General features: G+C 42.4%; 7 protein-coding genes and 1 long non-coding RNA gene across 14 annotated transcripts; 4 read left to right on the forward strand and 4 right to left on the reverse strand.

The window, feature by feature from the left end:
* The first annotated feature begins 16,903 nt into the window (after positions 1 to 16,903).
* nedd9 (neural precursor cell expressed, developmentally down-regulated 9) lies at positions 16,904 to 74,426 on the forward strand. Of its 2 annotated transcripts, XM_069691631.1 has the most exons (8): positions 16,904 to 16,907; positions 42,030 to 42,060; positions 56,261 to 56,686; positions 68,363 to 68,461; positions 69,756 to 69,872; positions 70,864 to 72,039; positions 72,243 to 72,332; positions 73,428 to 74,426. In XM_069691631.1, the coding sequence occupies exons 2-8, from the start codon at positions 42,049 to 42,051 to the stop codon at positions 73,965 to 73,967; spliced, it is 2,460 nt and encodes an 819-aa protein (XP_069547732.1). In that variant the 5' UTR covers positions 16,904 to 16,907; positions 42,030 to 42,048; the 3' UTR covers positions 73,968 to 74,426. The 2 variants fall into 2 exon arrangements, with proteins under 2 accessions (XP_069547732.1, XP_069547724.1); XM_069691623.1 differs by lacking the exon at positions 16,904 to 16,907 and having other exon boundaries at positions 41,805 to 42,060.
* Positions 74,427 to 81,103: 6,677 nt separating this feature from the next.
* smim13 (small integral membrane protein 13) lies at positions 81,104 to 83,657 on the reverse strand. The gene is made up of 2 exons (XM_069691643.1): positions 83,398 to 83,657; positions 81,104 to 82,441 (listed from the first exon to the last, which is right to left on the reverse strand). Exons 1-2 carry the CDS (start codon positions 83,471 to 83,473, stop codon positions 82,251 to 82,253), a joined length of 267 nt encoding a protein of 88 aa, XP_069547744.1. The 5' UTR covers positions 83,474 to 83,657; the 3' UTR covers positions 81,104 to 82,250.
* On the reverse strand, positions 81,104 to 83,925 carry LOC138617011 (uncharacterized). The gene is made up of 2 exons (XR_011310635.1): positions 83,677 to 83,925; positions 81,104 to 81,453 (listed from the first exon to the last, which is right to left on the reverse strand). It is a non-coding gene; the product is annotated as an uncharacterized lncRNA (long non-coding RNA).
* Positions 83,926 to 86,732: 2,807 nt separating this feature from the next.
* Positions 86,733 to 97,546, reverse strand: zc3h12ab (zinc finger CCCH-type containing 12Ab). Its single transcript, XM_069699822.1, has 6 exons — positions 97,505 to 97,546; positions 95,777 to 96,337; positions 91,124 to 91,263; positions 89,885 to 90,119; positions 89,648 to 89,748; positions 86,733 to 88,556 (listed from the first exon to the last, which is right to left on the reverse strand). Exons 2-6 carry the CDS (start codon positions 96,133 to 96,135, stop codon positions 87,610 to 87,612), a joined length of 1,782 nt encoding a protein of 593 aa, XP_069555923.1. The 5' UTR covers positions 96,136 to 96,337; positions 97,505 to 97,546; the 3' UTR covers positions 86,733 to 87,609.
* A 2,216-nt stretch (positions 97,547 to 99,762) lies between these two features.
* oscp1a (organic solute carrier partner 1a) lies at positions 99,763 to 105,419 on the forward strand. Of its 2 annotated transcripts, XM_069691671.1 has the most exons (10): positions 99,763 to 100,008; positions 100,585 to 100,739; positions 101,805 to 101,972; positions 102,146 to 102,226; positions 102,351 to 102,454; positions 103,278 to 103,406; positions 103,506 to 103,560; positions 104,475 to 104,620; positions 104,708 to 104,768; positions 104,938 to 105,419. In XM_069691671.1, the coding sequence occupies exons 2-10, from the start codon at positions 100,587 to 100,589 to the stop codon at positions 105,058 to 105,060; spliced, it is 1,020 nt and encodes a 339-aa protein (XP_069547772.1). In that variant the 5' UTR covers positions 99,763 to 100,008; positions 100,585 to 100,586; the 3' UTR covers positions 105,061 to 105,419. The 2 variants fall into 2 exon arrangements, with proteins under 2 accessions (XP_069547772.1, XP_069547764.1); XM_069691663.1 differs by lacking the exon at positions 99,763 to 100,008 and having other exon boundaries at positions 100,381 to 100,739.
* A 1,072-nt stretch (positions 105,420 to 106,491) lies between these two features.
* lsm10 (LSM10, U7 small nuclear RNA associated) lies at positions 106,492 to 107,881 on the forward strand. 2 transcript variants are annotated; one of them, XM_069691682.1, is made up of 2 exons: positions 106,492 to 106,555; positions 107,382 to 107,881. In XM_069691682.1, exons 1-2 carry the CDS (start codon positions 106,501 to 106,503, stop codon positions 107,822 to 107,824), a joined length of 498 nt encoding a protein of 165 aa, XP_069547783.1. In that variant the 5' UTR covers positions 106,492 to 106,500; the 3' UTR covers positions 107,825 to 107,881. The 2 variants fall into 2 exon arrangements, with proteins under 2 accessions (XP_069547783.1, XP_069547792.1); XM_069691691.1 differs by having other exon boundaries at positions 106,509 to 106,628.
* A 2,476-nt stretch (positions 107,882 to 110,357) lies between these two features.
* On the forward strand, positions 110,358 to 118,145 carry eva1bb (eva-1 homolog Bb (C. elegans)). Its single transcript, XM_069691736.1, has 3 exons — positions 110,358 to 110,803; positions 114,102 to 114,228; positions 115,356 to 118,145. Exons 2-3 carry the CDS (start codon positions 114,162 to 114,164, stop codon positions 115,784 to 115,786), a joined length of 498 nt encoding a protein of 165 aa, XP_069547837.1. The 5' UTR covers positions 110,358 to 110,803; positions 114,102 to 114,161; the 3' UTR covers positions 115,787 to 118,145.
* Positions 118,146 to 119,491: 1,346 nt separating this feature from the next.
* Positions 119,492 to 135,465, reverse strand: thrap3b (thyroid hormone receptor associated protein 3b). 4 transcript variants are annotated; one of them, XM_069691712.1, is made up of 12 exons: positions 135,416 to 135,465; positions 129,263 to 129,423; positions 125,761 to 126,618; positions 124,304 to 124,909; positions 123,460 to 123,626; positions 123,178 to 123,289; positions 122,982 to 123,057; positions 122,152 to 122,333; positions 121,774 to 122,005; positions 121,043 to 121,192; positions 120,500 to 120,529; positions 119,492 to 119,795 (listed from the first exon to the last, which is right to left on the reverse strand). In XM_069691712.1, exons 2-12 carry the CDS (start codon positions 129,388 to 129,390, stop codon positions 119,574 to 119,576), a joined length of 2,763 nt encoding a protein of 920 aa, XP_069547813.1. In that variant the 5' UTR covers positions 129,391 to 129,423; positions 135,416 to 135,465; the 3' UTR covers positions 119,492 to 119,573. The 4 variants fall into 4 exon arrangements, 3 of the variants coding, with proteins under 3 accessions (XP_069547813.1, XP_069547804.1, XP_069547822.1); XM_069691703.1 differs by lacking the exon at positions 135,416 to 135,465 and adding an exon at positions 132,971 to 133,349; XM_069691721.1 differs by lacking the exons at positions 120,500 to 120,529; positions 135,416 to 135,465 and adding an exon at positions 132,971 to 133,349.
* Positions 135,466 to 140,538: the final 5,073 nt, after the last annotated feature.

The raw sequence follows: 140,538 nt of genomic DNA on the forward strand, positions 1-140,538 counted from the left end.
TTCATTTAACCGGGGGGGGGGGGGGGGGGGGGGGGGGGGGGGGGGGGGGGGGGGGGGGGGGGGGGGGGGGGGGGGGGGGGGGGGGGGGGGGGTGAGAAGTCTTGGTCATGATAGTGTCCACATGTTGTGATGGATCATTTTAAAGTTTCCACGAATGGAAAGATACAAAATATAATTCTCTGAATGACCTCAAAGCCAAAACATTTCCCTGCAGGCATTAAAGTATTCAAATTAAAGTGCTGGTGCTCTTTGGGATTGTATAGTGAAATATCCGATGAATCATATCCACAGAATAAATTAACACTGAAGGTCTGATGGCCACTGGGGATGACTAATTAAACAGAAAATAATACACAGTCAAAGCTTTTTCTTCAATTTAGAAACAGCAACTGACTCAACTCTCACCTCAACGTCCATTAAATACCTGCTTTCAATCACATCACACGGTCTTCATCAGCAGATGGAGTTTTCCACCTGTTTTTTGTTTTGTTTTGTTTTTCAGAAAAAAGAAGTACAAAATTTGAACTGTGGAGGAGTATAAACATGAAGTGGCATGAAAAGAAAATAATTCCAGTAAAAGTACCTCAGATTTACACTTAACCCTTTAAGCTCTTTCAATTGAAAACGTCAAGAAATACATAGAGATAGAAGCATGCACATGCTGTTGAATTTAAGCTTTTGAGATACAAAATGCGTGTGAAGAGTATCAGTTTGTTATTAATCACATAAAGGAAGCTTATTCGGCTGGTTTGGGTGGAGCTCAGCTATGTGAATAAATTGAACCTCAATGGACAATGGACAACTTTGTAAAATTAAAATAAATATCCTCATCTTTATCTCCAGACCAGAGGGAGATTTGACAAACCAAAATGGGCAACTCATTATCTGCCTTATCAAAATTGTAAATTGGAAAGTAAATAACAGCCTTAATAACAATGAGTCAGTGACACGAACGTCATTGAACCTGTTCCAAAAATTATCGACTGCAGCTCGACTAAATTTGATGCAACAGAAACGAAGGAGAACAAACGCAGCATCCATTTTAATCACAGTAATGTTAGGAGGCTTTTTCATTAAATATGTCACGCTTTGAAAACTGGCGTCAGATTTTAATTACAGACGCAGCTTCATCCAAAAACACGGACCTCCGGGGTGGAAAATGAGTAAATGTACTAATGTATGTGCAGGTTTGTGGGCACAGTGCAAAGTTCACTCAAGAAAAACCACCATATTCACTCAGTAGCAGAAGATTGTCCTTGTTTGTCTCTTTTTCATCTCGCGTCTTGTCTTTATATAAAATACAGCTTCTTTGTTTAATTGATATCATATTCATAACACAGGGAGGAAAATGAGATCTGGATTTGTCTTATTGTTGGAAGCTGCTCTTCTGTTGGTCCCATCGACCGCCGTGGAGGGTCAGCCTGTAAAGTGAACCGTGCTGAGAGAGGCGGAGCTACACGTGGGAGGGGGATATGACGGAGCGGACGCATCGGTGGTCATGGCAGTGGGATGAAAGAGTCCTTTGACTCCCCCACAGCTTGCTGCATCTTTGAATTGATGTGATCTGTCTCCGTGCACGGATCTGAGAACAAAAGACTCTGCGGCTTTCGCCTTTTAGTTTCCCGTCAGCTAATAACCACAAACACCAGCTGTGAAAAATAAAAATAATTTTAATTTTATCCCCAGGAGAACCCGCTGGAGGAGCACGTGGGAAACAAACAAGCTATTAACACATCAAATGCAGTCGAGTAGATTTTAATGAACTGTGGCTGGATGCTGAAATAAAGGTCAAACCAGAATCAGGTCAGAAACATGATGAATGATCCTCAGAGAATAAGGCAGCAGACAGATTCAAATGTCATGTTTAACATCTCCCTCCTTTGAAATATTATTTCAATTAGAAATCTGCTTGCTTTGATCAGTGTGACGATTCCCCCGTTTGGCCACTAGGGGGGTTCCTTCCCCCATTTTTTTTTTTTTTTTTATAACACCGAGTAGTTTTCCATAACAGAGCTGGGTTTTCTTTTCCAGCAGTCATATCCATATTTAGATATGTACTAAACAAACTCACAAAAGGTCAGTGGGTTAGAAGGACATTAAGTCACAGTGTTGGACTTCTCTCTTCTTGGCTTTATGAGAGGAGTTTCGTAAAAGACTGTTTGACGAGCTGTCATTCTCTCACACATCTGTCACTGCGTACGTTTGAACTGGAAGTCTCTGCTTTTTGAAAAGTGAGGAGAGGCCACATGAATCCCCTTCTCACACGAGAGGCTTTGACGAATGTTTTTGTCTCAGGTGGGGATTTTTCGTTGTGGGGGGGGGGGGGGGCAACATGAGACGTTACCGTATCCCGGGTCAGATTCATTCAGTCAGCCCGAGGTTCTGTTGAGGACCTGCAGCATTTTGGACCCAAGATCCAAAGGTTGCTTTTCTTTTTGACCTCAGGTATATAGAGTCCATTGTGCTGATTTTTGCTGTCGTGTAACTGAATCTGCGAGATGAGACATCCCCCCCCCCCCCCCATCCTCTCTTTGCTCCTCAGCCTCCCTCGGGCTGACGGCCTTGACTCAGGTGAGTCATCGGTAAAAGTCCCCTCATTTGGCTGACACCCCTGTCACCAACCGGCTGCGTGATGACTCAAAGTGCTGCTGCTTTACTATTAGACGTGCAATCGTCTTCCAGTTGTTTCTGTCTTCATCTTTAAGTGAACATCGTTTTGCTTTTCTTTTTTTTTTTTTTTAAATAAATGACAATCAAAATTAAGTGGATATATATTCTGCTTACCGAGATCCTCAGGGGGGTAATTTGAAGCAAGTCCATCCAGGCATAAAAACAAACCCAAAGGAAAGAACGTGGTACATATTACAGATAAAGGCCGTCTCTGTAGTTGGAGCCAGCAGCTGGTTAGCTTAGCTTAGCATAAAGACTGAAAACAAATGGAAACAACTAGCTTGGCTCTTTTTGAAGGCAAGAAATCTTTCTATCGGCATTTAGAGCTCACAAATGAACTGATTATGATGTGGTTCGTTTAATACGTACAAACAAACAAAAATAAACACACAAATAACAAGTGGCGAAGACTACTGGAAGCTAAAACACCTGCCTGAGGAATTGTCTGACATCAACCACTGGAAAATGTTGAATCGGCATTTTTACACAGGGTTTTTGTACAGACGAGATATAAGGTGTGAAGGAGCGAGCTTTACGGGTGCTTGAAGGCAGGCTAGCTGTTTGAAGCCCTGTTTCTGGACATCACGTTAGGCTAAGCTGACTATCGCCTGTACACGTATGAAGGTGGTATCGATCTTCATTTCTAATTCACTGAAAGTAAGCAAATAAGTACTCAAAATGTCAAACTATTCCTTTAAAATAATAATAAATAAAAGGTCCCGACGTCGGTTGACTGATTCATTTCAGGCCGTTTTGGTGACAAATTACCCCCCCCAAAAAAATCCTTGCAGACCTGAAGTTAAGGACAAATGTGATGTTTTCTTTGTCCGTTTGTTTGTGATGTAAACTTCTCAGGTCAGAGAGGGTTCACAAGCAGTTTGAAATTTAAGACCGTGAAGGATGTCTGCACAGAAAATGTGCCAGAAAAAAACCCATCTGTATGTCATGATGTTTTTCTTCCAGTCCCTCTGTCCTGTTCTTGTTAAGCAGTTGCACACAGTTTTCTCTTTTTGACATTTTTCCTGTTGTCAAACCAAACACAACAAACAAAGCGGCTCTTCTTCTCCCGCCAGCGAGTCGCCATCATGTTTATGGCGAGCACCTGACGAGCGTGTGCGAGTACGACGTTGTAAAATGTACAGAAGCACGCGGCAAGTCCGTATTTTTTGTAAAACTGAATCTTCGGAAACCGTAAATTAGCCTTTAACAGAGGTTGGATTCTTGTCCTTTTAAGGAAATAACTAAACAAGTTCAAATACTTTCAATAAAAGAGGCATTCAATATTCAATACTCTCTGATCCGAAGTTCCATTTTAGGTTGAGAAGACTGTTGAATCTTTCATCTCAGTATTTAATGTAGGCGTGGGTGATTTCAACACGTCCACGGTGAACATCTGTTATGTGCTTTGGTGAGATGGATCTTATTTTCGGTTTCGGATCTATCATCTATCTTATAAAGTCCGTGTGAACCCGATCCCCAGCAGTACCAACTCCACACCAAACAAGAGTAAGGAAAGCACACTGAGCCTCTATTGTTGGGTGCAGCTCTTGGTACACAAACGTGAAGTCAAGCAGAGTTCACTGGGGCAGACACTCCGATTCCCCTTTGTAGCGCGAACAAGGAGTTCCCAGAGGATCACAAGCGCAGTTATTGTATCTCACCTTTTGATGGCTCTCTAAAAGCAGGTGTTCACAATCGCAGTTTAAACAAGGACTGCGTTTGAAGTTGGCACGGGTTATATCGGGGGAACGAACGAGGGGGTTTTGATCTCTCTTTGGCTCTACATGAAAATAGCTGCACCTGAGAAAGCCGGCGCTTGACCGCAACCAGCAGGCTACACCTGCATCTGACAAAATGTGCCCCGAGGACGCAGCTGACTTCATCCCGATTTATTTCCCCCGTGAAAACTCAAGTCTTATGAAGACGTGATGCCGCTACTGGAGCTCTTATCCTTTAAAATAACCTTTTTTTTTCTCTTTAAGATGTTGTTTTCAGTTTCTTTTGTATCCTGGAGAACAAACAACAACAACAAAATGACGACAATATATTAGCAGCTATGTATTAGAAGGGTTTATTTATTATGGCGAGTGGTTGGACGGGATGAGAGGGATTTCATCTCTTTGAAGGGTCACATAAAAAAAAAGAAAAAAGCCCGGACTGACTTCCACATAGCTACAGGCGCTGTAGTTCTGATGAAAGACGACCAAACATTCACTACTGACTTGAAATGTTGAGCTAACAGGGTGAGTCATGAGAGGTGACGAGCCGCTTCATGTTCAGCACATGGGCGGATCTGGTCTCTCATTGAAGAAACCCTCCCTCGGGCCACAGACTTTCTGTTTTGGTCAATGTCAAAACGGTGTGGGAGGGGGACGGGGAGGGGGACGGGGGGTAAATCACTACTAGAGACGTTTAATTTACTTGTCCTCATTAATAACTTTTTCCTTTAATGGTTTTTTTTTATTGCCAAAAGAACAACACGTTGTTGTGGTGGCAAACGGAGGAGTTGCAACTTAAAAACTGCTTAAATCATTTTAACGGGAGGCAAGAAGCTGAACAATTAATAGAAGATAATTGGTAGGAAAGTGTATTTATTTAACCTTCCCCACCCTGGAGGTCTCTGTATGTGGTTCAGGCTGCATCTGCTGCCATTTTTTTTTTTAAGGTATGCCAAGTGTGGCACATTCAATAAAGTGGCTGCTTATACTGATGTGTTTAAAATAGATTACATTTTTGTTGCATTCAATTTGGTAGACTAGCAGCTAAGAATTTTTCAAACAGGTTCAGTGACATCATTCCTTACTGACTCGTTGTTATAAGGCTTTTATTTACTCTCTTATTTGCAGATTTGATTAGGCGGAAGTAAAAAAAAAACATCAGCTGTTGCTGGAACTCAATGCTGACACGCTCATAATGACTGATAATAAGCAGATGTTTAGCCTTAAAATATTTGCTGTCGCTATTGCAACAGCTCTTGATGCGTATTATTAAACACAAAATAATGAAACCATCACGGTGGCAACAGAAAAGCCAGGAGGGTTTAACTTCTGGGGACCATGAATCTGTAGAAAAAGCCGTCTCGACCAAAATGCCGGATCAACCGACAAACCAAAATAAATTTAAAAAAAATATGAACTGAAAACAGAAAACAAAAAAAAAAAGCAGCATGTTGTATCAAATGCAGCATGTTTGATTTCCAGGCCGTAAACTGCAGTGCAGCCAGCGTTCATACAACGGAGCAGCCAGAATCTGAAACTTCACTTATTTGAACTTAACTCCCCCCGTGAGGCCTGTATCCATCCCAGGGCCACTATAACTCGTCTGGAGAGAGGGGGAAAGAGCAGAGGGAGGGATGCCAGCGGTATGTGGGTGATGCAGACAAGCTTAACACCATACTTTCCAGAAGCATAAATGTTCCCGGCACGTTTTGAGTCAGCCGAGCAGCCAAAAACCCTCCAGTCCCAGTAGCCCTATCAGCGTCTGGGATCTGGCTTTACAGATCCTGCCGTAGAACCGGAGACACAATGACCCATATAAACCCGCTGTGAAGATTACGCTGCGGCAATCTAGCCTGTTTCCATCACAGCTCTTTTCAAAGTCCAGGTAAGCTATGAAGAGCAGCGGCCTGTGTCGGTTTAACGGCAGCAGCCTCAACAAATGACTAAAGCGTTTACAATTTCCGCTGATTAGACATCTACAGTTTCTGACAAAAAAAAAACCAACCTCTTGAATTATCAACAAAGACGCCGAGATAAAAGGCCACATGTTTTTTGTTATGGAGGCCTCAGACAGGAGATGAGCGTGATTTAGACGACAAATACCTCAGCTCAGCGGCACCCGTATCACCGGCGAAGAATGTGTCACTCTTATCAACTGGATGGACTCAATGCACACTAGACAAACACAGGTACTTAGGTGGCTTTGTGAGTAGCCTGATATTGTGCTCTCTATTTGTACCTCTAAAAGACTTCAATTTCTCCATCACAAAGACAAGCTCCGGTCAACACCGGTTCACGTGGTTCCAGATTTTCAATTACGGCTCCAGAGGCACATTATAGTTTTGCGATACACATAACCATTTTTTTTTTTTTTTTTAAAGTCCAGAAGCAAAAGTACTGACCAAGTGAAATTTTGATCCAATGCTAGTGCGATATAAAGAGTTGGACATCAACTGATTGCAGTTCATCCTTTGGAGAACATGAATGTCCTGACAAAAAATTTTTTTTACAGCAAATTGTTTCTATATTTCATTCTGGACCAAACGAACAACACAACTATCTCTAGAGATACACATTTTTCATGTCCAACAAATTAATCCAATTATGTAAATTTGACATAATTAGAGATCAAACTGGAATTTAAACATTTAAAAAAAATACCACAATTTGATTAATGTTGAATTTTTTTAAAGAAAGGTTGGTTCAGGGCCTTAAAATGAAAGTAAATGGCACAAAAAGAGGAGAGAAATATAGTCTACAATATCCCAAAAAGAAAACAAAAGCAGAAAGAAAAATATAGCCGAAGCCGAATAGTTGTTCTACATGAAAAAAATAAAATACACGTGTGCAGTAATATACTGTGGAGATGAAACTTAAATAGTTTTCTTCATACGGTGACTGTATTTGCTTATATTTTAGGTATAATGATAAATACACGGTCTTTTTCCTGAACTGAGGTCACCGAAAGGTGTTTTTTAAAAAAAATTTTTTTTATTCAATGTCAACTCTTGATAAAAGCCTCAGCTGTCTCGCTGTCTCAGAGATGTCATCTTCACAGATAAGCCTGAAGAGAGTCTCCGTCAGACAACGTCCGGTCTGCCTTTTCTATTAAGAGGAGGAGTTGTCATTCATGTTGTGGGTGTGCAGCTTCTCTAATCAGAGTACAACTTACCACTTCCATGGAAGTATTTATACTCAGCTGTACTGCAAGTATCCCTCCGAATTCATTAAGTCAAAAAACAAAAAAAACAACCCGTGATGAATCATCCTTAAGATTCAGCAGACAAAATAAAACTTGTTCCCCTCAGAGAGCTGATGTCATTTTGGTGTTTCCCATAATGTGCTCTGCTCATTCCCAAATCACACATGGATGCAATCAGCCAGTTTACCTAAATGTTTCTTATAAAATTCAGCTGAAACGCAGTTAAAAAACACGCCCAGTCACATATAGTGGTGTGTTTGCTGACCCCAGCCCTCAGACAGCAATTATCCAGTCAAAACCTCGCAAACGTAACCAACTTATCCAGCAACAAAATGCCTAATAGCGCCAATACTCGGTATGTGAAGACTTTCCGGGGAGGTGTCGTTTTTCACGACCTTCATAGACCAAAAAAAACACAACAAATGTCTAAAAATAATGGATTTAGCTGAGTGCTATCTGGCTCTAATGTTAGCTTAAAAAAAAAAAAAAAAAAAAGTTGGCATGCCAGAATAAACAAATGTCCCTCCTACAGAAATAACTTTATGTCCAAATGTCATAGCAACCCATTTCTGCACGCCGTTATAGGTCATGTAAAAACGAGCTATTCACAATTCTAGCGTGAAAATTCTCATGTCTCAGAGTTATTAACTATTATTAACGTTACTTTGGTTTGTGCAACACTCGAGAAAGTCCAGCAGAACAATGAATAAGCTTTTAAATATTTTAACAATCAAATCATATATACATACATTACATACTCCTATTATTTAACTCTCTCCTGCATTACACAAACAATACGGCACTTTTTTTTTTTAATTTTATATATATATATATATATAACTTCTAAATAGATCAAATAAGTAAAGAAAAAATAAGTCCTGTCAAAATTGTTGGCTTTTTTTTATATATATATGTGGAAAAGCAAACATTTGATCCTCTTTTAAACGGTGACATACTTGAGCACAACCACCATACAAATTAACATGTACAAGTATTTAATTATAACAAAAACACCAATAGATGTGGTATTTTTTGAGTACATCCTTGGCTTCAGTATTGGCCCCCTTTAGCAGAAATCATTTCTTGTTGTTCAAATCTGAAGCTTTGACTAGACCACTCTGTAAATCTCCATTTCTTCTGCCTGAGGAATTTCTAGTGTGTAGAGTGGATTTGTTCGTGTACTTAAAATCGTCCTCCAGTTCCTCAGAAACGGACAACTATTTGCTTTTACAGAAACAGATGTGCTGGAAGTTAAATATTCTTCCGAATGATTTAATTTCCCATTAAAACCTCTGATCATATTTTGTTTCATGCCTGGACAGTTTGATCCAAAGAGTCAGTCCCGGGGCAGGTGCAGGCAGAGACTCATTCCAGGTGAGACAGGATTTGCTCAAGCAGGAACAAAGAAAACAGTCCTGTTAATTATTAAAGACAAGTCAAGAGAGCAGAGGGGAGCAGCGAGGTGTGGATGTGAGTAATGATCTAGTGCAGATCTAGTTACTAAATGTACAAATGTGTAGAAAAATCTGATTCGAGAATAAAGACTAAATCATGCTGCCTTTGATCTGAAAGTCACAATGAAGGGTTTTTATTTCAGCCTTCATTTGAGGTGACGCCATTAATCTGGAGAAACAGAAACCTAAATGTATGAAGCACGGAGAGTCACGTTTTTTTTCTGCCGTGCAGTAAACGGATGCTTTTGAGGATATTTTGTTTGTTGTCTCGGAGGAAGGTATCTACTTCTGAGGTCAAATTACACTGTCATGTCTGTATTTTATGAGACCCCAGTGCACATTTAGGCATAATAAAAACTCACAACAGTAGACTCTTTTGTTACCTGGATCTCAATTCAGCACTGTTTTAGGCGTCCTAGAGGCATGTACGAACTAGACAAACACCCCCACCAAGTTACCTCCATATAAGGCTGCTATACAAGCCTCGTTGCGTAACTCAACTATCCCTAGAATTACCCAATACCTGCACAAACAGTCAGAGGGGAGAAGTAAAGAGCACATCTCGTCTTTGTGGTGCTGAATGAGCGAGCGCTGCCGGGTAAACATCTTCGGGTTTCGTGGCCAGAGAGTTGATGTCATTGGGTGCCGAGCGGTGCCAGTCTGCAGCTGCAAATTACAGGGCACGGCCAACAACATGGATACACAAGCGAGGACAAACAACAAAACATCGCTCGGTTTGGATCTGTTGACACCGAAATATTTCCTGCTTCTTTTCTCCAAACAGATCAAATTAAGAGAACCTTTATTGTACGATGAGTTAAAATAATACATTTTTTTCAATGTCCTCAGGTTATGAAAAAAGTTATACAAATGCTGGGAACTATTATTAGTTGCAATGAGCCCCGTACTATAAATAGTAGTCCCAGTGTTTCATAACAGATGGAGAGTAGCAGTAACACATGCGTCAGGGTCCTTTTGTGTGGGAGCATCTGAGCTCAACATGTGATTTGGGTCATTTGTGATTAAGCAAATTCTGCCTTTTAAATTCAATTGTTTAAGTCACAAATCCAAAACACTGCTGAGAAATAATCTGTTCAAAGTTCTATTTAATGAGGACAAATCCCCTGATGTTCAACAGACGTTAGACCTTGTACTAAGTATTCTTTGCATGAGTGTGCTTCTTTAAAGACGCCTCCAATGAAAATGAGGTTTTTCACAGAGTTAACATGTGGTGTCCATGTGGTGGTTGTTTTTTATATATGCTAGAAGACATATGAGCAGAACAAGTAGTCAACAACATGACTCAGTATTTCTACTACCGGGTTTCATTTGTCACAACCTAAGGAACCAATCTTCGCACCTGGCGAGGTTGATGTTTTCCATATCATCAGGGTTTTAAATGAAGCGCTACATTTATGAACTGGAGTTGGCAGGGGGAGGTCGGGGTGGATGGAGGGCATCGAAAACAAATGACTGTCATTTTCAGAGTCCTGTTTGTTATTAGATTTAGGCAACAAAATCTGGTTACGGTTAGAGAAAGATTGTGGTTTAAATTAGGATCAACTGTGAATTGATTTAAATAAACGTCTGTGAAGTCACTTTATATCGCTGGATGAGGTAAACAACAGTAGTTCTGGCACACTGGTGAAAGTTGGATTTACAGTATTACAAACGTTTCCATCAACCAGAAGTTGGTTGCTCTGTCAGAAAAGGTGGGCGGAGCTAACGCAACAGGCTCGTTCCTCAACTGCCAACTGACTTGTTTGGATATCTGGGGATACCTGCAGTTACCGCTTGTCACCACAGGGGGCGCCAAAGAGAAACGAAACAAAAATGTTCGAGATTGTGACTTTAAAACAGACCGTGATCTTTACCGTAAAAATAAAAAGGTTGACTAATAACGTAGTCATGACATGTGGATACTCTGGTGCAAGTCTGAACAATCTGGCGACCTTGCCTGTAAACACACTATTGTTAAGTTTAGTATCAAATATGTTTCCTCATCCTGCTGATAGAAAATATAGGTCAGTCGCTGTCATATTACCGTCAAAGAGTATTTGCTGCAGCCATTCAGCTCTAAAGAAACATAATATCTGAAAGACAGGGATGGATAAATCTGTGACAGAATAACCCTCAAATCATTAAGGTTTTATGGTTTGAGAAGCTCTGTGTTCTTTTCTCTTGACATATTGTCTTTATTACTGTTTCAGAGAATAAGAAGATTAACTTCTTTTTTTGATCCAAGGCAGACGATTCATTTTAATCCTGTGTTTACCAAACATTTCCTATCTGCTCTCCTGAGCTCCACATGTTTATAGTACCTAAACAGCACAAGCACACATTTTGCTGTCAGTCAAAATAACTTCCTCCAGAGGAAAATGGATCTTTGTGAATTCATGTCTTTAGCTCCTTTTTTTTTTTTTTTCCCCGTCACTTTTCTTTTAAACATTTCATGAGGGTTCAGATGTACAACAGATGCTCCCTTCTCAGTTTGCACTTTATCTGTATGCATGCGGTCGTAGCCCAGGTGGGCGCCACCGTGCATCTCGGCTGAGCGACTTGATGGGTCACAGTTCGGCGGTGGAGCTTCAAATGAGGAGGAAGGGAGACCTGGAAAGGGTGGCTGCTTCTTCCATCTGCGTTACCTGTGTCTCTGGTGGCTGCTCGCTCGCTTACAGACCCTCTGTGTCTTTCATCAGCAAAGAGCACAAAGCACCTATGGATACCTCAGCCAGAACTTGAAGGCATAATGGGATCACACACAAAGGACAAGGCATACCAGGCTTTTACAGTCTCCCTCTGAGAGTATTAGAAACACTCATTGGGCACAGTGGGCCAGTTTGGCCAGGAAGGTAGAATACCAGGGGCTGAAACGGGGTTGGAAAATAGTTGTTTTTTTTTGTTTGAGAAAGAGAAAGTCTTCTGCATTTAAAAAAAAAAAAAACGCCTGCTTCAACATCTGATATGTTTAGCAGAGTTGCCCCATTTCAAAGCCCCCAGAATGCAGATATTTTCTTGATCTGGGCTGAGCTAAAGGGGAAGGCATGCAGGCCTGATCCCAGGGTCACCACGCTTAAAAGCTGATGTGGACGGCAGCCGGTCGGGTGAAGACGCTGCCACAGAGAGAGAGAGAGAGAGAGAAAAAGACTGACTCACTGTGAGTTTGTCTTCATATATGTTTGTGTTTGTCCTCATCTGAGTCAGGCCGACCAGAGCGGGACATCAGGGAGTGACTCGGGTTCTGAGGAATGAAGTATTTGGGTCTCTGAACCTCGTCACAGGGCGAGACCTCAGCTGGTGGGACGTGGGCCAGGAGCCTCCCTGGAAGCCGGCCAAGCTCTCATCTCTTCCTGCACAGTTACTCAGAAGGAGCTGCCAGCAGAAAGCAGGGAGTGTGTTTGGAGAGTTTGTACATTATCGCTGCTGCTGAAACCCTTTTTTCACTTACACAGGTCAACTTTTCAAGCACTAAGAAAAGGCGCGTGACTATAGACCAAAGAAGAAGAAGCATACGCACTTGTTACACCATTTATAGGTTCCTGGTGGTACTTTTTAAAGCCTGAGTTGAAGGAGAGGTCTAACTACCGTACAGTCACGCATCAAAAACACTCCAGACCTGCCTGCACCACAGGCCCGTCAAACAAAGAGACACGCCCCCAAACACACCGCTTTTTGAGGTCTAATATCTAATTAATGATGGGATTATTTTCAGATGGACTTCACTGAATTTATCAAATGAAGCCATAATAACTTGTGAAACAAATTTCTTGACTTTGTATTTCATGAGAGAAGTTGAACGGGTGTCTATAGAGCCGGATCCTCTTTAGAACCGACCCCTAGTGGCTCTCGGTGGTATTGCAGTTTAAATCAAGTCCGCACTGGCTTCACTTTCCAGCTACGTTCACTTGTATATGCATACTATGGTGTTTTAAAGGCGTTACGCTTTCTCAGCCACCGCACATTAACGACCGAAGCCATCAAAAAAAAACACAACAATAAATTAAAAACAACCTCCAACCTTCGGCCCATCTATTAAAAGAAGAGAAATGCCCACAAAAAAGTTTAAATTTGGAGTTACCAGGTTTAACACGGTAGCAGCGTCATGTTTAATACAGCACCAGAGCAATAACTATCTACCCAGATGCCCGTAATGACAGGTTTGCCATTGAAAATCGCCCCCCCTCCCTCACATTCAGAGATGGATCCACCCTCCTGGTGCCCCAGCCAGGCAGCACATCTTAACTCCATGACACTCCTGGACCCCAAGCCACAGAGCTTTCACCAGCATGGCCCCATGGAAAATTAAACTGGACACTGCGAGGGAGCCCGGCTTTGTGGTCGTGGCAGGGAAATATGATTGGATAAACATACGGCAAAGCCTTAAAACCGGTTCACTAAGTGCCCGGCGCTGATGTGATGAGAGGCAGGCAGTGAAGTAAAGAGGAGAGGGGGGGGGAGGTGTTATTGGGGTGGATGTGAAGGGCATATACTGTTCCTTGTAAGTCTTGGTGGGCCCGAGCTTTACAGAAGATGGAAAAAGGACATTCATCCATGTAGAGCAGGCTTGGCAGCAGAGACATCTTCAGTCACTGTTTATTAAAAACAGGCCTAATTATCCAGCCCAGTCTGCCTGCCCGAGCTATTTCAGTCCGCGATGAGCAGGTGACTTGTGTTAGAAAAAACTGGGTCGTGTGCTCGTACGTCATTCACCCTCTAACCTGAGTGTGCCCCTGCTAGAAATGGTCTAATTTTTCAATTACGGCCAATCATTAACGCGTTATTTCCTGTCTGAACCTGAAACCAGCTGCGTTCCTGATGTCATCAGCGCGCTGCCCAGCAGTGTGTGCGGGTTTCTCTGCTCGGTGCATCGAAGACTAAAGCCACCAGAAGTCTTGAAGCACACATGCAACACATCATGTCCATCATAGCTGGATCTGGATGATGTCAAGAGGATTATGGTCAGTTCAACAGGGACACACAAAGGACATTCAGATGTACTCTATTTTTTTTTAAAATTTGGATGTAAAATATAATAAAAGCCATTGATCAAATATAAAATCCTTGACTTTTTTTTACTTTTAAAATTGATATGCGAGTACATAAGAAGTAATACATAATACATGTATTTATAATATATATAAAATTACGTAGGAGAAAATCTCAAATGAATTTTTAAATGTGCAAATATAAGCAATAAAAACTTGATGAGAAAGATTATCTGAAGAAAAATTCAGTGTACTTCATGCTGAAAATCGCAGCTACAAACTCAACTTTCAGGTTAATTCCAATTTATTTCCAATATGCATATTTCCTAAAAAAAAAAAAAAATATGTCCGCAATTAGGAAGCACAGCAGTTAGTTTGGTTGATGACAGGACAGAAAATTCTAAACATTTATTGATCCATAAACTCCTGTCTAACTGTAAAAAACATGTATTTTTAAAGTTTGTACTGTGACAGTTAGAGGAAGGTTGGAGCTACATGTGAAATATATCATATATAACAATTCACAGCAAATTCACGCATTAGGCGAGCAAATTCATGAATAGCCATGATTTCATTGTAATCTATTAACAATTATTTCTAATATTTATTCATACGTTCGTTTATGTATCCTTTTCTGCATCTGTTGAATGACAGTATGTAAACACCGAAAAACAGTCAGTACGTGAGAGCAGACAGTTGACGTCGGCGTAAAAAGCTCAAATGAGAGAAAGCCTGTACAATAAATGTGATTACAATCTATTTGACAAACTTTTTCCGTTGCTGAAGCAGAATAAACATTATCATTTGGTTTTGAAGTTAAAATTAAACATGAAACCTTATCTAAAAAAAGCAGACATATCTTTCTAAATGCAATTTTGACCAATTCACTGGAGAATACTGACATGCAGCTATTTCATTATTTACTTAATGATTCCCGAACTGTGTATTAAAACAATTTGGATGAGAATAATTCTTCTGTCTCCATCTGCCACAGAAAAATAAACTCATCAGTCTCCTGAATTATCGGGAGAGTTAATAAGAAGAAATTCCTGCTATCTGTTCCTCATCATGTTTTTTGTTTTTTTTTCTTCTCCCGCTCTGAGGAACTAATTTGCATGTTATTATCTCTCCGTCTGTGAAACGAAACGTGGAATTACTTCCACTGTGACAGGGAAAAGGAAAAGGGAGGTGAAAGTAATCTGTCTTCCGTGAGAGGGAATTGAATTTGAAATGCAAATGGTAGAAATAATTATAACTTTGCACTGCTAATAGCATCATCTGGAATAAATACTTTGGGACATTATTTTCTATTCATCTAAAAAAAAAAATAAAAAAAAAAATTTTAAAAAAAATCATAATTTTGGTTTTATTTTTTTTATTCCATTTTCTTTTAGAAATTAATTGTTTTCCCAAAGAGCAAAGTTCATTAACTAGTCATTAGGCTGTCTTTGTCAAAGTAAACCTTCGGTAATTGAGAGTTACATCATTGTTTTTTAACAGACGGGTGTGATAATGATTTCAAATTCCACACAGACGTTTCCCTCCAAAACAGATGCCGGCACTGCAATCACGCATAAATCACAGCGCCATACGGGGGGGGGACTTTACCTGATGTCATTTTAGAGATTTAAAGTTGGACAACAAGACATGAGGAAAGTTATAAGTGATTTCCAAAAGGATGTTACTGCGGCGAAAGTAAAGCTGATGTTGACTAAATTAAGATCAACAAAAATGAGCTGCTCGTAACGACAACAACTGATCGATTCGAGATTATTTTCTGACAAGTTGGTTTCACCGGGTTTTTAGGAGAAACACGTGTTGTTGACTCGAGGCGTGTTCATCATACTTCCTGTTGTTTATCATTGAGGTCACTTACGTCTCGACTTTTACTAATACAGCCAACATATGTGTGTGTCCGTGTTTAGACAGGCCTGTCTGGGAGTCCGGCTGTAAGGCCTAACGGCTGCTTTTGTGCTTTTTCAGGTGGAACCACAGACAGTCCTTGAGGTCAGACGGAGACGGCGGCTCCTGGAACCAACGTCGCTTCCTCTGCTGCTTCTTCTGTCCCACCGAGGCTCAGCATCGCAGACGCTACAGCTATTCAGACCCAATTTCTTCTTATTACGTCGTATTCGTGTTATTTGTTCGCCATGTCACCATTATCATCATCAAACGGTGTTTGGTAAATTAAACCAGTAAGGATTTTGAGTGTAACAGCTCGTCATCTACATTTTGGTTTTGGTTTTACACCCTTACCGAAATCTCCCTCTCCACCTTTTCTTTTTCTGTCTGTGTCCCTCGCCCACACACGCAAACACAACAGAGCGCTGGGATAATCCCCCGAGGCGCTGTGATGACACGAGCCCGTGGGTGGTCTCAATGGTCAACAAGTTCTCCGTCTCTCCACCCGAAGAGACCGAAGGTGACGGGAATCGACAGGGAGTGATTCTCTTTGTCTGCGTCTCCCACTTTTGCTGCTCCATTCGGAGAGCGATTTATAAAGACATAAAAAAACACACAAAAAAAACAATGGCAATGCGTCAAAATCAGGCTGATTAAAGAATTCCACATCGCTAAATCAAAATGAGTATAATAACAATTAGCATTCTCGGACACTTTATTCTTATTATTTATTCATGTTGGCTGTAATGCTTCAGTGAATTCTGTTTATAAATCCAAAATCACAAGAAGAATTTGAAACACACTTACTTCACCATGTATGCATGTATAATTACTATAATGACATCATCTAAAAAGGATCAGCATCATTTTCAACAATCATTTTTGGACATGTTGTCAAAGCTTATTGATTATAGAGCTGAAACAGTTTGTTTATTAATAGTTGTTCAACAGAAAATGAAAATGCTAAAAAAAAAATAAAAAAAAATAACTAGTTACAGCTTCAATTTGGTTCAAATGGTGAATATTAGCTAATATTATCTTATAATTATCTTCCACAATAACAACTCTGAGAATCATTGTTTGTTTTTTTTCTCCTTTGCTGCCTCCTTTTGTGTTGGATTGTGTCGGTGTTTGGACTCATCTTAGTTGGATGAACCAACAGGAAAGATGGAAAAGAAAAGACATGAGTCTCTCAATAACCATTTCTCTTCTTCTGACATCTCCTGATCCTCCTCCATCACTGAATATTTCCAACAGTTACCCCACTGAGATCGCTGCTCTTTCTCAGGCCGTTTCCATGCACATGCCGCTCCACATCAAATCCCCGAAGACTACAAGCTAGACCCAGTAAATCTCCGACTGAAGCCCTGGCTCGCCTCCTGTCAAATGATGAACTGCACATGTGTAACGTCTGCTGGAGTAAGTGGCAGTCTTCGAGCAGTGAACCGAACGCTGGAGGTTGAGGTAACGCACGTCTGCAAAGTTAATGTAGGAAAAGGAGCGACGGCCAAAGCATCACATCAGAGAGAAGAGACCGAAACGACGTGATGGGTAAAAAAATTAGCGCTGCATTTATTCATCTCCCTGATGACACTGTCGTTTCATTTTACTGCCTGCATGTGAGCAAATAAACAGCATGCAAGGCCATAAAAGATTCGTCAAAATCCTGCCTGAATGGAGAGTGCGCACGTTTGAGTTGAAGCTGCGTGGAACCGGTTAACATCATTGTTAAAAGGTCAACTCTTCATTGCGGTAGCAACGGCAGCTGCGACGCTCAGATTGCACTTACGATTGACCGGGCGACGCACAACATAACACAACAAATTGTGAAATCCCTCTTGGGCAGTTTGAAGGGCGTGTAGATTGGCGTACTCGCGAGGAGCAGGTTCGGGCCTTTACATTTGCAGGTGAGTGGATTTATAACTTCAGACGTGATCATGGTTAGACAGACATATTCCCCTATTTTCAGTCTTTATGCTAAGCTAAGCCTCCTGGTTCAAGTTCCCTTTCTTAGACATCAAAGTAGCTCATCTAAGTCCCATCATATTTCACCACGAGTCCTTTAGAAACAACTATATCCCCGGCTCAAAGCATTGCAACGTGGCTGATTTGGTGATTGTGGGTAAAAGCAATCATCGCTTGTCGCTGAGGCCGACGCTATGCGAAGCGCAGCTTTAAAGCAAACACAAATGTTTGTTCAATGAGCCCGTTAACATGCTGACCTTTAATTAGAAGAACTGATCAAACAAAAGGGCAGCGAGCGCGTTACTGAACACCATCTATCAGTCTCTTCCTCCGACTTGTTGTGGCGTGAACTTCTCAGCGGGACACATTAAAAAAAACAAAAAAAACAAAAGATTTAAACCTCATCCGAGTGCAAATCTCAAGAGTAAACAAAGTGCATTCACCGTCCGCAGAGCTGTGCCAGATTTACCGTGTGAGTGACGTCGGAGCCGGAGTTGCTCGTCTGAAGCATCGACCGAACTCCCCCGAGGCACAGAAAGAACAAATGTGGTGTTTTTTTTGTAACGGGAGACGTGGCCTTGAGAAAACACGCTCTCCTGTCGGCTCGCGGTCCCTCGGCAGCTCTGAGAACACACGTCGCGCTGTCAGACCGTCTGAGGCCCGAATCCTCCGGGAGCGTCCCGGAGACCGAGCGAGAGTGAGATACGAGTTGAGAGTAAAGGTCGCGTGGGGGTCGTGGTGGTGGGAGGAGGTCGGGGGGGTCGGGGTCGGCGGGGCCCGCCGGGGGGGATTTTCTGTGATTTTCACAGCGCGGTTTGCTGCGTGTTCAAACCGTTCCGTCCGAAGTCTTCGCACGACGCCACCGATTCAATCGGAGAGCGGCGCGTCAACGTGTTTTACTTTTTTTTAACTTTTTTTTTTTTATTTATATTTTTACTTTTTTTGTTGTTGTTGGTTCGCGGATGATTTCAGTGTTCTCGTGGTTCTGTTTTCTGTTTGTGCCGAAGCATATTGAAGAATATCTTTCCCGTGGTCAGGAAGTGTTGAGAAAGAATTAGATTTTTTTTTTTTTTGTGTGTGTTTTTATGATCGTAACTGGATTATAAACCAACGGCCGAGGACAAAACACGTAAAGGACCCACTTCCCTCTACAACTCGACAAGAACGCAAACTGAAAGAGACACAAAACGACTGCAAGCAGACTCATTTTGCAACTTGTTTGGTATCTCTTGCTCGTCATTTTGCATTAAATCGCTGTTGCGGTTGTTTTCTGTCTCTTTGAAGTCGCTTTCGGTGTCTTTGTGGTTGTTTGTGCATCTCTTTGCAGTCGTTCTACGTCATTTTGTATAGTTTTTGTGTCTCTTCGTGGTGGTTTAAGGTATCTTTGTGCACTTTTTGTACCGTTTCGTATTCATATTTTCATTTTGCATTTATCTCAGTGCCTTTTTGTAGGTGAAGCCCAGGGGCCTCCCTGATCATTTACGCCCCGGGGACTCGCTCAGTAATCCATCTATGATCACAATGCCCCATAGTTTTGATGCATCTGTGTATAGCAGTCATAAAAGGACGCGGCCATGTTGCTCACCACCTGATCAACCTTCTTTTCTCTCCTTTGGCTACATGAGTCAACATCTCATTGAGGCGCACAGTGGCATATGTCATGCTCACTCATTGTGTTCCCACTACTGTCCCCGAGGACTTCTTTTAACAAGGTGGCGGACACCCGATCTCTCTTGTGCTTTAAGTGGTTAAATCTCGGGTTGCGCTCTCCGCTGGGGGTGAGGCCGTTGCATTTTGTTCCCGTTTTCCCACAGAACCTCGGAGCGGAGAGGCCTCGGTACGTTCTGTCCTGCATGAAACACTGGAAACCGGACACTCCCGTGTCCTCAATCCCGGCTGACGGGATCAGAGCACGCAGGGAGATCACCTTTCAGCTCCCACGTCTGACACCGGGTTTACCGCAAAGGGCCACACCAGGTTCAGGCTTGTCAGCTTCCTGCTGCACATGCTGGACGAGTAGCTGCAGCTTTAGCAGCCCGGGTCGTTTAATCCGTGACCTTTACCGGCCGGTCTTCATCTAATTCACCTCACTTTTAGATAGTGAGAGAAGTAATCCCGCCAATGAAACAGAAACGCGCAGTTACGTTTTTATCACCAATATTCAACCCTCGTTCGTCCTCACTACTCATCAATACGGTGCAGATATCAGACTGCTTATCGTGCAAATATACAATATGTATGATTTATGCAGACAATAAAAGAAATCACATGTAACAAAAATGATTAAAACCACAAATAAAACCAGATACATTTCGAAAAATAAGCTTATTCTCACAGCTGTGTTCGGTGGACAAATTCCTCATGCTTCAGTTGTCAAGGTGATAGGTTAGGACAACTGTATTACACTCTATGGACATTTGAAATATCTCCAACAAATTATCAAAGTTTATCTGCTGAAGAAGAAAGTGAAATACAGTCAAAAGCTCCGGAAAACCTTCTTAACAGCTTGTAAGTTCAAATTTCTATGTCAAACCACCATTATAAAAGTAGATTGAACTTTAATGCTCAAAATTATATGTATTAATAATAAGTAGAGCGAAATAATAAATGTCATATATAAAACTTTGACTGTGGCAAAGATGCTGGTCACTGGAATACTCAACTTTTAAGGGTCAGAGTCTTGTTAGGCCAATGTGAGGGCAGTCACATTTATGTTCATTAATTAATAATTTATCTTCATCTTGGATGCTATTCACAAGCTCCTACTATTATTTGATAACTTAAATGTTTTTCCCTGTTACTATAGTAATATATTCATCATTTTTGGGTCACTGAGTGAGCGCAGATGTGTATCACGTTCAAAGATGTCAAAAATATGTCAAATTCCTGTCCTTGTCAAAATGTAGTGAAACGGATGGATTACTGTTTGACACACAGCTGGTCTTCAGCTCAGTTCAGATGAGTTCAACAGGTGTTTTTACCATCAGACATTTCGGTCTCAATGCCAACACTACTACTGCTGCTGCTGCTGCTGCTGCTGCTGCTGCTGCTGCTTCTCAGTATTTCACCCACTCAGCTTCATCATCCATCTGCTGCGAAACGCACTGTCAACTTCGGCGGAGTTGGACAGGACTGCGCTCCAACGACTGACGGACATATTTTTCCACCTAAGAGATGCTCCTTTCTCCTAGAAGACAGTGATTTAGAGCCACGCATAAACCTACATCCAGAAACATAGCGCCACATAACCCAAACCCCTTTTAGTTTAACTGCGATTTTAGACTGATAAGAAAAACGAGATATTGAGCAATTTTTGTTTTGGTTTACATTTGGATAGTTGGCTTATGATGATCAGAAGTCTGAGTCATAATTTAACCACCTCTGTATTTCCCCCTATATCATTGCTGACAATGCATGTAGTGGATTTACAACCTTTGAGGGACTTAATGAGCTCCTCTGGCACCGCACCAAAAGTCTGGTTCTGGATATAAAGGAGGAATCCTACAGTTCAGCACAATGGGGATGTTTTATTTTCCGGTGGAGATGCAGACATGCAGGGTCTTGGTTTGTGGGTTTTGTGTGTTTTGTGTGTGTGTGTGTGTGTGTGTGTGTGTGCGTGTGCGTGTGTGTGTACTTATACATACACAAACAGGTGTTAGCTATTGTAACACCAGAGACCAGATCCGAAACAAGGCAGTGTTAAGAAAGTGGATTTCTGGAAGTGAAGCTTTAACACCTCCATGTAAGACTCGTCCTGACTGTGACTGGCCGAGAGTGAGTTGCCGTCGTAGATCAGAGCGGGTTTCCACAGAAAGGTTGAACAGACACTGACCTTCTTGTGGAGTCAGTCTGTTGGTAACACCCACCAGCTGTGAGACACCAGATGTTTAGCCTCGCTATCAGCATGGCTCTGGGGATGGCGGGGTTCGTCTGTCGGTTGGCCCACCGCTTCAGTCCAGGCTGAAATATCTCAACATCTATTGGTTTTAATTGCCATGAAATTTGGTACAGAGATTCAGTGTACCCAAACCAAAGGATGAGTCCCAATGACTTCGTCCTCTACCTTCTCCTCTAGCATCCTCTATCTTGTGCTATCGAGAAAAACACTGGATGGAATTGGCATGAAATTTGGAACAGATAATCCTTTCCTCTTGAGGATCAATCAGATAAACCTTGGCAATCCCCTGACTTTTCGATCAGCATTTTCAACAGGTCAAAATTGTAATTCTAATCAAATTCTATCAAAAAAAAAAATATGAGAAAACGGCCAAATTTCCATGACCGATTATCGGTTAGGAAAATCGTTTGAAATTTCCATCCCTAATGTGTACCTAATCTACAATTTTGCTATTATATCATCCAAAGTTTCCACTGCTGTGGTGCTCAACCTAACTGTATTCCTTTGTAACCTCTGATCGACTAAAACCAGACCGAAACGTAACTTTTACAATCAGTTCATCTTGAGAATAAAACTGAAAATAAGCATTAGCGCAGTAAGTATACCTCGAAATCTTTTGCACATCATACCTACGAATCAAAAATTCAAAGGCTTCAATTAACCGGCGGAGCCTCCGCAGCATAATTTCTTCCTCCTACAAAAACACCGATACCACACACCCCCACCACCAGGCACAAAGCCACGCCGTGGATTACTACGCTACCTCCGAAGCGGCACACTGGTTTCCAGCATGAACTCGTTCTGGATGAACATCGAGATTCTTGGTTTCCCTCTGTAAGTGCTGCTTGTGCTTGCTTACCGGGCTGCAGGGAGGGAGGGCAGAGGAGAACATGGGAAACGAGCTTGTTAATTCATCTTACAGCAGGATTTCTATAGGCTCCTCGTACGTGACAAAAGAGGGCGAAAAACAAAACCAGCTGGCTTTTTCTTAGGTTTTGTTCTGCAGTAAAAAAAAAACGACCCGTCAATGAAACACATTCCTCACAGTGGGAACGGGAGTACAGACATGTATGAGTTTTCTAAGGCTAATACTCTCACCACCGTACAGAGCGAGAACAACGGGAAAACATTTGGTCAAAACTGTCAGCCTGTGTGAGCGATTCAGATCAAATCAATTCACCTCTCATTTTCTCATTTCGTAGACTTTTTAAATAATAATAATCGATACTTTGATTTCTGGGTAATTCACGTTACACCACGTAAAAAAGACAAAAGCTCCTGTAAATCTCAAATCATGCAGTAGAAAGAAAAGTCCTTTGAAAATCTGACGAGCTAAAAGCTGACTATCCTAGCCTAGCAGAGTCGCCCCCTGACTAGTGAATTTCATGTGATTTTATGACGTGAAACTACCTTAAAATCACATTTCAATATGTTATCAAAATGTATAAATAAATAAAAAATATCAATTCATTGTCATCTGAACATCTTATTTACAGAGTAAAGAGTATTTATACTTTCAAAAGCTAAAAAAACTAAAGAGCAAAAGTGCACAGAAAGAATCAAACTGTTCGCACGCTGATACAAGCTGCAAAATACTGTTTTCCTTTTTGTACTTTGAATACGAATTCAAATTCTCCGTTCATGAGAAGATTCGAGGAACGCAGCTTCATGTCACTCCGTCGAACCTCCAAACTTTCAGAAAGCTCAGAGTTTACAAGTTGTGACGCATTTGCTGCCGTTAACAGAAATCGGGGCTGAAGGAAGCTCAAGTTCGATTGGATTATTTATATTGTAATTTCACTCGTATAAAGTGTTTTTTGGTGGTTTAATAATGTCTTCAAGGAAAAAGCTTGGTGTTACTAGAATATTACACTGACACAATAACGAGGAACATTTTTATGTCAAGAAGTTTAAATTTGTAATAAAAACACAAGTTTATTTTGCTCATTTCCAACTCTAATCGAATCTATTTCTGACATCTGATGCTCACTGACATGACCTGTTAAGATTTTATTTTGAATTTTTGGACTTTTAAAGATCGGGTCTGAATCAGTGAACTGCAGCAAGACATAAACTGTCCTGCTGTCGTTTACACTGAAACAAGCTTTGGATGTTTCCTAAATAAGACACGCAGGTTGGAGAGGCGCCTTAGTTCAGATGTAAACAGACAGCTGCTCCTGTGTACACATTGAACCTTGAATTAACTGGACCAAGGATTTATCTTTATGATCCAGAAGGAGGGCACTGATGTAACACTATGTTGCATCATCAAACACAAAGTTCACATCACCTGTACGTTGACAGACTGAAAGTAAAAATGTGTTTATTGACCTACGTTGTCTGAATAAAGACTAAGCACCTGAATAGCCAAGCCTTCGCCCGAGGCTCAAGGGATTTCCCAGTGAAAAAACAATAGTGGACTACGTTGACTACACGTATTTTGTCTACAGGCCAGACAGCATGAGCAAGAATGAATCCGAAACCAACCCAATGACATCACTCCAACAAGTTGAAGCAAAACTGCAGTTGTTTCCCAATAATTTGAAACAAAAGGCTGATCTTTACTTTGTAGCAGTGATGAAATTAACCAAGAGCAATTACCTATTTGTTTCACTTTTATATGATTGTAAATTTGATATTGTACAAATAAGAGGTCTTTTTTATCATTTTAGTTTTACATTTCACTTATTTTTCAAACAAAAAAGCAAAACAATTCCTGATTCTAGTTTCAAAATTTGGTAGTTTCCTGTTTTTCTTTGTCTTATATGATAACAAAATGATCCTCTTTGGGTTTTAGGCAGTTTTCAGACTAAACAAGACATTTAATGAGTTAATTTGGGCTGCATGAGCTCGTATTATCCACTATTTTCGGACATTTTACAGACCAGACTATCAGCAGATCAACTGATATTGAAAATAATAGTTGCAGCCAACCATTTACTCCCGCACAGTAGGACTCATCAATTCCCTCCCTTCCATTCATCACAATAAGGAACGAAGCCTCCATTTGGTTTCTCTTTTAAGTCCGTGCACTTCATTATGTTTCACTGTGTTTGCTGTCAATCAGCTGCTGCCCACACAAAGAAACCACAGTCTCTGCCAGAATACAGGACGGGGTGAAAATTTGAGCGTCTTTGTTTGCTGGGACGCGAGTTAATTTCAAGCTTGGTTTGACATGGTAAAATGTGCACTTTTAAAATGATAAGAAACATAAAGAATTGTGAGGTGTGGCATGCCCTGCTGGCAAAAAAAAAAAAATAGCAGGAATAAATAGTCAATAAGTGAAGAACAAACCTTGACATTTTGTGTCTCATGTGGAGACATCCTGACAGCTCAATATAACAAAGCTGCATCTGTTCTACAGAGACGGATGTGTGAACAGCAGGGCAGCAGGTACGAATCCCAACAGACCTCCTGTTAAAGCTCTGGCCAATATTTCATTGATTTTCTGTGACAAAGCAGAGGATATAGGTTTCAAAGGCATCACATCGTCAGAGCTCTAAATGTAGCAGCAGTGGAAAAGGCTTGAGGTAGTCGTGCCGGTGGGAATGCAGTCTGGCTGGGCTTCGCCGAGATGCGCTCGCCTGGTTAGGAAGCAGCTGCCATGACCCATTTCTCTGCTCCTTGAACAGCTCGTATCTGGGTTTGACGTGGTGAGATGGGCCGAGCAGACGTGGAACAAAGGTGCTTTCATCTTTATGATGTCTGATGTCTAGTCTATCTGAAGTTAAACTGGCTGTATACTATAGGCAACATAAGCAAATACAGCTCAGTGTATTAGATTGTTTTCCAATTTATTCCAAATCCATCAACATGGTTGAAGTTAGAAACCTGAACATGAGGCCACGGAGTGAATAAGAAAACAACGAGAATGGCTGCAGTGAAAGAGATATAATTAAGCTCCTGTCGTACCCATAGGCTGTGTATAAAAGTGGATGTAGCTTCCAGGTCTGAGAAGTGAAGCCAAAGCGGAAGTGCTTTAAACTTCAATACCACCAATGGCCACTAGGGGTCGGCTCCAAAAAGGCTCTGGCTCCATAGACTCCCATTCACCTTGCCTTGTGAAATACAAAGTCAATAAAAAAATTCTACAAGTCATTTTGGTGTCAAACCAAAAGATGACGTCACTGTTGGTTGCCTCTTGGTCGTACCCTTAATTATATAAAACGTCTCTCCTCGTAATCACAGTTAACTTCACCAACAGCTTTATGAGTAACAAATATTATAGCAGACGGTTCGAAGTAGAAACACAACCACTCGTGATATTTTGGACCAGTCACAGTACATTTTCATCTAAAGACCATTCAAACAGAGACAGAAAGCTTTCCCATGTATTTCAATGAGTAGCATCAGTTGGAGGGCCTTGTTAGACGGCAGAGCAACAGACAACTCAAGCTGTGTGTCAGTCATCAGCCTGAACTTCAGCCAGATTTCTCTGCAGCACATTCATTCTTCAACGGACACCAAAAAAAACAACAACAATCAAACTTTTTATATATAGATATATATATATATCTATATATATAAAGAAGCTGCTGACTGATTTCTCCGTTTTAAAAAAATCTCATTTCTACACGCAGCATCCAAACATACATTTCCCTCAGAATTACTTTGAGATGCACTTAAACATTCATCCACTGACATTTATCAGGGCATTAAAAGGAATCAGGTTGCCCCTGTGTCCATTCACTGGAGACTTACAAAGGCAAACAAACACGGAGAGTGAAAGACTAACCCTGTTGTTTGGAGTCAACTACATCCTGTTCAGTATAATCCCCAAATGGAGGTTTTTTTGTTGTGTTGGCCTGAGCTAACTGCAGGGTGTGGTGGTATTACTGTACCATACCTCCACAGAGCTGTCAGGATGAAATGCAGCTGCCATCAACTCGCACAAAAAAAAAACAAGAGTAAGAAGAGAGGGGAGCTCCAGTCTGAGGTGAGACGGGGGGGGGGGACATTTTAAAAAGTGAAATAAAGGCTTCAGTATTGTTGTCTTGCCCTAAAAAAACACCACGAAGACAAAAAAAAGAAAAAAAAAGGCCTGCGGTCGACAAGCTTAAATCGTATTCATAGCTCTGAACAAAATCAGGTCATTTCATAATGGGAATGATGCATCCCAAATGACAGACGAATCCAGCCTCAGCGTGACAGTGATGTACAGTAAACGCCTCAGCAGGCTGAAAACAGGCGAGGGGAGGATGGCAGTGACATGTGAGAGAACGGCTCAGCAGACTTGTTATTATAACAGGACGTGGCCATTTGTGGCTACAGCTGCAGAACTGCATCATACGAGAGAAGGAAATTCTGCCGATAAACCTGCTATTGTTCCAGCGTGCCAAGCAGACCAACAAAATAAACACGGCATGGGCTTGTCCGCAGGCGAGTCCCAAACAACAACACTGAATTTAGGGGAGGAATGGAGCAAGGTGCCGGGGAATGGCAGTAAATTGTTTGCGCGTGTAAAACATCACAGTTAAAAAAAAACACAATACATTTTCGTTTTTATATTAAAGGCTGTCAGAATCTGCTCTGCATGAATATTATTGAAAGATACCAGAAGCCAAGCAGCTAAAACCGAGTCAGTGAAGGGGAGTAAGTATTGTTTTTGTTGGGGACTACTTTCAGCTGCGGATAAATACATGTATGGGGCTCTAGCTAGTGTTTACAGTAGTAGGACCAAGCAACGTCCAACAGTGACGTCACCCATTGGTTTGTGAACTGCTGTATTGAAGCCTCGGCCGTCGCCACCTTGCTATTTTGGAGCCAGAAAGTGACCATATTTGGGCGAGCTGGGGAGGAGCGAACGATGGATCAGACTCCATCTGATTTGGAAAACTACGTTCGCCCACCTAAAGCGGAAACATGATTGCACCACCGGCTTGTCAATCAAAGAGACACGCCCCCAAAAACACTTCTATTTGAGGCCTAATATCTAGTTAATGATGGGCTTAATTTTATATGGACAGCCTGAATACTAATAAGAAGGAGTGACTTTAGGGAACGACACCAAAAGGATTTGTGGGAAAAAAATGTATTGACTTTGTATTTCACGAGTGAAGTTGAATGGCAGTCTATGAAGCCGTAGACTTTTTAAAGCCCGCACCTAGTGGTCTTCGGGGGTATTGCAGTTTATGGCACTTCCGCATCGGCTCTTATTTTTCAGACCTCGATGCTGCGTCCACTTTTATATACAGTCTATGAGCAGGATGGAGCTGCTAGCTTACTTTTTAAGCGGCAACGGACTCGATGTTGGGCTTTGGATGCATTCATCGTTTTTGATTTTTGTTGACGAAAAGAACAAAAAAATATCATTAGATCCATTTCTTAAGTCTACAAATCGAAATATTGATTAAAAAAAAAAAATGTGTCGTGTATACAATAGTATTTGCAGCTTGTTGTTCTGGCCTGAGAAGAGTTTCCTTTGGCTTCATGGAAAAATAAAAACAATTTCTAGGTTCTTTACAGAAGTGATCCTGTAATAAAACAAAGCCCACATAGAGTAAATATAGATTTAAGTCTTTTAAAATCAGTCCTCCGGAGGTTTCGTTAGCATGCCCCGAAGACGCTTCCTGGCTCACAAACAAACCTCTTTCACCTCCCTTAAAGCGTAGCGTGGCCTCCTCACCGTGTGTGTGTGTATAACGGAATGAAATTAGGTCTTGATAAAGTGGGTGAAGCAGGATGCAGCAAAGCCTCGGGGGAGCTCCATGCAGGCAGGTTATATCAGGTCAGGATCGGAGCTGGATGCCCCTGCAGCGGGCATAGGAGTTGGTCTCCTGCCCTGTTTTCATTCCAGCCGTCGGCTCGGGGACCGGCTCTGGTGGAATTGGTTTAGCCCCAGGTGGTGGTGGATGAGGAATCCATATTTTCAGCTAAATAGGGAAATCTGCTCGGCTGTTCAGAGCAATAGCCTCACCGTCAGTGGTGAAAACCAGACCTGTGCGACTGAGAGACAAAAGGTTAGCCGTTTGCATTGTTCCTTTTGTGTCTTTTTATGGTTTTCAACACAGAAGAACCGTGATTGCGGGAGCTGTGGAACAAATGGCTCCCGGTAGAAGTTTCCAAACACTGGATTTCATGTGAGAATAACACAACAAAACACAATTTTCCAGAATGACGACGCATCAAGCTCCAGTTGTTTCGTCCATGACTTGGAATACTAAATGATTTACAGTGAGGTGAATTTTGCACCCACATTAAAACCCTCAGCAGCTCCTTCCGAGCCAGAGGAACACAAATATAAACATCACTTAAAGTTCCTGCGCCCAGATGAACTGAATAGCAAAAACAAATGGCTGGTTGAGTCAGGCAGCGAGCCTTGTGCACATTCTTTCACCAATGGATTCTTCATGTGCTGGGAAGGTTTTTTTTGTTTTGTTTGTACTTCGGCATCTGTCACTTGGCAATTTGAATACAGCATCAATCTGAGGTGGTAAAAGTTTATGGAAATGTTCCCTGACACGCTGATGGGCATTCGTTCATGTAAATGGAGGTTTTGGAATATCGGAAGGAAAAATGTGGTTGTGGGGACTCTGTGAAAGACATTTTTATTTTGGTAATGATTAAAAAAAAAAAAAGGGAGGATATGAAAGCACGCTACTGTTGAATGATTTTGGAAACTTCCTGGGAAATTTATTTTGAAAATCCTTTCTGTCGCAGACCTTCATCAGGCATTAAACTCAAAGTTTAATGTTTATACTCACGGCACAAGCCGCAACGACCAGTTAAAACAAAGTCACATCATACTGTAACAAGAAATGTATCTCCATTGGAAATAGGCAACAGGCAATACAAACTATGAAATGTGAATCTAAAGAAGTTCAGATAAAAAGAAGAGGGACAAATGCACAAATGTCTAAAAGTTCATCTGTGAGTAAAATACAGACAATTGTTGTTTGAGTCACGATAATGCATTTTCAATTTCTATTACTTTTTTGTGGCCCTCAGCTCAATTATGCACACATTCATACGCAAATTGTTTGAATAAATTTTCAGACACCTGCAAAGGTCTTTGAACACCCCTGAAGACAAGAAGACATTTTTACAGCTCAAAATGCCCTTTTTGTTAACCAAACACTAAAAGTTTGGAGGCATTTTGTTCGTTGGGTTATATCAAAGTGAGCCTTTGCCCCTAGAAATGACAAAAGAAGTAAGAAACTACTGTTTTGCTGTGTACACGCTGTTATTGTAAAGCATGAACTTAGGATAGATATTTCAAGCAAAACTACTATTTGAACTTCGCTGTGAACTATTACACACACACACACATGAATATAAAGAGATAAGCCGTTTGCTCAGTGTTCAGTGGGCTTAACGGTGGAAGGCTTGTGTGCTAGCTTTACCTGCATGGTTTGGACTCCACCTCATCATTATTTACGTTTTGAAGGTGCTCCACACAGACGGGTGTAGTTGTGTTTGCATGTTTCCACATGTTCGCACTGGGAAATCTAATACCGGGGCAGCTTTACCTACAAAGCTGCGGACCCCTGAAAGCAGCGTGTTATTCTTCTCCCTGTGTTATTTATAGGCAGCGGTTAGGCGCATTATCGCCACCTTCTGACGGGAGTAACCATTACAGCAGTCACAGGTAAAAACAGGAAATAAGGAAGAACAAAAATCACATGTACTAATCGATTTTGGAGATTAAAACGATTATTTGAATATTCGAAATTTGTTACCCATCCCTAGTATGAACCCTGAGTCAACAATTTGCGTGTGAAAAGGGACAAAGAAAATGCAGTGTGCAAATCCTACTTGAGTTTTTCAGGATTAGATGTTTATCTAAGTCCAGTTCAGACCAATCATTTGCAACAAGATGATTTTAAATTTATAACTACTCACAGTTCGGCAGTCGGAAACTTTTGGAAACCTGCAAGTTCACACCAAAGCAACACAATGTAAGAGCTCTCTGAACTTCTGTTATAAGTGCCGGATTTTCAGGCTTTTTCAAAGCTGGATATAATATATAACATCTTGAGGATATTGATCGTGAGTTATGCACAACAGTTGCATGAAAAAAATAAATAAATGGGGGTTGAGATTTTGTTGGTTGCAATTGGTGTTTCAACAGAATACAAACCTGACCAGCTGACTTTGCTACGAGCCGATTGGCTGTTGAAAGCGGCGACGTGCCTTAATGTAAAGTCGACACAATCAGCTGACTGAAGTGGAGCCGAGGCAGGACAGTTCACGAATCTTTGGTCTGAAGCGGGCTTCATGTGCCGAGAAGACGTCTTATCTTACGTTAAAGAAGAAAACAGAAAACTGTTTTCACAGGACAGTAACCACAAAAAAACCCCTCAAGAACTAAAGAGGTTTGTTTTCCCCAAGTCTCAACTTGCTCAACACACCTGATGTTTTTGGTTAACCTGGAGCCGAAAAGCACAAATCTATCCAGTCTGTTGATTTCGCAGCAGAATTCAGTACTTTAAAAAAGTAGTTTGTGAAGCAGCATCGACTTTTGCTCAATCTATACATATTTAATGTGAAAGCTGCATGTGCGGCGGCCTCACTCAGATTGACTCTGACTGCACGGGGGACATGGCATCGACACGAAACCACTCCGGATGGCCGAGAGCAGAAACTGGATCAAACTTCTGACCACAAGTCTGGCTGCGCTTGTGCATGAGTGTGTTTGAAGAAGGGAGAGACAGAAGCTATTTGAGTGGAGGCCTTTCAGGCGATGTAAACGCGCTGGAGGTCCTCAGCTCGAGCAAAGTAGACTGAGGCAAGCCGACTGACTTTCTAAATATAAACCTCGACTGTTTTGAAGACGTGTTTTGTATCCGAGCTGCTGTTGACACCAAGTTTTCCTGAGTGGAACGTCACATTGGTCACTGTGTGCTTACGATCTCGGGCTTGTTGTTAACATCTGTTTTGTATGCTAGTTAATGTGCTTGTGGCTTGTAGATGAAAATGTTCGTGGTCGTCATTTACGTAGAAAAGTTTAAATTAAAAACAAGGGTCTGAAAGGATTCGTTAATGAAATATCTAACTTCAGTGAATCTCAGATGAAGGATAGCCATTCGCCAAATAGTCCGGAAACAACATGTATACACTGAAAGAAACGATTCATTCGGGGGGTTTGGGGGGGGGGGTTTGGTTTGATTGACAGGCCTGGGATGATGCAGTCAGGTTTTTGCTATAGGTTGGTTAGCGTAGTCTTCAGGTTCTTCGTCAGACAGAGTCAAATTCATCGCTCGCTCATCTCGAGCTTATCCAAATATGGTCATTTCAAAAAATAAGAAGGCAACTTCAGAAATGCCGAACTGGAGGCCGCTCGCAACCCAATGACACCACGGTGAGTTTGACGCTTCGCCAAGACTGGCATTTTTAGGCTCGTGACTCGCATCCGTAGACTAGCGAAGACCATGCCGAGGCTAGCAACTTGCATTGTGTCATGTTTTTCCTCATCTATTTAATGGTGTTCATTAATTTTTTTTTGATGTCTCTTCATAAGAGCAAATGCATCACACCAAATAAAGACGGTGAACATTGCGAACATATCTCTTGATAAATGACTCCTCTTGTTGGTATGTTAGCATGCTGGCATTTAGCCCAAAGCACCCCCCACTGCGCCCGGCGTTGCTTTCAGGTGACTTTTCTGTTTGCAGTGTTGTTGTTCCAGGGTGGTGCCTTCACAATCCTGGACTCCTGCAGCACGTTGACGTAATCTGTTGGGTTTCTATTTCGCACTGAAGAAGCACGGCGCGCTTCTACCGGCGATGTCCCTCACTTCACCGTGCCTCGTCGTGTCTCATCCGGCCGACGGCCGACATCGAACCCAGATGCGAGCCAAACGCTCGGCTTTACTTTTCAGCCGCAGATCCTGGGCAGAGCTCCGCGTCCTGACAACGGCAACCAGAAAGCAATCAGAGCAGTCAGACCCTGTTCTCCGCAGCCACAATTAGATTTGTAGCATTTGCGATCCAGACTTGATGTTGAGCAATCCGCCAGCCCAGACTACACCCTGCTATGAGTTCATTAAGAAACTACCCACACTACACCCATTCATCTCAGTCAGCAGAGTATGCAGGAAACCAGAACCCCATTTTCAAGCCATACCAGAGGCGCACAAAGACCCGAGCACGGATGGCTTACATTGTATCGCTGACTTTCCTTCCTGCGCACTCACATATTTGCTCAAGCCCTTCGGTGTGATTGTGCTTTGTCTCGGTTGTGTTTTGGTAGGATTAAGTTAAGAAAATATTTACATGCAGGTACGACCGCAGGGCAGCAAAGCCGTAGTGAACATGAGACGTGTCGGCTGAATGAAAGCAGGAAGGAGAAAAGGTTAACGTATCGGGAGGAGCCGAAAGTAGGGCACTTGGCAGAAAGATGTTTGTCTCGCAAAGAAAATGGTGAGTGAGAGGGCAGGGAGGTGGAGGCAAAGGTCAGGAATCCCTTTTAAAATCGTGCTCGTCCTCTCAGTGTGTCCTTCTGCATATTTGTGTGTACTCGGCTGCACACTGGAGCAACGTAAAGCCAGAGGCACCGACGGTCCTCGCCGTCCACCAACATGTTGGCGGGAGGGGGGGGTGGGGGTTGTTGCCTCGTTTAGATCCTTCACTTCCCAGAATTCCCACCCGCATCGCCCCTGCCCGCAGAGCACAAAAGGATGGATGGATCCTCTCCATAAATAACCAGCAGAGCAAAGCCAAAACCACAATGTTTTTCTCTCCATGCTTTGTTTCAAAGCCCCGGGCAGAAAGTAGCCCCGGTCCAAATGTGCTGGATCCATCACATGGCCAGATAAATCTTTGGCATATAAAGGAAAAATATAAGCATGGAATTTGAAAAGTAGAGGAGAATAAAACCGTGAGATTAGACCCGACTTGCCACATGAGATAAACATCATATAATGTCAGAATTAATTGACATAATGTGCCAAAAACTGTGAATAAAAATAGACGAGGTTGGCCATTTCAACTGTAATGATTATCCGACTAGTCAATCAACAGAAATTTAATTCAACATTTTGACAATGGATCAACTGTATTAGGTCATTTATCAAGGAAATGTGTCAAACATTTGTATGGTCCAACTGCTAAAATATGCAGATTTCCAGCATGTGTCTGTTTTTATGTTATTTGAATTGCATATTTGGAGGTTTCACTGTGTTGGATAGACAAAACAAGAAATTATATATGTCAGTTTTGGAACAGAAATATGATGAAATCAGCATTCGATGAATAAATACAGACAAAATAAACGATAGATTTACTGAAATGTGACATTATGACAACATAAAAGTAATTGGGAACAAAATGACATTGAAAAATAAAATGCTTTGGATAAAGGACACTTTGGAAAAACAAACAGCTGAAATGATATTACATATTTTGTCCATATTTGTTACTATTATCAACTCAGAGATCTGTCTTTATTTTTAGATTTTTTTTTTTATTTTTTTTTTAGGGTGAGTATGTTGCTTCCGGTACATTTCATTTTTTCATAATTTAAGGAAGCTCCAAAAGGGAGAATTGACATTTTGTTTTCTTGTTCTTATGTTGTGTAGCTCTTTTAAAAACTGTAACTCTGAATTTCGGGGTAGTTTAGGTAGTTTTTGGTAGTTTGGTAGTTTAGTTTATTTACTTCACTCATATTGACAAACCCAGTGTCTCTTTGGAATAATTCAGTGTCTTTCAGCAATATTGTTTTGGTTTTACAGCGATCTGATTTTCTGTCACCGCTCAGTGACGTTCCCACCAGTTTTCCATCAGCAAAAAAAAAGCTCTAAAATCTGATGTAATTTAGCTGAAATACACCAAACAGCAGATGAACTAAATGAGCTACAAGCCAATGAACATATAGGGAAGCATTTGGCCACATATTAATGACCAAAAGACAACTAAAAAGAAAGTAAATATTAGAGAAACATGACTCCAGTTTCCTGCTAATCTAGATAAGGTAACAGTTGGTTTGCCGTGTCAACCTTAAAAGGCATATTGGTGTTATGTTCACAGCTTGTTCTGCTGCCCCCAGGAGATTTAAAATTACATAAAATAATCAAATAAGCTCTTCATATTGGTTTTATGTTTCTGTTTTTTCCAGAATTAAGCCTGGCATGAGTAGATTGTATTGATTAATATGAAGTGTAAAGGATATTTATAGTGCCCCTTTAAATAACACACAAAGACTGACACTGAAACACACACACACACACACACACACACACACACACACACACACACACACACACACACACACACACACACACACACACACACACACACACAAAACACCCTCATCGTCTCAATCTTGGCTGAGAGTGTCTCGTTTCACCCCCTCAATGCTGCTGCCTTGAAGCAGCCTGGGATTAGAGGCTTGATTAAAGCTGCGTGTGCTCACACATCCCCATAACACACACCACATACAGTAAACGCACATGCTCACAGGGCCACACACGCATGCACACACACACACACACACACACACACACACACACAGCTGCACACCTACACAACTCTCCAATCAGATGGAGCAGAGGGGGTCAATACGCTGAGTCTGTCACCTTGCCAACTGGAGGCCTTATCGAGCCTCCAACCAGGCGGAGAAGCATCTTGCAGCACAAATGTGAGTCGACGCATTATCAGGCATCATCGCCTTCCAATCACAGCCCAGACTGTAAATCCAACAGCAGCACGCTCCCAGCGTTTGACAAATCCCCAGAGACCCAAACAGATCAGCCCGAGCACCTCTAAACCAAAACATTTGATCATTTAAATGGATTTAAACTGGATGTAATATTCGGTTAAGTTTGCATTCAAATCATCTCGCAGAGAGGCAGATGGACATGTCATCTTTTATCAATTACCGAGAGACGGATCATTGGGGCATCAGCGGTATAGCTGGCATTGTACTGGACCATTTTGGTGGAGGGGGAGTTAAGCTGGAAGGCGACGCTTTCGATTCACCAACCAGTCAACGTACATTCCAACCGTCACCCACATTCACGAGCTTTGGGTAGTGAGCGAAAGAGGGAAATTGCGGACACAAGCGGATGAAATGAGTTTCCTCGGCAGAGAGGCCGGCCTCGTCCTCATGCCGATGATCAGACTACACGATATGTTTGTCTTTCACGATGCAGATTAGGCAATCAAAGTGCCATGAATTCTTGCTGCGTCTTCGTCGGGAGACTGGAGACGCATTATCGTCCACGATCTCGTGTGAGTTCCTTTGTCATTGGAGACGAGGATCAGGAAGTTGCCAATCATGGCTACACAGGAAATGCATCCTCATTTACAAATGCACCGGCAGACGGCATTCCACCTTCCTATTGGTCGACGTCGAGGAACGCGTCATAGGATATGGAAAACTGGGCAGGTAGAAAAAACATGCAAGACTTCTCTTGTTGGCAATCAATAAATCGGGTCAAAACGGGGCTGAATTCATGGCATTAGAGATAGCGGTTATTTTAACTCAACCTTTTCAACCTGAAATCTTTTAGTATGTACTTTATGAGAAATTCATGACTTTAGCTGTCAGTTTAAACTGCCTATTCATGTATTTTGGTTCACTGCCTTAACCACTTATCATTTTTAGCGAACCAATTGAACCTTTCCTTCTTACTTTTAGCTACCAACATCACAGCTTATCTACTAGTTTTTGCTGATAACGTCGACCTTAATACTTATAACTAACAATATTCCAACAGTATATTCATATTCATCAATTTATAGCATATACAGTATAGCACATACAGTTTCAGCAATACTCTGCTGGCTTGCTTTGTAACAACATTTTCATCTCTATTTGATCAAATTGCTTACAACACAATCTTTTCACGTTCCTCCTGGCAACTGCAGATGATGCCCTGTAGTACAATCACCCCTAGCTGGTGTTTGTGGGTCCTAAGCGTCCTGATGTCAGAGGGATTACACTCTCGTAAGGATAAGAAATGGTTCACATGAGCTGAAGGATCAGTCTGAGAGTTGCTGATAAACGACACCATACAGGGCTTATTGCTTACTGGAGTGGATAATTGAAAGCAAGACCTGAGCCTAAACCGAGTCAATATTGTATGTCTGACCTCAGTGTCCTCACATTTAATGTGCAAAAGAGGGATTTTTCACCGCTCTCGTTTTCATGCATAAAGCGCTGCTGTATGCAGGGATCCGTATGTCGTCTGAATTTTAAAAACTGCTCTTGACACTGAAGCATTATCCTGCAGTGGCTGGTGACAGAATGATGAACAGTTGGCTCTGCAGCAAAATACAAGACCAATCCAGAGGTAAATTACTCACTGGGGAAGGTGTGCCCAGGCAACGTACAATGAATGAACAAGTGAGAGGGCTAAAAAAGAAGAAAACAAAACAAAACGGAGTGAACGGTGAACTCTGGATTTTGCTTAAAAGATAGTCTTGGCATCCACTTAAGAGTAATTCATGTTCACAGTGAGCTTTTACGTGTGCGGCACAATCCAAGTCTAATGCGGACTTTTTATGGACTTGTTTTTCACCCACTGTGGATCACTTATATCACTGCCAAGTTGAAGGCAAAATAAAGCAAAGCCTTAAAGCGGCGGACAAGGAGCTATTCAGGTCATTGAAATACAACTGTGACAATCAGACATAAATGAGACTCTTCATGTTAGTGAGGTTGGTCAAGCTGGAGCCTCGGAGGCTGCAGAGCTTTAGCGCTGTGACTGTTTCCTCTGATCTGTGTTTGATTCAGCTAATGATGCAGAAGGGAATCAATCGACTGTAGTGCTTGAGCTGTGAGACTGAGAGCATTATGCACAGCACGCAGTGTTTGTGAGGGCAGTTCACAAACTTGGCTTATTCACTTTCTTCGCCCGAGTCAGATTAGACGATTAATGTGGATCTTCATGCATTGAGTAGAGAGCTAGAGCCAATAAATGGTGAGCTTAGCATAAAGACCGGAGGCAGGGTTTGTTTATGGATCAGGTTTATATGACACCTTATGTAATTAATTCCTTATTTCAATCAAGTACGCAACCTCCTAGCGCTCGTTATACTACGTTTCTTTAACAATGCATTGGAGTCAAAACTAATAAAAGAATTGTTTTTATCAATGTTTTTATTTAGAAAAGTTATACGGTCGTTTACAACCTGAGGTAGGTAATAACGTAAATTTGCTGGATGAGTATTATGGCTTGGCCTAACGGTGGTAGTGTCGTGTCGTCTTACTGTTTTAATGCCTAAACTCAAACACAGTGACGTAGAAATGTGTCTGTTTGGCTTGTTGTTGTAGTAACATGACGGTGCAGCACCTGGGTTACAGGTTTGGTGCAGAACAGCAATCTATTTGATATTGGAGGGTTTTGATGACGATAGAGGTTTGAAGCTGCTGCTGATGAGGAATTATTCTTGAGGACAAGGAATTATTCTTGTGCTGTTTGTGAGTAATATCATTTGAAAGCACAACCAGAGCATGAAAATGACAAACACAATATGAGCTCAAAAGGTCCCATCATGAGAAGTTAGGGTGAATGAGGGAATCTCATGCAGCTCGATCATGCTGCTGTGGGTTCACAAATAGTTTTCGAGGCCAAGTTTCTGACTTGTGAAGTCATAAGGTCTCATAGGTTCACACTCTCCTGGAAAACACTGGCCTTCACCTGCTTCCCTGATGCAATAGAAAGACTTTGTTTAGACAGTGTGCTGTTTTGATGTATTTTTGCTATATTACTTATTTTCCATTGGGCAACTTCATACGTTTATCCAGTTTTATTGGGAAACATTGGACATTTTATCTGACTTTACTCAAAGGGTTTATCTATCAAATATGCGAGTTTATAATGTGTGTTTCATTGCTGTAGATTAAAGAGATCAGAATGTATTAGCATAATATAAATAAAGGCTGCTGTGTGGAGGGTTTGGAGTGGAAATGTTTTTTTCTAGTTGTGTGCGAGTAACTTTTTTCATCCTGCTCTGTATTTGTGTTTCATTTTTAAATACCATGAACACCACAAACAAATTTCACTCGCAACAGTTTTTGTAGTGTTGCTTGAAGAACCTTTTCAGGCGTATCTATTCAAAGTTTAGTGGACAAATGGCAGAAAAACATCCACTGAGAGTCAAACAAATATTTTCGCGCTGGTCTTCTTGCCTTGTGTATTTTGTGAATTCCTCTGTGCCGCTGCTCGGCCACAAGGCTCCACGAGGTCACAGGGATACACTGAGGACGGGGGGGGGGGGGAGGCCTCGCCTGCCAGAGCAACAAGAGTGGCGGTGGGCCCATAAATCTGCCTGAGCTGCTTTGCGAGAGTTTGAGGGACAGTGTTTCACAGGGAGCGGTGAGGGGCTCCCTCCGCCCGGCCTGCACAGAGGAGCTGTTGTCAGGCACCGCCAGCACCTTCACCTCCTGCTTCTGTCCATCCACCCAAAACAGCAGCGAGCACAGTCCTGTGATCTCCACTTATAGAAGACGTATGGCTTCTCCGCCCTCTGTTAAACCTCGGGGTCAAATCTGCAGGGGCGCTTATGCAACCCAAACATCACAGACACCTGGCGGAGATGAAAGGCGGGCGGCTCATTTTTCACTCGTACCATTACCGGATATTTCCGTGCTGAAATGTGCCGTAATGCCAGCGAGAGACCTCTGCACCGACAAAAACCTGGGGCCCTTTCTGCTCCTGTAATACACTAGGTGTGAGGCCACTAATACTGCTGCTGTGGTGGCGGTTGTCATGGCGACTCGAGCCCAGATGCCAGCGCAAATCTTCCCCTGGCCGCCGACTGTTTGACTTCTCCGCTGAGATTCAAAAGCCGGATTTTGGGCTATAATTCAAGCTGGCAAGGACGGTTTCGCGAGGGGCTCCCTAATTCTCTCATTTCTCCCAACGAGCTGCTTCAGGCTGGAGCAGAAAGCAGCTGAAGTGACATGCCACTGGAGATTGAAGACTAATGGGCTCGTTCAGTGCAGCCAAATGTTGTGCAAAGAGGTAAACAACCTTTTTGGCTTATTTCGGGCTGCTTTCTTCCAGCCGCTGATATAAACAGATGGGAAAAATGAGTTTTGTTTGTCGTAGGAAACAGGTGCTTGCGTGCACATAATCACATGGCATACACAGAAAAGAATAGCCCCCCCCCCACTGCCCACTCGTGGTTCAGAGAATGGGCTCCAGCTGGGAAGGGTGTATATTACACAAATGAGTGTTTTGAGCACCCTTTTACAGGAGGCATTCATCTGAGGATATGACTGTTCACAGGGGACAATGAGAGCCGATGGGATCCCTGTGATTGTGATAAATGAGCTGACACAAATTAGAGCATTCTGACGCGAGAGTCGACTAATTACAGGAGATTTCAGACCCTTTGCAGAGGTCGTGACGGCAGGCAGGCCCGCCGAAACCAGCCTCGGCACCCAGCAGACAGACGTGCGATGACAGTTTTGAGCACAGTAAGCGTGCACAGACGAGCCGTGAGCTCATAGAGGTGTGAGCTAGTGTGTTGGCTCGTCGCATCCGACTGGGTGTTTCTTCTCACCTCCATTAGATGCAGAGCTGAATGCACAGAGGAGATGTGTCAGCTGTCATTTGCACTGTCTTCGCTGAACTCAAGGTGAGCACTAAAACTAATCTGTAAAATAATGTCAATTAATATGTTTTATGTTCTGTCAGGACAGATAAATTGCATGTCAGCAAGTTGCGAAGCAGTAAGTTTTCATGTTGATAACAAGTATGCAGTTAAGTAAAACGTAAAGGGTCGGTACAGTAAAGAGTGTTCTGAGCCTCTAGTATATTAATTATTTTCCTTTATGGCAACTTTGCAATCCAGTTTTATTGGGAGATATTGTACATTTTATCAGACTTCACACAAAAAAAAGAAATCTATTATATCTAGACATTATCTATCAAATGTGTGATCAGCTAATGAGATGTGATTGACAGCTGCACATAAAACAGATCAGGATATGAAGTAATTCAACGTGTAGAATTAGTCTGAGAACTTTCCAGTTAATACTTTGTGTTTACAGTCAAACCAGGAAGTTGTAAGCAGAAGTTGTCATTTTGAAACTCTAAAACTCTAAAATCTCAATGTCTATCAATATTTTCTGATTCTGAAAAGCATATCTTGTGTGTTGCTGTGTGTCAGCCAAGTGTGCCATTGATGGTGCCCTTCACGCTTAAATCTAATTTCACTAGAGTGCCATCACGGCTGAATAAATGCATGTGCAGTAAACACTATCAATGGAGGACGACAAGTGCAAGGTACAAGCTATTTCTTGAAGAGGGTAGGTAGGTAGGTAGGTATTTACTTTATTCATCCCCGAGGGGAATTTTTTTAATTAATGAGGAGGATGAAGATGTAAGGAGGAAGGTAAAATGTTGTGTTCTTGAGTGTTGCCATTTTCTTCTGAGTAGACAGAATCATTTCCGTGCAGAACAAAATACTGCACAATCACACTTCCTTTGCACTCAGGGTTTCACTATTTCTAAGAAATACATCCAGTACATTTTTTTTCCCTCCTGAACTTCCTGATATGTAATCAGAGATATCATGTCAAAACAACAAGTAACTAACAGTACAACTTGTATGTAAGCGGACCAGTATGATAAAAGAAAAATAATGCAGCTACTGTACAGATGAAAATGTTGGACAAAGATAATCCTGGCAGAAAATGTTGGTCTCTTGATTAAAAATATTGTTCAATTTATTTTTATTTATTTTAGCTTTTGCATGAACTTTTTTTTTTCCAAAACGACTTCTTTGTTAATAAGAAATGTTATTGTATCCAAGTTCATTTTATGGGGCTTAATTTTTTTTTAAATTTAAAGAATACTTCATTTGTTTCTATAATTCTTTTACAAACGCAGGTCTTTATCTTTTCTTTTTTTTTTTAAATTGTACATATATTTGTTCTCATAACAAATTAAATGATGAATTACTATACGATTATATTCTATTTTCGGAGGGAGCTTCAGTGATCTACGTATATATAGCTGATAGTGACGTCAGTTTTATAACGGAGCGGGCTGAGGGGGGCGGACCCACAACCTTCCTTTTGGCCAATCAGCGCGCTGCATGTAAATGAGGCGCCGACCGTCGGTGTGGTGTGCAGCAGTCCGGTGCAGCGGAGTAGAAAGCGGCGGTCCGGCCTCAGACAGATTTCCCTACGTGTTTCTCCGTGTACGAAGCTCCGGATGGCTGGTTAACCCCGCTGAAAACAACCCTCCAGTCCCGGCAACGTATTCAGATGTGTCGCTCTTTGTCGCGATAAAGCGGATATTTCTCACTTTTACTGGAGTCACAGAAAGAAGAAAAAAAAAAAAAAAAAAAGCTGCAAGATGAAATACAAAGTAAGTGAAAACGACGCAGGTTGGATCGGTACACTTTGTGTTGCTTGTGTTTTTAAACCGGAAAGTTACAACAGACAGGTTTCTGTCGAGAGGAGTCAACGTGGCTGCTTTGAGTATTCAAACGGCGGTAAATATAACTTCTTTAAATGAATGCATCCGGTTTTTATAATTTAATGAACTGGTTTAAAAAAAAAAAAAAAAGGGGGAAACTGCCCTTTGGAGATGCTGTCAGGTTTTCTTGTCGGATCTTTCTGTCTGAAATGTGTGTAAACGTGCTACAGACTGGAAGACTCTGTTTGTATGCATCATCTCATGTCTGTAGGCTACGTTTCCCATCGCAGGGGCGTAAAGAGAGTGAATATGCAACCAACTTTGTGCCCTCGTGCAGCCTCCTCCCCCCCCTTTTTAAAAAGCAGAAATGGATTCAGGGCCCCAACTAACACTTATTTTCGTTATCAATTAATCTGCAGATTATTTTCCTCAAAACGTCTAGTAATTATTTTGTCTGTTTATGACAAAGAAAAGCTATACATCTCCACATAGCTGCAACTAGCAGATATTTGGCATTATTTCATTTGAAAATCAGTTGCTGATTAATTTTCTGCCCATTGAGTGTAGTTAATTGGATAATTGTTGCAACTGCTTCTTCCATTGTTGTTCCTGCTGCTGACAAAGACTGTTAAGATCTCGTTAAAGCATTTCACTTGAGAGTCAAATTACCACGTAGCAAGCATGAATAACACATTTATTATTGCTTTGCTCTGTCGTCATTCTTGCTGCTCAGTCTGAGGCCTTCGCTTTGTTTGGATGGCGTTTGATTTAGCAGGGATTCAGGACAGGAGGTGGGGATGAAGTCACATTTCTAAAGATGTAAACACCTTGAAGATGAACATGCTGCACTAACACTTTAAGTGACTTCTGAATTTTTCCGTAGTAAATCTGCGTTTCATCCAGGGTCATATCTCCATTTAATCTGTGATGTTTTTAGCTTGTTTAGTTTTTTGTATATTTTGTGCCGCTGCGTCATGTTTTTTTTTTTGGGGGGGGGGGAGGGGGTCATGTTACGAGTAATTAATGGATTAACTTCACTAATTATTTAGAAACTAGTCCTGTTATTACAACGTAACGCAGCTACAGGTCTTAAAGGGAAAGCCACCTCAGCGTTACCTCACTAAACATCAGTCACGCCTGGAGTTCTCCGATTGCTCTAAACTCAGCACGTAGCCAATCAGAGGCTCTGTTTTTATCAGTCCCTGCTAATCGCTGGCCTTTATTTGGTGATGGACGTTGCAGCTTGGCGTCGGCTTCATCAGGTACACCGGAAGCTTTCTTATTCACTTTGGATGCGAATGAACTTGAGCACTGTCACGTCCCTGCCTCATTTTTTTTTTTTTTCCTTCGCCGTTTGCCCGGTCTGAAGTCTTCCTCACGGCAGGGTTTGGTTGTGGCTGGAGGGCGTGCGCGATGCATGTCTGCGTCATGCTCACTGACTCATTGTCCAGCGAAGTACACAGTTCACCGAGAGGAGGGAGACGGGGATGGTTCGGGCGTGAGGCCAGTGAGCGTAGCAGGGATTTTTCAGAAGGAAACAACTTTGAGGAGATCTCCATGGTTACTGTACTCACCCTAAACAATGAGATTGACGGGCGGATGCTGCTAAATGCGATCAACAGCAGCGTCTTCGGGCCGTTATCTGCCCTGCAGGGAGGAGATCTACGCGGTATGAACTCTCTGACATCTACCCTCCTTTGTTCAGATAAAGCCAGTGCTCTTTGCTTCTAATAAACATATCTACATTATGCAACACTGCCAGACGAAAGGAGGGAGGCGGGGAGGCAGGAGGGAAGGCGGGAAGCCGTTGGACGTCGCGCATTTCACGTCACCGCCGTGGTTATCGAGTTTCAGCCGCCTGAGATCCTGTTAAATAGTGCCAAAGTTTTACTGCGTCCCCCGTCACATCTCGATCAGCTATTTACAGCTATTCTTAACACTCCTCTCCTCGCAGAGAGGTAATGTTTCAACAGAAGCTTAACGAGGTCGCCCTGAAGCGGGCGGCCCCGGTCACATGACCCGAGCTGGGGGGAGAGGGAGGGGGGGGCGCTGAACTCGCGTCCGCCGCTGCGAGAGAGAAGGTTTCCGGCAGGTGTTCAGGTGTGAAGGGAAGGCTTGTCTTCCATAGGTCACCTAATGCGTTTAATCCCCTCTGATGGGGCCGCACACAGGCGCATCTCTTCCAGGAGAGACGGGGACAAAGACAGAAAGACGAGAGACTTGAGGTAGTGTCGCGGAATAGTTTGGGGGGGGGGGAGGATTTGCTTATTTGCTACCTGGCTTGGAGTTGGGTGAGAAAATTGACACCGCCGTCATATTTACTCGATAAAGTTAGCTTAGCTTAGCATTAAGGGTGGGAACTTGGGGATACAGCAAGCCTGGCCTTGTGATAAGATGACAAAAATATACCTCTCGGCGCCTCTGACGTGCATTGATCGTGGGCTCTGTTTTTGTACACATTAAACAAATGTGTTCAATATTGAACCTCGGAAAGGCTACCGAGTGGATTTTGTTAAGTCTAAGCCTTGTTGTTTCCCTGTTTAAAGCGTTTATGCGAAGCTAAGTGGTTGTAGCTTCGTATTTAACACATATGGTTGTGGTACTAAATCTTCTCATCTAACTCTTCACCAGAAAGCTATTACGTGTATTTCTCAAACTGTTTCTTTAAAGTTTTGCGACACAACTTTTCAATAATAAAAAAAAAAAACCTAAAAAAAAACCACACAACCTTTTAACTCATTCCTTTGTGTCTGATGTAACTGTTGCAGAAATAGCTTCGCAGCCCCAGTGAAGAGCGATTAGGTGAACCCAAACTCCAGCCAAAATGTGCGTGTTTTCCTCAGTGTTTCTGTTTTATGGGTTCAGGTTCCAGGCACTGGGCCAAACAGCGAAGGGAGCTGGAGGAGAGCGCCGCAGACATTGTTCTGGGGAGTGGGGAGGAGGAGGAGGATCCGTGATGCTGAAAGGGCCTTGCAGAAAATGAAAGAGAGAGGAAGTTGCGGGGGGAACCAGAGGGCAAACAGAGTTGGATGTATTGTAGGGGGGGAGGTGGTGTGGGGGGGGGTAGGTTGGGAGGTCGAGGAGCGCCCCCGTGAGAATGAGAGCATTCCAGGCGTTGTCGTGCATGGGAAGGTTGTTCAAAGGATGCACATGATTGTTTCAAGGTGCCCTTTTCATTTTTAACGAGTCTTGCAAAAACGAAGTCCTTTCTTCCAGGCTTGTTTGGTTGTTGCATTGTGTAGAAGGAGCACTTCCAGAAAGAGCCAGGCGTTCTCCTGAAAGACGTTTGTTCAGAGGAAACCGGTGCCCTTTTCAAGCAAAGCCTGCAACATTTCAGCGGAGGAACGGCCTTTTTTTCCCCCCTGTTGATTTTTTTCCAAACCAGACTTTCTAAACTCAACACAGACTGTTTATTATTCTTCTGCCTGCTAAAAAAAATAATAATAAAAAAAACTCATGGCATTATCCCGCTGTGACAGCGTGCTGTTTTCAGTACCTTTATGTGCAGAGTTTCCTGTCCCTTTGCCCCGACTTTGCTTCTGTGCAAGACTGTCAGAGAGCGTGAAGAGATTCTCCCCCCCCCCATGCGACAATGAATAGCGCTCCCTCCGCCCCCCACCCGCTGCGCCCTCGCACCGTGAGCCAGACATTAACATTTGAAAACGGTCAGCGGGGAGACGCGCCACAGTTCATTTCAATCGGAGAGAGAGAGACAGAGAGAGTCCAACGTCAGCAGCAATGCACATAATCATTTCCATGTCCGACGTTTAGCGGAAATAATCCCCCCCGCCCCACCTTTCTTCCTTCCTCTGAGGAATGCCAACTATTCTGCAGGGTCATCTCTCAGGACGCAGTTCGGTTCGACCCTCGTGGCAGATAAGAGGAACTCTGACAGCCAAGAAGTAAAGTGTTTAACACCCGTGCGCTGACCTGTTTGTGTTCGGAGGACTGTCAGTTGGGCACACAGCAAACTAAGAGTGACACGAAGTGACGCTGCCGTGTAGTCTCCGCCTCTCAAACTGGAGATTTTGTCACTTTTCTTTGTCATATGTGAGACTACACTGACTAGACTCAGGTTTTGGACAGTTGTTCGGGCAAAACATGGAGTTTGAAGACGCAACCTTCATCATTTTTGTGTTATTTTCTGTTAAACGGGAAAAAGATTGGATTTAGTTGAGTTGTTAATGATTTCTAAGCTACCTCACATGTTCTTACACTGTTACTTTTCTATTTCCATGCAACGGTTGAACGTAAGCCTTTATTCTCTTGTTTTCTGCTATAGTTTGTTATTTTGGAGCAGCTCTCAAGAGAGCAGGTGCATTCGCCTGTACGTCATTTGTAGAGATGCAGAGGCTTCTGTTGGTGGAGAAATTGGCATCTGGTCCCTTTTTTTTCCAATGCGGGATCGTTGCATGTTGATCTAAAGTTACCAAAAAATAAAAAGACAGAGGTCTTAACAGTCTGAAGTTTACAGTTAATATTTTAGACTTTCGCCATTTAACTCTTTTGTTGACAAATCAATTCATAAAAAAGCTATTGGACTTTTTTGTTTCAATTCTTCAAGTGGCTAAATTTACAGCTTTCTCCACTTTATATTAATATATAAAGTAGAAGATCTTTAAGTTTTGGACGAGACTTTTGCATGCATCATTGCAGGTCCTGGGGGGGGTTTTCATGGGGTTTTAACACCAAATGATCGATCAGCTAATCAAAAGCCATCACCAAAGCATCAGTTATTTCCAAATTAAAAGCACTAAAGTGTTGAAAACAGTGATTCTTTCCTCCATCGACCCTCATGTTTCAAAAGGGGGAAGATGGCGGCCTCGGTTCTTCGGCTTTGTGCGCCTGTGGGATCTTTGCGCGGCGTGAAATCGGTGGGACACGGCGCTGAATCTCCATCTCATTGGTTATTCCTATATGTAAAACCATTCAATGTGCCCCTGCAGAGATACCACGAAACTTATTTTGCATCTCGGCTATTGCCCCCTGGAGGGATTATCGCCCGTCTCCGGGGGTAACCGCGATGCACTCACGTACCCTCGTTTGGCATCGACACCGGGCTTGGAAATAATCCACGTCTCTCTTTTGGCAAATGTGAGCGCTCGTTGGCCGGATGCGCCGTGAATACCATCCATATGGGTGTTTATTTGCATCGCTGGTACTTTTTGGACCCCGGTAGGTGCAGTAAATTCAGGTCAGCGTCAAGTCTGACAGACGTTCAGCAGTGTTGACGCCTCAAAAATTAAGGACAGCGTTACTTCCTTCCGTCTCGCACCATTCACGCAGTCCTGGAATGACTTGGCAGAATATGAGAGGCAAAGTTGCACAATGTGTTTCCCCAGCAGCTCGTCTAGTTCACAGAATTCAATACACTTTTGAGAGAATATCTCCAGTGTGGCTTTCAGGTCTAATTATAGGTTCGACTTGGGGACCGCAGTGAAGCAGTCCAAGATGTGAACTGATAAGACGCGGCTGGTTGTAGCCAGGATCTCTCCGGGTGCTGCGGCAGGCAGGAAGTGCTGCAGGCTAAGGAGTGGGACGGAAACAGGAGGGCGTCATGTCAGGTCGCCTTGTAGTTTATGTGACAGTAGAAAAACACAAAACGGCTGTGATGAATGGGCAGAGAGGGGAGGAGCGGCGGGAGGACAGTCATTTTCACCACGAAGTTACCCAAATCACATCACTTCCTGGGACTTAATCAAAAGGCTGACGGTGTTGCAGTCGTGTCCTGCCCAATGCCGTATTTCATCATGATTTTTTTTTTTTTTTTTTTACTTCTGCAATTTTCCTAATCAAAGTCCACGGAAACACTGCCTTTTGTCTATAACTTAAGTTTCAACAATACTTGTTTTAAAGCCATACTTACGGGAATATAAACAGAACGATGTTAAACTTGCATTGGGTGATATTTTCTTATTTTTGCCTGAAACAGTTTGTGGTAGAAACCGTTCCGCCAATGAGGGTAAACCAAAACAGTATTTAGCTTTACAACTAAAGCAGCGACCTAAACAACGCCAACCGCGCCACGGAGTTGGGTTTATTCTCTGTGGGATGAGCATTACTTTATAAGTACACTTCCTGTAGTTAAGGCCCGATTGTATACCAGTAATAAAAACGTGAGGTGAGCGAGCCAGAATACCCAAAATGGAGGAAGCTATTTTAGCATATTAGCTATGTTGCAATCATACAGAAAATCCCACAGAAATAGCTCGGCACAGAGAAAGTAGAAAGATATTCGGAGCTATTTTCACCGACGAGCGGTGCCAGCATGTTATCATTTAGTTCTGTAGTGGCAGCAACGAGCGCTGCAAGCTTCTGAAACTTCCTGAGTGACATATTTCATGTTCCCCTTTTGTACTTTCGGTATAATCCCGGCTTTTATATGAAAATACTGATTATTGCTCTTAAAATTTACTATTATTGATCTTAAAATTGATATCCACCCACGGCAGAGGAGTACAATTTGGGAAACTCCACGATTGTGACATATTTCTCTGACTAAACAATTATCTCACCTCTCAGACTGAGGTATCTCGAGCATCTGTGGTTTGTTGGAGCGTGCAGGGTGGTGAGACCCAACATGGTACATCGTTTCCTGTTGAAGAGGCAGTTGCCATGCCGTTGCTGTTTAGGTGTTTGAGGATGTGGAAATTTCCTCGCAGCTCCTGTCTCACAAATAAGAAAAGGGAAAAGGCGTGGTGGGGCGTGGGGCGGGTGTCATATTTAGACCAGGGATATATTAGTATTTTTGTTACATAGAGCTTTTACTATGTGCAGAAATATTGACGATTAAAAAAACAAAAAAACAATTAGTCATTAAGCAACACAGACACAATCAAACAAACAAATTGATTTCTGTTCTGACTTTGATCGGTCAAAACTCTCTCCGTGCCACCGTAACTGTGTCGTAACCAAGCGTTGATTTACGTCTGCTTGCGTAAGATATCAATCAATCACCGTGTGGTCGCCGGGCACGTGTTGGGTCACATTTCCCCGGTGTGCTGGATCTTTTTCCACACAAAGTTTTCACCGAGGCTGCTGTGTAATTATGTTAATACACGGCCACTGGCACGGCTTATGGAGAGGCTGTAATCAGAGGGTCAACCTTCCTGAAAACTGTCCAAATGAAGAAATTACCATGTACTGTGAGCTCTGAACCGCTTCCCATGAGCCCTTCCTACCCAGAACCCTTCACACGGCCCATTTATTTGAACTGGCTCTCACCCGCAGCAGGCCGCACTCGGAGGAACGGCTCGTAAAAGTCATCAGGTCCTCATTACCGTCATTACTATAATTATTTTCTATATTTAACCATGTGAAACGAGGCCAAATGAGTGTGTATGAGCCTCCCCAGGACACGTGTTGCAGTGGTACGGCCCAAATTGTCACACCGATGTTCTCACAGTCGGCGCGTACCACTTTCTTTTTGGGAGCAGGTTGTGTTTGTTTGGGCTGAAAACATCCCATCTCTTTGAAAGCGGCTGCGCTGCCGTTGCCGTGGGGATGCGGGTTTCGTCGATGTGGTGCGGTTGTGTTTTTGGCCGTGGCAAGCAGGGCAATTTGAGTATTTTTGAGCTTGTTTAGCCAAAAGCCACCTTCATTATTATCAGATTGATGTGCACCCGAGAGAGGCAGAGCCAAAACCACCCACAGAGCTCTTACCGAAAGCAAAGGTGGGGCCCTTTTCAGCAAGTGGTGGAGTTACGTAAGGGCGTCTTTTATTTCTGGAAAAGGTCAGCGCAGGCTCGCCACGCAAATGAGACGACGCTTATACTGTTTGTGTTCTGGCGAGACGGTTGGTGGAAAAAAGAGAAGAAAAAAAAAGGGGGCCTTGTTGATGTCGAGGTGTGCGAGTCGGACAGAAATCGAGCTGTCCAGATTTGCACATGGAGCTCCATCCAGTCTTACTTTCCAATGATAAAAACATTCAAGGCCGTGAGAGCTTTTCTGAAGCCAGATGTTACAGAGGGCAGTCTGGGACCTGGGAGTCCCCCCCCAGCCAAAAACAAAACAAAACCGTGTGGGAGTTTCCTATCTCCTGTATGCAGTGTGAATTTGGCATTTTGACTTAGTTTTAGTCACTAGAGGAACATTTCTGATAGATTTAGTGAAGCTTGTGTCATGTCTGGTTGTAATTGATGACATTTTTGGCTCATTTTTAGCCTTGTAAATATTTATATTGTGCAGTTGTCGTGCATGAGCAGCCACCTGTTCTCTCTCACTTATTCGGAGGATGAGTCACTCACTACTTCACTCAAATGCTGTTTACAGCCTGTGTTTAGGTTGAGAAGAGACGCTACATCATTGGATAACATTAATACAATGATATTAATTTAGCTCACAACTGGGGGAGGATTTAGATCACGACATCATGACTCATTCCTTCTGGCAACAACACAAAGATATCGGGCTGAAAGTAGCGTTAACGTCACCTGGTAATGTTCTGTTACGCTTACCGTCAGATGTCCAGCTGCAGCTTCTTCTTTTTGTAATTTGCAGATGAATCGTATTATTAAATCCCCTGAGCATGAGATAACATCACAAACAGACTCATAATGTTACTGAAAGCAGGTGCTTTTTATTAACGGGTGCTTCTGATTAAGGGTTATTTGAAGCGGTGGGGGAACTTTCAACAATAAGCAGCTGCAGTTTGACGCCACAGATGCTGAATAAGACTTTGCATTAAAACATTAGTTAATTTGTCCATTTATCCTTTGAATACTTTCTTGGATAAAGGAACAAAACTTCTATACTTTAAGTGCCTGGGACTACGAGGTTACCCCATCCGTTGTAGACTGTAAAATCAAATTTGCAACAGAGGTTTTCTGTTTTCTAAACAAGCTGTGGAATTTCTTTTAATAGATTAGATTGGACGCCTTGAGATACTGCTGATATAGTTTATAGTTTTTATTTGTTGAGAAGAGTGGAAAACATTTCAGCATCGTTGTCATCTTGAAATATGACTTTTTATTTCGTTTTATTCATGAAAAATAGGTCATCCAGGAATATTTATCGTCACAGTTTTTGTTGCCAAAGTTAACACTGCTTTTATGTCAAAAACATAATTAAAGCTCTTCCCAACCAGTTTTTTTTATTATTTTTTTATTAAATCATAATATTTTTCTCAGCTCCTTGAAAGAGCAGGTAAAATAATTTTATTTCAATATTTTCATATCAATTCCAAAATGCCAAAACCAGATTTTTGTGACATCATCCCGAAAGAAAAAGTGGAAGTAACTGCAAGTTCAAACTGCAGCAGCCGGACGAATGTAAGAAATAAAGAGAGAATACAAATCTGAACCTGAGACAGAATACTCTCACCGAGGAAGAGATTCAAAATCTCCACCTGAAACATCGCACCAGTTAAAAGATCTGGCAAATATAGCAATACAGTGAACCCTCGTTTATCGCGGGGGTTACGTTCCAAATAGAGACTGTGATAGGTGAAATCCGTGAAGTAGTAACCTTTTTTTTTTTTTACAATTATTATACAATGAAATACTCCATAATACATTGAAACCAAAGAACAAAACCTTTTTACAGGCCCAAGCATTTGTTTAACAAATAAAAGTACTGTATAAATGTTTTTTTTTACAAATAACTACTGTACTGTAAAATAATAATTTTAATCATCAATACGAACTGAAGGCTTCAAATTGCTGAGATCGGCACCGCCCCACTGCGACCCGAGTCATTGGATTACAACGGGAGGAAATGAAAAATGATTATGAAAACAAATACAAAGTACAGTCGGACAAATAGTGACTCGTGTATTTCACTGCTCTTCTGACTGAGCCGCTGCATCCTGACTCCGCTCTGCAGCGGTTCTTTCTTCTAAAGCCGGCGGTGCAGGTGTGGTTTTTCGAGAGAAGAACATAGTTATCGGTAGTTGTTGTCGCTCTTTTTTCTTCTGGGCAAAAAGATTCTTATAAACCGACATGCCACCATCGATTATTTTTAATTTGGCAAGCTGTTTTACGTACGTGTACATATTAAACCGCAACGTTATTGACAAACAGGTAGAGAAGAAGCGGAGAGACTGTTTAGCCAATCAGAATGCAGAACACAATGCACGATGCAAATCCGTGAAGCAGCGAGACCGTGAAAGGTGAACCGCGTTATAGCGAGGGTTCACTGTACAATGAAACCCAGCATGTACGCCTCTGACAGCACGTCGTTTCATTAAGGTCTGTGGTCAGAACCGGAAACAGCTCGTATTTACATCTGCGAGCAGCAGAGTGCCTCTCGTCTCGCTCGCTCTGAATAAATCACTTCCTGGAAGCTCGTGCTCAACTGAGAACGAAGCGCTGGGGGGGGGAGGGGGGCGCCCCCGGCCGACACGCGCCTGTTTACAGGAGGATCGATGGCAAAGTGATGTGACCGACCGGTGTTCACGCCGAAGGTCTGACGCCCGGTCGAATGCTCAGTTTCACCTGAAGCAAAGTCTTCTCCCACTGCGTCGCCTCAGAACGATCTGTGGCGCAAACAAGCTGTTTGCTCAGCGTGATTGAAGGCCATTTTCAGTGTTTCACATGAACCCTTCAGATTTAAATCTGCTCGCGCTGCATTAAACGCGGCGCTATAAAAGCAATCGCTATTTATCCATTTATATCGTCTGCATGTTTGCGTACCCGCAAGGTCATCAAATGAAAGCTGAACCGCTGTGAGAAATGACTGTTAAGTGTGTGAAAATGTTTCCTTTTGCGATCGTTGCGGTCCTCAGACTCACCACAACAAAGATATTATGCGTGTTTTTTGGGGGGGTTTTTTTTGTGTGTGCAAACTCCAGCTGATATCAGACTTCTGCAGAAGTCCAGTCTCAGCGGATCAATTTGTTCACTGGCTGCAGATGATGAATACAGCAGTGCAAAATGCAAATAGTCTTATCGAGGTAATGCTAATTAGCCTCCTTGATTTATTGTATTGTTATTGCTTCTGTAATTAGCACTTAATAATAACTCTTGTGTTTTGTTCACGTTGCCTTCACTTCCTCATCAGCTGCTACATGAGTAAGAATTATAGTAATGATTGTCAAATCTATATTTTTTCTGATTTTTAGACCCTATTAAAGTAATAAAAAAAAAATACTGAGGTGATAAATTCTAGCATTTCCACAAAGCGGACAAAAAAATAAATCACCAAAAAACACTGAAATAATGACATATTTTAGGTGTAACACTGACATTATTTCAGACTGCAAAAAAAAAAATCCATCTATTTACTTTAAAATGTTCTTCTCAAACTAAATTCAGATGTTTTCACAGGAAAAAGACGCTTGATTTACATATAAACCAGTTATTGTATCTGAAGCTCTGCATTATAAAACTGATCATTAACTTTGAAGCGTAAATCATCACATTGATGAAATCTCACAACTGCTCATCCTAAAATGTGCAAGGTGGAACTGGGAGCATTTATGAGGCGGGAAATTTTAAAATTTGCACAGTTCAGAGTTTGAATCCAACTTCAAATAATTAAACTGGATCAGTTCAAAAAGAATTGACGTGAAATTAAAGACAAAAACACGTATTAAAGTCAGATAATACATTTTCAGAGTATTTTAAAAAGAAGCACAACTAACTAATTATTGTTTAATGTTGGATTAAGACAATTATTTATTTAATTATGGTCTGTAAAATGTTAAAAAAAAAATACCCATCAGCCTTCCAGCTTTCCACATGGCGTCTTCAAATTCCTCCACGAATTTAACTTTAATTTTCACTTTAATATCATAAAAAAAACTACTAAAATCAGTAAATAAAACAATTTATGTTTTATAAAAATATCTGCAACTCTGATACAAATAAAACGTGGACCTATTCCAACTGTAATCGGAGCGGCAGCTGTAATCACAGTAATCAGCATTTAGTTTCCTCACGGATGACTCTGCCAGCCCTGATCAAATTATTGGAGTGAGCAAACATCCAGATCCGCTCCCATCGGGCAGCGTTGACCTCCGGGGGTCACGATCGAACTCGCTGCAGCTCGTTGTTGGTGGCGGTGGGCGATTGGGAGGGTGTAATTGTGCGATGGGTGTTGCTGGGTAATGGCCCCGACAGTGTACTCAGACAATAGCCAGGGAGGCCCGGCCCGCAGAGACAGATAACGATGTTACCGGTGGAGGGTTTCACATGGGAACTGCATGAATCAGGCCGGTAGGAAAGAGAAAGGCCACGGCAGGATCAAGAACGCCTCAAAGCAGCAGCAGCAAAGTGGGCTTCCTGATTCCCACACTGAGCTGCTGACAGCCCCGACCAAAAACAAAAAAAAAAGAAGTAAGGGAGAGATAAGTCAAACTGACGGACTTTCCTGCGAGCAGCTGCTCTCGGATGCTCGCTCACAGTTTCTTGTCTCTGTTGAATATTTGTTTCGTCCACATGTGCATGCCGTGTGTAGTCCGATTCGAAATCCAATTTTATTCTCTGCTCAGCTCATTTCATCTGATGCGATGATACGGATTTAATCGAGCTCACTACGCAGAAAGATTAGAGACGATGAAGATTTAAAGGCAGCAGCGTGGCTTCAACCCCGCTGCCCCTAAGTTCCTCCTCATCCTCATAACATATTTCTATGTTATTGCTTAAGAAGAGGAAATAACTGTGAACAAAGAAGAGGTGTCTGACTCTCTTTACAACGCCTGTCTGACTCACAGAGGGTGTTTAAATCCTTTACTGCGTCAGCAATTTTTTTAAATGAAGTGTATTTTTTTTATTCTTTTGACTCATGACCTTATGTCTGCTTAATATTTTGAGCATTTATTTTATGGATGATCAACTATGACAAAAGTTCCTTACAGGGCATCGGCACAGTCTCTGACCTCATGTTAAATTGTTTTTGTTTTGTTTGTGAGGTAAATCGAGGATTCGGACTGTTTCACGTTCGAGTCAGGAAGCACAACCTCTTTAAGGTAGCGCAGTTTAAAAGAAGTTTAAAAGTACAAACATCAGAGGGTGCAGCAGGATTTTGTGCTGGGATATATCTAACGTTAAGGTGCCCTTGAGCAAGGCGCTTAATCCCTAATTGTGTTTATGGAGCTTGTATGGCTGAAAGTACAGGGCTGTTGTGGAGTCGGGCAGCTCCCGGGAGTTAAAGTTGCGAGCATCCCGCAGTTGAAAAGGAGTATTCATGCTCAGTTAACTCCTTCCCTGGTTGAATAAAGGCTAAAGGAAAGAGACTGATGTATTTACTGAGGCAATTAGTCTTAAATGCCTCTCTCAGACACAGAAGCGGCACGCTCCGGGGCTTTTCCTATCTCCAAAATCTGTGGTTTTGAGTCATTATCCCTCAGCCCTCACTGGACCTTTTAGATAAACGTGCCCTGAAGCAGGCGGCAAGCTGAGAAAATCCCATCAAGTTCAGATTTGGTTTGAAAGACATCTGGTGCGGAGCTGCAGGCTAATGGCAACCCTGCACGAAGTTCAGCAGCGTGTCATTCAGCAGGGCATTTAAAACCTGGCATCACAAATGGTGGTAAACTGAAGTGTTATAAAAAAAATTTAAAAAATGGAGTAGTTGGACCTTTTGGCAAATAATCTTATTCAGAAAACACACGCCTACTTTCATGTCTACGCTGTGCTGTAAATACGATGCTGGCAGCCAGTTAGCTTAGCTTAGCTTAGCACAAAGACTGGAAACAGGGGGACACATTTAGCCTCATTCTGTACAAAGGTAGTAAAATCTGCCTCTGAAGCTCGTGGCATATTTGTCTGATATATAAAAATAATAAGTAATATAAAAATTACAAAGTGTGGTTTTACTGACAGTTAATGTGGCGGATGATTTTTGGCCAGGCGCAGTGATCTGCAAATATCCCCCCCTAAAAACACGACGTCTAGTTTTATATACGGATTAAACGAGCACGATATGAACTGTTCACTGGGGAAGATAAATCGTGTTGCGTTGTTTCCAGTCATTATGCCAAGCAAAGCTAACCTGCTGTATTTACCAGAGAGATGTGACAGCGCTATCAATCCTCTCATCTACAAGCCACAAGCCATTTTCCAAAATATAAAATATCCCCCTTTTTTTTTTTTTTTTTTTTTGGCACTTTCTCAAACCTGACGAACAGCACGTGGCAGAACCCGCTTGTTGTGTTATAATGAACCATAAAGAAGTGCATTTAAAGACAGACTGACCTTCCTCTCCGCAGAACCTGATGGCCAAAGCGTTGTACGACAATGTGCCGGAGTCCCCCGAGGAGCTGGCTTTCCGGAAAGGTGACATCCTCACCGTCATCGAGCAGAACACGGGCGGCCTGGAGGGCTGGTGGCTCTGCTCCCTGCACGGGCGCCAAGGCATCGCCCCCGGCAACCGCCTCAAGCTGCTGATCGGACCCATGTTCGAGGCTCAGTCGTCGCCCGCCGCCGGCGCCCAGTCTCCTCCTCAGAGCTATCAGCAGAAGGCCGGCTCCGGGGCTCAGGGCATCTACCAGGTGCCGCCGTCCCTGCAGAGTCCGCAGCAGCAGAGCATCTACCAGGTTCCTCCGGCGCAGGACATCTACCAGGTTCCTCCGGCGCAGGACATCTACCAGGTCCCGCCGAGGAGTACCCTCGCTGTGGAAAACACACCAACCAAGGTGAGACTCTTCATCCGAAGCTAAAACTAATGACTATTTTCATTATCAGTTACTCTGCCGGTTCATTTCTTGATTAATTCAGTCCAGGGCTGAGAAACCATTCACCACAGAGAGCCAACAATTTGCAGGTTTTCATTTCAACCACAGGCTGGATCAGCTGATCCATGATTTCACGGATCAGCGCTCTTTAAAGTAGAGGGGAGGAACTCATCATTAAATCCACCTGCTGAGGTGACTGGTGGGAAGGAGCACCTGTGGACTGTTGGCTCTCTGTGGGAGAGAAGACACCCTATTCTTAGTTAAGTCAATAAAATGTAAAAAAAAAAAAAAAAAAAAAAAAGAACTGCTGATGTATGACATTTTAAAATTGCTGGTTTTGTTTGAAACCTAAAATTATTCAGTTTACAATGACATAAAAACAGAAAAAAATAAGTACAACCTCACATTTAAAGAGGCAGGAAGAAGCAACTGTTTTCTATTTGATAAATAACATTACATTTTCTCAAATTGTTTTGTCTTTCATCCCGATTCGATTTTGAGACATTCGCTTTCGTTGTAAAGTAAAGGGGCAGCCAAAGGTCTGAGTAGGCATGATTTCTGCAGAAATATTTATCAGTAGCGGTAGAGAGGGCGGTGGAGGCACAGATAAATATAAAAATAAAGAAATCGAGTGGGTTTAGAGAAAGAAAATGGAGACTGCTCTGTTCCCTGACCTTGGGAGATGGATCTTTTGGGATCACAAGCGGATTTAAAACCTAACATCAGCCCTGGTGGGTGTGGCCTCGAGCTGGCCTCGAGTGCGGGTATTAGATGCGATAGGACGCGGCGTTTACGCGGTGACCTGTTATCCCCCGCCAGCCCGACACGGCTCTCATCGGCCTTGATTGCGCAAACACACAGAGGGCAGAAAAGGTCTGAGGGATTGCACGTCTGCCATGTGAACTGTGGACAGGGTGTGCCGGGCCCGGCGCTCGCCACAGAGCAGGGTAGTGTTTTTAATGCTGGGCTCCCATTTGGCTTTTTCTCGTGTACTGGCACACTGTGCGAAGCGGAGCCGGTCGAAGCCGGTCGAAGCCACAGAGAGGCGGCGAATATGGGGAAAAACTTATGGAAAAGCAAACAGCACAGAGATGGGGTTTTTTTTTTTCAGATTTTGGTGGAGTCCTGCTGCCTCAAAAGTTTTTATTTTTTTATTTTCTGCATTTAAATACCGTACATACGGTCACTGGAAAAACCCACTGCACTTGGCTTGGTCATTTACAGTATAGCTATATATACAATCCTCCAACCAGCATGTCCATCATGTGTATTTGTTGTTTTATTGACTGGATGGTATATCATTTAAATCATAAATCTTGAGACTGCGCTAGAAAATAAACATCATACCACATGGATCAGTTTCCTCATGAGTCTCACATTTGTTAATGCACATGCAGAGGAGTTATCTGGTCATATCTGTCCTCAGTGTGCAGTCACAATGACATACGCAAAGACTCAGATTTATAGAAAGTCAGCGTCATGTAAACAGATTAAAAAAAAATAATAATAATTGCCTCGACCAAAATTTAACCACTTGTATGCGCATTAGTGCGGATTTTGCTTGTTTAAAAAAAAATACTTTCCAGCCCTAAAAAGACAAATAACTAAACATCCTCCTTACAAGCTAAAAGTTGAATTCATCATCATTGAAAACACATATTTACTCAATTTAATACACTGCGGGTTTTTTTTTTGTAATAATAGCTTTCCATGTGTCTCTTATGGAAGTTAATGTTACCTGGCGACAGCAAACATCAGCTGACATTAACGACCACGACTTCCATAAAGTCGTTTAGTTGCTCACGGCAGCTGCTAGTAAACTTAGGCTAGTTATCTAGTTAAAACTGACGTTACTAGTTGGCAGGCGAGTGCTGAGACACGACGGGGAAAATGTTCCTACGTATTCAACCGTTTAACTAGTTCTAGCACTTCGGACCATCCCTTCAGGAGACGCAGAGTAATGATGTGCTGAACGAGCTTTTCATATCCTCAGGTTTGTGTTGTTGTTTTTTTAACAAATCAGCTCCAGCCATCATAGAAATAAGCTAAGGTGTGCATTTTAAAAGGTAAACAGGCAGCAGGCGCCAGGAGCTTAGAGGACTTTTGTGTGATTCACTGCACAGGAGCCGCTGTGATAAAGTCAGTCAGAGCCGGGGGCCTGAGAGGAGAGGACTGTCAATCATCCTGCACACTCTTATATCTACGCACACACATGCACACTCCAGCGCTGTCAGCCAACACCTCTCCTTTCCATAACAAGCCGCGGGGCTTAGCAGGGAGCTGGTATTAAAAAAGGGCTTTGGTGATAACATGGAAAATTAAATGTGCTTCTAATGAGAGTGTGTTTTGTGCTGTAATCATGTTATTGGAGAGATTAAATTAAGTCTTGGACGTTTAACTTTCCCTCCAATCTGTGGTTATCAAAGTGGTGCAATTTGCGGCGGTTTTTCCTGTCTGTTAAACAGAAAGATTTTGTGTGTGTGTGTGTGTGCGTGTGTGTGCGTGTGCGTGTGTGTGCGCGCGCGCACGTACATGTGTCAGTGTGTCCAGACAAGGCCTTGTTGTTTTCCCGTGACGTCTGAGCGTTGGACAGAAGCACCGTCAGTCTCTGTGGCTGCAGTCGGTTCTGTTAAAGCCAACATGTGTCGTGAGGCTGCGTGAAACGCACTCCAGAGGAGGGTTGTTGGTTCATGCAGAGCGAGGCGGGTTGGGGGGGGGGGGGGGGGAGTTATGTTGGTCCAGGGTTCAAGTGGAGCGTTTCCAAGGCTCGGATAGACGTGAAAAACAGCTGGTTGGAGCATCTGCACAAAAGATAAATGACGCATTAATTCAGCTCTTTGGCAAAAAAATCAAAGATGCATCAAAAAATATGAAGAGAAAAGTCAGCACTGGCTGACTTTAATTATTAGCATTCAACGCTATCATTGAGGAGCTAACTTCATTAACCAGTTTAATTAACCGGGTCAACTAAACACAGGTGCAGAACAATTCTTGGCGCTTTTGGTTATATTCCCTTCACCGACGTGGGTGTTTTTACCATATACTCTTAGTCAAACGCCAAATAAAGCGATGCTCCATTTACGCTCTGAAATACCGCACAAAATTACAGTGTACTCTTTTTAGGTCATTTCTTTTAAAACCGAAATACTCAAATATCTCACAATCGCTGAGCATGTATTTATAAGTTGGTCTGTACTCGACCCCGTATTTAGTTTCATTAAAGAAAATCCTGTTTTGGAGGGGGGAAAAATACAAAGTGTGATATGCAAGAAAAAAAAAAACATTTTGATGGTTAAAATGCTTTTTGTGGCAAATTTGAACAAAGGATTGGAAATTTGCTTCGGTCTTGATTTCAATCTCAAAGTTGATTTCTTCGTAGTAGTTAAAGCGTAGTATTTAGAGCTGTTCAATGATACCGGGCAAACATAAGTTCTTAGCTAAAGCTTAATTCTAAGCTAAATCAAACAGTAGGCGTTAATATAAATTTACAGACTTGTTTAATCATCCAGGGGACTCCTAAAAGAAACCGATTAGGGGTGCAACGATACGCAGAATTCAGTCACAGTTATGTTGCCGGTACAGCAGGGAAAAGAAAGAAAAAGATTTTCGGTATCAATGATGTAAAACTATGTCGAGATGTTTTACTTGTTTCTTTAAAACCATAAAAATGTCATTTTATGGATATGAAGACTGCGAATAAAACAGCAGGAAAGTGTCAACTGTGAGACTTTTAAACTTAACGGGTAGTCGTACGTGTTTCATTAAATAACACAGCATCTGTCCAGCTTTCAAGGCTAACTCTGCTGGCATACCGCAGCTGATGGACAACACCCGGCGCTCTGCCCAAGTGTTCAGGGTGTTATTGATGACTGTGCATCCAAATGAGGAAATCCCATCCTGAACCAACGTGTACCGAACAGTTTGGGATGACTACACCCAGAGTTCCTATGTTGAGGGGCTTTGAGGATGTTTAGAGAATAACGCTGTGCTGTGTCCGCGTATGTACGGAAATGCATTTTGCTGACATGACATCCGCACCCTGACCTTTGCTCTTAAAAACATCAGTTTTGTTTACTACGGCTCGTCTTTTTATGGAGCCGTATTGATTACAGGCTGCGAGCGTTGGCTCACGCTGCGTGCGGTGCGAGGTGCCATTTTCACAACAGCCGTTTTCTTGTTGTCGGGTTACAAAGGTGCATTTGTTTTCCCAAATGATCACCGAGACTGATGCCGGCGTCCTAGACTGATAATCCCCTCTCATGTTACTCTGAAGCCTCCCGCAGTGGAAGCTTCCTGCGTGTCACGCAGTCCCGTCTGCTGCACACATCCTCCAGAATGCGTCCTCGGGGTTGCACGGCAGCCCTGCAGCGCAAATCCAGATTGCCGACTGGTTATTTTCTCTTCTTGTGGTGTCGGGCTCTGGTATATAAAGGCACACCGAGGTTTGGCGCTCGCTTCCTCTCTGGCTGTTTGGTTTGATGCCGCGGCCTTGTCCTTGGGTGACCCTCCTGGGAGGGTGAGCAACACAGCTGCCCTCCTCCTCCTCCTCCTCCTCCTCCTCTTCCTCCTCCGTGATGGCCTCCAAACTGGGACCGTGTGGGAGCGATGCCTGCAGCTCTCAGCCACACAAAGAGCCTCCTCACACGGAGGCCAGGAGCAGCCTTTTATCATTCTGCTCCGAGAGGATTGATTTCCTCTTTCGTCTTCGGCTTTCTGAGACGTGCGTCTGTTTCACCCCGTCAGTTTCTCCTCGGCGTTCCCGTTTCCTCGTGTGACTCAGTCGCTGAGGTCACGCTGTTTCAAAAGATGGGCCGGGTTCAGAGTTCAAATATCAGCTCTTATCTACTCCTTCCAGACGGCCTTTTCATTCCTCACTTCCTGCCTTCGTGCGGTCTGCTCCTTGTATGGGCATGTCCTCCATTCACTGTGTCGTGCCCGTAGATCCAATCTGCTCATTGGTGCCATAAAGAAGCGTGAGCGCAACAAAAGCATTAATAAGCTCCCACACAACTCAAGGAAGTGCTCTGATAACTGTTTACGGACTACCGGGGTGTGCCGTCTACCTCGATAAAACTCTGCTTTTGGAAGTAACCAGGTTGTGTGTAATGAATGGCGTGTTTGTTTGCCCCGGCTATATTTTTTTTGCCTAATCATGCGCACGACAATCTCTGCACCAGTTAAGTGAGTTATTTCTTCCTGGAGTAAGGCCCGCGCCTTCACACGCTCGCCATTGTCGCGTTCGTGATGAATCGCTGGCCTGTGAGATTTGACCGAGAGGGCAAGGTCATAAATCAGTGGCACCAAAAGTAATCAGCTTGGCGGTCGGCATACTGAGCGGACTTTCTCCTCTGGAAAGTTTAAGGCAGAAGCTGTGATAAAGTAGAAAAGGAAGGCGACTTACGAGCACATTTTAAAAAGCCCAGGCCGTTATAGCCTTTTTTTAGCCTTCCAAGAAGTCCAAAACCAAAGCAGATTGAGTTTCATATCACAGAAGAAAACAAGGAGTTATTTACATTTAAGAGGCCAAAGTGAGCTCAGTTTAGGCATTTTTAGCCACACCAGCGGCTGTGGAGGACAATGTCGGTCTGTCGGCCCACCGCTGTGGTCCGGACTGAAATATCTTAACAACAACTGGAGGGATTGGCATGAAATTCGCTGCAAACAGCCAATGAAGATGAATTGTAGTAACTTTGGTGACTTCTTAACTGTTAATCTAACACCATTGTCAGCTCGGAGTTTCAGTCCAATAAACAAATACCAGGAAACGAATAACATTCCCATCAGACTGTGCTGTACTTTAGAGTTCACTGCTACTCACTGAACACTGTTGGAGATTCAACATGACATGTTCATGACAACACATTTCTCACTCCACATTATGCTGGTTTGTTTTCTCAGAATTCAAAGAATCCTCATGATGTATTTTTTTTTTCCCCTGAAAGTAAACACTGAATGTCAGACACATCATTTAACATTACTTCTTTCCAGATAATCACGCCACCGGATTAAATTGCCGCTTTGATCACAGAGGATGAGCGATGATCCTTATTAGTCTGTTCTCTTTTAACGCTGCTCATTAAGCCCGCTGTCTGTTTGGGCTGAGCCGCTCGGACGTGTTATGGAGACGGCCGACGGCCTCGCGGGATTCAAGACTTAATTACCTGCATTAATTAGTTTGACACTTTAATAGGCTGGTGCAGCTCTGAGTGGCGGAGGGGAACATTGTCGGGCATTTCTGAGGGGCCCACAAAACTGCAAGAGAGACACCACAGTAAGCACTTATAGTGGGATTCGGAAAAGCAGAAAAAGGTCATTACGGAGCAAAAACCGCATGTACGTTTACGAGAAGTACATCTAGTTCGGTGCAGCCGGCGGGTCAGATTTCATCTTCCCTTCGCCGGGTGTAACTAAAAAGGTGAACTAACAGCGCAGTGCTGACAGAGCTGGAGGTAGAAACAGACAGACTTTGTCAGCATCCTGATCGATGGATAAACGTACAAGAGAGGAGATGAGAAGGTGTGAATAAGGAGATGGATGGGTGAAATTCAATAGGTGCCAATTTGCCAGCGGCGTCATCGCCACTGTCTTTTATCAGGCGACCTTCGCTGAAGAGCCTTGTTAGGGTTGTTGATTTGTGTCAGCAGGCCATTAGCAGGGGGGAAGTGGTCGGCCGCGTTTGTGTGTGTATAGTCAATGAAAAGGTGCGAAATGATGATTTCATCTGAAATCTTGCCGCACACACCTGTGCAAGTTAGAGCTGAGAACATTTTAATATGGATGTTTTCCAACATAAGCAGATGAGTAAAGAACAAACCAACATATGGTGTCTTAGGAGGCGGTGCAAGTTGCCAAAATGGCTTCAGTGAATCCTGGCAGAGACGCTGGAGGGATGAACAGCCTTTTTATAAAAAAAAACAAAAAACTAAAAAAACATGTTTGTTGTTTTGATGGTGGTGGAAACTGATGAAATCGAAACGTCCTGTTTGTGTTCACCAGGGTCGAGATGTGGTCACTCCGCACATCATGATTCGCATCATTTTTCTAGTTGACTAATGTATGAAAGCATCTGAATTAGTTACTGCTTTTTTCCTCCTCTTATTTCCTCCAGTTTTTCCTTTCATTTGTCTTCCAACTTCAAATCGCGATGTGTCAAATGTACACTAAATGATCAAAAGTCCAACTGATGCTCAAAGCTTACAAGACCGCAAAATTCAAGTCCGATTAATTTGATATTTGAGAAACCAAATTTGAGCTAAAACCAAATATAATAGTTGCAGTCAACTAACAAATGAACAAACTAATTATTTCAGTTTAATTTTATTGCAACAAATGAGACCAAACTCTTGATATGTGCTATCGGCTAAAGCGTTTGGTTAGAGTTTAGTTAAGAACTCCTTCGAAGCCACAAAAGCTAGTGTACCAATAAAATGATGACATGAGACGTTGTGTTTGCGATGCCAATTTAAAGCTCATCGGTACATAAAAACCGAAGAGAGTGTATAAAAAAAAAAAACTTGAGCGGGAGTTGTTGATGTTATGACGAGACCTCTCAAATGACTGAAGTGAAGCTGAAAGCTGAGCCTGCCTGGACGCTGAGTAAACACGGTTTATGTTGAAGGAGCCATGAGTCACTCGCTGCAACGCGTGGGCGCGTTAACAAGGCATCTATGTGGCTCCTCGGGGCACTCGTTGAAGCCCGGTCCCTCTTTAGTAGCTCACTTTGTCCTCCATCCTCTATGAAGGAATCCTAAGCACCTATCACCTGAATGGGAACAAATGTTTGCTCAGTCCTCACCCCTCCTCCCGCCCTCCACCCGCACCTCCCACCTCCCCTCCATGATGTCATCGCCCTCTGAAAGGGCTCCCGCCGCCGCCACGCAAGCGCCAAACCTCATTGCATGTGGTAAATATTTACTCGCTAGCAATTATAGCAGCGCCAAGCGGCCTTGGAGCAACGGCCCGCTGGGTAAACAGAAGGCGGAGATGGGAAATAAATGAGCGCCGTGCATCTGGCAGCGGCCGAGAGGAGCCAGTGACGACCGGGGCGCCGCTCGGTGCAGTGACGTGTACCTGCGGAAAAGGTCACGGAGATCTTTTGACGGACACCTCGCTGCCATCTGCGCGTGACAGCTGAGTCCGGGCGTCCCCGTCCCCACCCCTCTTCATCGTGCGCACACGGGCTCGACCCACGGGGACGGCAGCCGCGTAAAGTGACCTTTCACCGAGCGTCACTTTGTTGTTGCTTAGCGGAAGGCTAGCTCCCTGTCTGCCGTGTCTAGTTGCGCGCTCTGGGAGAAACAAAACGTGTAAAAGAGAAGTTACAGCCCTCACGGGTCAGGCTAATAGAAAGTTATGCAGATGAGTGGGCTGCCAACATGGAGGTAGCTGCCACAGGAGCTAAATCTGAACACTTAATCATGCGTTACATTTTCTAGACGTATCCCTTCCTTCGGATGTCCATCGGGAATAAACGTCTATAAATGTGCTGCGAAATTACGGCAAACAGGAACAAGTAATTCAGCACTTTTAATGGTGCCAAAATGTAAATATAGGCTCAACGTGAAGCCCCCTGCAAACTAACCGAATCCATGATGACGTTATAATTCCCGTCTACGTCCCTGAAAGCCCACAAAATTCAATACAATACAATACGACAAGCAAGCAATTAATAATCCGTTCATGAGCATGATTATTCCACAAATGAAAATAAAACAAGAATTGTGGGTGTTACATTAATATTAACTCTTCTACCGCTGGTATCATCGATATGTTTTAAAAGTAATGAGGCTCGGTGGGGGGGGGGGGGGGCGTGAAGGGGCTCACGGTGTCCCCCGCTACATCCTTGACTGAACAACAACAAATGACGCGAGCGCGGCCTCCATCGCTCCACTTTCTGTACTGTAAAGTCTTTAAAAAGAGGTCTTAACAGCCCAAAGAGTTTCGAGCGACGGTTCGTGAGAAGAGCCAGAAGCAGCGAGCAGCTGTTTATTCCTCTGCTGGTTTATTTCAGACCTCAGGTCGACGCATTTAAAGCCCTCGGTGTACGTTTCAGCTCTGACCCCACAGGCCCTGCCGGGATGATGTACGCACGGACAGGAATGCCAACAATGAACACCTTAAATCACCGCGGCCTTGTTCGGATTGGATTTATGAGAACCATATGCACTACTGTTAGTCAGACTCCAGCTCACATGAATGGCATTCCTTTCCATACTTAGGCAACTCATTTTTCCGTTGCTCTCGCTTTCCCTTTCTTCCACCGCCGTTACCTTTTTTTTTTTGTTTTCATGAATCTCTTTTACACACCAGTTCTCTTTCCTCAGAAAAACATCAATCCCACTATGAGGTTACGGCTCCTGCCGCTCACGCTCCGATAAATGTCTCCGGCACTACAAGAGACGGTATTAGGATATTAACTCGACTACTGCAGCGACTACTGGATACTTGGACTGAAGTCGTCCCCGGAGACTTGCCGCTCTGCCAGGAAGCCGCGCGTATGGTTCCTATTTTCGAGCCCTGCTAATGAACCCTGCTCGTTCCAGTGTGGCGATAGTGGTGCGTAGGGGCAGAAGAGGAGCGCTGGGCTCGGGGAAGGACATTCCCAGAATTCCTCTGTCTGTCTGACGCAGCAAGGAGGTCTGCTTGCCCTGCTTTTAGTTGGAGGCGAGACGACGGGGAGGAGGAGGAGGAGGAGGAGGAGGATGGAAACACTGGGATTAGGAGGTGTGGAGGGACTGATTTGCACTGACGGGAAAAGAGGAGGGAAAATGTGATAAAAAATTAACAGGGTCAAAAAAGTCATGGGGTGTAGGTGAAGCCCGCAGTGTGTTGTTTTTTTTTTTTTTTTTCCTAAGCAGTAATCACACCATTATTCTGCAGCCTGTCTTCACCACAGTGTAAAGTATTTTAAAGGTGTATTAAATCCTACAGCACAAAACGCTTGGGTTTAAGTGGGTTGTTCATCAATACCGGTGACCCAGTGATTACTTCACCAGGTGCCGTTCCAGATTTCTGGATTCAGAAACTCATAATCTAGCCAACACTACGATTAAAAACTCCCCCCCCCCCAATACCCTTTTAGTCATAAAACCATCTTCCATTCAGATGAAGCCCTTGCGAGCTGAAATGTATGGGTTTATTGTGCCCTACTGTTTTAAGTTTTATTTTTGCTCATTTTATTGCTCCACTGAACCACATTAGTTGTATTTTTTTTACTTTGTTTTTATTAGCTGCACTGCATTATTGTGAAATATTTTTCCAGCAGAGTCCTTGGCTTAAATTTAACAACCCGTCACAGCCTAGTTTTTAGTTTTATATTCACATCTTGCCCTTGCTCTTAATATTTCTGCTTTAAGGCGAAAAACACATTCTTTTGAATTCAAATTAAAAGTTTAATTTCCAGCCAATATAATGAACCCTTGCTGAGTTCACTTCACTTAGAGGGTTTAGCACCGTGGCCCTGACAGACTATTGCTAACAGCTTCAGTTTTCTGTGCTGTGATTATAGTCTGGAACCTCTGTTCACATTAAGGTTGGCACAGCTACTGTGACGGGAGGACCAATCAGAGACCAGTGGCCCAGTGCGTCAAGTGCTTTTTCTAAATGTAGTTGCAGCTGTGGTAGAATTACAACCCCCAACATATTCATATATGGTGGTCAATGACAATTGGTTACATGCTGCTCAAATAGTTTCAGTATTAACCAAGTCTTCGTCTTCATCCAATAGGATTGAAACAATTCCCTATGAAGCTTAGCCAGACCCATATATTCATTCAGTGAATTCAGGGTCTGGTAACACCAGGCTAGTGTTTTACTACTACAGCCTTTTTCTGTTGTGAGTAGGTATGACATCCTGGTTCCATTTTAATTATGTTTTAACTTGGGTTTTTTGCCTTAAAAATGTTTTGTTTTGTCGATTATTAACCGGACACTACTTTGATAAATGATTGTTCAAGTCACTTCCCAAGCAAAATTGCCAAATACGCTGGTACTAGTTTCTCCAGGATGATGTTTTACACCAATGCACGCTGAATGTTTTGACTTTAAAACATTTAAAGATGTCACCCGGGGCTCTACAAATCTGTGATAGGCTTTTGTCATTTTCTGAAATATTATAGACCACACATATCCAATTAATCGAGATAATAATGGGCAGATTCATCTATAGGGATATTAACAGCTAGTTTCAAACCTATTATAGAGTATTTCACCATTTTTGCCACTGCACAGTATAAAGCTGATGGGAAATGGTCCCCAGTAAGTCAAACCAGGGACACTGTGACACAGATGCCCTGTTGATGTCTTTTAACCAGCTGACTCAGGAGTCCTACAGCTCAAGGTTTCTGTTTAGGACTTGGTTTCTTGGGTCCTTGACAAACAGCCTGAAACAGGGAGGATGTTGTCAGAAAGTATCAGCCTCAGCCGCAATCACTTACTGTCCCAGGGTCATTCGAGGACTGGGAATGACTAACAGGCAAAACAAAGGAAAGCTAGCACACAGAAGTCTGAGATCTGGGTGGCAGCGGGACTGTTTGTGATTCTGAGCATTTGTCTCGAGCACTGCTGTTGCCCAGGTGTCGTTTTTTTTTTAGACAGCAGCTCTGATTGTTTGTCTCTGTCCCCGCTGTGATTGGACAGGTGGTGACCCCGACCAGAGTGGGACAGTCCTACATTTACAGCCCAGGACAGCACAACCAGCAGGACCTCTACGACGTCCCACCCAGTAGATCACAGGGGGTAAGTGTCTCATGTTCCCACAGCATGTACAGTACGACAGTGACCTATTCTGTCGACTGAAAAAGTACCCAATAATGTGAATAACCACCGTTGTATAACCACACTGATATTAGCAGTATGTGGCTGAAATTCATCAAAAATACTCTTTTTTAAAAAAGACATTTTGTAATCATAAATAACATGACAATGAGAATAAAGCAGTTAGCAGCTATCATACAATATTAAGTTTCTTACTTTTTAAAGATTATACCAGTAATTTTGCATGATTTAACCCCTTTTAATACAAATATGTAATACCACTTGACCAACCAGGGTACTGATTTTTCTATTCATGCATGTTTCCTGACATAATCATTCAGCAAACTGTAAAGATAAATTAGTAGATTACACTGGTTTACATTTCAAAAAATGTACCACAATAATGTGAAGCATGCGTGACCTGTTGTTAGGCAACAATCAGAGATGGTCTTTTAACATCCAAAACCTGGGGCCGCATGTTTTTACAGTCCTTAATCAAATTACTTACAGTTTTGGTGATTAAAAACGTTTCACTTCAATCTACTACATCCATCAACAAACAAGAAAGTTAAAATGAGGAAACTGATTGTTTCCTCTTTAGCGCTCATATCCTGTTCTGTGCGGTGACCTTATTTTCTCAAAAGGCATCCTTGTCTTGAGCTGATTAAACCTGCAGTATTATAGTGACGTTCGTGCCATACAGTGAATGCAAGTACTTTTTGGTATATTGGATTTCTTAAAGGGTCTATAATCAACATTCTTAGAATAATGATGATGTGAAAACAACATGGGTTGCTTACAGTGATAACGATACAGAAAATTATCGCCTGAAACTGCACTTCCCTTTGGGTTTACAGAGCTTTATATCGTGAGTGTCAGCTCCAGTCTACATCTCACTGTTTTTGGTTTGCTGTCACCGCTCTGAAGCTGTAATTTTCAGCTTCAAAATCTCTAAACGCTACCAAACAGCCACACAGGCAAAGTTCGAGACGGGCTGGTTATCATGGTGGAGCATTCAGCAGCTGAAGAGACAGATATTTCCCCTACTAGATGGTGGAGACCAAAAACTGAGCAAAAAGAACGCGACTACTGGTCGGAAACACAATTATGCCGCCCCCTGGAGGCCAGAAACAAAAGAAGTAGAGCTACAAAATGAAAGGCTGCCAACAAAAAAAAGTCAAATCTCATCAAGTAAATTTACTGACTGAATTAGTTGTTTCTGTGATTGTTTTGTCCAAATATTTAGCGTTTGTCTCACATGTCTTCCGTGTTTCAGGTGTATGATATTCCCCCCGGTCAGATCTACCCTGGTCAGCACGGGGGAGCCAGAAACCAAGGAGTGTACGATGTTCCCCCGTCACAAGGCGTTTATGACATACCTCCTTCACAAGAGGTAAGAGAAAATGAACCAACAACTACTCGAGCTTAAACACAATAAAAGGGCTTGATTTGTTTTAGTCGAATAAAGCCGCATTAAGAAAAGCCGCTAACGTCCGGAAAATGTTTATTGATACAGTTCCTCGTATGTCTCTTAATTGTCTATATTAAATGACTAATACGTCAAATGTCATATTTACGGCGTTCCTGTGGCTGCCTCAAATGACAGCTTTGCCTGCCAGTAGAGTTTAACCAAAACTCTATGAGTGTGGCTCCGTGTCTGAACTCTCCAGTGGGGAGAAAAAAAGAAAAAAAAATACGTCAAGGACATAACTCTTCTCTTTCCAGCCCCTCTAAGATTTCACCAGACCCGGCCAGGCGGAGAGCCATCAGTTTGTTTGTAATAACCTGAAATATGCTGGGACCTGTTATTTGCGTCGTTCCTAATTACAGTTTTGGGCAGGCCTGTCTAGCTGTAAAGAGCGCATTTCGAGGCTGATGGAAATCACTTACAGGCCACCATTTTATTCACCCCGCCGCGCTCCCATCGCGCTCTGCGCCGTGTACATCAGAACAAAACACTCTGCTCTGTCGAGTCGGAGGGAGGTGAGAGCTTTGTTGCACTCTGAAGCTGCACGTAGAGGAAGAAATCAAAGGCAGAAACTTTAAGGCTTAAATAGAGTATCGACACAAGCCAGAGGACCTTTCACTTCCTCAATCTCTAACGGCAGCGCTGCTGCGCAAACAATCTGGAGCACGGCCATGCCTTCATATACCGGTCACAGTCGACTGAACGAGCAGTCAGGGGAGGAGATTTGATAACCTCGTTCACTCTGAAGGATTCCTCATGCAGGAATCCAGGTTTCTAATCACCAATCTAAAAAAAACGAAATGTGCTTTCCCACAGTTGTGCCATCCTGACAAAGTTCTGACGCATGACACAATAATTAAATAATTATAAGCACGCTGATTTTTAAACGGCCTAATAATTGTCCTCGCCTCCACAGGTCTACTCGGTGCCTCCCTGCAGGACCACCCCTGCCCTCCAAGAGGGGAACTACGACTTCCCACAGCCTCTCAAGCACAAACAGGAAGGCATCTACGACGTGCCCCCGCCCGCCCTCACCAAGTCTACACAGAGCCCCGAGTGCCCTTACGATTTCCCCCCGAGCGTGGAGCCTCCTGCCCACCACCAACACCCGCACAGCAACGGCAACGAAGGCATTTACGATGTGCCCCCGCCCGCCCATCACTCGGGGGCGGGGTCTCAGCGGGACGTGTACGACATCCCCCGGGGCATGCAGCCCTCCCAGCACAGAACCTCGCCCGCTGACAGAGATGGAAGCAAAGGCGTCTACGACATCCCTGCTCAGGACGCCCGGGCAGCAGCAGACGCGACGGACGGCGTCAACCGCCTGTCGTTCTCCAGCACCGGCAGCACACGCAGCAGCATGTCCACCTCCTCGTCCTCTACGGGCTCCGGCTCCGAGGGACGCCTCGCTCTGGATCTGGACGCTGCCATCCAGAGGTTGTACCGCCTGCAGCAAGCGGTGGACGTCTCGGTCGGCGCTATACATTCAATGGCGGCTTCGGCTCACTGGAGGACTTTTCCCTTTATGGAGCGCCACGCGAACGACGTGCGCACGGTGCTGGACAGGGTGCGGGCAGCGCTGGGGGACTTCATCGTGTTCGGTAGAGGGGCGGCGGCGAACGCCACGTCTCTATCGGACTCCAGCCTGCACAGCAAGCTCAGAAGGCAGCTGGGACGCCTGGAGGACTCGCAGCAGATCCTCCTGCAGAGCTACCAGGTCCTGGAGAACTGCGGCTGGGCCCTGAACACGCTGGCCTCGTCCGGGAAGCACCACAACAAGAGCGACGACCTGGACCGCTTCGTCATGGTCTCCAGGACCGTCCCCGACGACACCAAGCAGCTGGCGTCCACGATAGGCGGCAATGCCGAGCTGCTGTTCAGGCGGACGCACGTGGACGGGTCTTCCACCGTCGGGAGCACGCCCGACGAGAACACGAGCCACCCGCTCACCTCCCCCTCCTCGGATAACGACAACTACGGGGGCCCGACCAAGCCCTTCCCCGTGCCCTCCAGCCAAGAAAAAGACAACATGAACAACAGCGAGAAGTGCGTGAAAAGCTGGATGGAGGACTACGATTACGTGCATTTGCAGGTAAGATAGAAAAAATGTCAAGGACTCAAGAGGATGTAAAAATTAACTATGGAAACGATGTAATCAATCACATTTCCCAGAGTAACTATATTTTTTAGTGACTTTACCCAACAGAGAGGAAGCTTCATTTAGGTAGCATGTGTCAAAGATCGGACACCGGTACGTCTGAATGCCGTTTCTCACCGATTCGTCTTCCTTCACAGGGCAAAGAAGACTTTGAACGCCAGCAGAAGCAGTTGTTGGACAAAGAAAACATTATCAAGCAGAGTCAAAATCAACTGGGCCAGGAACAGGTGAGGTTTTGCCTGCAGAAGAAACCTATCTAGCAAAGGGCAGAGGTTTAATCTAGGATGAGTATGTCCTCATCGGGCCGAGCAATTAATCAAATAAATAGAGTAACAGATATTGTGATCCAATTTACTCATTTCGATATGTTTGGTAACTTAAATCTTTCACGGTCAACCAGTTGACTCTCAATTTAGTCTCAGTTTACTTGCGTATAACTTGAACAACAACAGCTTACCAACAGCAAAAAGTCGCAGCAGTCTATTACGGTGCCAGCTGACGCTACTCCACATGCTAAAACTGTTTTATTTGGTCAGCATCTTTGTGTTTTTTTTTTTTTATTATCCAACAGTATATCTATTTCAGTAGATGTTTGACAGCGTTATTACGACATCAGATAGCTTCTCTCCGTATCCACTCTCAGTTTGATTAGTTTAACAGCAGAGGACTGGACTTTAGATTGTAATGTGAAAAGAACCGAAACAATAAAAAGCTTTTCTGAGGGCAAAGTGTTCTTATGTTATAAAAAAAAAAAAAAAAAAAATGTCACGAAGGGTCCAAATCGCTGATTTTCTATTTAAATGCAAATAATTTGAAGGCACAAAAAGGAACAGCACACCCAAATCAGTAGATATTTCTTGTTATTAACCTCACAAAGGCGAGTACGAGCGAAGGGAGACAAAAGAGCACTTTCAGCTTTGCCTCCCTCAGTGTGCAAAGATAAAATGAGCATTTTTTTTAATTTAAAAAAAAAAAAATTTCACTTGCTCATACTTGATTGCATGAAGTTAAGAAAAGGAAATGAACTGATTTTGTGCTTTGGATTTTTTTTTTTTTTTTTATCTTTTATTCCCCCAAGTTTTTGGTTGAGCCTGATGTTTTTATGATAATACAACTTCAAACAAACGACTTTAAAAGACAGACTTTGTACATTTAAAAAAATAAATAATGAATTATCGTTGCGGTAAATGTGACATTAAAAGCGATATCTCGGAGCCCTTTGACCTCACGTGACCGACTGTGTAAAATCAGATGGACACGGTGCATCTCAGCGAGCGAGGTCGGAAGATGATCGAAATCCTTTCCCTCCCCCCCCTTCGCAGATCAATCAGTTCAAGAAGCTGGAGCAGGAGGTGATCAAACCCGTGGAGAACGACATCACGCAGTGGATTTCACACTCGGGTCCGACGTCGGCCTCCCCCCCGGTCTCGTCCACGTCCGTCTCCCCCGCCGCCCGCGTGTGCGCCCGGGACCGCCAGCTGCTCGGCTTCTACTCCGAGCAGTGCGAGCAGCACTTCGTCACGCTCCTCAGCGCCGTGGACGCCTTCTTCGGCTGCGTCGGCGCCGGCCAGCCTCCCCGCATCTTCGTGGCGCACAGCAAGTTCGTCATCCTCAGCGCCCACAAACTGGTCTTCATCGGAGACACGCTGTCCAGGCAGGCCTCGGTTCCCGAGGTGGCCAACAGGGTGATGAACTCCAGCAACGTGCTGTGCGACCTGTTAAAGACGGTGGTGGCCGCGACCAAAACGGCCGCCCTGAACTACCCAAACACGGCTGCCATCCAGGAGATGGTGGACAGAGTCACCGATCTCTCGCACCACGCTCAGCAGTTCAAGGAACAGCTGCTGCAAATGGCCAATTAGTGACTTTCATGCGTCTCCGCTCCTGTACATTTACTCCACAGACTCTGTACATTATCTGGCATAAATATATATATTTGCAGTATACATATCTATATATATGTTGCTCTCCATCTTTAAACCTGTTCTAGACTTTGTAAATAGTCCCCGTTCTGTACATATTTGCTCTATTTTTGTGTAGATTGTTTTATATTACGGTATGAATATCTATGTAGATGCAGTACTGGTGTCTCTGTAGGATCATTGTGGACAGTTTTCATAACATTCCTGTTGCATATTATGAAGCACCTTATGAGATGTCCTGTTTTTTTTGTGTGTTTTTTTTTTCCCCCTTTTCAACTGTTGTAGAATGTGGTTGATGTGTCTTACTGCTGGATGTGACGGTAAATTTCCTTGTAAATCGTGTCGGTGTCGATGTGTGTCTGAACTCTCCGCAAAGTAAAGGACTGTTCTTAACCGTGAGCCTGCGTCTTCTTATGGCTCGGACGTAACAGATTCGTGACAGAAAAACAAACATTCCCAAGATGGGAAGCATCACGGGGCGCCGAGAAGGTCATTAACGACGTTTTTGCAAACAACAGCAAAACAGCATTTTGTCATTTTTCAGCCATTTTTTATTATTTGAATTATTCCCAATCAAAACTGAAATTATGAAAATAATATCAAACTGGCTTTTTTTGACAGACACTGATGACAACCATGAGATGAAGTTGAAGTGGATGGAGTTTGCTCAGTTGTCATGTCCTGCCGCGGCCTAAATAAATAAATAAATGCTCCCTCAGCTTCTACTTTCATATTAAAACTAATGCGGAGATATTCATCTTGTATGTAGTTTTTCTGGAGCTTTTAACGGCATCTCGTGTTCTTCATCAGCTGATGACGTTTTCTTAAATGTCTGGTTGAATATACAAAACCTAATAAGTGGATCCTGAGATCAAAAACATATTCGGTTAGTCTATTTCCAGAGCCGAGAAGGAATTTTACAAACTTTAATTCTCCAGTAAAAGTTACGCCCACATGAAAGTTGGTAGATTGAATTTTTCTTCCTCAGCTTTTAACTGCCTCTCATGGTCTTCATTAACTAAACTCTCAAACATATTTGTATTGTTTTTCCCAGAGCTTTTAACTGCATGTCGGGGTCTACATCTACAATATTGAGTTTACTTGGCATCAGTTCATGGTTTGACCAAAAAAAAAGAAAAAAGATTTAGTCGAGATGTGTTTTTTTTTTTTTGTCAAACTACTTTCCAAAGTCGAGAATGAACTTTTAATTTGAAGTATGTAACGCTTGAATGTTTAGTTTTTTTCCCCCTGAGCTTTCAACTGCCTCGTGAGTCATTCATTTCAGCCTCAGAAGGGACGTTGAGTTTGAAAAAAAATGTTTTGTCAAACTACTTTTTCCTTGAGATCGAGAATGACAGAACTAAACGAAGAGTTAATTTTGCCAAAGCGTGACTCTGTGGTTCAATAAAAAGCTACGCTGCACGTTTCAGGTTATTGTTTTGGTGCAACTATGGTAACCCAAACTCTCGTCAAACCGGGTCACGTGCCTTCGTGGACCCGTGCGAGGTGTTTTGGACTTCCAAGTCTGATCGGACTCACTTGGATCCTCTAATCACAGTGAAACACGGGGCTGAACGGATTTCTGCCGGAAGAGGTGCCAAATAATTCTTCACTTTGCTCGTAGGACGTCAGACGTGACACACGGAGGGTAATGGGGGCGCGTAAAGGACGAGAGGCTGACACGCGTGTTCTCCGGACCGTGAGAAACATGTTGTTCAGAGCGACACCATCGTCCGCAGCACATTTTTCTCTGGTCCGGTGTAGTGAATCGATTAAAAATGTACAGAGGACGGGATTGACTGCGGGATACAATTCGAAACAGCCGGTGTGTTTTCCTCGTCTTCACCTCCTCCTCATCGCTCTCTTTCATCATAATCTAAGTATATATGGCCTCTCCCGACGGAGGAGCTGCTTTATAGATAGAAACATAGACGGTACTGCGTTAAGAAGAGAGATGTCAATGACCAGGGCGAGACTCCCAGCCCCCTTCAGCTCCCAATCACAAAATCTCATTAAAAATCCTTCCAGCTCACACAGGCTGGCACTTACAAGCAATCTAAGGTTTTTTTTTTTTATTATTCACTGCATTCCACTCTGAGCTCTCTGGGGAGACGCGGAAGAAAAGAATGACTTGTGAAAAGGGCTTCCCATTTTGCAGGCAGACACCGTTAAGTCCGGAGACGTCGGATCCTCCTTACGAGTCTGTCCATGGCAGAGATATATTCTGCGCTAATCTGCCCTCCAAAAGGCGGAGGAGTTAACAAAAGAAGGGTTTAAAGTTTTCAGGGTGGCTCGAAAACTGGAAGCGGTTTTGGTTTCTGATTATTTTACCCCCCAAAAAGAGTCTGCAGACGTGCTGGGAATGTATGCCGAGAGGAGGTTGAGCTAAATGCTAATGACGACATGCGAGGTATAATGTTTAGGGGGGGGGTGTCAAGAGGATCACCGAGTAATTACGGTTCATCCTCTGGGTACCATGAATGCCCGTAAATACTGAAGTTGCTGTCGACGGATATTTAATCTGGAAAAAGTGGTGGACAGAGAAGTTGATCTGTTGCCTTCTATTCAGCCAAAAATGTACAAAATGTGTGAATAATCTTCACAGAAGGGGATAATGCAGTATCAACAAACAAAGTGGACCTCCGCTCCACCCTCGCACCACCTCTCTGCCCATTTTTCGACTAACCTGGAGGAAGGCGGAGTCACGCAGTGCCAAGACGGCGGCGGTCGGAGCAACCCGCAACTGAGCTTCAAAACCTTCAAGAGACCTTTGGGTGACGTCTCGGTGGTGGCTACGTCCGTTGTTGTTTTTTTATACAGTTTATGACCAATCTTGTTGTGTTATTGGTCTATTAATTAAATTCATATCGGACGCAATATAATGAACTAATATACATAATAAACCCTTGACTTGATGTATCTAAAAAGTGTCACTATGCCAGGACTGGCTTGGGCTACGTCAGCTCGCCTCCACAGCTCTTTGTTTAGCTGTTGTTTTGCCTTTGCAGGGATGTGATAATAGCACCTTGGGACATATTGTGGCTCCAAACAAGTGAGAGAAATAGCTTTTGGCTGATAGTTAATGCTTGAGACCCGGGGAGTGCTTGGTGAATCAATGAGTTATTTCAGTCCTGGCAGCTCCAATTCGTCAGCTCAGACCAGAACATGCAGTCCTGAACTCAACAGCAGCAGAAGCTTGTGTCACCAGAGGCAACGGGCCAAACATCTTACAAAAGACTGTCTCTGGTTTACCACAATTACAACACTGCGCAAGGTGGCGCAGAGACGAAGAGAGCTGAAGGGCCGTCGCCTCCGTGAGACACTGTCTAGGTCGAGCTGAGGAACAACAGACAGGTGTTGGGCTGCCGAGATTGGAAATTTGCAGTCATGTGCGAGAGCGGCAGCAATTAAAAAGTCAGCTGCTCACCTGTCTGGCGGGCAAACAAACCCAGTGAAAGGTCATCGGGGAGGTAAACGTGCAATACCTGCGGCCGGCGACAGGAGCACGGAGCGAGGTCCTGGTTCTCACTTTGTGAAATACACGTATATAAAAGAGGGCGAGAGGAGCTCTGCAGAGTCTATGTCATTTCCTTGGCTTACCACAATCATTTCCTGTGAAGTATTTGCAGCCTCTGAAATTACAGCTCCATCGCTACGCAGGATCTCTCTTTCTCAGAGCGGGCCTCCAGCTGCAGGCAGAGTCGTACTCGGCCAGATCTGAGGGAGAGGTGGCATCATTAGTACGAATACAACTCAAAGTCAATTCGCTGTAATGGTGGTTTCTTAATTTTCTGCATCTGTTTCCAGTAGATGATGAAGGCATAATATTCTGGACGAGCGGATTCTGAACATTTGACTCATACCACAGCGAAATTTATCAATTACTGAACTTTAAATAATGCAGCTCTTCCTCCTACTTTGCATTTAATTAGATTTTATTATGTTCCCGCAGTGGTGGATGAAGTTCTCGGATCTATTCCGACCTAGAAATACTCCCGTCACGAGCATAAATCCTGCGTTAATCTTTTACTTTAGTAAGAGATACATCACTATTAAATTTACTATCAAATCACTAATATTTCCTAAAGCAAAAGCCCTCATTATGCAAAACAGCCCGTTTAAGAGCATATTTCATAATTGAAGGTGGGGATAATTTACACTATTTTATATACTGATAGATCTTTAGTAATAAATAATAATACATTTGGTGGTTTTATTTTCAGTCTATGATCTTAATCTCCAAACTAGTTGTAGAATGAAGGTAATGAAGTATTAACTCCAACATTTGCTTGCAAATAGAACGATCAGTAGCCGACTATGCACTCAAGTAAATAATAAATGGAGCAACACTGTGCTTCAGTGTAATATTTGAGTAGATGTATTTAGTTACTTTTCACCACTGTGTTCTTGGTGCAGGACAAGTGAAGTGGTCATTTGAATTTAATCGCAGGCTGAGACAGAAAAGAGTCTAAAACCAGCAGCAACAGTATATTTACACTTTAAAAAGTGTCAATTTTACATTTAACTTATTGCTTTCACCTTTAAGTATTACGCATTTGAGAAGGAAAAAAAAATAGTTATTACAACAGCAGGGCTCACTTGTGCTCCATTGCTGCCTTTAAATCTCACTTTCTCCAAAACTGGAACGAAGCCATGTCACCGTTTGCATTTACAATCATTGCACTAAGTATGTTCATTCAGGGATAAGCTAATGTCCCTTGGGACTGAAATGGATTAAGCCTTGTCAGAGACTGAAATGGTCTTTCACAGCTCGACAGACTCGGTATAGATTATACATACAGTACACTAATTCACTGCATTGAGGTCTGAGGCAGTAATTTATGGCAGCAATTTGAAATCCGCCAGCACGGTCCGAAACGTTTCAGAGTCTGGTTCGCAGAGGAGCTCACTGCATTATAAACGCTCGGTTTTGCTTTATTTTTTAATATTTTTTTTTTAGTTTTATCGTCTCTTCTCAAAAACAAAACAGCTGCACTGTTTGTTTCAGCATATCAGAAAGAAAAAAAAAAACGTCACGAAGCCATCTCTGTGGTAAATTAAAGCACTTTTCAGAGGTTTACAATTTTCAGTTAAATAAAGGCTGCTTTGTCTCCTCTTAACTCAACAAAGTACTGTTTCTCAAATTTGCCCTGCAACACATCTGCAGACAAAAGACTTCAGGTTTAATCTTTACTCGTGATTTTATACTCAAAATTAGTGGAGTATAAAATAAAGTATCGAGATGTCTTACTTCAGTAAAAGCAGAAATACCACAAAATACCATAAATACTCCATTAAGTCCAACATTCATACATTTAAATAGGTAGATGCCAAGTTTCAGCAGCAAAATTTACTTTTGTTAGATTAGATTATTTTCACTTAAACATGCATGTTTAAGCCAAATTCAGATCAATATATAAATGCATTTTATTTTACAATTGTTGAGTATGTTTAATACAGAGCCTACTCGCGTCTCTATTTCCTTCTAGAATACTACGAAGGGAATATAAATACTGTACTCAAGTGAAGTAGAATTACTTCAAACTGGTTGTTTTCCATCAGTGCGATACTGCCACCTTGTGTTCAAACCGTGAAACAGTTTCAAGGCTGAAAATAACGCTGCACTAAAGGGAAATTCATAATGTGTTATTTAAGGATGACTACAAATGAAATGGACTGAGTCATGGAGCTTGTTCAATGGTGACTGATTAGGGCCCGAGCACCGAGTATCGGTGCGAAAGCCCTATCGTATTTCGTAAAAAATGTTCTTGGTAGTTCTTCTCCTTACGTAAAGTGATTTGCCTTTTTGGAGGCTTTATCATACTCAAAAACTCATGAAAGTGGATAAACACATGTCTCCCGGCGAAAAATTTCGTATTCAAGTGGAGTCGCGAGTGGGCGTGGCCAAACGGCTCGAGAGCGCCCCCTACAGAGATGCCCCCGGCGGCCACGTTTACCTAAATTCACCAAATCCGGTGGACACGTGTATCGCACCGAGACGCACAAAAAAGTGACATCGCACCGTTACGTCACCTCGACAGGAAGTCCACCATTTTGAATTTAGTCGCCATTTTGGGCGATTCTGACACGTTGTACTTTGTCGAACTCCTTCGAGGGATTTTGTCCGACCGACTTGAATTTAGGTTCTACGGATAGAAAACATGTTTGGGATTAAAAGTTGTATAAATAATTCGTTTTCATCGACGCGTGTGCCCGTAGCGCGATGGCCATTTTGAGCGTCTCGCCATGAAACTACGAGTTGCTTTAAATGTTATGTACATGGACCTACCTTCTCCAAACATCACAGGTATGATAACAGCCCCGCCCTGAAGACACCTGCGGGGTAATATTCGCTCGTGGTCACAGCGCCCCCTGTTGGCCACCGGAAATGACACTTTTCATACTTTCAAGTTCTCCGTGGAGCTGCTTGATCACATGAACCTAAAGTCGGGTCACAATAACCTGAACATGTAGTTGACGATATATTGAGACGTTCGTTCGACTTTGTCAATGGGCGTCGCCGTGACGATGCGGCAAAGTTGGGATGTCTCGCCGTGACGCAGGAAGTTGATGTTTAAGGTCAAAGGATGCTTGAAACCTCATGAAACGTGTCGCATACGTCCGGCGTGGTGAGACGATACACGCGATGTGTTTTGCGTTGTGTTACGTGGATGTTTTTTTTACCTGGTTAAAATTCTAATTAAAAACATATTTGAGGTTAGGTTAGGTTAGGTTAGGTTAGGTAGTTACTTTATTAATCCCCGAGGGCAAATTTTGAGAAGCTCAATTAAAAGACTTCTTTGCTTTTTACCTAAAGAAATAATTAAATGGATCAACTGATTAAATAGTTGATTACTTTTTAATCAACGGACAAAATCATTTCTGCTCTAATGACTTTCTAATGAATTTCCAAATGCCTAGTCCAGTTATATTGTGAATCTATGGAGCGAGACATTGAATATTTTCTATGTTTATTACATAGGATAAAAACTGAGTGGCTAGAAATACTCTGAACCATCTATCCCTTAAAAACAGCGAGTTTTCCACAGAAGAGTCAAACAGAACAGGCTGATATATTTATGGCATTATTTATTTGAAGCTACTGCTCCACTGACGGGGGGGGGGGGGGGGAATAAAATAAAAACACTGCTGAAAAAAAAAAAAAAAAAAAAAAAGGTGCAAGAGTTACATGAGCTGAACCTCGAGGGAAACTGTAATACATAAATAATGACGTCAGCTTTGACGTGCCCCGTAGTGGACACCAAGCTACAGCCAAAAAGGAAGCCGTGTGACAAACGGTGGATGCCGTGGAGACGGGCACCGATACAGACAGAGGCACGGGGGGGTCGGGAGAGGGTTCGGCCGTCACTCGGGCAGTCAACAGTCATTTCCTTGAAACTTTCTCCCGACGCTTTCAAGTATAAATCTATAAAAAAAAAAAAAAAAAATAAAAGGTCGAAGCAGAAGTTACAAGAAAAAGATCAGTTTCCACCTCACGGATGGAAGTCCATTATACGTCGAGCACACTGCGCAAGAAACAACAAAATGACAGCATGGACATTCCTCTCATTGCATTAAACGTTGTTGTTTTTTTGATACTCAAGTTTCTTTAAAACTTAAAGAAAGTAAAGTTGTCAGTTGCACAAACCTCTCGTTTTGTCAGTTTTGAGTTTATCTATCGTTGCTCTTGTAGAAATGACGGGAGGCTAGCTCTTTTTTCTTTTCTTTTTTTTTAACAAGTTACCCGCCTACTGTGTTCAAAGTAGTACTCGCGTATGCTAAAAAGAAAAAAAAAAAATACACCATCGCAAACATGTACACGGGAGGATTCACGCGTCTCTCGGCGTGACCGAGCGTCGTCGCACTCCACACGCAGGCGGTAGAGGAAGCAGCTCGGCCGGCTCGCGGAAAAGCTGGCCGTGACGATTGCAGGGTAACCGGAGGACCAGACTCGCTGCTAAGGACATACGACTGTGCGTAATTAAACATAGCAACAGATGACATAAAGAAATGGACAGTAATGTACGTAGATGGCTTTTCCCTTTAAAACCAGGAGGTCTGCCTGGTCAGTTTAAAGTGTCCCGGTGATGAGGAGGAGGAGGAGGAAGAGGAAGGAGGAGGGTTGACTGCCAGGTCCGTGTGTAGTGTCAGGTCAGTGACAAAAACAAAAACAAAATCTCTGGTGATCGCACGCAACGAGACGGGTTTCACGTGCGTGGCCGTCTACGAGGTGTTTTCTGGACAGGCGACTCTTTGGCGTGCGGTCCGGGGCCGGCTTCGTGCCGGGGCGCCGGCCGCACGTTCGCTCTTGGTTTCGGACGGTTGAGTTTCGGCCTGCGGGGTGCCGGCGTCCCCGACGAGTTCACGCAGGAACTTGAACTTGGACAGGAAGAGCTGCCAGACTACGTACCAACCTGAGGGGCGAAGAAGGGAAACCGTTATTTACCCGCACAGCCCCGGTTATCGAGATGATCGGCGTCCGCGGAGCATTTTTCAAGTCCCGGTTGCAAAGCAGCCGTTTGTTCGTCATTTGTACAGAATGAGAGAGAGAGATGTGTAAGTTACGGCTGCCTGGGTAGGAAATAAGAGAAAAAAACTGAAACAAGTCTCCCAAATGGACAAAAACACATATATATATATATATATTTATCTTTCAGATAAACAGATGTTTAATTTTAGGGCTCGATTGCACTGGTAGTTGGTTCCGATACTGGAAGCAGAAAAGTGGAGACGGGTTGACCTGAGAAGCTGGATCAGTTGCGTCCAGGTAAAAACTTCACTTGTAGGCCGAAGAAGCAGAATATAAATTGCCAAAAGTTTTGATTTTTAAATCAGCGACAAAACATTAGATTTCCTAAAAAAAAAAATATATATATATAAAAAAAGGAGCATCCACCGGTGTGAAAGGTGCTAAATTAAAAACATATAAATAAATTTAAAAAAAAAAGCTCATATCAATCAGTTTGTAAAGAGAAGCAGGCAGTGAGAAGGAAACAGGGTTTAAAAATAGAAACTCAAGCCCAAGACATCCAATACAGCTGACTGACGTCAGAGGCAACTTTTAAAAGGAAAAGTTCGGGTTCAATTTGAAGAAGACTCGTTTAAACTCTCATTTTAAGCGCCAGGATTTTTTTTTAATTATTATTATTATTATTATTTTTTAACAGAAAAATATTCCCTTTTGTTTTGCCAGCATCGGGTAGCTTCTGATTAGCTGACGTAGCAACTTCACACGCTCACTAACAAAATCAGGTGATCCGAGGCCTTGTTTGGTAACGTCGATGACAACAGTTGAAGTTATATATATATAAAACTTTAAATTATATATATAATTTTATTTATGAAGTGGTTTATTTTCTTGGAAACTCACCGAACAGCATGAAGAGCAGCGCGCAGACAAGTGTGGCCACAATGACCAGCAGTGTGAGCCCGACACTTTGCCACATTTTTGTTTTTGTTTGTTGTTGTTGTTGTTGTTGTTGTTGTTTTAAGCTGGACGCCCCGGCGGCAGCAAACAAGCGGTGTCGTAGATAACGTGCCCCGGCAGCTTGAGTTTAGAGAGCGGGCCGAGACGAGAGAAACACACGGCGGGACATCGCAAAAAAAAAAAAAAAAAACACCCCAACCCCCCCAAAAAAAAAAAACTCACGCCAGCTTGTTGTCCTAGCGGTGTGGCTAACTCGCTAGCTCGGCGGCTTATCTGGTTGACAAAAACGGCTGTGAAAAGCCCCCCCGGAGGGCTTGTAACGCGAGCCGGCGACGGCTGGTCACAGCAGGCTTGAAGTCCCCGCTGGTTTGTGCTACATCACTGCGACGTGTATTTTAACCAGCGCTTGTCGGGACGAGACGCGGCAGCGCGGTAACCGGGTTTAGGACGACAAAAACCAGCGTCATGAAGCCGCGACGCACTGCGTCTGCGCAGGATCTGTTGGACTTATGGGTAATGTAGTTTGTTTTCAATTTCGCCTTTTTATGGTTTTTTTTTTTTTTTTTTTTTAAATTCTACTTTTCCTACTTATAAAAGCTAAATAAATATACTACCGCTATCCTACTGCACTTAATTACAATTTGGAGGTAATAACCATCTGTGATAAAGTCACTTAGGTGCCCCTGTTGTTTACTATATTGGCATTTATTACGTTAATAACTCATTTTCGTTAGACTTAATTAAACAATGCAAGGTCAAAGGGATATTAGAGAACAAAAATATCCAGTCTTTTTTTTTTTTTTTTTTTTTTTTTCATACATCTCAATCAACAGATGTTTCACATCAGCCTCCGAAAGTCTAAAGTTGAGATATGACAAATGAGTTTTGGTGAGACGTTTACTTTTCAGGTGTCATCAGAAGATAAAATTAAACTATATGTCCAGAAAAAGATATCTGTACACTGAAACAGACGGAAATCAACATTTCTGTAGTACCAGCCGTTAAAAAAAAAAACGTGTAACAACATCTGTATTTCAGATACAGTTGAGAAATGTTAATAACTGCAGCATTTCTTCATAAATCCAGCAGGAGGAGTCATTACCAGTCTGCAGAAGGACTGCAAACACTCTGGTGAATGATGTTCAAGCAACTGTCTGTAGGGCTTTTCCTGTATTCTGACACCTCAGAGGTCAGATGTTATCATTATTAGGTCAGATCTTGCGTAGGTCGCACCTCTGCTAGAGTTTCCTGTGTTTCGAGAAAGCTGGAATTAGGCGTCTGCTGAGAGTTTACACGCAGGGAGTGGACTTTTGAATTCAAGAGTTTACGACTTGGCGTATCAGAATATGTAAATAATTCAATTGTGATCAATTACATCATGTCTTCACTTGTGCACACTTGCACGTCCTTTTACCCGAGGCAGCCTCAGTATTTGCATATTATGCTGAGGTGCAGACACCTTCGCTAGAAGATGGCATCTTTAAAATGTTTGAGTTCAACAGTGTGTCTACTCGAAGTATGTGAAACCAGCCCGTAAAGCTTCACTGACAGTCTGTAGAAAGATGAGCTGATCTCACAACTTTTTCGAAAAGATTTTATCGCAGCGAAAGGTTCATAAGGAATATGTGGTTGGCTTTCAGCTCTTTCCAATCAGCTTTACACATTTCACTTCTGTGAAAATGGGATGTTTATCTTTTTTTCATATATATAATGCTATATTATGTGTCAGATAAGATTTTGAACCCGTAAACACTCACTCTGCTGCTGTATTTTGAACCGCATCCGATCTGAATCATTGTTTCGAAGCACAAAGCCTCCCGATTTAAACTGTGCTCACCACAGCAACAGTGATAAGAGTGCTTACACAGCAAAAGTTTCCTGTCGTCAGTGGGGGGCTTCCCGTCGTTTTCCGTACAAATAGAGTGAATGTTCACCGGGGTTACCTACAATGAGAGCTGAAGTTTTCACCGTTATAATTTGCATAAAAACGTTGACATGATATCTCATAAATATGATTTTACGTGACAATACACGAGGGACGGAACAGGTGGAAGCTAAAACCTTCATGAGTAAGTATTATAAGTTACGTCACTTGACCAAAACAGACTTAAAATGCTCAAAAATAAACCTTCACGAGAGCCATTTTAATTTATACACATTGTAATGTTTCCATGGTTTAAAAGCATGTCCTCTGTTGTTCTATATTTGTATTCTATTTACAGCCTATTTTTCTTCCTTGCAGCTTTTTTTGTTGCTTTAAAGGCCCAATTTACACAAGACCATCAGTAAAGTTGCATTTCATCTCAGCATGTGTTCCTGTAATGTGCACTCAAGTGAGTTAATACAGACTTAGTCAATACCAATTAGCGCCTTAAGCAGGGAAAGTACAGCTGTTCCCTTGAATGAGTCATAAATCTTCCGACTCTGTTACAGTTTAATTTTTTCGTTCTTTGACCTCCGGCTATTTGATGCCTGTTTCTTAATCTACCGTGACCTAATGAGTACACTGTGTGCAACTACAAACAGTATGAAGCAAACGCTTCATGGAAATGAAGGAAGTTCAGTGTATTTAAACTAAAACAGGAAACTGATTTTGATAGAAGTCTCTCTCAACTCTGTAGAAACTGGGTAACCATGAAACAGATCCTTATCCGGTCCTCCTGCAAAATCATTTGACCTCATTTGATTTGCAAGTGTGGCTCAGGTGTGGTTTTCCTCTTTTTAAGTTCTACTACAAGAAACAACACGGTTTCATGTTGAAGAACAAGTCTTGGTGGCTGCAGAGCCGATGACCTGTTGACTCTGAGGTGTTTACACACACACACACACACACACACACACACACACACACACACACACACACACACACACACACACACACACACACACACACACACACACACACACACACACACACACACAAAGGTTTGCAGAACATACAGTGAGCACACAGCCATCAGTGGTATTTGACAAACAATGAGCCTGCTTTGCATATACAGAGGAGAGCATTCCTAAGCTCATGCACTTATTTGCATATAGTGGAGGTTTTCCTCTGTCTGCTTTGAAGTTCTTTTTTTAACCACTTGATTTTCCTACTGATTCAGGAATTCAGGAGGAAGTATTGTGTATTCCCGTCCACACAGCTGACATCTGAACTATTTGTTTGTCAAGACAAATACATGATCAATCCATAAAATATGATGCAGTCTTATGAATTAAAGAGTGACACCTTGACTGACTTACACCGGAATAATAATCTTTTATTACAGTGTGTGGTAATGTCATTAGGAAGGGACACCGTCAAAAGTGTTTGTGATCTCAAAATGTAACGAGTAGAATGAGTGATTATTGGTTTATTTCAATTTTTTTTTATCAGTAACATCCATAACAGCTACTCAACATTGAAATAAAAAGCCAAGCAGGGGTCTGATTGGTCAGTTTGCCATTAAGTAAATACAATAAATGTAGCTATAAATGGATCTGACCCCTAAAGGGTCCAATAAGTCTGAGCACCACAGAAACAAATAGCACAACACATTAAATAGACTAAACCAGGAGTATAAAACAAAACCATTTAAAGTTGTAATCTCATTTTCAGTGAGATCGGTATTTTGGGGGAGGGCTGTGAGTATTAGCTGCACAGACTGAGAACTCAGCATTATTTCATCGTGACATTTTTATTGCAGGTTTGGTTTTGTTTGCTCAACTCTGCAGTAGTTTGACGCGAAACCATGACTGGTGCACAGTGCCAATATGACACAAACAGATAACTTTACATTCAGTATTCATCTCTCCCAAACCTCCAAACATCAGACAGAGTCAAGAAAAAGTAGATGTTAATGCATCATAAAACTCATGATGGATTGAAAAAGACTGCAAAGGTGTACCTAATAAAGGGGACATTAAGACCTTAAGAGTATCAATTGATCCCATTAAGTGGCATTAAAATCCACTTTTCCTTATTTCATTTTGAATAAAAGATACAATTTGTATCAACTGCACGCTACCTCTGGCTTAACAGCTCGCTGAGGAAACTCCAAAGCATTTCAAAAGTTACACTTTATAGCACGGTGGATACCACACGACAAAAGTACACTAACTCATGTTTCTCTTCAGTCTTTCCACTGAAAGACGAGGGTTCAGACTGAACTCGTCTCATCTCAGCGACCCGCTCTGACTCTGCAAAATGAGGATCTCCGCCACCAGCCTCTGCGGGTCCATCAGCTGAGGGAACATGTCCATGGCCGTGTCCACCAAGCGGGCGCTGAAGATGGCGAGGAGCTTCTTCCGGACGACTTCTCGCTCCTCGCTGCAGGGACCCGGTTGCGTCCCCGGCGGAGGCTCCCAGTGCAAGCGCTCACCCTCCGGCGGGCTGCGGACCGCGAACGGATCGGACCAGTACGGCTGCTGCTGCTGCTGCTGGCTGTGGACTCTGCTGTTCTGGAAATCTGTCGGCTGACTGTACGCAGGCATGCTGACGGGGTACGGACAATAGCTGGGGTAGTGAGGCGGGCCGTAGGGCATCACGTCGGCGCTGCGGCCGCTCCCCGGCCCGATGCCGCGGGGCTGGAAGGGCGACGTGGAGCCCCAGGAAGAAGCGCCGTGTGAGCAGCAGCCGTGCGGTGCACTTTTCGGAGGGCAGTACTGCTGTCTGCCGTATGTCGCCCCGTACTGGGGGTCGCTCCGAGGAGCCTCCCCCGTCTGAAAGTCTATGGAGCCTAAACCAGAGTCCAGCTGCTCCTGAGAGCCGCTGCGCCGCCGCACTGAGTCCGGGTCAGAAGACGAGTGCTGGCTGGCCTTCTCCTTCCGAGATGAGGCCTTCTTGCTGGAGCGGTGACTCGTCTTCACCTGAGCTACGTGTTCGTTTTTGTGATCTCTCTTCGATGATCCGCTCTCGGGTCCCAGAGTCAGTTTCTTTGCCATGTCCTCCACCAACGAGAGGCTCAGTCCGGACACAGGACTGGAGCGAGCTGAAGCTTGTCTCTGAGCAGAGGGAGGGTGTTTAGCGTTCTCTCGAAGCTCGTCGGCAACCATACGATTGGACTGTTTGGCTCGCTCAGGATGGTGGAATTTACATTTGATTCCATAAGTACATTTCTTCCCTGAAAAAGGAGAAAAAAATAGAACATTTTAGCAATGCTGATCACATAAAATAAGACAAAATAAGAGTCTTTGTCTGCTCTGTGAGTCCAGAACTGGAGGACTTGAACATACAGTAACGTCAACCCTCTAACATCCACATGAGGACATTGATGACAAGCTAATAGTTATCGTTTTGTTTCCATGTATGAATGAATAAAGATATAAGTCAAATGTACAAGTCAATTATTTTTTCTAAAAAGGCCAAAACCTTCTGTACATTAAAGGTCTCTTATATAAAGTCCGATTTCATTGTCTTTTCGCAAAATTAATCAGGTCTATGTGTAATATAAATACTGTGAAAGTGTCAAAAAGCTCCATTCACAGAGAAATGCGCACAGCCTGTATTCAGCAGCTGTGCTATTTAGACTTGTAAGTTTGTGATGTCACAAACTCAGGCTCATCTCGTATGTCTGCCCTCAGCTCCGCCCACTGTTAAGCCTTTATGGAAAGGATGTAGCCAATCAGAGCAGAGGGTCATTGAGCTGAAAGCGCCTTAAAGACAACAGACACAAAACTAAGTAGAACTGCCAAGTAAAGCTGAAGAGACGTAAAACTACACCGAGATGGTTTTTAGTAGTTAAAACCACAAAATGTCTTGTTATGGACATGAAGACTGAAAATAAACGGCCTCAAAAGTGTAAAATATGGGACCTTTAAAGCATTCCTTTAACCTTTCAACTGCAAATCTCACATACTTCCCATTACGGATAATTACGGCTGCTACAGCCATGCTGGCGGCCATGTGAGACTTCACTTCAACGCAGCAGTGCTTTGAGCTGAATGCTAACATTAGCATGCTCACAGTGACGAGCTGGAGTTGATGTTTAACAGTACGTGGCTGCACTATTTATGACACACTAAAAGGCTTTTCATTTAAACGAGGCTTTATATTTCATTAGGCTGGGAGAAGCAGCCACGGCTGGTGAAGAGGGAGCTGAGCTGGAAGGTTAAGCTCTCTTATTTATCAGTTGGTCTACATCCCTACCCTCCGCTGAGGGTAGTGAACTCTACGAGGTCACTAATAGACAGAAGAAGATCGGCGTTTTCTCACCGTAAGGGCACAGCTGTCTTTTCTGAGTCTTGGGAATCCTCCGCAGGAAGTTCTCCAGGGTCGGTCCATGGCGGCCCAGAGGATCATCAGGAGGCATAAACCTGCAAAATTCAGACATCGGTCTTAAAACAACGTCACACTTCTTCTTCTTCTTCTTCTTCTTCTTCCTCACTGACGTAGTCATCGTTCATCTATTCGTTCAGGATGGACGCCGCGTATCGGGGAGGCGGAGCTCACTTGTTGTTGACGAAGGAGAACATGAGCAGCCTCTCCTCGATGAAGCGCTTCCACTCCGGCTTCTCTCCTTGGAGGTCCCGGTACATGTCGTTGGACACGACGACGCCGTCAGACTCGAAGGCGTGCCTGACGATGAAGCGGTCGTCGTTACAGACCACCCGTTTGCCTACGAACCACCGCGACGGCGTGAACACCAGAATCTTCCTCCTCTCCAGGTCTCGCAGAATGTGCTGATCTGTGCACGAACGCAAATATTGAACACACCTTGTTTTAGCCTCAGTGACATAACCGAGGCGTAATCTTGAAGTTTTTAGCAAATAGACTTGTGGAGCAACATGATCAGTCATTTGGAGTCGTGTTTCTGACCACCGAGCCAACGTAGCCCTAATATTGACTTTTTTTGCTCTGTTTTTGGTCTCCGCCATCTGCTGAGCGAAAGATCTGCTTTTTTTTTTGGCTGCTTAATGCTACACAATGCTCATAAACTAGACAAAAACTGTGTTTGTCAGCTCTTTGGTGCTGAGCAGGTCGTGCCCTGTGGGTTTTTAGAGCTTTTATGCTGACAGCGGCCTGCTATGGCCAAAAATTAAGCAGCGAGAGTGCCAAGATAGAGAGCACAAACATAGGCACATTACATTTCACACACAACCTTAATTAGTATTTTTCTGGAGGCCAGGGGTGCAGTTTAATTTGGGTTTTCCCCAGCGGCCTGATTTAACCCAGTTAAATATTAACTAAGGGCCCTAAAAGCACATCCTGTATTCAAAAAATGTATCCGCATGATCAATCTGTTCATCTACATGAAGCAAACAAGCAGTAGCTGAAACTCCAGATGTAGGCTGTTAAAATGATGGCAGCAGTTCAAATGTTTTATCTTTTGGTGTGACAACCAAGCAGGAAACCCCCGCATTTTTATCTTTTCTATCATTCCTGAGAAATTGGAAAAAAAAAAGAAGAAACCTCCACTGGGGTTTTCAGCCACAGCGCACTCTGAGAATCAGCAGTTGCAACAAATTCAATTTTAATTTTGTCTTTTATCAACAAATACACAGATATTTCATTTGCAATGAAAGAAACAGTGAATCTGTTGTTACTTTTGCTTAGAAAATGCGAAATTTTCTGTCCGTTTCAAACACGACGAAAAGGAGCACCGTAAAACACCGTTTGTGTCATCCGTGATACCGGACAAAGAAGGACGTAGAAATTTGTTTTGACGAACTTAAATTTCCATCATCGTACCTGTGATGGGAACATCTGGTCTGGGCTGCTCTTTCCTCCATGAGGGAACAAACACAGTGATGTCAGTGTGGCCTCTGTCCAGAAAGAAGTTCACAGCCAGCTGGATTCCCAGACAAGAGAAAACCTCCTTGTTCCCGTGGCTGAAAAATGAATGGACAGATACCAGGAAAAAGGGTAATGAGAAACTGTAGACGAATTTTCTGTCTAAACTTTTTTTTTTCTTCTTCATTTTTATTGAGTGCTTAAAGCAACTGTCAATCATAACAACACGACCCTACATGCCGTCATCCAAACAGAAATTTTCCTATCTCACCTCCTGAACCGGGAGACAGGAGTCAGAATATATTTTGACATTTGAGTTTGTCAGGAACTGGGCCTGCGACAGAATACACCAACCTGCGCTTGTCGGCTCACTTTGACGCAGCACTTTGCAAACAATAACCTCAAATAAGGCCTTGATTTACACTCATTGATAATTCCACATTTCCAAAAAGGACACTTTTGACTTTATTAGAACTGAGAGAAAGAAGAGAGGGAATAAACTGGACATTATTTTTTTGGCTAAACTGTTCTCACTGTTACACAATATAAATGTTTCATTAGTGGTAATGATAAACTTGAATTGTTGGACTAATCACTTATGTAATTTTGTCTCCTGCAAAACATTCACACATTAACAGCTGGAAGGAAACTTCTCTCATACAGGTTGAGCCTGATGATTTAGTCGTAAATACTAAACCTGCTGAGACGGCAAAAAACAACTGTTTTCATTACTGACGAATCCAAAGATTATTGTGATGATCAACATTTTAACTCGCAGGTTTCCCTTTTTTGTTTTCTCCCATGTAACACCCTGTCTTATTTGGATTGAAATCATAGACTGTGGATAAGTTTGAGCGAAGCATCACCACTCCCTCCCACTGTACAAAAGTGAAGCCAAAACATGGCGCCATCTTGGCTGCCTGACTTGTGTACTTGGAAACTTTGGCAATTAAGCAGTAATTGCAGCTGTATTTTTGAACTAAATTTCCCAGAAATCCAAGCAGTTAAAAAGCCAGCCTGTTGCATTAGCACCATCTAACCTCTGGCAGAACATCCACTGCCCAATAATGGAAGATGCATCCCTGTCCAGTTTGTGATTTGGCCCGGGAATGTAGCCACAGATGCTCAGCTCGGTCATTACTTCATACTGCAAATGCAAGGGATTACTACACCCCTGGGCCACAGGAGCAATCACTATTGTGTTACCTAATGTGGAAATAGTGACCTAACAAACATTTATTTAAATAATAAATGTCAAGATTATTACTTTATAACTTGGATGCACTGCTTTTTACGACGTTTCCTGGCCTATAAAATGTCAGACACAACATCTCAAATTTCCCCCTTCAGGCCCAACCAACAAACCGAAATTCAAATACATACAATCGGCAATTTAAGACCAGAAAATAGTCACATCTGAGGTACTGAATCCAGTGAATTACAACGGTTGCAGATTAAATTTAGTGATTAATAAAATAACTATCTAAGAATCAATTTAGAATTTCTCTTAATAAAATAATTAAAAAAAAAAAAGCATAATATATAACAGTAGACACAGAAGCAAAGCAATATCATTTTAGTATTGAAATAACCGAAATGTATTTTACTTTTTTTCTGACTGGCTTTCAAACTGTTGTGATTGTGATTTAGTGTTTCGCTCGGCAACAGTTTCATGAATCTACAGTTACAACAACAATAATGTCAGAGCGCCAGTGATTTTCACACTGTCTGTATTTATTTAAGATCTCTAGCGTGAAACTATTTGACAGTGATTGAAGGGGAGTCGAATTTAAAAGGTGACAAGTCAGAGAACAAGGAGACCAGACAGAGAGTTGGCTGTAAAATGCTCTCAGGCCTGTTCTTGTTGAAATTTTTTGCAGTATACAGTGAACCCTCGTTTATCGCGGGGGTTACGTTCCAAATAGAAACCGTGATAGGTGAAATCCGTGAAGTAGTAACCTTTTTTTTTTTTACAATTATTATACAATGAAATACTCCATAATACATTGAAACCAAAGAACAAAACCTTTTTACAGGCCCAAGCATTTGTTTAACAAATAAAAGTACTGCATAAATGTTTTTTTTTACAAATAACTACTGTACTGTAAAATAATAATTTGAATCATCAATACGAACTGAAGGCTTCAAATTGCTGAGATCGGCACCGCCCCACTGCGACCCGAGTCATTGGATTAGAACGGGAGGAAATGAAAAATGATTATGAAAACAAATACAAAGTACAGTCGGACAAATAGTGACTCGTGTATTTCACTGCTCTTCTGACTGAGCCGCTGCATCCTGACTCCGCTCTGCAGCGGTTCTTTCTTCTAAAGCCGGCGGTGCAGGTGTGGTTTTTCGAGAGAAGAACATAGTTATCGGTAGTTGTTGTCGCTCTTTTTTCTTCTGGGCAAAAAGATTCTTATAAACCGACATGCCACCATCGATTATTTTTAATTTGGCAAGCTGTTTTACGTACGTGTACATATTAAACCGCAACGTTATTGACAAACAGGTAGAGAAGAAGCGGAGAGACTGTTTAGCCAATCAGAATGCAGAACACAATGCACAATGCAAATCCGTGAAGCAGCGAGACCGTGAAAGGTGAACCGCGTTATAGCGAGGGTTCACTGTACTCTGATTTGCATACTCGAGAACAAGTTTACAACATGCCTGAACCTGCGTGTCTGGGCACGAGGAGGTGCATGAAAGAAACAATAGAGTGTTCCCACTGGCACACACCTCCAAATTACTGGCTATATCAGTCAGTGATCGGTGTGAAATGTGCTGAACAAGATTGCCAGATAACAACAGATAATTGACTAATGACCACCGTTAACGCTGAGGTGATGTCTTCAGGCTAAAATGTTCTTGTGAGCAGAAAAGACAACAGTTGGGCAAAGCTGTCATTGCGTTTGCCAAACAGCTTTATTAAACTGACGTCCACGTCAGCGAGTACAGAGCCAACAGTGACCGCGTGCTGTGATTTCTGGTGAGCTTTGTCTCCGAAATTTGACATTTAAACTCATGAGCTTTGAAAATATTGTATATAATTTTCCATTATCATTAGCTACTGCGTTCCAGGCTGAATTATCTCAATGACTATTGGATGAGGGGCCACAAACTTAGTTTCAGACATTCATGCATCACGCAGAATGAAGTGTAATAAATTTGCTGATTTCCAGACTTTTTATCTGGCGCCATAATCAGGTCCAAATTTGACTTGGTTTGTGACCAAATACCTGCAGAACGAATGATGCTCCCATCGGCCTTTGATGTACTTTGTGTTTAGAGCTAACAATGTCGACACGGTAAACACGGTAAAAAATTCTGCCAAAAAAAACAGCATAATTAGCACAGGTTTTGTGAGCATGCTAAAATGGCTGTTCACAAGGTTGCAAATCGTGTTTTTATAGGAGTAATTGTGTTAGTAGTAGATATTACTGTTAACACGTGTGTGAATTTCAGTATTTGTGTTAAATCCTGGTTTAATTGAAATGAAATGGTTAAATGTGTCAGATTATAAATTAAAAAGATGATAAATACGAACCAAGCAGTGCAGCTAAACGTGTTGTTCCTATCAACCTATCAGCATCCTAGTTTATGAAAAAACGTAATCGTAAAATTTAAAAAAAACAACAACAACAACCTAACAACATCTACACATACTCTTGATAAAATACAAACAGTGACTATCAGATTGTTGCTGGAAGCTCTCCTTCACTACCCATCAGGCACCTCCGCTTTCAGCTGCTTATCGCCTCAATTAGGAGGATCTCCAAAACAGTGTGACTCACTGGGTGATTTGAGGTGAAGTTAAATGTCAGAACAGTCCACGCTTGTTATGTTGTCTAAATGGGTGACAATGTGAAACAGTGATTCATATGTGAAGCTGCTGTGTTATATATATAAATAGCTGTAGAAGTTTAAAGTGCTTTATTTGCCACTGCTCTATCTGACATCAAGCAACACCAGGTGTGGGGAAAGTTACAGTTTTCAGTATCAATTAATCTGCAGAATATTTGATCAGTTAACAGATTAAACGTTTTCACTATGAAAAGTTGGTAATCATTTTTCACAGTCCAACTTTAAATGTCTTGTTTTGTTTGAGCAACAGTCCTAAGATATCCAGTTCGATATCTTCAATTAGAAAGAAAAGCAGCAAATATTTATAATTGAGAAACAGAGACATTTTGATAATCAAATATTGATTAACCAACTAACTGTTGCAGCTCTAAATTATGTAAAACAGAAGAAAAAAAAAAAACTGATTCTCACATTTAAAGGCTCTGAACAGCAAAGTTTGGACATTTTTGCAGATACAAAAGGACATAAAAGATTAGTTGATAATCAACTAATTGTTGAAGCTCCAAAAAGATCATTGGATTTAGCCAGTGAATTTTGGACATTTTTACCTGAAAAATGTCTAAACCCATTATTAGATTATCAAATATCGACTGATGGGCTATTCACAGCAGCTGTAAAAGAGAGCAAAGATCCCCATTTCAAAGCTTTCAACAGTAAATTTTAGGCATCTTTGCTGGTAAAAAAAAAAAAAAAGAAGCTGTTCTTGATTACTGGATTATGAGAATAGCTGCTGATTACTTTGCTCACCTCATGGCCACATTGCTGCCGTCTATAACGATGGGTCTCAGAGCGTCTTCCTCCTCGCCGCTCTCCTCTCGGCTCTGAGGAGACGTGCCGGTAACAGGAAGCAGCAAATTGCAGCCCGCACCCCTGGTGTCCCCTCTGCATACCAGCACGGACATCGTGGTCACCTGCCCCTGCCTGGCCTCCTGAGTGGCCTTGATCCGAACCAGCTCCCCCAACACTTTATCCGTGTCCGTGCTGGGGCCGAACTTCTGCTGGACAGCCTTTACCTGGATCGTGGAGTAGCCCAGCTTGTGGAAGAAGTCCAGCTGGGCCTCCAGGAGCTGTGGGTCCGGGGACGGGTCAGGTTCACTGGTGTACATTTTTTTTGAACGGGACAGACGGGACGAGTCGTGAGCTGAGAGCAGGAAAGGGAAGACCCATGTAAAAGTGTCGGGAGCGTGCGGCGCTCAGAGGGCTTGTGATGGCCGTTTTACTCCACACAGCTGGAAGAGACAAACATCAGCATTCATCTCCTCTCAGTCGGTGAAGCCCACTCATGTCGCACCTGTTGGAAAAAGACATCTTAAACTTTTCCCGTCCTCACAAAACACTGCATTCATTATTCAATTGATCGATCAACAGGAAATCAAAGTTGGAGGAAAAATTCACGAGTAAAGTCACAATATCAAAAATGTAAATATACTCTCTCACAGGTAAAAGTCCTGCAGTAAAAGTACAAATAATCAGCAAAATCTAACGTATAAAAGTAGTAATTATGCAGACGAAATGTGCTCGGTCTGAAATTGATCTATTTTATATCTCTAATCACTATTATCGATGTATTAACATACAGGCAGTGTTTAAATATTGTACCGTAAAGTGTAAATGTTAGTTACTGTTTGGTGGCTTATTTTACTGTGTAACAACACCTGAGGCTCATCTAACAAGTTACTACAGTTGTCAAATAAATGCAGGCGAGTAAAAAGTACAATGAGTGTGGTATAAAATAGCATAAACATTTAACAGTTACTGTCCACCACTAATTAAAAATAATCTAATGCTATGAAGAAAATTTTCTTTGCTTCATTCTGGCTTGCAATGAGAATATTTTCTAGATTTTTTTTTTTTTCTAATGTGACAGTAAATTGTATTTCTTTACATTTGAACTAGTTTAACATAACAGCAATTCGTTTTGTACATAATTATGCCATTTTACACACCTGACAGACAGCTCTAGTTCTTTCCTTTAAAAGCACTTGTTATTCTCTTTTAAGGCACAATATTACCCTTTTTTTTAAGCTGCAAAAGATTATTATGATAACTATAAGCATTGAGTCATCGACAGGTTATTTGTTTTAATTAATCCAGTCCAGTTATTGCAACGAAATGGCAGAAAATAGTTTTTAAAGGCTGAAACCCGTAATTGTCTTGGCCTTTCTGCTTGATAAATGAACTTTAAAATGAAGTGGCAACAAAAGCATTTCTCATTCAGACGTCGACACCAACATGCTGAAACTGGGTGGATCTCAAAACACAACTCGGTCACCTTACAGTGAAATTGTACCTTTAAAAGTTCAACATCGCACAAAAGGAGAGCAAAGAGGGAAAATTAAACGACTGCAAAAATCTCTTAACTACCTAAATAAATGAGTGAAAGTCAATTTATCAGTTTCTCATTTAGCTATTTCCGCGTCAAAACTCAACTTGAAACAAAAGAAACAAATTTACCTGCACGTTAAAAAAAAATACAAAATCCCGAAGGCTCAGGTTTTCGGTTTTCTGACACGGTTGTCGTCCTTGAGTGCGTCTCGGGTTGTGAGTCGACACAAGGAAGTTGGGTTTTTTTGTTTTTTTTTTCCTTCTCTTCACACAGCAAACAACCGGCAGACGACCAGTCACATGCTGGGATTCCAGTAAGGAGGTGATCTCACGATGAAATCATCCATCCGTGCTCACAATTCACCCAGATCATTACGCACGCGTCAACGAGGACACATGGACCTTAAAATGAAGAACTACGATACGATCTATTAAAAGGTTGTTGTTGTTTTTTTTCTCAGTTACCGCACGGATTTTAATAGTTTAGCAGGACAACATTTATTTAGTAGCCATTTGGGAATTTTTATTTTTTTTAAATGTTTTTAAAGTTCGCAGCTTTCAAAAATTCTCTAAAGTCTATTTAAGTGACCACATTTTATCCTATTTATTTTATACTCAGGCAGGGACAGATCAACCCGCTAGAGGGCCCCATGACAAGCATTATCTGAGGGCCACACTGGCTCACCTTGCATTGTGCACGTCAGTAGTTTGTGGAGTTTTCATTGGACACAAATTGCCTATATGAAAGGACCCATACGAAAGTCTAATATGTGGCCTTATGAATATGTAAATACAAAATCATATATCTAGGTTTATATATTGATTATAATTTAATCTAATATCTTTTTTTTTTTTTAGAGACTGTAAATGTGCAAAGAATTAAAGGGGAAAAAATATAATATTTATCCATATAGTCCTATAATATTATTAAAATTTAAAAAATTAAAAAAAAAAAAGAATGAAAGAAAGTGCAAAACAATAGGCCTGTGTGTGATATGTGTTCTGGGTCAGGTGCAGTGACTCCCTGGAGCCTTGTTGTCACTGTGAGGTCAATCAATGCTAAACTAGGCTGACTGGGCTCTTGCTGTAACTGGATATCATTTACCGTACAGCTGTTACAGTACTTCTGATCCTCTCATCTAAGCCCAGTGTTACCAGAACTGAAATCACTGTATGAAAATATAGACCCGGCCACACTCCATTGGGAATCATCACCTCCAGTCGTGCACCCAAATGGGCGGTGGACCTTCGGGTTAATTTACTACGGAGCGGCCTTTAGTCAACTGGCCTTGACCAACATATTTACCGAAACTCTAAACTGCTGAAACCGGATATAGAAAAAAAAAATGCTTGGCTTCAGCATTATTGCACTGAGCCACCGATACTGGCCGCTGATTGGTCAGAGGGGCCGTGCAAACATTAATGCGAACAGAGTTTCAACAGCGAGGAAAACTGAAGCTGTAAAGCAACAGTCTGGGAAAAAATATATATATTTCAATAAATAGTGTGGCTCCAACTTTGCGGCTACAGTTGGGGCAACAGTTTTAGTGTCCCAGTGTTTTAGAGTGGAAGGAGGCTGACCTGCAAAGAGCATTGGCCTCAACACCTTTGGGATAAACTGGAGAAAGGCCTTACGTCTCAGCATCAGAAGCTAACCTCACTAATGCTCTTGTGACCCAATGGGAACAGCAGCCAGGTTTAAAAATCAGGTGGAAATCCTTCCCGGAGGAGTGGCGGCTGTCACAGTGACGTCGGAAAGAGACGTTTAACGATCACACATTCATGGTTTTTTTCAGGTGTCCACATACTTTTGGAAGGTTTGTATTTTTTTTTTTTTTTTTTTTTTTTTTTATAACAAGCCGCCGTAAACAGGCCGTCGAGAGCGCCGACATGGTTCCAGAAGGAGAGCTTTTGTTCTCTTCTGCACGTGCGTTCACCGTTCACCCGTCTGTGGTTGGTTGTACCGCGTTGTCACATCATCCTTATCCCCGGCCAATAAGCTCGTGTCTGTCCACTGCTGATCCTCTTCCACGGCCACCTGTTGCATCTTAGCGAGGAAACGTTATCTTCAGAAGCGCGATCGTATACGACGCAACATGCCCAGTTCAGTAACCGGTGGCGGCTCACAACGGGAACAATCAGATGACGCCCTCGTGGTGACAAGAGCGCTTTCGATCTGCGACGGGCTCAACTGATTCGAACGCCTACTTCTGCACCAGCTTTATACCAACAGGAGCTAATCCCGTCTTTGTCTCTGCAGGATGTCCGCGAGAACCCTCCCGCTGGTTTTCATCGATCTCGGCGGAGAGATGCTGTACATACTGGACCAACGCCTGCGCGCTCGCAACACGTCCGAGGACAATACGGAGAAAGGTAGAGGCAGCTGACAGGCTCGGTAGGTGTGTTTAGCTCCCAAGTCGTCCCTCCTCGTCGACGAGCTGTCGCTGTCACGTGTCGGCATATCGCCCGAGAAATGTGCTTCTTGTGTATCTCCGATGCACCACAACAAATGACGTGTCTGTCCTCGTTCTCTTCTTTCATGGGGAACCTGACTGCGGCTGCAGGAGTGTGGTCAGACAATGACAGGAAAAGAGGTATCCACGCAACATCCACATTAGTCAGGCCCTCCTGCCCCCTGTAATCTCTTGTTAGCTGTAAGTCGTACACACACACCTGCTGTCGGTCCCTTGTGAGATCGAGACGTAATCTCTGGAAATTTAACCACAAAATTTGATGGCACTGACATGTACAAATATTGCATCACTCAGCTCCATCTAAAACTTCCTGAAAGTTTGTTTTGTAATTGCAATACTGCATTAAAAATATGAACTTCTAAGAACCGGCGAGTTGGCAATTCAGATTTTAGTCAGGCAAAACTGCACCGGGCCGGAGCTAAATCATGAGGGAGGGGGAAAAAAAAGAGCTCAATCCTTGGTAACGATAACCGGCTAACCTGAGCAGTAACTTCAAATGGTTAATATTATTACATTTCATTTTCCCTTGATGACTGTCCAGAATATATCAATACTTTTAAGGTCCAATCGTTCTTAATCAATATAAAAAGGCATAAAATGAAGGTTAGCAACCTATTTCTTCTCTTTTTCTTTTCTTTTTTTTAAATTTTTTTATTACCTTTCTATTTACTCTGTCTACATATGTCAATAAGAGTAAAGCAGCTCGGTAAATTTAATGCTCCTTTTCTTTTGCATTTGCTTCTTCCCTACTCCCAGTTATGAACGACATCATTGGGACCATGTTTAGTAAAAGCTTCATGGACGAACTTCTCAAACCTCAGCAGTTGTATTCCCACAGGACAATGAGAACGGTGCTAACTCGGTTAGCGCACGCCTCCATCATGATGCTGAACCCGGCCAGCATGGACAGAGTACGTGAGAGATACTGGAAACAGAGACGGGAGCCCTTTAGATAGACCGATGCACAGTTAGACATTAATTTGTGGAAGATTTTTTGATTTTTTTGTATTTTATTTTTTAAGTACCAGCGTGTTGGATTTAGTAGCATCTACACACGTCGCTGCAGATTGCAACCAATTTAATATTTTTTCACCGCACCGTCCCATTCAAAACTCAGCTAGTGTTTGGTTTGTCCATTCTGGGCTACTGTAGAAACATGGTGGAACAACATGAAACTTCTGTCTGAAATTAGTCTTTTTCACTCTTAATAACTCCATATATATTTATAACGGACACAAAATAATCTACTCAATAGCGAGCAGCAAATATTTGATTTCACACACATGATTATCATTGTTACTTTGCCTTCTCACACACAACTGTGGTGATGCAAGCTAATTTTTGTATCTATAAAACACGGAGCATTACGTGTTGGGATTGTTCGATTACATGACACACAGAGACTACGTTTTTTATTTGGTTATGGAGAATTATTGAGGGCATCTGTAGATAAATTTACACAAACAGCATTCAGACACTCGGGATAAAACGGCGGACAGTAAATCCGGTGTGCTATACACTAAATAGGAAATGATCTTAGACCGATCCCATGTCTCTGAGGATAAATCCAGATTTGCAAATCGTTCAGGTGTCCTGATGCCACATAAAATGACGTGACATGCGGTTTTACGCGGTGGTTTTACGATGACTGCGAGTTCTTTCTCTCATCAAGTCTAACAGTTAAATATTCAAAGCGCGGGTCCTTGTTAGTTTGACATAAAAACTTGCCCGCCATTAAAAGGTCCAATTTATTCCCAGTCAAAGTCGACGTAGTCAAGGCAGTCAAGCCTTAAAATAACTGAAGGGATTGCTGTTCTGTGAGTGAAGTCTGTCTCAAATCTAAGACTGCAGCTTTTATACTGAGTGGAAATCATTTAGGAATAACCTTCTGAAAAGGTTGTTGGGATGTGAAGTTAGTTTCATTTCTCATGTCCTTAAAGTTTGTGTTTTGTCTTTTTTTTTTTTTCCTCCTGTAGCTTTATGAGTTGATAGTCATGGCTTTCAAAAATCAAGTCTTCCTTTGTCCACGACCAAAAGACTTGCTGCTCATCTCGTACAATCACATAGACACCATCAGGGAATTTGTAAAGGACACTCCTGTGATCATGAACCAAGTGAACGAGACACACCGGAGAATCATTGAGGTATTTATTAACCTTATTATTCCTTTGCTAAATACTGTTTGCACAAATGTTCAACTTTGACACATATTACCCATGATGCAGCAGGCTATATGGTACATGTTGTGCAGATTCCAGCTGTCAGCTTTGATCACCTTTATAACCTGTGTAACGAGTTTCCTCTCTACTTTCTGCAGACATACTCATCTTTAGCAGAAGGTGAATTCCAGCTTCTCAGACAAACCCTGCTCTTATTTTGTCAAGACATGCATGTTCGCGTGAGTCTCGGCTTTTAAACTCATTCCTCAAACTCAAACAAGAGAGGAGATTATATATATATATATATTAAAAAAAAAAAAAACTTCTGTCAGTTGATGATTGTTTCTCTCTCTTTTATTTTAGGTGTCACTTTTCCTGAAAAATAAAATCCAGAATGCCAACGGACGTTTTGTTCTGACTACCTCAGGGCCGGTGCCTCATGGGATCGATGTTCCAGGTCTTATTAGGTAACGCTGCTCTTTCACACGCAAATAGTGACACCAGAGACACTCAAGAGATAACGTAAAACCCGTACCTCCCTTTTATTATTCTGTAATACCTGAACTTTTCAGCGCCACCTTGAGGTGAAAAATTCAGTTTGTCTAATATTTCGGATGTCGGACATCCCATTTACGTTACGAGTGGACCGAAAGGTCAGCGTGTTTCAGTTCATCAGAAAAAGCGATTCAAGAATTACGGCGTGAACTTTGCCCCAAACTACGTTAGCGGAAGGAGAGCTGGGAAAGCTGCCAAACTCTGGAGTCGTTTTCACCTCGTGGTCACAGAAGAAGGTCGCAGATTTGTGGTAGTTGGTTTAGTGAAACCGTATACTGTATAAATCTAATCAAATTAGGTGAACTAGTTGTACTCGTGATAACATCATTTTATTTAGACGTAATTGCCAGCGATGATTTAATCGCAGCGATTCTACCAACAACTTATTTACACAATTTGAGATGTCAACGCGTTTTCCCTCTCGACTGCTTCAAATTACATTTTAAATGCAGCACACGGACAAGGACTTGTCGTGTTTCGCAGTTAAACATAGAAGTAAAACCTACTTTGAACTTTGCAAACATGTTGGCCTGGTTAGTGATCATTTGCACGCAGCATATTTAACACCTGCCCGAACGTTATAGTGGCACCAGATGTGGCTTCTTGAAGATGATGCAGCTGCAAAGGCTCCGCAGAGAAAGTGGCGTGTGTTCATTTTTAATTTTCTCATATTTAGTCGTACGTTTCCATCTCTAAATATTCCAGTGTGTCACCATCTGCTTCCTGTTTCCACAGGACGTTTGATGTGAGGGGCAGAGAAGTGAGACGAATCGAGTTCCCCACCGGAGGAAGTTACAGCAGCCCCATCAAAGAGGGATGTTTTGAGCTGCATGGAGACCGAGTCACCAGACTGGGCATGAACGTGTACGTATGTGCAGCGTGGGACACGACACGCTGAAGACACGTTGGAAGACATGCTGTAAACCTCCGGGTGACACTGCTGTGTTTTATGAATTAAAAAAGGTACACTGTGGACAATCCCGAACAGACACATACGTCCAAGGCTCCCTCTGCTAAGGTAATAATGGTGATTATTCACAGCTCTCGTGTTAACAATGGTTACTGATTGACATTTATAGTTGGTGGACATGCTGCCATATGCCTTGAGACAATCGTACTATTATGGCTCACTCTACCTAAAATTTCCCTCAGGAGTTGGTAGAGACAAAAAAAACAAAAAAAAATGAGCGAAAAGAGATTAAATATTGGATTTATGTCGCGTTCACAGCACGTCGTTACAGCCAGAGAGCTTTCACATCATCAGACAACATGATGTCTGCTGCCAGCGCTGTCGTGCTCCTGCTTCTCACTCAGACCTGCAGCTGTCTTAATCAATATCGAAACCAGACATTAAGAAACAAATTTGATGTTAACATCATCTTTACCTTTAAGCAAAAAAAAAAAAAAAAAAACGTTTTCTAAAACCCCTATTATGGCTGTTGTACATATATTTACAGCACTATTTCTGTTCAATTTTAAAGTTAATAATTAACGTGGCCGATAAAAAAAAACAGCAGTGTTTGCTGTCTTTTATGCTGCTAGTTAGATATAAAGAAGTTCGGAAACCATTTTTCTTTAACGCTGTAAAATTAAACTGAGAAGCTGTTAATATGTTAGTATTCTGTTTTAATTTCCGCTGCTCCCCACTGGCCAGAAAACATTATTATATTATTATTATTATTATGAAGTGATATTTTGAACGCAAAGCTCACAAACAGGTAAAAGCAAGAAAAGCACAAGTGTAAATTCAACAAAAAAAAACAACGATTATGTCCTTATTCCATTTAGCTGGCTCACTTTCAGGGTGCTATTATAAAACTGTTCGTGTAATTCTTGTGTTTGTATTTATCCTTTTACATCCACTATACTCACGTTTTGTGGCCTTCTTTCTGCTCGTGTTTGACCTCCCCGCGCTCCTCCGTCCATCTGCAGCCCGACGACACCCCCAACATGCTGGCTAAAGAAGAGCTGAACCTGCTGGCTCGTCTGATGGGCAGCATGAAGGCCGAGAACGCGGCCAAAGAGGAAGCTGGCTTCTGGATCAACCTGTTTAATACGGACCGAGAGGAGGAGGAGACGTGAGCGCTCTACTTTTCTTCCGCTCCCTCTTTGCAGCTGAATAAACAATCATTTCCACCTCAAAAGACTTTTGTCTTGTTTAACAGGGGCGCTGCAGGTGGAGCCGAGGAGCCTTATTTTGGAGTGATAAATATTCAGGCGATGCAGGTAGAATGACGTAATACTGCAGCTCTTCCTGCATCGTAAATAGAATTTGTATTACACGTCATGATGAGTAGATAAAATATAATTTCACGATTATTATATTTATTATAGACTGTAGCTGATTGGCCTCGAACCGATTTCTAGTCGACATGTTTGATTTTGTTTGATTCAGGACGAACAGGCGGCCACCGAGCTGGCTCGAATCGCTGGACAGTTCGCAGAACAAGAAGAGGAGCCTGAAAATCACAGCTGCAACAAAGGGGACGACCTGCTGGCCATGATGGACGACCTTTGACCTCCGACTCTGTTCCCATCTCGTCTGTCTTCTCCTTCTGATTCACTGAAACTGCACAAGAACACGATGCCCATCGAGGCTTATTGTTTAAATTGCATGGCCTGAACGTCCGATGCCTGGTGACATCACGCTATTTGTTAATATCAACATCGTACTATGGTTCACTGTGAGCTGCTGTTTCATCGGAAATATGCAGTTTTGTTCATTAAATTAGAATAAATAACCAAGGACTGATTCTGTAGCGCGTTAAACAAAACCTGTTTTTAGTATTTAGGTTGCACTCGGAAAAACACCATGAACGTATGAAACATAACAACCGCTGCGATACGCGAGTGTATTTTCTAACAGTTTATGTTTACAATAAAGCATTCGTTCTTATTTTTATGTTCGTACTGGTTTGTGGTTATTTTTCTGTTATTAATTAATTCATTTTTAATTCTTCATTCAAAAGAAGTTTTTGGCTGGGAAAATAGCCTTCATTTTTTTTTTGAGACCCTTTCCTGGTTCATTAAAGTTATTTAAACATGTGATGCTCCAATTTGATCAATTAGAGAGTAGAGAAGAGCAGAGAATACATGTTCTGTACAACATTTAAGGATGTTAGAAATAGAGATCCTACTTTGTTTTCTGCAGCAGCCTGCAGAGGACGCTGTCGTTCTGGTGTTTTAAGATAAACCTCGTCTATGGTCCTGCCACTGACCAAAAACTCAGAATCCATAAATTATTTCAGAAAGATAAGAGTCTCTATTTAATCTTTATCTACAATTTTATTGGAATAATTGCTTAAGGAACTCAGGTGGACAAATATAACAAACAAAGTTAAAGACACATATTGAAAGCATAGTTCAAGCTACGCAATATAAGCTTCATCTAATGGTGACAATGATTACATTTGTACTTTTTGATAATAATGGTGCTTTTTGTGCGTTGGCTACTGAAAGTATTTTTTAAATTTGTTTTGTAACTCCTGTCATGTTGTTCCCGATTACTGCGCGGTTTTAATGTCTATTATATGGAAAGAAGTGCAAACCTACGAAGGGGGTACGCTACAACTATGTTATTAACTTAATTACTATTCAGCTAAACTCCATATTCATAGGGGTAAATTTAGTGCCTACTTTATAAAAAAAATAAAAACAAAAAAAATCATTTTTAAATCAACATTATATGCAAACAATTTTCCTGTGATAAAGTGAAACAATGGTTTCATGTAATATATTTGTTTCCTTCCCTTAAAGTAACTGTACTATCTTAGTTTATTATTATTATTATTATTTTAAATTATGTTTTAGCTTTGCTTTTCACCCTCTAGTATTTCCCCTTTTCTATTGTCATGTAAATATCCTCGTTTTGAATAAAGTTATTTGAAGAAGAAGAAGAAGAAAAAAAAAACGACGTCAGGTGAAACGTCATCACGCTGCTGTCCCTGCGTCAGTCTCCATGCGGGAAAACCACGTTGTTTACATCTTCGACCGGTTTTTCGCCACCAGCAGAGGTTTAGGTGCGTCTAACTATTAACTATTAACTATTGAACTGATTCGGGTAAACGTTAGACACAACATCGGAGGGTTACCGTTTCATTTGGGCTCTTTAGACGCGTCGTCGTACTGAATTTGACCGCTGTTGACTTTCTAATTCAATTCGGAAGTTACGAGACACAAAACCATAACATCGGATTAAAGACGTGTTTGTACTGTGGATCGTTTGACTGTCTTTTACAACTTTCAGACAATCTTTGATATTGACAGCTTTTTTTTTTTTTTTTTTGGTCTGGTCTGTCCTAATTTGACATTTGCCATCCACGACGAGTCCTACTTATTAAATGCAGGTCTGTTTTAATCCGTAATCTACGTAATAATAAACTACGTAATCAAGTCATTTTCTAAACCAAACCCATTTCGTAGTTTTCTACTTCTAATATCCTAAGTTAACAATTCTTTAAATTTAACACTAGGGGGTATAAATAAAGGACGTTTTAAAGCCTTTTCACAGCATTTTCTGCTCTTATTATGATTTACTTACATATTTCCCAGTTTTTTTTTTTTTTTTAATCTCTGTTCACTTCAGTGGGACATCAGTACCAGAATCAGTACAGCGTGGAAATGAGCTGAGATTTGTTTTTTTTTTTTTACAGCAGACATCTTGATGGAAAGCGCAGGTGTTTTAATTACGGCCGCATCCCTCTTTGTTGGTCTGCTGTCATTAAATACACCTGCGCCTCCCCTCAAAAAAAAGACACCATAAATACTGCAGACAGACACCCAACACATCACGGCACACAATGGACAACAAAGTGTTGATAATCTCGTTCCTACCCGCAGGCGTCTCCGACCTCCACACACCAGAGCCGATGGAGCCCGAGGCGGCTCAATCCCCGTCGTCGAGCGGGAAGCCGGTCGAAGTGTTCAACTCGATCCGCGAGCGGACGATCACGGAGAACAGCATGGTGGTGCTGCTGCAGGGCCTGCAGGGACAGGTGACCACCGTGGACCTGAGGGACGAGAGCACGGCACGGGGACGAGTTGTCAACGTGGACGCCTTCATGAACGTGCGCCTGGAGGACGTGCTGTACCGGGACCGGCGGGGTCAGCTGGCCCACCTGCAGGACCTGTTCATCACCGGCAGGAACGTCCGCTACGTTCACATCCCCGACCACGTGGACATAATGAAGACCATAGAGAGCCAGCTGGCCAAAATACACCGCGTCCGCAACTTCGCCAGCGAAGGAGGAGGCAGGCGAGAGTTTGCCAAGAAAACAAAATGACTTTTCTTTTCTTTCTTTTTTTTTTGTAGGAAGGACATAAAACTCTTGGAGGCAGAAGGCTTTGTTTTCTTTTTACTCTCAGATCTGAACACTGACTCCAGAGATAAGAAAGCAAAATATATCTCAATTACACTTAAATTCAATTACGTTTTTCTCCTTTTTTTGTCTTTTTTTTTTTGTCGTGAAATTGTTGAAACCTTTTGAGTTTAGTTGTGATTTGATGCTGAGAAAGCGCTTCTTTTCTTAACATAACAATCTGGCTTCTGAGACCGTCACTTGTCGTGACGCCATGTTTCCGCTGTCACGTGTATTTAACGATACTCGGTCAACGTGCTGCTGTAAACTTGAGGCACAGCCATGTTTCCAACAGGTGAACAGTGACTGCAGGTGGATGAAATCACCCGAAATGTGCTTCGATGGGGAAAACATACAGCAACCGAAGGATATCTGACCGTTTTCTACACAAAAAAAATAAAAATGAACACAGTTAATGTCATGAAGTGATGATTCTAACAGCGGTGGAAAGGTTCAAGTAAAAACTCTTATCCGTTCAGTTCGTTGGTCTCACACTTTTAAATAGCTACTAGAGAAAAAAAATAAAGCCTCAACAGAAAACCCTCAAATGACACGAACTGTCAATTTTGTGAAATCCTTTGTTTTTTAAAAAAAAAAAATCTTTCAAACTTTCTCATTATTTCCAGCTTTCCATGAAAACGTCACTCGCACTTTTTGATTTGGTCGAAGACTTTTGGACCCTTCGAGGACGCTCGAAGGTTATAAAGTACTTTAGGAGGGCGACGAATAAAGACATATGATTAAAAAAAATTTTTTTTTAAATCTATTAATTCTATGAAGTGGAACATATGACAGCTGACAGTGAGTGCGGGTGTGGTTCCAGAGAGTCAGTGTAACAACCACCACAAAGACTCATCTCTGTCTGTGTGTAAGTTAATAACTGGCCAAGTGCAGGAAAACATTAGTCAGGAAAGATGCCAGTCTGCTGGAAGAGGGGGGAAAACAAGCGGCCGTGTTTCCACAGCGTCCAGCTCGCAAACATCTCGGCATCAGAGAGCCGCCCGGTGACATCCAGCCAGTGGAAACCAGCAGCGCGGCTGAAAGGACGAGAGTGTTTTGCTTGGAAACTGCAGCCCCAGTGTTCAACCCATACACAAATGCGATCGGGAATTTGAGGAATTTTGCAAAGGGGTATGTTATTCCTGCGCAGCGTCAGGAAGAGGACGGGCCTGACACAACACAGATGAACTGCAGCTAGACGGGCGTGTGTCCCATTTAAAACCCAAGTGCATTAAATGAAGAAGGAAAACGCACGCAGGAATGTCGGATCATTGTGTTTTTTTAAGGACGTATTTTTCCTCTCGGCTGCTTTTAAAAAACAGCAACTTCGAGAGCGTCATAATGACAGCAGCCCACATAATGACCACTTGCTGCTCCGCTGAAAACACCACCGAGTGCCACATCAACACTCACTCGACTCAGAATAGCCCCCCACAAACCGCATCAACAATTCTTCTGCAATGCGGAGCAGCATAGCGCTGGTTAGTGTCACAGAAAGTTGAGTCAGATCCTTTAATCCATGTGAAATGACGAATTAAACAGTAAACGCTCTCCAATTAAAGTCCTGCTTTTGTCGTTGTAGTTGCAGTAAATATGATTTAAAAGAAAAATGGACTGTAGAAAAATGTCCTCACTACATTTCAGAGGAGAATATTTGACTTTTTACTCCACTACTGTACATTTATGAAGTTACTGGATACTTTACAAAACAAAACATTGAAGACGACAACAAAGAGCTCAAAAGGTACGATGCTTCTTTACAGATTAAACTACTGACCAGTTGGATGCAAGTAGAGCTGAAATAGTTAAATCAGCTGGCAGCTATTCAAAACATTTCATTGCTGCCTTTCCTTTTAATGATTTTAATCCTCATTTAAAAAAAAAAGAAATTACAAAGTGAAACAATCAATTGATTAATGGCTTTAATTAGCTCCAGCTCAGTTATTTCATTTTCCAAGAGGTTAAAGTCTTGTTGAGATTAAAATCTGTTTATCACCAGACTACAGGCAAAGAGTTAAAAAAAATAAAAATAAAGTGAAAACGTCATATTTTAATCTGAAAAGGAACTATAGCTGTCAGATAAATGTAGTGAAGTACGAGTACAATACTTCTCTGCAACGTGGTGGAGTGTAGAGGTATAAATTACAGCATAAAGTCCTATAAATACTGAAGTATCGGAGTAAATGTACTGAATAAACTTCCCAGCAGTGTATTTTAGCACCTGCTGATCTTCTTCACGGACTTCACTGCTGAGCTATTTTTTTTTTTTTTTTTTTTTTTTAAACTCCTCTCCAGGTTGAGATTAAAATACAAAGAGCTCAATTAATCCTCGAGCCCCCGCAGCACCGCGGCCCGGTGCCCATGGCAGCCGACGAGCTATTTCCTGTCCCACCCTCCAGATTCAACAGTGAACAGACCTCAGTGTCCAGAGAGAGAGAGAGAGAGAGAGAGAGAGAGAGAGAGATCACCTCCCTCTGGTCAGCTGTGTGGTTTATACCTGCAGAATAGCTCCAATAAAAAAAAAAAATAATATTAAAAAAAAGAAAGAAAAAGAGGCATTCTTTTTTTTATTTATTTTGAAATCACATGCCAGTGGTACATGCGAGAGTTTCACTTACTCAGGAACAGGAAACACCTCCTTCAACACAGGAGTCTGGACCACTCCCGGCCGGTCCTCCTCCCTCCGCGGGGTGAGAGGGAGTGGACCTCGGTGGAGAGCCGCTCACCCTCCAGTCCTGCTTGTCACCGACGCCCGAGCTGCTCCTTCTTCTTGTGCGAGAGATGGGATCCTATCCGAGTGTCAGATGACAGATCGGGTCCAAACCCGGAGCTGTATATTCGTTTGTTTTTCCAGGGGAAACTTAAGTGTCCTGTGACGCCGTGCAGCTTTCGTCCAGCACCGAGGTGAGTGATGATCTGATTTATGACTTCATTTGCACGTAAAGTCCGAGCTTACAGATCATCATCAAGACCTCAAGATATCTGCAGCCAAACACAAAACTCTCACTCAGCTGTCAGACAGAAAACTAGTTTATTAGTAGAGTCTGGACTTTCTTTACACGACCGCAAACTATAAAATAAAAAAAAGTCTTTATAAGAGCAGAAGTGACTAAATCATTATCACTTTGAATATTCCCTCATGTATTTTTATTTTTTTTTCCTTTTTCTCTCAACTTCAGTGTTGTTGACATTTGTTGGCAGCACAGTTGACTACTGTAAAAATAACAAGGCCTGTTTCTCAGCCGTTTCAGGTTTCATCTTTTGACTTAAACAGGGTTATCTAAGCAGGAAATGTGGTGAGGGTTTAGCGGGAGTGCATTTTTATGGGGTTCACATAAACAGCTACAGCTGCCGGGCTTCTTTTCTTTTTTCTTTTTTTTTTTTTCCAGCTCAGTGGAGAAGTTATTGGACTCGTCTGGAAATGTTAGGTGTTAAATCTGTCTGCCCGAGACTGCGGCCGCATAAAACGGACATTTGTCCCCCTCTGGTATTTGTGTTGTGCTTCCAGTTTCGGGCAAACTTCACCACAAAGTGGAGCTTTGTGTAAAAAAAAAATTTAAAAAATAAAATATATATATATATATGGTTTCACTCTGAGGAAACAGAGGAAGAGAGTGCGTCAATTAACTCTGTCTAAAAAGGAAACTCTCTTAAAATAACATGGGAACATTTGTGGACGAGCTGCACAAGTGATTCTGCAGTTAAACATTTGATAATCGGTCTTAGAAAGATGAAGAAAATGACTTCAGTGTTGTGGCAAAAAAAAATAAAATACAACTTTGTTACAACTTGGTAACAAAGACAGCTTTTCTTGTCTTTATATTCGCCTATAAGTTTCAAGTTTATATCCCACCCCCGTTTTGACTTTGTTTGATTTGATTTTTGTTTTTGTTTACTAACTTAAAGCTCAACTTTTGAGTCTTTACTGCTAACCGACATTTTGAGTCTTTACGGGAACTCAAGTTTCAGGATTTTTTTTTTTTAAACTGTCGAGCGTTGATGCTAATTTAAATTTCTAGTCATGCTAATCTAAATTTTAAGTCTTTATACTAATCTAAGTTTTAAGTCTTTATACTAATCTAAGTTTTAAGTCTTTATACTAATCTAAGTTTTAAGTCTTTATACTAATCTAAGTTTCGAGTTTTTATCCGAAGCTAACTTTTTGTGCTAATCCTCGAGTCTTTACGCTAATTTAGGCTTTTAGCTCTTTACGTTAATCTAAACTAACTACGGCTTTTTAGCTCCTTACATTAATCTAAACTAACTACAGCTTTTAGCTCTTTACGTTAATCTAAACTAGCTACGTTAACCTAAACTAACTACAGCTTTTAGCTCTTTACACGAATCTAAACTAACTACGGCTTTTTTAGCTCCTTACGTTAATCTAAACTAACTACGGCTTTTAGCTCCTTACACTAATCTAAACTAGCTACGATAATCTAAACTAACTACGGCTTTTAGCTCTTTACGCGAATCTATACTAACTACGGCTTTTAGCTCTTTACGATAATCTAAACTAGCTACGATAATCTAAACTAACTACGGCTTTTAGCTCTTTACATTAATCTAAACTAGCTACGTTAACCTAAACTAACTACGGCTTTTAGCTCTTTACACGAATCTAAACTAACTACGGCTTTTTTAGCTCCTTGCGGTAATCTAAACTAACTACGGCTTTTTAGCTCTTTACGATAATCTAAACTAACTACGGCTTTTAGCTCTTTACGTTAATCTCAACTAACTACGGCTTTTAGCTCTTTACGATAATCTAAACTAGCTACGATAATCTAAACTAACTACGGCTTTTAGCTCTTTACGATAATCTAAACTAACTACGGCTTTTAGCTCTTTACGTTAATCTCAACTAACTACGGCTTTTAGCTCTTTACGATAATCTAAACTAACTACGGCTTTTAGCTCTTTACGATAATCTAAACTAACTACGGCTTTTAGCTCTTTACGTTAATCTCAACTAACTACGGCTTTTAGCTCTTTACGATAATCTAAACTAGCTACGTTAATCTCAACTAACTACGGCTTTTAGCTCCTTACGTTAATCTAAACTAACTACGTCGTTTAGCTCCTTACGTTAATCTAAACTAACTACGGTTTTTAGGTTTGTATGCGACATCCAAGAAAACAAACTATTTCGCAAAACTTTTAAATTATTCCTTTACGGATTAAACTGAGAACCGACTCAGATCTCTGCGGAGTGACGAATGCTTCACGGTTTCTGATAATCAGTCTCGTCGGTGGGCATGAAAAGTCTTAAATCAGCTCAAAATAACATCGTTTGACTTGAAAAATAAATTGCCCACTTACGTTGTTGAGGTCTGGGGGCAGCGAAATTGAGGGTGGAGACGGAGTCGTGCTTGGTTCACCGCCTCCCATGAGTCGGTGAAACCCCCCCCTCCCACCTCCACTACAACTGTAATTTGCCTTTAAGCAAATTTAAAATAAAATTTTTAAAAAAAGTAAAGAAAGAGAAAGCCCCTGAGGGCGCGCGGGGTCTGCCAAGAGTCACCGGGATAACGATCAGGGTGGGACCGTGGCTCGAGCCCCCGATTGGAGCCGGGCATGGTTCGGTCGTCCCCGGAGGGATCGCAGCAGAAAAGGAAAACGTTCAGCTCCCACGCACATTGTTGTTGTTGGGGAGGGAGGGAGGGGGGAGGGCAGGGGGCGGGAGGGGGTGTGGATCAAGTTTGGAAAAGACAATTCAGGATTTCCTTTGGCTTTTCCTGCAACACAACCAGCAGGTCAAAGTTTTTCATTCATCTGGAAAAGATCCGGCGGATCGGGATCAAATTTGGTGTGAAGACATTTGCGGTTCTTACGGGACGAGATCTTCGGTGACCTCCCGGCAAACAGAACCGATAATGTGTGTGTGCGCGCGGTTCTCCCCGAGATGTTCCCGGGAACGTTACTTGCTCACCGTACACCCAAAAGCTCCCTCAAGATTTTCAAATGCTGTGTAAACGGCGACTTGAAGCCGGAAAAGGAGCCGGCATTGATGTGATAAATATAAACATCCCCATCGGTCCGAGAGGGCCTCGTGTTGCCGTCCCCATCTCCGGCCCGACTGTAAAACACTCACGAGGAACACAATGTCCTCGTCCCCTGACCTCCGACCTCCATTCTCCAGATGCATCAAGTAACTCGGGTGTCGTTTTTTTGTTGTTGTTGTTGTGTTTTTTTCTGACAGGATCTCCAAAGGTGCAAAAGGAGATGAGAGACGTTTGAAACCCGTAAAGTAAAAACCAGGATGGAGCCTGTTAAAAGAGACATGGAGCTGCTGAGTAACAGCATGGCGACCTACGCTCACATCAAAGGTAAAGCCTCAGCGCGCCTACAACCGCGGTTTCCCAACATGAGGCCGGGGACTCCCTTAAGGGGCTTCATTATTATTATTATTTTTCCCCCCCCGAGACCACAGGAAGTTTACCAGAGCGGGAAGTGAGAAATACAAAAACAAAAATCTGTGCGACTAAAACATCAGTTTGTTTGTTTTTTTAAACTTTTCTCTATCTTGTATTCACAAATGCTGCGTAGCTTTATCTTTTAAAAGCCTCGAAAAGCTATTAAGAGGAAAAAAAAAGAAAGAAAAGAAAACATCAACAGAGCTGGAGGTGAAGTTGGATGGCGCACTAATGGCTCGAAGAAAACCATTAGCAGAAAAACTGGGAACAGAAAATCTTTGGATATGTCCAAAGGTTTGTTCCATCTACATGTCAACATGTATAAAAAAATTTTTTTTAAATAGCATCATAACTTCGAAATAGTCCGACACATCGAGTCCTTTTCATGTAATAGGAGTCACTAAAGGAATAAAAAAATTTTTTTAAAAAGACGCACGGTAGCAAAATAAAACGCTGAACTGACAGTTTTATACGTTTTTCTGGCTTTTGTTCTCCTGTGAAAAAAAATGTACTCTCCTGTCACTGTTTATTATATATAACGTGGCATTATTAGATTATGAATACTAATATGTGATCAGCTACTTCATTTCAGCGGTTCCTAACATAGGGTTCGGGCCCCTTCAGAGGGACACAAGATAAATCTATAGGGTCCAAAGAAGCTCAAGATTATGTTCACTTTGGATTTCTCTCAAGTTGCTGCTTTTGTTGGGAAATATTGGATTTTTTTTTTCTCTTTGTGCCTTTAATGTTTCATAAAATGACTCCATGGGAGAAGTTTAAAGGAGAAACGTCTCTGCTAAGCGCTTGTAAACATTCAGAAGGGCTCCAACCGGATTGTTTTTGTAAAAGGTCTCAAACCCCCCCCCCCCAAAAAATTTTTCGGATGCCGCTGGTTTAATGTTGAAAAATATTTGATGAGTTAATTGTTTTTTTTTAGGTCCAAATCTCAATCTAAAAGTAGCCGCGGATGTAAAAAAAAAAAAAAAAAGTGCGATATTTCTAGTATTTTAGTAAATGTACCCGTTTGTGTGCCGACGCAGCGAACCCAGAGAGCTTCGCCCTCTACTTCATGATGGGCGTCTGTTTCGGGCTGTTCATGGCGCTGTGCCTCCTGGTGGCCGGCATCGCCTGCAGGACGCGCCGCCGCTCCAGACCTCCTCCGTCCCCCGAGAGGAGACAGCTCAAGGAGTCGAGTGAGGAAGAGGAGGAGGAGGAGGAGGAGGACGAGGAGAGCGTTGCAGAGGGGGACGGGGTGGAGGCGCAGGTCCCGAAGGCGACAGCGGGACCCCCGAGTGACCGGCAGTCCAACGGCACGCTGAGGAGCGTGAACGTGTTCGCGTCCGCCGAGGAGCTGGAGAAGGCGAGGCGTCTGGAGGAGAGGGAGCGAATCGTCAGGGAGATCTGGAGGAACGGGCAGCCGGACATCCTGGCCACGGGGACGGGGACGATTGGACGAGTGCATTACCACTAACAAAGACACTTTGACCGGGCCTTAAAGAGACATCCAGCGTGCGTCGGACATGAACACGTTTCACCTTTTTATTCCTGCGGAGGCACAAAGACGTCGATGTTTAAATATGTGATGGGATGGAAATTGTTGGGGTGACGAGGGCGGCGGCAAAAACAAAAACAAAAACAACGATTCATTAATTGTGTAATTGTGATTCCCCCAATTTAAACCTTTATATCATAACGGAACTTTGATTGTATAAAAGGATGAAATCAAAGTCTGACTGCTCAACCTTCAACCAAATATGAATAACTTTTGAATTTACCCTGAAATAATACAAATATAATGAAATCATCACAAGAATAAATATAGACCAAAAAATATATATATGTATATTGTAATATATTTGTGATTTTTTAATTTTTTAAATGAGCTGAGAAATGTTCTTTTGTCCAGCATATTTTCACAAGGTTTCGATTGATGAAAAGTTTATATGAAAAGTGTCATTTTGACATAAAACAGTCTTAGTTTTAAAATTCATAATTAAATAAAAAAGAAACTGAAAAATAAAATGCCATTACCAAGATAGAATACAAATTATTCAATAAACTTAGAAACAGTTTCAGTTATACAATAGATCATAATTTATCTATTTTTTTCATGTGATTTTTTTTTTAATTGATTTGATATTGAACCCTTTGGGTCACCATAATTGTGTTATAGGAGAGATTTGGCTTTGTCTGTATTCAACCTTAGTGTGAATAATTAAAAGTTAAACCACTTTCTTAAAAAAACAACAACAACTACGCGACTCTTACTCATCATTACTTGCGTGTTAAATGTGGACCAAACAGTTGACGTGAAAACATGCCGTTCACTTGAACTCGAGAATAGAAAGAGAGGAAAATGTGGACAGAAATATTCAGCCGACGGCAGGTTTATAATCAATATCCTCCATCCGGTGGATCCGACTACAGCTGGTTTGGCCCGCAGGCCCACAAAGGAAACATTACTTAGAAATATGGCAGAAGAAAAAAAAGAAAAAGAAAAGATTTACCCAATCAGTTACGGGTAAAAACAAACAAACAAACAAAACAAACCCCTGCTCAACTCACAACCCTTCAGATTTACCAACTAAACCGTCCAAAACCTTTGGGAGCACCGTTACACCGCATGGGAAGAATATCAGCACGCGGATTGATGAACTGAAAGAAAGATTCGTGTCTAACTGCAGTTTCACGGCGGGCTGATCTTGGCGTAGGAGTCCACTTCCCACAGAAACCCCTCCAGTTTTTGTTTTTTTTCCCAGGTTTCGCGTCTCTGACCCCCGTCACTTCCTGCGTTTCCCTTCCCACAATTCCCACCACCCTCGATCCGTCCCGGTTTTCGTCCCCGACACTGCTCGCCCTATGGTGAAGACGTGTCTGTTTGAGGGTATGAAAGAGCCTTTCACCTCCGCCGTACTGTAGATATTACCAATGCGCAGCTTCCCCGAGCGGATCCCAGCGGCGTCCCCAGGAGACGGGGCTATTTTTTTTCTTCCCCCCCCCCCCTGCTGGCCGAAGCTCCCTCCGGCGCCCATGAAAGGGCCGATTATGTTACGACTGGAGAGCTTGCGTGTCCGGTGTCCGTTAAGTGTCGTGTTTTAAGTGGCGCTCACTGAATTGGGAGATTGTTTTGGGATTCGGATGAAAACGGCGCTCCATTGTGACAAAATGTGACTCATGACCTGATGATTTGTGCTCATTCTGTTCATTCAGTCGCCTGAACGAAAAAAAAAAAAAAAAAACATCCTTCACCTCCGACGCCCCTCCGCAGAACATACTAGAGACGTCATCACACCCGCTGGGTGCTTTTTCTTATTTTGGGAGAATTGATTACAAACATGAACTATGAAGCGGTTTGTTAATCAATTAGTTGTTTACTTTCTAAATGAATTCAACAAAAGCGATTCATAAGATGTCCGAAAATAGCGACAGATGCCACGTCTTTAAGTTACTTTCACAGAAGACAAAGTAAAGCTACAACTGAAGGGAATAAATATGCGATTCGTTATGAAAGCTTCCCGTCAACATTAAGGGCGTCGTTTAAATTGATCGATAGAAAAATCATTGAGGTTATTTTTTAAGCAAAAGTGTCCAAATGTGTTCCGATCTCTGCTTCTCAAAGGGGAAAATATTACGCTTTTCTTCTTGTTATGTGACAGTAAACTGAGTATTTTTGGGCTGATGGTACATGAACAAAATAAACAAACTATCTAAAAGATGCCATCTGAGACTTTAGGACATTAAAACAGGTATTTAAAACAAATTTTAGGCTTTAAAAAAAAAAAAATCAACAGACTTACCATCATTTTAAAGGCCCAGAGAAGCATTACTGCTACATATTTTATTTATTTTAAGTCGAGTTGTGTTGTTATATTGTAATTACTATTATTGTTATTACATATGGCAGTGGGGTCTTTAGAAATCTCTGCAGAAATTTAAAGATCTTGAAAAATGACATTCACAGAAATGGCCTGAATCAAAGAAAAATTTATTGAAAATTAAAAGACAAGTACTTCAAAGCTGTTGAGAACAGTAAAAAAGTTTTCAGCTTTAGATTAAACAAAAAACAACAACAACCAACCAAACAGTCCTACAGTCCTGTTTCGTACATGCAGTATGTACAGAGTCAAAAGTGGGACGAAGCAGCAGTCAGATTCACAAAACTAGTTCTGCTAGTTCGTTTCTTCTCCTCTTGAAAATACAGTTTTAGTTTTTTGCCTTTCACAAAATGTTGTTTGTTTTTTTCCCACATATTTTTTAGGTCTCTGTTCACTTTTTTTATTTTATTTTTTTTATTTTTTAAATTCAGGTTCTCTGACAAAATTTAAAACGGCAGGATTATAATAATTTAATGTCATAAATCTACACTTTTGTCATAACTATTCGCTTTATTCATTAAAAATCGAGACAAAGGCAGCCACTTACCTCAATTAACATGACAGAAGCAGAAAACTCGCATGGGGTCAAATCAGGGGATTCTGGGTGCCAATTAGTATTTACTTGTTTTTACCATCTGCTCTGCTTTTAAACCGAAAAATCAATGACAATACACGCACACGCGCACGCACACGCACACACACACACACGCACACGCACACACACAAACATGTGTTCGCTTCCTAATGAGAGACACAGGTGAAGTGGCACTGTATGAAAATGCTGAGATAACAGAAACATCAAACATCCAGCAGTAACTTTCAGGTTTGTACGTCACGAGCCGCGCGCCGCCTGCTGATTGGTCCCGCGGGGCGAGGTACGAATCGAGTGTTTCATGCAGTAACATCAAAAGATGGACCACGGCTCCGCACGAAGAAACACGTGACTGACGAACCTCTCACAGCCGAGGCGGTCCTTTCCGACAGATACAGAAATACACGTGACTGTAATATTATTATTATTATTATTATTATCATCATTTTCTAAGGCACAAATGCTTTTCTTAATTTTTGTGGTGTTTGCAGTCAAAATGAACATCTGAATCTTTGTTGCCTCGGTAATTTCCCTCCTTAAAAAAAAAAAGACGCAAAAAAAACAACAACAAAAAAAAAAACCCTCACCGTTATATTAACTACACTCACAGTAACCGCGCTGCCCTTTCATTCAAACCAGTTACGCTACTTTCTTCACTTTCACTGTTAAAAGGATGAGATGAAGTGGAGGGGAGGAAACTGGGGGAGGGGGCGGAGGGGGTGGGGGTGGGGGGGACGCCCCGTCGTCGCCTTCTGTGCGACGCGCTCGGACTCGACGCGGAGGCGGAAGCGTTACTGCTTCAGGGCGGAGGCGTCGCCGGCGCCCTTGGTGTCCTTGTGGTCTACCTCTATGTTGTCCTCTCCCAGCTCCCCCTCTTCGCCTCCCTGGTACATGTCGTGGGTCCACTTCGGGCTGCCCTTCCGGTACACGAAGCGTCCGCGGCGCGCCGGGAAGGAGCCCCGGCCCCGGCCCCGGTTGTCGATCCAGGTTTTCTCTCCGTCGCGATCGTCATGCTGAAAACGCGCAGAAATACATCACGTTCAGAAGACACGCACGACTCGAGACGGCAGCGTGAAAAATCAGAAGTCCTTTGCACGGCAGCATGGTTTCACACATGCTGGTCCAGTGCAGGAAAATGTGAAGGAAGAAAGAAAGGGGAAATTAAAAATGAAGGGTCAAGTGCCAAAAACCTGGACTGACTTAAAATGTCTTGATATTATTATTTTTTTTTGCTGGTGGTTAAGTGAGAAGTATTTTGCTGAGCGGCTTCCACTCCGGTTAAACACTCTTTACTTACTTTTTAATAAACGAGATTAAACTTCCCTTCAGCGTTTTACCGCCTACTTCTGGTGTCAGCTGGTCTTATTTTTTGAAAAACTGGGTTCATGAGAGTTTAAACTAAAACGTCTTTTCAGTCTTTTTTTTTTTTTTTTTTTGGTCCTCATCGTCTCCGGATAGAAAACATGTGCGACTCAGGCGCTAAAACTTGGGATGGCTTCCTCCATAAAGAGTTCATCTTCTCTTTGCTCCCTGCACATTGTTTGCGCTGGACAGGAACTGAACTCTGAACTTGGCGATCCGCCCTCGTAGGAGCAAACATCTCACTAAGCAGTAACATAAATATCGTCATTCTCGAACACAAGAGTCAACAGAATCAAGACGTGGAGCAGAGATTTAAAAAAAAAAAAAAAAAAATGAATGTCAATGTATTTCTTACAGGTGCAGTTTCTTCCGTTCTGATGGGTCTCTGAAAAGATTAAAAAAAAACAAAAAAAACAACAATTCCTTTAAGGTTGAAGAATGATCAAATTGTGGTTACTGGAGAAGCGTGTGGAATATTTACGCGTGTTAACTGGGTTTAGCAGTTTGTTAGAGGATTAATGAGGTGATTTGATAATATAATGAATAGAAGAAAACCAGTGTAGTTGAAGCTTCTGGATTCCCCCCCCCCCCCCCCTCCCATCGCTGTATATTTTAGGTCTAAAGAAGTGTCCGTGAATTAACGATCAATCAAAACAATCAGTTGATACAGCGGACGCGATTAATAAATAAATTTAAAAAAATTATAAAAAAACCGCTGGCTGTCTGAGGGTGTGACAGCGAGCCACCGGGGCCGCGAGTCGAAGCAGCTACATGGAAATCCAACCGCCATCAACTCCGTCGGGATTTTGATATTTTACCGTGACGCGTCCTAAACGTCTTCACCTTCAATGTCTGACTGAACATGCCGGCGAGTCAGTTGGCGAGTGCAGAGACTCACCAGGTAGTACTTCCTGCTCTTGGGAGTGTACTCGGGGTCCCACTCCTCCTCTGGAGGGCGCGCTTGGGGATTCATATTGGCGGGGTTTCCATTGCTGTTGTTGCCTGGGTAATTTCCCCTGTTCCAACCTCTTCCTCGGACTCTGGGGAACTGAGACCGAAAACAACAGGTGCACTCAAAACAGCGCAGTCAGGAGACAGAACGCATTTTCTACAACAAGATGGACGATTAGTTTTAGAACTGGGTCCGCACTCACGTGGACCCAGGAACGATGACAACAAGAAACACACACACGCACACACACACACACACACACACACACACACACACACACACACACACACACACACACACACACACACAACAAAAAAAAAAGGCCATACTGATGGAAATCAAGCATTAGTTTAGTGATGAGGTGAGTTTCCACTGACTGGTGCTACATTACCTTAATAAAAACCAGGTAGTGCATGGAATATGTATGATAGAGTGTCATCATCATTATCATCATCATCATCATCATCATCATCCACATTATGTTCCTTAGCATTAGGAGGAAGGAACAGAGCAGAGAAGCGTAGTCTACTGTGATGCCGTTAGGACAGAGAATCGCAAGAAGATGAGATGTCAGTACCTCAGTGAAAAGACAAAAAAAACAAAAACAAACAAACAAACAAAAAACAAAACAAAAAAAACAGCAGCAGAGACGAAGGAAAGCGCAGACGGGAACTTACAAATCCACGGCCTCTTCCTCTTTCCGTGCTGTGGCCCTCGTATTCTCGAGGGCCCCTGTCCCCGGGGCCGCTGTAGTCCCGCGGAGGGTAGCGCGAGTGGTTGAAGGCCTCCTCCGATTGCTCCATCCCCTCCCCCATGTACTCTTTGCCTCTGAAAGGCGGAGGAAAAGGGGATGGAGAGGACGAGGAGGAAGAGGAGGACGGAGAGCGCTCCCGCTTCTTCTTACCCTTCCTGTGAGGAAGAACAAAAACAAAACAAAAAAACAAAACAGGATGCGTGTCATGAAGAGCCAAACGCTTGTGGGAACGGCGTGAAGGTACAACGTGCGGGCTGTGACGTTGGTGTTAATGTTCACTCGGTGACAGTCGGGGACGTACTTGGATTTCTTGTGGTGTTTCCCAGATTTCTCAGAGGACCTCTCTCTGCTCGGTCCTCTGGAGCCTCCGGGGCTCCTCCCCCCTTCACGCTTGTAGTCGCGCTCCTTCCCAGCAAACCTCTTACGCCTTTCAATATCCAGGCGAAGATCCATCACGTCGCCTTTGAACTTTTTACTTGGGTCCTGCAGAGACATGTTTCTCGTTAACCACTAAAGCAGCCGGCGGCGAGACTGATGGCTAATTTTTGAATGAAGCAATCAAGCGCACATATTCCCACGTAATAAATGACACTACACGACATTACCTGATAATATATGCTTATCTACAGTACAAATGAAGATTCACAACTTATACGAGCACTGTGCTCCCTCTAGTGGTCAAGACAAAACATTCATTACATTACTATGATCAATAGTGCAGTTAAAAACTATGTGTAGCAAATAAACAATACTACAAAACATTGGTATTTTGTGGAAACCAGCAGCATGCATGTTGCTCACTAAAATAAACTGACTTTGTTCAGATTTTTTTTTCTTTTCAGGAAAAATACTTACAAGGTAAAGGCACTGATAAGCGTCCCTTGAGAGGCTTGGACTCTGGATCTTAATTCACTTCCTTTAAGCCTTTGCTTGGGTTCGTACATACCCAATCAATAACCATATCTCATAGGCTGGGGGGGGACTTGCTTGGCACTTACAAAACACAATTGGGCTCTTTTGATTTAGAAATATGCATCCTTTGAAAGAAAAGCACAAAGCTGAACACTGCTGCTTTGGATTATCTCAGATTTGCTTGTTCCAAACACGTCAAATTTCAAAAGGGCTCGTCACCTTGTAGCTCGTCTCCTCCATATCCTCAAACAGGTGAGAGTGCCTCTTAAAGGCACTGGGGGAAACATCGATTCTCCTAAAGAGAGGAGGAAAAGCCCTCAGGTCAACCACAAAAAAGAAAGTCGTAAAAGAGACTGCAAGAGCGGAACTTCTTTTTGTTGAATGCGGCGCGAATGACCAGAGCGCTCGAGGATACCTGTGGATTTCTGGGCTCTTCCTTGGCTTCATCATTTCTGCCTCGGCAGCTTTTCTTTGGTACATGGCAAACCGCTCACTCAAAGTCATGTCTGAGGAGTGGAAGTGTTGAGCTGCAGACAAGAGAACAGAAAGGTCTTATTCCACACGCACAGTTGACGGCGGCTGCGGCAACTAAGGGACGCGCGAGCGATGAATCGGGAGGAGCTCGTCGACCGTCCCAGACTCCTGCGCGGTTACCGTCGGCAGAGGCGGGACGCGAGCGGCACCGGTCACACTGTACCTTTGATGTAGTGCACGATGGACACTATGTGCTGAGCGAACAGCTCAGACGGGCTGCGACGGAGCTGCGCCGACTGAATGTGCTGGAAAATGGAGCGAAACTCCGGATCTTTCTTCGAGGGGTTCAGCAGATCTCGAGACATGAGGCGATCTTTAGACAGAGAAGAGCTGAGAGGACAGAAGAAGTGAAGCACGCTGATTAAGGCAAAAAAAAAAAAAAAAGAAGCATAACTGCACTGGGCCGAATAGATATTTGTTAGAAATTGTGTTTAAGGAATACACGTTTACATGTTCACGTCATCAGACACTCTTGTTGATTTGAAGCGAGTACCGGCTGCAACAGTGTGTTGCATTATGGGTCGTTCGTCATCTTGAGTGTTACTGAGGCAGCTGATCATTCAGCCCTAGAAGTCTTTACAAAGTTTTAACAAATAGTTGGGACATTTTCTGGTTTGCTGCTTGTATCATTTCATATACACGTGGTGTTGCGTTTGTGTCCGGCGCTGCTTCGTATGATTTTCCCATTTCATTTCTGTGTTTTGTGCTTTAATGTATTCATATATCGTTGAGCCGCGGCTGTAAAAGCTGCAGTACGTGGCATCGGTTGTTGCTGAACGCAAATAAACCCTCCATAAATAAATGTGTCGCTCTGGGACGCAGGAAGAGCCTCAGAAACTCATCGTGGCCGCTATGAAGGATGAGGAGCTGTTAAATGAACCCCAAAGTGTTTTCCAGCTTCAGAAAATCTCTGTGCATAAATCAGCTGTTGGAAAATATAGGTTTGTCTTCTTTTCGAGCCGATGGCGTGGCATCGCGGTGTACGTGATGTGAATGACTGCACGTACCTGGGCATTTCGTCAATAGAGCCGATTTTGAGCTCAAACTCTTCCCTGGACGCAGACAGACGAGCGGCAGGCGACTGCTCACGAGGCGGAAAAGCTCCGGGGAAAATCGGGGGGCGGCCGGGGGACGGACTCCTTCTGGCCTTCTCCTTCTCCTTCTCCTTCTTCTCTTTCTTCTTGGACTTCTCCTCTTTCTTGGAGCCGTGTTTGCGGCTTCGGTACACGTCCTCCTCCGCGTCGGCCGTCGGCTCCGCCTCTTCGACGTCTCGCCGGCTTTTCTCCTTGACGGACGGATAGGACGTCGGATAGGTCGGCTCGTCGTCCCATTTCCCGAAAATGTCCCGAGCGGTGAGGGCGGGCTTGACGTCGCCGTCCTCCTCCGTGTCCCTCTCCTTCAGCCCGTGCGACTTGAGGAACTCCTCTTCTCCTGCGTCAAAGAAAGGCAGAGTCTTGTCTTCCTTGGAGTCGCCAAAAGAAGAGGACGAGATGTTGAAGAGCTCCCCTGACTTGCTGCCTTTCTCGAGCTCTCGGTCTGCGCTCATCTGCTCCTTATCGCGACCGTTCTCCTTTTCGGCTGCCTGCTTTTTGCTTTTATTCTCAGCCAAGAACCTGAAACAGAGAATCAAAGTGAGCTTTAGCACCTGCAGCGCCACGTACGGTACCAATGTGCTTATTTTAAAAAGACGATACTTCAGATGAATAATGCAAGAGGGAGGGAAAAAAAACACACAAGTACAAAATAATCTCAAACTGAAAGACCCTGAAAGGTGCAAAATATGTTGCTTTTAAATAAAAAATTTAAAAAAATAACTGCAATTTAGATTGATCCGCGTTATTATGCAAGAAAAAGACATGCAGAGAATTACAGTCTGCATTAACTTCAAGTTACTGAACAGACCATAAAATGTGCATGTAGAGAAATACTTGGATATGATCATTTACATGAAAATGACAAATATTTAGGTGATTATTATCATTTTAACACGATGGCTCATCAACCTAAAATTCTGCCAATTTTATTTCCCAAATCAATTTATTTTGAAGAAAAACAAACAAACAAAAAAAAGTCCTGGAGACTAAGAGCAGTAAAAACTATAAACTCCAAACATTTTGACATTTACAGGTCGGCTAAGGATTTTAATTTACTATGTTTTTCAAAAAACAAACAAATAAACAAGCCCATCCCCAGTGCAAACAGTACAGACCAGGACTCACATTTCAATACGTATACTCACGTAACCACCACTGTCATAAGTAAGTGGAAAAGGACAACAGCATTTTCAATGCACTTAAAATCAGGAGTCTTATGTTTCATTCCTTTTTAACCTGCTTTCTTCCAAGGATCTTTGAAAAAGGCTAAACATATTTGAAAGACAAATAACGTTCATAGTTTGTTAGGATAATTAAATACAATGGAAAACATTTCGTTATCTAGAACAAAAGGAAAGTATTGGACATACTTTTTGAAGGCTGCAGAGATCCCGGCCTTATCTCCAGCTTTGACATCTTCCTTTGAGAAGAACCCAAAGCCGCTGAACGAGGCCGTTTGTCCAGACTTCGTGGGGCTCTTTGTTGGAGGGGACGACGCGCTGCCGATGGTTTTCCACAGAGGGCCGCCGCTGCTGGGCCCTTGGCTGTCAGAACCGGAGGGAGCGTCTTCTTTCTTACTGTCTGGGGTGGCTCGTTTGGGGCTCGCGTCATAATCAATCCACTTGCCTCCGGACACCTTCTCGATGGCGCTGCCGTCTGCTGCCTGACCCGACTTCTCGTCTCTGACTTCTGCTACCTTTTCTTTAGCATCCTTGGAGGCGTGCTTGCCCTTGCTGCTGCGATGGCGCGGGGACGAGGACCGGGACCGAGAGGAGAAGCTGGTGTGTCGAGATCGTCCCGAGGACGAGCGCTCGGAGTAGCGGGAGCGGCTCCGGCTGCCCGAGCGCTTCTTGGGTGTGCGGGAGCGTGAGCGCCCCCTCCTGGGGCTGTGTGAGTGGTGGTCCTGGTCATGGTGGCGATCGTGCCAGCCTCCCGCTCCTCCACCCCCACCCCCACCACCTCCTCCTCCACCACCACCACCACCCCCACCACCCCCACCACCGCCACCGCCACCCTGCCAATTGGACTTATAGCCGTAGCCCCCGCCTCCGCCTCTATTCTGGTAATGCCCGCGTTGGTAATAACCTCGGTTTCTGCCCCGGTAGTGGAAGGGCCTCCGGTAGCCTCGGTTGTAGCCTCTGAACCCTCCTCTGTTGTTCTGATAGTCCCGAGAAGGATAGTTTCTGTAGGACGGAGAGTGGGACCGTGAGCGGGAACGAGACCTCGAACTGGAGAGGAGAGGAAAAGGAAAAGACAGGACGAACATGGAAGAAGATGTGGTGAGGCATGGACGTTACGGGAAGTGACTCGGTCGCTAAGCAACTTTGCTTGGCGGTAACACTCGGTCGACGTAGGACAAGAGGCCGAGTGCAACACCAGGAACACCGGACCAAATAGTAAAAAAAAAAAAAAAAAATACAACATCTGTCAAACCACATGACCAAAATACTATACTTCGGTCACGTTTTAACAACAAAAACTGCTACATGACACCTGAGAAAATCCACCTGCTGAGGAAGACAACGAGATGTGGTAGAAAGCCTCGGAAACAACCAAGTAGGACAATGTGTCTCCGAAGGTCGAGCGTGAACCTTCAAGCTCCACTTTTCTTACCATTTGGCTGCGACCTAACCCAACACGGAGGCATCGTGTGGATTAAATCATAAAGTGGATTGTCGAATTCTCAGTAAAGGCTGTGAGTCTTTCTACCAACACATCCATGTGACAATGAAATAAGGATGAGTTATTCCCAGAATTTAACCTTAAATTAAAATAAGGAAAATCCACAAATAGAAATCAACCACAGGATTTTATTTTGATTTATTAATCAGTTTTTTTGTTGTTGTTGTTATTTATTATATTAGAGCTGAAACTAAGTACCAGATTCAGTAAATAAACTAATGTCAGAAAACATATAACTTTAATAGTCGACTAATTGTTCCTTATTTGGAACTAAATTCTCAGACGATCCAACTGTTCTAATGTAAAATATTTTCTGGTCTTCTTTGTCTTCTATATGAGGAAATCCTATATATTCTAGTTTCGGGCCGTTGCTTGGAAAAATTAAGCAATTTGACTTCATTACAAAGTAAATTTTCTAAATCGTTTTTACGTCACAGCCCCAAAAAAATAAATGAATAAATGTAACAAATAAAATGAACAGAAAATTACAGTAAATATCTGCAGCCCCACATTATAATCACGTGATTAAAACTGTAACACAGCAGTAATAGTTCAGTTGTCTGACCAGCAGATGGAGCCAAAAGCAAATTCTGGTCTTAGATTGTTGTTACCTTTAAGGACAGTAATCACAGACAAAACATTCTTCGCTGGGGGTGGGGGAACCCAGTGGGGGTGCACAATGGCCTTTGGCGGTCCACAGGCCCTATTTTGGGCAGCTCTGACAATAGACCTACGGCTGGCTGGATGCGTATCAATTCAACAGGATGCAACAGGAAAGCACCTACGCCGAGCACCGCCGGCTCATCCTGACTGAAATGATCTGTACGTAGTTTGTAAACATTACAGATCACACCGAGTGAAGCTTTACTCCGCACACACTGACCTTTCAACACATTCCTGAGTCAACTTCAGTCAGCGGTTGCATTAAAAACAAGTGAGAACAACTCAAGTGGGCTCTTCTTTAAAATTACACAGAAATTCAAAAATCAAGATTCATAAAAAAAAAAAATGTTTTAACTGAGGACTTTACGAATAAAACATTGAACTCGCACAAAACAGATAATCCTTTACAAAAACATTGCTTGCCAACGCGTGACAAAATGCATTAAAGGAAACCTGTCGAGTGTTGTTTCTTTTGCTTACCCCTTACGCCTTTTCATTGGAAGAGAGCAGTCCTGGACTGAGCTGCATTACATGGAAAAGACACTCGTTCCCACAAGCAGACCGGGACGCAATAAGCTCTAATCCACAGAGGGAGGAGGCAGTAAAGGGGGAGGAAGATACAAGAGAGGCCAAGAGTGAGCCGCTCTCCACCTCCATTTGCCGCTTTGACAAATCATTGACACGGAGGGAAAAACAAGCCAATCCAACCACTCACTGTTTGTTAAAGCGTTTAACCCTCGAGCTTCCGACACAGACCGACAACAGTGAAGCTGTCCGGGTGGGAAAGACATTCTGGAGAGTCTTTAACCAGAGTTAAAGGTGAGCTGACGCAAATCAGTAAGTATTCCCGCCCCACGTGAAGAGTTGCGCAAATCAGGAACAAAACTCGAATGAGTTGGGAAGAGCATCGTAAAACGAGGCAACAAGAACAGCTGAATGTAACACAACTACACACCATATATCGCTATATCAAACCTTAAAAGAGACTAAATACAAACTATACACATGCAGACGGTTTCCACACATTATGCCCGAGCACTGATTAAAGACGTGCTTTAGGCCGAATCCGTCGGTATAAAAAGTGATTCAGGGAAACTGCTCGGCTCTTCACGGGAACGCTTCATCATTGAGGAGACATGGTGGCACGATGAAGCAAATAATGACTGCAATATAAAACTGCCATTTCCTTGGTGCTTTGCGCAGAGCCGGTGGATATTTGTACTGAGGCACACTTAGCTTGTACACATTTTCAGACTGATGAAGACAAAACTTTGACCTGTACATTTCAAAATCTATGACCACAAGTATTGATTTCCACAGGTGATTTTAACCAAAACAGAAAAACAAACCATTTGTTTTTGTTTTTTTAATTAGAAAATAGTCCGTTATATTACACAGCTACATTGAAGGCTGTTGTTGTTGTTTTTTTTATAACGTAATCAAATAGCCATCATTCTCAATAAATTTAGCACAAACGGAAAAGTCGTTTCTGAGTGGTATCAAAATACAGAAAGCAAAAGGATTTACCTGTAGCGACGTTTTCTGGATCTTGAGCGGGAGTGGCTTCTGGAGCGAGATCTGGTGTAGGACCTGGATCTGGACCTGGACCTTGATCTGGAGCGGGACCGAGCGGGAGAATCCGGAGCCTTTGACATCTTTGCACTCAGGCCGGTATAAACACTCTCTTCCTTAAAAACACAAGAAGAAAAGTTGCTGCCAAATATTAAAGCTGAACAAAGAATTTGCCTTCTAACCGTTCACTAAAGGATCGAAACAAGCGCCGAGGATTATAATGTTGCTTTAACGTGAAAAGAAATTCCAGCAAATCCCCCACATTAATCAGGAGTGTGCACCTAAACGCTTCCTGGACCCGCTGACAGGCGGAGGCTGCGCAGCGTTAATGGCACCTTGTCGTCCGCCATCGAGACCGTAAAGCCCCGCATGGCCTTGAACTGTCAGAGGAGAATGAATCAAAAGCAATGTTGAGATGAAGAACCGAGGGCCAACGGGCCGGATTAAAGGCTCCGGCGGACAGCTGGGACGGCACGTAAACATGTGCACAGGAGCCGGCAGCAATATGACACACGGAGCGGCACAACGCACAACATGTTCGGGCTGCTGCTGAGGAGGAGTGAGCGGCTGGCTCAACATCACACGCACTTCGACTACCCAGAGACCTTGTAACGACAGCAGACCGGCGACGGGATCCGATTCTGATTCCTGAGGTCACCCGTACATATTTTACAACAAACAAAAAATGAGTCTAGTAATTGCTGCAGACGGTGCCGACAAAAACAAAGTACTATTTTTTTGTAATTATATCGCATTTCCAGCTGTATATAAAAACAATTACTGATTCCAGATGACCAGTAGATAGATAGATGGATAAACCACTTAAAAAAAAAAAGAGAGATATATATCACTTTTATTGTTTGTTTTTCAGGCAATTATGCTGAACATTGTTTATCAGTAAAATGTAAAGCCTGTCGATGTTTGAGTTGTGGTTTGATGAGTGGCAAAAGAAAAAACAGCAGGTGAGAGACCATATTTAAGACTTTTAGAAAATGTGATTACAATTTGAAATGCATTCTGGAGACATCTTAAAAGGAAGCTGAAATCAATGCTTTGTAAGAGTTTCTGTCATCTCTCCTCTGCTGCTGCTAATAAAATAATTTAATGTAAACAGAGCCTTGCAGAATTAAAAATCCAAGCTGCTGTAGTATAAAAGGTACAATTCTGATGCCAAAATAATCAATTAGACCTGATTAGTAGCAATAATAATGCAACAGTATTCATGCCTTTGAATTTCAGACTGACTACAGCAAGAAAATGTTTCCTTTAAGGATTTTTCATTGGATATCTTTCATCAAATTGCAACTACAAAACAAACATTGCCTCCCTTAAGTAAAGTAACCTTGACTATAAAACAACTACTGAGTCACCACGAAAGGAAACAAAAATTTCACAAGAGGCGGTGGGAGATTGACGACTCCTTTGGACAGTGAAGTTGTTTTTCTTTTTTTTCTTTTTGGTATTATTCCAACACTGCAGGACCAAGAAAATGAGATTTTCTTTATCTACATGCTTCTTTCTGCCGAAAGGAAAAATGTCCTTTAAATCACCTTTACATTTTTTTTTTTTTTTATTTCACCCACCTAAATTTAGAAGCTTTTGTCTCTTCTGCTGCCTTTTCACAGAGATGCTTCAGTTATTTCTGTGCATCCAGCTCTTACAACGCAGCAGCCCCGAAGCAGGTAGTGCCCCTTTAGCGCAGGAAGGCGTGGAGAACGCTTTTACTACAACAGGAACGAACCAGGATGTTCAAAAGGCAGCGTCCCTGGTGATAATAACGTCAGTCTGCTGTCTAAACAGCTAAGTCCGAGGCATTTCCATTGTATTTTAGGATCGCCTCAGAGACCCCAATTAAATGCATAAAGGGGGCTTGTTTTCTTTCATGTTTGAAGGGACGACAGTTGCTATGTGCCAAACAAAGGTTCCCTGCCTGTCTGAAACTCCAGCAGGCCGCTGGACTGTTTTCCTACCGCCTAAGACAATCAAAGGGACAGAAGGCCCCGACTGCCCTTTCACTAAACCTATAACTTTCACCATTCATCATTCAGGTAAACACCACCTCTCTGCCTATATTCCCTCGTTTCATTGTAAACCTTTGTCATCCTACGGGAAGTTGCGAGTCTCTCGTGAAATAAGGAGGCTGTTAGGTATGGGGGGGGGGGGGGGAGTTTAGTAGACAAGAGCTGTGCGAAAGTATGCCGACACCCTCCCAACGTGCACAACCTTATAAAAGCGCTTTACGGTTAACAATTAAGAGTTTGTATTCATAGCATCATCCCTCTTTCTGCTCTGCTGTGGAAAAGGCCTTGCAGACTTTATGCCCTGAATAATAATTTTACTGGAGGTGCATCAGTGAGTTGAGTTTCACCACATTGTCTGACTGTATGCTACCAAGATCCCCACTCTGCCTTTGACATTGAGGCAACAAAAGGAAGTGAAAACTAACACAACCAAGTTAAGCTTTTTCCATCTCGCCACTGCACGACGTCTCTGAAAGCAGAGGAAGGAGATTTTTTTTACGATCCGTCCGCTCGGCAAACATCGATTGCATCAAACGTTCGCTTGCAGTGAAACAATTTGCCTAAACTATTTCATAACGAGTGCTTCGGTGCAGCAAACAATGCAGAACCGGTTTTGATTTACACAGAAAAGCGGCAGGCCTGGTTGTGTGTGTGTGTGTGTGTGTGTGTGTGTGGGGGGAAGGAGGGGTTGAGGTTAAAGTAAAATTAACAAACACAGTTACTGTGGAGGGAAACAGGAAAGGACCGCAACAGCGTTAGAGGTCAAAGGACTGTTTTGATAATGGTGTCATTCAATAAAGTATTTTTACCCTGATCTATGCCAAAATGTGTTATTAGACTGCGTCGCCGTATGCCAAACAGACCCAAATCCACGTAGAAAACATACACAGTGTATAAATAGTGTCCAGGTCTGAAAAAAAGAATCAGAAGTGACCTTAAATTGCAATACCACTGCGGGCCACTAGGGGCCACTAGGGGCTCGGGGGAAAAAAAGAAGCTTTTGCTCCGACACACTCCCAGTCAAAGTCCCTTTAGTGCAGCTATTTACAACACAAACATTCAAAAAGGTGTCAATATGAGGGTTTTACTGCGGCTATTTACTCGCGTCTACGGTCTTAATGGTAATACATTTATGTGAATGTAAACTGAAGGTTAAAACAATCAGTCCGCTACTGAATCCGCACAATCTCACTTGTGTTATGCCAAAAATGTACAAACCAACAGGAGGGCAATAATATGCAAATCACCAGCAGATTTAGTTTGTACAGTGTCTGACTTGTCATCTCTTCACTTTTACAAACGTGTTACAACAAGGGACTTAAAAACATCTTACACATTGGACCTTTAATCTACTAATCTGTGCACTTATTCAACTTTTCCTAACTCAAAAATCGATCTCCCGTCTTGACATATAAAATGAGCATAAAGGTGAAAGAAAACATTGAAATAAAACTGGGTTTAACCTTTAAGTTCGTTTATTTATTTAGTTTTTTGGTTTTTTTTTTGACATCCTCGACAGTGTCCCTGAACGCACCAGCGCTTGACGGACACGTTTTTTTTTTATATATATATATATTTCACAAATCAGCCAAGGAGGCGCTAAACTTTCACTCCCCCCCCCCCCCAAAAAAAAAAAGGTTACCTTTTCTTGTTTTCCGAGGTTTGTTTTTTTTTTGAAAGGAAACGTTGAAGCGACCTGGAGAGGCCGGAGCTGCCTGGCCCGTCTCGTCCGCCTCCTTCCTGGTTTCGTCGCTGCGCTGAACCCGAGTGTTGAAGCCAACGGATGTTAGCAACTTAGCTCGCCAGCAGCAGCAGCGCCCGCCGATACCGACGCGGCGAACAAAACAAGACGCACCGCACCTTCAGAAAAGGCAGCGCAATCGGACTACGGAGTCATGCCCCGCTAAATACTCGCCTGGGGGTGCATCTGAAGCGTTTGTCGATCGGGCTAAATGCGAGCTTTGAAAGGCATCGAGACTTAACGGTTGCTAACGACCGAGCTCACGCCGACGAACGCTAACGTTACGTCCAAATCGCGCGAGACTTCGTGCGACGGGCTGAAGACGTAGATAAACCTGCAGGAAAGGCTCAGACGTGCCCGGTTGATGTTCCCCTTTACTACTGGGTATTGAGCCGTATTGGTCACCCCTAGAATATAGGCCTGTTCATATTTTCTATTTCTATTATATTTATTTTCTCTGCAGCTGAGAAACAAAATGGTCACAAATACACAAAAGGTTGCAAAAAGAGCGAAAATTACAACAACAACAACAACAACAACAAAAACACTTAAAATCACCTCCAAGACACAAATCAACAACATTATACTGAATGAAGACTACTACATGCAAAACAACTGCAAGGAGACAACAACAAAAAAGACCAGAAAAGAATACAAAATCAGTCAAAAGTGGGGATATCGCATATTCTTTTTTGTGCACCAGATAACAACCCTATTTACCGTTTATTAACAGTGATAAATATTGCATTACAACATTATTTTTTATACTCAACTCAGGCTCTTTTTAAGCCTAAATGTCACAATCTATGATAAAATCTGAATCCTTCGCTGGTTTGATTTTGTACAGTTGGCAGTACATTTTTTTAAAGTTTTAATGTCAAAGTTAAACTTGTTGTTTCTAAATAACCATATCTTAGTTTAACTAATATGTATTCAAAATAGCCATGTGGTATTGGATAAGTTTTGTGTCTGTGCCATGTTGATCCGGATCTTTCCGTTGGTTCATGTAGCACCTGTTGACCTCAGGGAACTTGTGATCCCACAAGATGATGAGGAAGACATCCCTCAACAGCTGTACTAGACTTCTATTTTTACTTCACTTGTACTTTATTATTAATTAGTTTTTTTTTTTTTTTTACATGGACAGTTTGTCAGGAAAGGACATAAATAACATCATATGAAAGGATTCCACAAGCAGCCGAGTATAATGTGCTGACAGTTATCACGTTTTATTTGATATTAAAGTGCATACTTTCTTGTTTGGTTATCAATTCTTTTTAGCGACGATTTTAAACTTTTATCTGTTTCAAATATGACTCTATTTAAACCTCCAAACTATTTTTGACTAATCTTTTTGCTTTCTTGATGGCAACATGTGGCTTTAAGTGTCGCACCCGATTCAGGTTGGTAGGAAGTCACCGAAAATCAGCATTTGTAATCCTGTTTGAATATTTATTTTGTTTGTAAGGAAAAATAAGTGGATGTTTTTTTTAATTCAAATCATACTCTACAATCTGTGTATTGTAGATACAACCGGTTGGTGATCACTGATCTAAAGATGATCCACTGAGATGAGCTGAGTCTCAGAAACGACTGTCTGTCCTTCAGCACAAAAGATCTGGTTTGAATTTTCACAACTCAGTCTGGCACGCTGTAATCAAGTCACCCCTCGTTGACCTACGACAGAGATATGCAAACGGTTCCCATTCACTGTCATTTTGTCTTTGTAGCACAAGTGTCAGACACTTGGACGTGCTGAGGTTAAAATTAACCCTGACAAATCTCTCCTTCAGCCACAATGTGAGGCCACACATGGCTCCTTGTCTGTCACTCAGGGTTACAAGCTGTTTATGAGCTCATGGATTCCAAGGGACCGAGGACAACTTTAACCAGTGAGGTCATGAGATTCACGTGAAATAAAGTCAGCAAGACGAAAGGGATCGTTGCGTATTTACTGACGGCAACATTAAACTAGTGGAGCATTTGTGTCATCATTCAAATTAGAGCAAACAAAACAGCAAGCAATTATAAAATTTGTGTATCTATGTAGCAAAAGTAAAACTCAGAATTCAATCTATTTTTTTCCATTAAAGAAGTGTCAGATTCCCCCAAAGCATCCTGATTAAAAACTGTTTTATTTATTTCTTATCTGAAACTAACACGATTGAAGTAGCATATAAACCATTTCCCTTTCCTGTCTTTGAAGCTGCACGTATCACAAGCTAAACAAATTCAGACTTACCTTTTTCAGAGGAAAATAAAAACACAACAGGGCTTTAAATATTTTTTTCAAGGCATCAGTTTTTAAGTGTGAGAAAGTAAAACAGAAAGAGGAAAAAGGCTCACCTTGTGTAATGGAGAGTGAAAGTAACTCACACAGTGAGCAGTGAGACGTCTCTGCTTCCTCGTTTGAAGATGAAACCTCAGTGAAAGGTGTTGCGAATGAGCACCAGCCTCCTGTAACCGACTGTCTGACGACCACTTGGTGAAATCACATCTCATTTATAAATAGTTGGCTCCCTGGAAGCGTTTTCAACAATGTTGTCTGAAGAAAGTGCTCGTGATGATCTACGATTGTCACTGTTTGCTGCCACACATTTAATATCTCTGCAGGGTCGGCTGGTGGCTGTAAAATAAAAACTTAAATGTAGACATTGTGTTAAATGAGAACACGGATGGATCAAATGTTCAACACGTTTTACACATAACAATGATCCCATTGGATTTCATGTGAAGGCTTGGCGGGGGGGGGGGGTATTACTCACCTGCAGCACATGATCTTCTGTTTGTTTTGGATTTTGCAGCCTGTTGGAGCAGCCAGTTGTTTTATTGTAACTGAGACACTAAAGCTGCAGGTTTTTTTATCTCTTGTCTCACATTGTCTGGGCAGTAAACACACCGGTCACTGTGGGACCAGAGATAGCAAGCTGAAAGAGAGTAAAGGCCTGAGCAGCACATCCAGTAATCAACCCTGGACAGACCATGACGCTGTAAAGTGGTTATGCAAATATCAAACTGTCCAGGAACATGAAGAGTAAAAGCATTTGCAACAGGCTGATAATCAGAGTTACATCCTTGATGAAATGAGGTGCTTATATGCGTACTGTACAAGTCTGCTAAAGCAGCCATTGTTGTTGGATAGTTGAAGCATCATATACATCTAACATATACATTAGTTTTAACAAGACAAACAGTCCACAGTCATGGAAGCAGATCTGTGAAGCTTCACTCGGGTACAACAATGCTGATATGCTGATTTTTACCACGTAAAAAATTTGCCATGTCCATTGTCTTTGTGTTAGCATGCTTCTGTAGCGAAAAAAATTTCCCCTCGGGGATTAATAAAGTAACTACCTAACCTAACCTAACATTAGCTGAATGTTAAAACACTGAACACTGAGCAGCATACAGCTGACAAGAAGAGAGACTGAGGGATCACTTAAATTATTACACTTAATCCTGAGGTGGACATTAATATCTGCACCAAATGTCAACGTAATACATCCAGTAGTTGTTGAGACATCTAACCCAGAAGCACAAATGTGAACTTTATAACAGATAAGATACAAGCATCAGATTCACATAAAGGGACAGCATGGTCTGAGCGTCAATTACACATTGTATTACCTCGAGCTGTGGATTGTGTAAAATGACACAAAAGGTTCAGTTCCCCGAGACTAAAAGCAATAATATGTCGCTGTAACACAAATGAAGTCAGATATAGTTTGGCATGTAAGATAATTCTGTAACTCTGCATCCAGTTTGATAAAAGCAATGTTTTTCCACTGAGAGAGACCTCCCCCTCTTCTGAGGTCTGATTGTGCTGCAATTTAGCCATTTTTTTTAAATATCCACACCAGCACTGAATCACTTTTTTGCCACTATCTTAACTTTCTGGAGCGTAATCGTCATGCTTCAGCTATGGCAGGCCTTATCTGTTTTATTGGTTTTAACAATCATTATGCCAATTTTCTTCCCTTTCTTTACATTAAAATATTGGGTTACCATGCTGCTAACCAATGCTATTAATAACTACCACTCATAAATTATGTTATAAGGTAGTAACTGGAGAGGACAGGCGGCAGCACGGGGGGACACAAAGATCATCTATGGTTTGCGTGGCCACTAAAAACCCACCCACGGCACCGGGTCTGGGGTTGAATACTCTGTTCATGATCTGCAGACAATGTTCTTTCTCATTAAGGTATCAAAAGTATCTGAATCAATGAGGTAAACAGTCTAAGACATGTGTTGCCGTACCCTACAGAAACTTCACAGAAAGTCTATCCAGATCAGATTTCTTATAGAAGCACCAGTGATAAAGAAAAGCAGAAAGGTCAGGAGGTCACTGAAGTTATAGGGATACATTATTTGAGAACCAGGAAGACTTCCACCAAATTTTGTTCCAATCCATCCAATAGATGTTGAGAGATTTCGCTGGTAATGACTTAAAAGGTTTTGACTTCCAGATTGATCATCTGAAACAAAGTGGAGGACCCACCAACAAACAGAGAGCATCGTCAATATATAAACAAATGATCAATAATGTCAGGTAAACATCCACTGATAAGACACACAATAGAACATAATAGAGCTCTGAGTTTGAGTTGAGTAAACGGGGTGTCATTAGTCATACAGGCTCTTTGTATGCAGCGCTGCATTGTCTGTTGGATAAGCTTTCTAATTATAAAACCAAAGTAAACAGATACAGTCAGTGTGCCCTCCCTCTGGGTTTCTGTCTGGAATCACTTCTCTGTGCCAAATGTCAGCATAGCTGCAGTGAAACAAGGTTCAGTGTATTTTGTTGGACATTTGATCCACTGGCGACTGTGTGACAAATGCACTGTGACCGAACCCAACCGGCCAGCTGCAGCAATGAGAGCTCTGTTTGAGGACAAAGTTACCTAAACAAGCGTGACCACAAGGCTTTTAACATTTGATTGTGAGAATGTGTTTTAGCAAGTGGACAGAAAATCTCATGGGTACCTCTTTGATCCTTTGGCCGGTCGACACCTCAGACTGAGCTGCCTGTGGTCAGCTGTCTTCTCCGTGCAACATTTACATTACATTGAAGCCACAGTCAAACAAACACAGGCTGCTCATGACAACAGAGTCAACACTGAATTAGTTCTTTCTTTTAGGTATGAAATTCAGTTTCTCACGCACAAAATTATCTGATCGCAGGACCTATGGACAGTCAGATAAAGAACACAAATTACGAAATGTTATTCTTAAAAAATCCAGACTTCAAATCTAGCAGACTGGTCATCTTCATCATTGTGATGCAGCAAATATCTATAGGAATCGGCGCTACGACAGAACTCGTTATTGTATTGATTGCGAAGGTCTAAAGGTCGTCTGGGTTTTATTTGTATGACAATAACTGTTATGTTTTAAACATGAAATACTGATATCATGCTAAAAGGACACATTCGACTATCGCAAGTAAGTGATAATATTGTAAATAAGTAGGTGGTCCATGGCATCGCTCTTTAACGCTGGTTGGCAACTGCTGATAAACAAGAGAAGAACAAGACACCGCAACCTGAGATGCGACCGTAGACTGTAAAAGATAAAATATTATTGATGGCCTTTCCGCACAAGGACAGTTAAGCTTTTGTCTTTATTAGAATGCTCTAAAACTGTTTTTTTTGTTTTTTATTAATGGCTAATATCTAGCAAACAGGCTGAAGGAGCAATACCGCCACCTGTTGTCAATAATGTTTTATACATATTGCAATCATGTTGTCGTGAATTCTTTTGGCCATGATAATCATTTAGTGATTTGGTATTGTGTTAAAACTGTGAATTAAAGAGGAAACAACAGTCTTTAACGAGTCAGTGAACGGTGATGTAAACATTCTCAACTGCAACTAGACCAAACTTAATGCAACAGAAATGAATCACAAAGTAAAAGGCTGCCTTCCAAAATGGATGTCGAAGTACAAAGAGGCCTCTTCAGGATCAGTAACCCTCTAAAAATGTCAGCAGGTTGTGTTTTAATGAGACACACTGTGGTCCTGGTACAGCAACCTCCAGGCTGGAAGGGGTTAAAGATTGTGAGCTCTTCCAGTTACGTCAAATAATCCAGGGTGCTATACAATACCTGTCACTGCCAGTCCAAACTCTGTTTTAGTGAACCCTGGTGGTACGAGAGATTTATCCCCTGACAGAAATAACAGTGGGGAGTGGTGGTTCTCTGAGCCACTCTTCAAGGTTTTCCACTACATCTTTCCAGAACTGTCACAGCATATCCACTTCATTTTATTTCCAATATTTATTATCCGAGTTAAACCATACAGGGGTGTAAAATCAACTCTATGTATATTTTTGTAATGGATAAACTTACTTCGGCATCCCAGCCTGCATTTCAGATCACTTCCTTCCCCTAATCTAATTCATCTCAAGTTTTCACATATTCTAGTCTCAGTATTTGACATTTTGCCATATAATACTGATCAAAAGGAACATTTTCTCTCCTAATGATACGTTAAATTAATTTGCAGCAATTTACTTCAGAAGTTATGGCCTTATGGAGGACAGATACAGGAGATCATTCCTGCCCACTGCAATAAGACTGTACAATAACTCACCTCTGGCAAAATCCATCACACAACAATAACACTGTTGTCTGTGTTTCTTGGTTGTTTATATATATATATAATATATATATACTGTACTGTATATACTGTGCATTTTATATTTAATATATATATTTTTTACTGTTATTTTATTGTTTTTTATTATTTATTATTATTTTATTGCTTTCCTGTATGCTGCTGTAGTGAAAAAAAATGTCCCCTTGGGGATTAATAAAGTAACTACCTAACCTAACCTAACCTTAGTTTCCCATGGTACCAGTGTACTTTGAATAAACAAAAAAAAAAGAATGTGTGTGGGGGGAAATTACAGCAGCCCTGCAGAGCTCAGTGCCCTGTAGCTTGTAAAAAAAAAAACCAAAAAAAAAACCATGCAAATAGATAAATTTGCCAACACACACGTAGCATATAGAAAAACTCGATGGTTCGGAGGATGATCTCGGCTGTGTTTCGGGGTCAGTGCCGCCCCCTGCTGGAGCTGAATGTGAACTGCAGTTACCACAGTCTGCTGCGTCTCGTAAACTGTTCCAAACTGTAGCAGGTGGAACAATAAGTACTCGGATGCTTTACTACAATAAAAAAAGTGCAATCATTGCACTGTAAAAGTATTTGATAAGGTAAAAGTTCTGCATTTAAAATGTTACTAAGAGAGTGTAAGTATAATCAGGAAAATGCACTTTAAATATTAAAACTAAAAGTGACAATTAGCTATATTTTATAATACTAGCTTGTTACCCAACATATATAGTATAAGCAGGATTTTACTGCTGTGGATGGTAAATGTGATTAGTTTTGATAATTAATTTCTTTATTGATCGACTGTTTGATGTAGAAAAAAGTCCAATATGACACCTTCACTGTGTGTTGTCC

This window comes from Brachyistius frenatus, unplaced genomic scaffold, assembly GCF_029030835.1.
Source record: "Brachyistius frenatus isolate BFR_SWC_R1_liver_20210118 unplaced genomic scaffold, ASM2903083v1 Contig_2, whole genome shotgun sequence".
NCBI classification, from domain to species: Eukaryota; Metazoa; Chordata; class Actinopteri; family Embiotocidae; genus Brachyistius; species Brachyistius frenatus.

Excerpts from the sequence above, each read along its gene's own strand:
- thrap3b (XM_069691712.1), bottom strand. The coding sequence starts at position 129,390 with ATGTCAAAGGCTCCGGATTCTCCCGCTCGGTCCCGCTCCAGATCAAGG. Across the intron at positions 123,290-123,459 it reads CATCGTGCACTACATCAAAG|CTCAACACTTCCACTCCTCA; the intron begins GTACAGTGTGAC and ends TCTTGTCTGCAG. Across the intron at positions 122,006-122,151 it reads AAACACCACAAGAAATCCAA|GAAGGGTAAGAAGAAGCGGG; the intron begins GTACGTCCCCGA and ends TCTTCCTCACAG.
- smim13 (XM_069691643.1), bottom strand. The coding sequence starts at position 83,473 with ATGTGGCAAAGTGTCGGGCTCACACTGCTGGTCATTGTGGCCACACTT. Across the intron at positions 82,442-83,397 it reads GCTGCTCTTCATGCTGTTCG|GTTGGTACGTAGTCTGGCAG; the intron begins GTGAGTTTCCAA and ends TTCGCCCCTCAG.
- lsm10 (XM_069691682.1), top strand. The coding sequence starts at position 106,501 with ATGCGGGAAAACCACGTTGTTTACATCTTCGACCGGTTTTTCGCCACC. Across the intron at positions 106,556-107,381 it reads GTTTTTCGCCACCAGCAGAG|GCGTCTCCGACCTCCACACA; the intron begins GTTTAGGTGCGT and ends TCCTACCCGCAG.
- eva1bb (XM_069691736.1), top strand. The coding sequence starts at position 114,162 with ATGGAGCCTGTTAAAAGAGACATGGAGCTGCTGAGTAACAGCATGGCG. Across the intron at positions 114,229-115,355 it reads GACCTACGCTCACATCAAAG|CGAACCCAGAGAGCTTCGCC; the intron begins GTAAAGCCTCAG and ends GTGCCGACGCAG.
- nedd9 (XM_069691631.1), top strand. Across the intron at positions 56,687-68,362 it reads TGGAAAACACACCAACCAAG|GTGGTGACCCCGACCAGAGT; the intron begins GTGAGACTCTTC and ends GTGATTGGACAG. Across the intron at positions 69,873-70,863 it reads ACATACCTCCTTCACAAGAG|GTCTACTCGGTGCCTCCCTG; the intron begins GTAAGAGAAAAT and ends TCGCCTCCACAG.
- oscp1a (XM_069691671.1), top strand. The coding sequence starts at position 100,587 with ATGAACGACATCATTGGGACCATGTTTAGTAAAAGCTTCATGGACGAA. Across the intron at positions 104,621-104,707 it reads GACCGAGAGGAGGAGGAGAC|GGGCGCTGCAGGTGGAGCCG; the intron begins GTGAGCGCTCTA and ends CTTGTTTAACAG. Across the intron at positions 104,769-104,937 it reads TAAATATTCAGGCGATGCAG|GACGAACAGGCGGCCACCGA; the intron begins GTAGAATGACGT and ends TGTTTGATTCAG.
- zc3h12ab (XM_069699822.1), bottom strand. The coding sequence starts at position 96,135 with ATGTACACCAGTGAACCTGACCCGTCCCCGGACCCACAGCTCCTGGAG. Across the intron at positions 91,264-95,776 it reads GGCAGCAATGTGGCCATGAG|CCACGGGAACAAGGAGGTTT; the intron begins GTGAGCAAAGTA and ends TTCATTTTTCAG. Across the intron at positions 89,749-89,884 it reads TTCTCCTTCGTCAACAACAA|GTTTATGCCTCCTGATGATC; the intron begins GTGAGCTCCGCC and ends TGAATTTTGCAG.